Raw genomic sequence first — 143,337 nt, 5'->3', positions numbered from 1 at the left:
TAAATCCTTATTGAATATCATAATCTATTTGTAAGGATTCAAAATTATTCACCAAATAATTATAAATGTAATAAATAGTACTTTTTTCAAATCCTGATGTCAATGGTTGTTTTTAATACTGATTCTTTTGCTTTTAATAAAGTTTTGTTGCAATCTATATGAAAATAAGCAATTACAAAAATTACAATCAGAATAAAATTCAAATTCATGTTTTTACAATATTTGCCTATAAAGTGTGATAGGAAATACAGGCTAATCCTCCACCTGCGGCGCATGAATCCCGGGGTTCTAGTCCCAGTTGGGGCACCCGATTCTGTCCCAGTTACTCCTCTTCCAATCCAGCTCTCTGCTGTGGCCCGGGAAGGCAGTGGAGGATGGCCCAAGTGCTTGGGCCCCTGCACCCACATGGGAGACCAGGAGGAAGCACCTTGTTCCTGGCTTCGGATTGGTGTGCCGGCCATAGTGGCCATTTGGGGAGTGAACCAACAGAAAAGGAAGACCTTTCTCTCTGTCTCTCTCACTATCTAACTCTGCCTGTCAAAAAAAAGGAATTACAGAATTTGATCATTTTATAGTTAATTTTCCTTGTAATGGCCTTAATTAGGGTTTGGTAGAATCTATGACCAGTAACTAGCAACCTGTATTGTGTTGACTTCATCTCAGTAGAGAGTGGCTGCTTTCTGTGCTACTCTACTCTATCACAAAATAAATTAGCATATGGAACAAGGTGTGATGGTAGAGAAATTCACTTCAATTAAACTTTATACTACAAACTTTATACTTCTCTTTAGATGCTGTATGCTCAAAGTTGAGGGAGATTATATAAATAATTCTCTAATATTAATTTACATAGATAAGGAGACATATTTATCAATCATATTTTCATGTACACATAGTAATAATAGTAATTAATTTACAAATTATATAGTAAGATATTGAATTGGCTGCTTTGGCAGAGACCAAATAACAATAGCTTTAGTAACTGAAATCATCTCTGTCCTATATCAAAGTTCGTTTGTAGTCAATCCTAGGAGGTTGGACAGTTTTCTCCCATGGAATAGATCCAGGGGCACAGAACCCATCTATAATCTTGCCTTGTATCCTGTAAGATCATGCCTAGGCAAAAGTGGGCTTATCACCACCAGGACAAAATACCACCCTCAGGAAGAGGAGGAGGAAGAGGAAGTCAAGGGCTGCCAACCTTGAGCATAACTCAGGAGCTGCATCCCACTCTTTCACTCACTGCTGTATCCACAGCTCAGGAAAACTTCCTGCCACATAGCCTGTGTTATATTTTATATAGTGAAATTAATTAATAAATGTTTTATTCTACAGGTAGACAATTGTCTTTAAATTACCAGTTGCAAAGAAATGGTATATATCTAGGGGAGGAACTGCTAGGCCCTACATATGGATATGTTTAGTTTTAAAAAGTATCCTGAAATTCTTTTTCAATTTTTTTTTCAAATTTAAATTCTTACTAGACCTAAATGAGATGACTCTTTGTTCTATAATCTCACAATAATTAGTATTTTCTTTATGTTAACTCCTTCAGAATGTAATATTAATGTAATATTAATTCTATTGTGATTAATGAAGTTAGCACCTATATGGGATGCCAGCACTGCAGGCAAAGGCTTAGCCTTCTACTCCACAGTACCACCCCAGTGTCAGGATTATATATTTTAAAATAAATTTATGAAGAGGTCGGCACTGTGGTGCAGTGGGTTAAAACCCTGGCCTGGTTTCGCCGGCATGGTTGGTGGTTTTGTACACCCTGTTTGTAATTGAGTTCATGAATAGTCTTGTGGGTTTTCAAAAATGAAATGCAGTAAGGAACAGTTTAAAAAAAAAAAAAAACCCTAGCCTGAAGTGCTGGTACCCTACATGGGCGCTGGTTCTAGTCCCGGCTGTTCCTCTTCCGATGCAGCTCTCTGCTATGGCCTGGGATAACAGTACAAGATGGCCCAAGTCCTTGGGCCCCTGCACCCACGTGGAAGACCTGGAAGAAGCTCCTGGCTCCTGGCTTCGGATTGGCATAGCTCTGGCTGTTGCAGCCATCTGGGGAGTGAACCAGCCTCTCTCTGTAACTCTCTCTTTCAAATAAATGAAAATAAATCTTAAAAAAATAAATTTATGAAGTGATTTTTGGTGCACACAAAGAGGTAAATATCACACTGTACCCCATAATTTGCACAATTATTAACTAAAAATAAAAATAAAATTGTATAATTCAAATGATTAATGGTTATGCCAAATACCCAACCCCTCTTCTCCTTTTAACTGAACATAACATAGGATTCCATTTGTTCTCCATTCTTAAGATTTGGAGCATATGTGTCTTCTCAACTTTTGCTTGGGTAATTTCACTGGAGTTGGCAGTACACATTTTCAAGTAATCTGTGTTAAATTTCAAAAATATTATTTTTGAAAAGCTCAAATATATTATAAATAAGTATTCTCAACTCTTCTATACTGCATATAATTTGTCATCCTTTTTAGCTATCAGAAATTGTAACCCTGTTAATTATTGATATTACCAATTTAATAAACTCTTATCTATTAGATCACATGGGAATAAAGAAAGTAAATATTTTGCCGTACCTTCAACTGCTTTCAAAATTTTCCTGACATGGTCTGATATCCAAAGCTATGTTGCTCTTTCTGTCTGATGAATTATATTTCTTAAGATTTTACTTCAGAGAAAGCAAAGGACACTGAGAGGAAGAAAGAACTCATATTCACAGGTTCATTTATCAAATGCTCACAACTTCCAGGGAGAGATTAGGTCTAAACCCGAGAGCTGGCAACTCAATCCAGGTTTTCCATGTTGGTCTTGAGCCATCACCATGGCTTCCCAAGATCTTCTTTAATAGGAAGTTGGAGTCAGGATCAAAACCATGAAATGAACCCAGACCCAACAATATTCAACACAAGTTTCTTGATTGCTACACTAAACACATACCACTAGCATGTTTTTATAAACTGAAATACATGGATCTGGGTGCCTGTGTGTGTGAGAGAAAGAAAGAGAAGTAAAGAGAGAAAGAGCAAGAGCCAGAGAGACAGAGAAAGCTGTTGCACCACTGGTGTTGGTGGGGTGGGTGGGCTGGGCTGGGGTCAGTTTTGGGTGGGACTTTCGGATCTAGAGACCAGCACAGCAACCTCTAAGGTCACAGCAAGGGCATGGGAAAAATGCAACAAAAGCAGAAACACAAGGATGAACAGCAGGGAGACAGGTAGGAGGATTGGTAGGGAGACCTGTGTGCTTGGGTGGGAAGGGATCCTTTGGGCAAAGTCCACAGGACTGCCTCATCTACTCGAGGGATGTGTGAAGAAGTGATTGCATGAAGGTGGTTGCCTGTGTATCACCCAAAGGTCCTGGGACCTAGCAATGACCTTGGCCACCACAGATCATTTTGTTGGCTACAACCACTGGTAAGCGACAAGGCAGGCCATGCAAGTGGGGCACCAGGATGCCCTTACCCATTTCCAATGCGTGTGCTTAAGGACTTTGCAACATCGCTGGTGTGGTGACCAGTAAGGATACCTCCATGTATTGCTGGCAACAGGATGAGCAGGAGAACAGCAGTCCTGTCTTGGGGTGGGATTGGGGAGTGGAGAGTGCAGTGGAGGGGAGGAGGTGATGATGTGTAATGGGGTGGGGGATGGGGAGAGACATAAGATAGATATGGGGGCAACTTGTCTGTTTGTTCCCAAGGGATGGGGCTTTTCTCCTGTGATCTCAGAGAAGTAGTGCGGCAGGGCCAGGGTCGGGGCACCCAGCAGATCTGGTGAAGAACCGGGTTTGCAGAGGGTGATGGAGAATATGATCCAAGGCCTACCTTCCAGTGAAAGCAGGAATCTTGGGATTCCATGCAGTGAACTGGGCTCAGGCATCAAACCTACAGGTGGCTTCAGAACTTTGCTTGTGGCCACTAGGTGGCACGACGAGGCAAAGCCATGGCCTACTCAGAAGCTGACTGCCCAAGCCTTAACCTGGGCCTGCAGGCTTCCAGCCACTGCTCTGGGAAGGAGGCTGGGGACTGGAGCCAGAAAAGAGATTGAGGGTGATGTGGAGATCCGTGTGCGTTTGTCTGGGGGGTGGGGCGGGAGAGACAGAGCCTGAGCCCAAGCAGACCTCCACCCTTCCCCAGTTCTCTGAGGGCTTCATCCTGGCTACAGACACCTCTGGCAGTGGTCATCACTGGAGGGAAGGTCCCCCCGCTGCTTGGCCCTACACTGACAACTCTCCACATCCTGAATGCCCCCCATGCTGGGTTTCCCTGCTTCCACACCAGGTGCCTCCTGGGCCCAGGAAGGTGTGTCTTCCCACAGGCATTCCATGAGACATGGCAGTGTGCTCTGCACCTGCTGGGTCCCGGACCTCATGTATGGCCACAGCTGGCCATGTATTTTCCCCAGCCTCAGAAACCCCTAGGTGTGACCCCATCCATGGCCTTTGGCTCCTTGAGCCCCAGAATCCTGGAGGCTCTGGTGCTATCTGACTCTCTCCCCTTCCCTACCCCAACAACCCTCCCACCTACCCCTCCTGCCACACGCTCCCCACCATTTTGGACACTTCTTTCAGGAGGGAGGCCCCTGTGCCCAAACACATATCACCTGGTATCCCCTAAACTTGCTGCAGTGGGGAGGTCTTCAGCAGGTCTAGGAGAGCATGGTATTTGTACTGGCTGAAGACTGGCTCTGGGCCTGCCTGAGAGCCTGAGAGCCCTACTCACAGCCGTCCAGATTGCCAAAGTTTTGGGCATCTCACCAAACTCTGGCTGGACAGCTGCTCATCCAGCAGGCTCAGAGTCTCCACCGAGGGCAGGGCGACAGGCCCCAGTAGCTGAGAGCCCCATTGTTTGGCTGCTGGCTGCAGCTGCCCCTGGAAAACTTGGGCCTGTGTGGGTGAGGCCAACATCTGCTGCACGGGTACCCCCTGCAACATCAGGCCCTGGGGCATAGGATGACATCCCTTCCAGGGACCTGGAGCTGGCCCAGACAGCTGGCAACTTGCAGGTATGGGCTGAGTAGGGTCTCTGGAGGGGAGCAGCGGGAAAAGGAGACCTGTGTTGCCCCCATGCATCTGTAATCTTCCTTGTTATGGGGGCTACCAAGATGTCTGTGTGAGGGAGTGCCCCACTGCATTGGTGGGCCATAGTGCCCTGTGACCCAGGAGGCTCAGATGAGGAGCTGGGGGCTGCCACCCCAGCATGGCCTGGCTGGGCGTGATGCCATTGGGCATGGGTGCCAGGCTCCCATGGCCAACAGGATTCTTCCAATCCATGAACATGGAAGATTTTTCCATTTTTTATATGTTATTTCTTTAATGTTTTGCAGTTCTTATCATAGGGATCTTTGACATCTATTTCAAGGTATTTTGATTTTTTTTTTTTTGTGAATGAGATTAATCTTAGAAGTTCTTCCTCAGCTGTGGCATTGTGTATACAATGGTTATTGATTTGGGGGTATTGATTTTATATCCTCTACTTTGACAAACTCTTCTGGAGTTTCAATACTCTCTTAGTGCAGTCCTTTGGATCTCCTATATATAAGATCATGTCTTCTGCAAATAGGGATAGTTTCACTTTCTCCTTCCCAAATTGCATCCCTTTCATTTTTTTCTCACCTAACGGCTCTGGCTAAAACTTTCAGGACTATATTTAAAAGCAATGGCGAGAGTCTGCATTTTTATCTGGTTCCACATCTCGGTAGGAATGCTTCCAACTTTTTCCCATTCAGTAGGATGGCTGGCTGTGGATTTGTCATAAATTGCCTTGACTGTGTTGAGAAATGTTCCTTTTACGCAAAATTTGCTTAAAGTTTTCATCATGAAAGGGTGTTGAATTTTTCAAATGCTTTCTCTGTGTCTATTGAGATAATCATATGGTTTTTTTTCTTCAATTTGTTAATGTGATGTGTCAGGGTGGATGGTCCTTCTGTTGTGTTGTTGGACTTAATTGGCTAATATTTTGTTGATTATTTTTGCATTTATGTTTTCAGGGAAATTGGTCTATAGTTCTCTTTTTGTATCACATCGTTTCTAGGTTTGGGTATTAAGGTGATGCAGGCTTTTAAGAATGAGTTTGGGAGGATTTCTTCCTTTAAAATTGTTTTGAATACATTGAGAAGATTTGAAATTCGTTCTTTAAATGTCTGGTAGAATTCAGCAGTGAATCTGTTGGGTCAGGGGTTTTTCTTTGTTGGGAGGCTCTTTATTACTGCTTTAATCTCCATCTTGTTTATTTGTCAGTTTAGATTTTCTGTATCTTCATGACTTAATTTTGGTAGATTGAATCTTTCTAGGAATCTATCCATTTCTTCTAGGTTTCCTACTTTGTTGGCATACAGCTTTTTAAATAATTTCTGATGATTCTTTTACCTCTGGTAGCTGTTGTTACATTTTCTTTTTCATCTCCGATGTTTTTGATTTGAGTCTTTTCCTTCTTCTTTTGGTTAATTGCACCAATGGTGTATCTATTTTGTTTATTTTATCAAAAAACAGCTTTTCATTTCACTGATTTTCTGTAGTTTTTGTTTCAATTGTTTATTTTTTTCTAATTTTAGTTATTTCCTTCTACTCATTTTGGGTTTGATTTATTGTTGATATTCAAGGCCCTTGAGATGCATTGATAGCTCATTTATTTGGTACTTTTCCAGTTTCTTCATGTAGACACTGATTGCTATGAACTTCCCTCTTAACACTGCTTTTGTTGTAACCCATAGGTATTGTCATCTTCATTTGTTGTATCTTTGTGGTAAGATGTGTTTCTTGTAATCAGCAAGTAGGTGGACCTTGTTTTTTAGTCAAATCAGCCATTCTGTATCTTTTAACTAGAGAACTGAGGCCATTTAGCTTCAAGGTGATTTTTAATAATTAAAAACTTGGCCCTGCCATTTTAACATAAATGTTTTTATTGTTTACTTTGTATTTCCTTCATATTTCTACTGGTGATGTTTTTGCCTCCTCATTCTTTCATAATGATAGCTGTCTTTCTGTGTTTCTGCGTGAAGCACATTCTTAAACATCTTCTGTAAGGCTGGATAGATGTCAACAAATTCTTTCAATTTCTATTTGTTATGGAAGGTCTTTATTTTGTCTTCTTTCATAAATGCAAGTTTTGTGGGGTACAGTATTCTGGGTTGGCAGTTTTGTTTTTGTTTTGTTTTGTTTTGTTTTGTTTTGTTTTTTGGCAGGCAGAGTGGACAGAGACAGAGAGAAAAGTCTTCCTTTTCCGTTGGTTCACATCCACAATGGCCACCACTACCAGTGCACCACAGCTGGTGCGCCATGCTGATCCGAAGCTAGGAGCCAGGTGCTTCTCCTGGTCTCCCATCCAGGTGCAGGGCTCAAGCACTTGGGCCATCCTCCACTGCACTCCTGGGCCACAGCAGAGAGCTGGCCTGGAAGAGGAACAACTGGGACAGAATCTGGCATCCTGACCAGGACTAGAACCTGGGGTGATGGTGCCACAGGTGGAAGATTAGCCTATTGAGCTGTGGTGCCAGCTGAGTTTGTTTTGTTTTTTTTTTGTTTGTTTGTTTGTTTGTTTTTTTCCTTTTAAGACTTGGACTATATTTTGCCATTCCCTTCTGGCCAGCAGGATTTCTGATGAGAATTCAGCTCTAAGACCAATTGGTGATCCTCTGAAAGTTATCTGGCATTTCTCTCATGCCATTTTAGGATGTTTTCTTTATGTATTACTGTGGAAAGTTTGGCTACAATGTGTTGTGGTGAGGGTCATTTCTGTTCATGTCTATTAGGAGTTCTGTGTGCTTCCTCAACTTAAACATCCCTTCTTTCTCCAAACTGGGGACATTTTTGTAATTATTTCACTAAATAGGCTTTCTATGCTCTCTTTCCACTCCTTCAGTAACTCCTGAGAGCTGTATGTTGGGTTGTTTAATAGTATCCCATAGATCTCCAACACTGTTTTTAAGTTGTCTATTTTCTTCTTGTTTCTTTTTTTGTCTGACTGTAAGATTTACAAACATTTATCTTCTACTTTGGCTATTCTTTTTTCTGCCTCTCAAGTCTGCTAAGACTTTCCACCACATTTTTTATTTGATCCACTGAATTCTTCATTTCTAAATTTCCATTTGTATTTCCCTTTATATTCTCAATTTCCTGGTAAATATTTTCATGCATGTAATGTATTGTTTTCTTTAAGTAATGGATTTGTTTCTGATTTTTTTGAGTAATCCTATGGTAATTTTTTAAAATTCCACTTATGGCATTTCCTCAATCTCTTCATCTTTGCATTCTAATATTGAAATATTATCTTCCTCTGGGGAGTCATGCTTTCTTATTCTTGTTTCTTGAACTTTGACTTTTTTTTTTTTTTTTGGCCTTTGTGGAGAATCTTTTCTTCTGTTGGTTCTTATCTTTGGGGTTATACTGCTGTGGCTTCATTCAATGTCTGACCTTTCAGTGAATACCAGGAGGTGTTGGTGGATGTGGTCTGGTGGCTGTGGTCAATTCTCTAGGGTGGGGCAAGTTTCCAGGGTAACACCAAGGTTGGGCATGGTAGAACTCCAAAGCCAGCTATGTTGTATACCTTTTTGTGTAGCCACAGAGGCCCAACATTCTTAGCACATAGGTCTCTCCACAGATGCTGAGAACAAAAGGTGCTGTTGGTGCAAGGGCCTCTCTCTCATAGCTGCCCAGCCACCTTCTCGCCAAGCTCTGAGGCAGTGGGGACTGCAGGCCATTCTCTCCACTGTTAACTCTGGATTATGTGCACACTAGAATCCCTGGTTTAATGCCTGCCTGACACTGCTGTCAGTGCTGCATTCATGTGTCCCATTTCAGTGAGCTGTTACGTGCATGCCTGTGGGCTTCTGAGTTGTACTACTGATTTAAAATGGTTCCCACTTCTTCTCTTGACTAGGTTGCCGGTTCTGTTTCAGAGAGGTTGGTTTGAATCAGCCATCCCCCTCCACTTCCACTAGAACCGCAGATGACCACAAGCAACTAGGCTCCAGTCCAGACCCACACCAGGCTCTCTCTTGCTCTATCCCCATGGATTGGTACAGACAGACCTCCCCACATTGTCTCAAAAATGCCAACAGCTCAAGCTCTCCATGGCTGTGGTTCTTTTGGTGCATGTTAACACTCACCACTCTGGTTCAAGCTGTTTCCCCTCCTCCCATGGGGCTTCCTGGGTAGCTTTCTCTCCTCTTCTCCTCTGAGCATGTACCTCCTCCCTATTCTCTGCACTGTTTCTTCCACATGAGTGCAGGGACCCAAGCACTTAGGCCATCTTCTGCTGCTTTTCCAGGACATTAGCAGGGAGCAGGATCAGATGTGGAGCAGCTGGGACTTGAACTGGCACCTATATGGGATACTGGCACTGTAGGCAGTAGCACTTTACTTTCTATGCCACAACACTGACCCCAGAAAATACATATTTTTTTAAAAAATTCTAGGTGCTTTATTAATTGACCTTTTGATACAAAATGACCTATTAAATTTGCAATTTGTGGTTATTGGTGTTAGAAAATACATATCTTAAGGAACTGCATGCAAAATCTATCAGGAACTTGTAAAACTCAACAACAAAAAAATAAATCCCCCAATTTAAAACCTGGAAAAAATATATGAATCCTGATATACAATAAGCAGAGATCAGAAAAAAATAAGGACCTGAAACACTGAACACTAGGGAATTGTGAGAAAAAGTAATGCACTGTGCATTAAGAAAAAGCATACCAAATGACAGCTTAATCCACTGCACAAAAACATCTAAGTTTTTTATAAAGGTTTATTTATTTATTGGAAAGGTAGGGTTATGGAAAGAAGAAAAAGATGGAGAGAGAGAGAGAGAGAGAGAGAGAGAGAGAGAGAGAGATCTTTCATCTGCTGGTTCAATCCACAAGTGGCTATGACAGCTATAGTTGGTCCAGGCTAAAAGCCAGAAGCTTCATCCAGGTCTCCCTTAGAGGAAGCTGGCAGTGGTCTTACCTGCTATGCCACAGTGTTGACTTCCTTAAATTGCTTTATTTGGATTTATTTGAAAAGCAGAGACATACCTGAAATGCAGAGAAACCCACAGAGAGAAAGAGAGAGGGGGAGGATATTTACCATCTGTTCCTTCGTTTTCTAAATGCCCACAATTGTGGGGTCAACAGCCAGGGATGGGCCAGGATGAATCCTGGATTCAGGAAGTAAATCTATGCCTCCTGTGCAGGTGACAGGGACCCAACTACTTGAGTTATCAGAAGTATTAGAAGGAAAGAAACTAAGATAGGGAGCAGAGCCAGAACTTAACTCAGACACTGTAATATGGGATGTGGATATCTCAAATAGTATTCTAACTACTTCACTAAGCACTAATCCTAGAAAAGCACTTAAACATCAGTGAGATGGATAAAATGCATGTTGATTAGGTTTGTTATAATGAAAACATGACACTACCACTATTTTTCAAATACATAGAATAACAAGAAACCCTGTAATTGCTAATGAGATACTTTATGGAACATCTTGACATGTTACTAGAACACCAAATGTGGTATACATGATATACAGCAAACATACCCAAATATATTTACCCAGCTGGTGTGAAATCTTACACCCATATGCAAAGTATCATGAAAATAATAAATAAATAGCAGTTTATTCACAGTGGCTAAAACTTTTAAGGAATCCAGATGTATTTCAGTGGTTAAACAGATAACTGGGGGGTTCCAAGATGGCAGAATAATGACAGTACTGTCACTGTTTAAAAATAGGAGAAAGCACACTCCTAGAACAGAACTGGGGAAAGCCTCAGCAGGAAACCCAGTGAAAACAAGAGAAATGTTCCATACCATGCCAAAAGAGCAAATACACAACAAAAATACAATAAAAGCTTGGACCCAGCAAGGACGGTGCCTGCCCAGGCAAACCAGGTGAAGGGGGAATCCATGGGCCCATGACTTGCTGACACAGTGGGAGGCAGAGCTTGGTGAACTGCTTTTAGAGCTCCACAGGGACCCCCCAAGACAACAGAGGCAGGAAGAGAAAAAAAAGGTGTGCATCTCTCTCCTCCCTCCCACCTTCTATAGTGGAGATCTGCAACTAACCAGGGGAAAGATCAGGCTATTTTTTGCAGCAGCTCCTGCCCCTGCCTCCTGTGCACATGCCAGCAATAACAGGCATCTCCCCCACCCACATGGTGAGGGCCACAATGATTCAGAGGAATTCATTCCCTCTCCATGAAAGTTGCACCATGCCAGTTGCCTAACAATGGGAGAGTAGGGGGAACACCCCTATGGAGGGGAAGGCCCACTTATGGACTCTCCTGCCCACCCAACACCATCAAGAAGTGACTGAGGCTGAAGTGGGAAGGTGCTTTGAGCATCTGTGATCTGCAGACCTAATAAGAGAAAAAAAAAAACCCACCCCTTCCCGCTGACACCAAAGCTGGTTGGGAGGACCACACAGACAGTGGCTATGGGAACACCTTAGTTTTCTTAGACAGGACTTGCTAGTGAGGTGGAGTGGCACCACTGACAATTTACAACTCAGAGAGCCCTGGGAGCTGTCTGAGAAAACAGTGACTACATAAGAGGAGACAGAATGTGGCTAGGCTCTGGGCAACTACAGAACATTTCTCTGTACCCTCTGAGGTCCTTGGTTAAGTATACCAGCTCATAACACAGGGAACCCTGCTCACAGGAAAAACTCCAAAGATCAAATGTGCAGTTCACTAAGCAGTGCAGATGAGTGCTGAGCACACTGGGGACTAACACCAGGGTATCTCACAACTGTGAGAAAGGTGGGTCACACCAACTGAGATGACCATTTCTCTCCATCCAATCAACCAGAGGAGAACTACCAAGCCCAGTGGAGGTCTTACCTTACTTACTTCCCCACCCTGAAATACTGAACACAGCACTCTGGCCATACCCATCCCACACCTCTTGGTAATCACTGAAATTATAAACTTCCCACTAAGCCATAGAGACACAGACCAAAGATAAAAACCACCAGACAATAAAAAACTACATAAATACAAAATAAAAAAGGAAAAAATTTAAAAATAAGACTAAGGAAGACACTATGAGCCCCTAAAGGAACACTACAATATTTCAATATTAGAAGATGAAGATGAAGAGATTGAGGAAATGCCAGAAATGGGATTTAGAAAACTAATCATTGGATAACTTAGAAGCAATCAGAAGCAAATTCATGAACCAAAGAAAACTGTATTTGATAGGAATGAAAATTTTTTCCATGAAATTGAGATAATAAAGAGAAATCAAAATAAAATACTAGAAATGAAAAATTCAATAGATCAAATAGAAAATGCACTGGGAAGTCTTAACAACAGAGTGGGTGAGGCAGAAGAAAGAATATCTGAGCTAGAAGACAAATCTCTGGAAATTTTACATTTAGATCAAAAACAATAAGAAGAAATTAGAAAACTAATAAACACTGTTGGAGATCTGTAAGATACTATCAAATGACCCAACATATGTGTCTCAGGAATTCCTGAAGACATGGATAGAGAAAAAGGATTAGAAGGCCTTTTCAATAAAATAATAACAGGAAACTTCCCTAAATTGAAGAAAGGGATATCTGAGTGTATGAAGCACATAGAACTCCCAATAGACGTGACCAAAAAATATCATCACCATAACACATTGTAATCAGACCCTCCACAGTAAAACATAAAGAAAATATTCTAAAATGTGGATGAGAGAAATGCCAGATTACTTTCAGAGGATCTGCAATTAAATTCACAGTGGAGTTCTCATTAGAAGCCCTACAGTCTAGAAGACAATGGTGAAATATATTCCAATTGTTAAGAGAAAAAAGAAAACTGTCAACCCAGAATACTGCACTCTGAAATGCTCTAATTTATGAATTAAAGTAAAATAAAGACCTTTCATAATAAACAGAAATTGAAAGAATTCATTATAACTTGACCAATGCTACAAGAAGATGCTCAAGGATATGCTACACACAGACACAGCAGCAGGGACATCACTATGAAAGAAGGTGAAGACAGAATATCTGCCAGTAAAAATACAAAGGGAATCCAAAGGAAAAATTAGGAATATTAACGGGAAAATGGTACGGCAATGTTGTAATTTAACCAGTCACCCTGAATGTAAATGGCCTACAAAAAACACATCTCACCAACAATATTTGCAGATGCTAACAGAAACCAGAAAGAGCTAGGGTAGCCATGCTAATAAGAGACAAAATTGACTTTAACACAAAAGTCTGTTAAAAGAGAAAAATAAGGGCACTATATAATGATTAATGGATCAATTCAACAGGGGGATGTCACAATTATAAATGTATATGACTTAATTACAAGGCTCTGACTATTTAAAAGAAGTGTTAATGGATTTAAAGGGAGACACAGACTCAAATACAATAGTAATGAAAGACTTTAATACCCCATTTTCAACAATGGACAGATTATCAAAAAAGGAAAGAACATAATTAATCAACACTACAGACCATATGGACCTAATGAATATCTATAGAGCTTTCCATCCCACAGTTGTAGAATACATATTTTTCCCACCAGTTAATGGAACTTTCTCTAAATTGACCACATGCTAAGCTATAAAGCAAGTCTCAGCAAATTCAAAAAAGTTGAAATCATACCATGCATCTTCTCTGAGCACAATGGAATGAAGTAGGTAATCAACAACTCAGTGATCCCCAGACCATATGCAAACACATGGAGACTGAACAACATGCTCCTGAATAAACAGTGGGTCATTGAGGAAATCAAAAGAGAAATCTAAAAATTTCTGGACACAAACGAAGATGAAAATACAACATATCAAACTTATGGGGTACAGCAAAAGCAGGGTTAACAGGAAAGTTTATAGGTATTTGTGACTACATCAAGAAATTGGAAAGGAACCAAATAAAAGAGCTATTGATGCATCTCAAGGACCTAGGAAAACAACAGCAAACCAAATCCAAAACTGCTAGAAGAAAACAAATAATTAAAAGAAAAGAAATTAGCAAAATTGAAACCAATAAACAATACAAAAGATCAAGAAAACAAGAGCTAGTTTTTTGAAAAATAATCAAAATTGACACACCATTGGCCTAAGTAACCCAAAAAAGAGGGAGGAGACCCAAATTAATAAAATTAGAAATGAAGAAGGAAAGTTAATAGTAGACACCTCAGAAATAAAAAGAGCCATCAGAAAGTACTACAAAGAGCTGTATGCCAACAAAACATGACACAGCCTACCTAAATTGAGCCAAGAAGACAGAAAACTTGAACAGACCAATAACCAAGACAGAAATCAAATCAATAATAAAGACTCTCCCAACAAAGAAAATTCTAGGACTTGATGGCTTCACCACTTAATTCTATCTAACATTTAGAGAAAAACTAACTCCAATTCTTCTCATCCTATTCAAAACAATTGAAGGGATGGGGAATCCTCCAAATACTTTCTATGAGGCCAGCATAATCTTAATTTCTAAACCTGAAAAAGTTACAATAAAGAACTACAGACCAATTTCCCTGGTGAACATAGACAAAAAATAATCCTCAAGAAAATTCTAGCAAATCAATCCAACAACACATCAGAAAGATCATTCACCTGGACCAAGTGGGATTTACTCCTGGTATGCAGGGATGGTTCAACATTTGCAAATCATCAATGTGATACATCACATTAACAAAATGAAGAACAAAAATCATACGATTATCTCAATAGATGCAGAGAAAGCATTTGAAAATTTCAAAACCCTTTCATAATGAAAATTTAAGCAAATTGTGAGTAGAATGAGCATTTCTCAACACAATCATGTAAATTTATGACAAAACCAAAGGCAAAATTCTATTGAATGGGAAAAGAGTGGAAGCATTCCCATTGAAATCCAGAACCAGACAAGGATGCCCATTATCATCATTGCTTTTAAATATATCCCTGCAAGTTTTAGCCAGAGCCATTAGACAAGTAAAAGAAATCAGAGATACAAATCAGGAAGGAGGAAGTGAAACTATCCCTATTTGCAAATGATATGGTCTATATATAGGGGATCCAAAAGACTCCACTAAGAGACTATTGGAACTCATAGAAGAGTTTGGAAAAGTAGCAGGATATAAAATAACACACAAAAATCAACAGCCTTTGTATACACAGACACTGTCACAGATGAGAAAGAATTTTTTTTTATTTGACAGGCAGAGTTAGATAGTGAGAGAGAGAGAGACAGAGAGAAAGATCTTCCTTCCACTGGTTCACCCCCAAATGGCCGCTACAGCCTGTGTGCTGCACCAATCTGAAGCCAGGAGCCAGGTTCTTCTTCTGGTCCCCCATGCGGGTGCAGGGGCCATCCTCCACTGCCTTCCCGGGCCACAGCAGAGAGCTGGACTGGAAGAGGAGCAGCTGGGACTGGAACCCGGCACCCATATGGGATGCCAGTGCCACAGACGGAGGATTACCAAGTGACCCACGAAACTGGCCCTGTGAAAAAATTTCTAAGATGAACTTCATTCACAATAGTTACAAAAAAGTCAAGTTTCCTTGGAATAAATTTCACCAAGGATGCAAAAGATATCTATGATGAGTATTACAAAACATTAAAGAATGAAATAGAAGAAGATAAAGAAATGGAAAAATCTTCCATGTACATGGATTAGAAGAATCAATATCATCAAAATGTCCATACTACTGAAAGCAATTTACAGATTCAATGCAATACCAATCTAAACATCATGGACATTCTTCTAAGATAAAGAAAAATTATGCTGAAATTTATATGGAAAATCAGGAAACATCAAATAGCTAAAGCAATTATATACAACAAAAGCAAAGCCAGAGTCATCACAACACCAGATTTCAAGATATGGCATCCACAAATGATGTAGGTGATTCTATTGTGCACCTACAGCTTTTCTCACATTGTTTTGTATTTGTGTATGTCCTTGCCATCTGTCTTCCATGCCTATAAGTGCCTGTAGGGTAAGCTTTATATTCACATCATTCATGTTGTATCAATTGTATCCAGGGGAGTACCAGGCATAATGCAGACAAGTCACCCTTAACTTCCTCCATCATCTGTTCCTCACTCCTACAGTGCTAGAGTTCTTGCTCTTCTCCTCCTCCTCCTCCACCCATGCACCAGCATAGATACAACCAGCATGAGACCCTACACACTGTGCTCTTCTACCTGCCCTGAGCTCATGTGCTCTACAGTTCCAGTGGCTCCAAACAGGATGATATAGCAAATGAGTGAGGCTTAACAGCATCCATGAATCCAAGCTACTGTGCTCCATTATCACTAAGTGAATTTTGGATGCTGGCTTCAAATGCTCTGACTGTGCTCAGTACTTATGGTCTCATGACAATGAGAGCATGGCAGTGTCCCAGAAGTCAAGAAGATGCCTGCCTCCATATTACATTCAGTTAGGGGCCACAGAGCTCTGTGGTATTGTTTCTGATCTTTCCAGTTATTCACTCTTCACACCTACTACTTTCTTTGTGTGAATCCACTTGCATCAGAGCAGCCAACACAGAGTGAGTTTATTTTAGAGCCATGCTGCTGAGCCAGTGAGAGGACACCTCACTTGGACTTAATAATGTGTATGTTGGCTATTCTGGGAAATTTTTATTTATTTCCTGATTCATTGTGCTTTGTGTATAGGTTGGTGGACACACTTACCATGAATTAATGACATATTCCTAATTCAGCTTTGAGTTATGGGTTTTTGAACTTAACTTTTTCACTTAGATTGTCCTTATAGACACTGATTATGGCTTCTAGTTTCTAAGTCACTGCATCATAATGAGGACTATTGTATTTGGTCACAGTTAAAAATGCTTGGCTTGATAATTGACATAGGGCTTATTGATAGCATCTACACATGAAATTGTTTCCTGGATTTGCAGAAAATTTATAAGCTGACTAGAAGTAGCTTTTTAATTTTTTATTCTATTTTTTGAAGATTGACTTATTTATTTGAAAGACAGAGGTAACAGAGTGACATAAACTCTCTCTCTCTCTCACACACACACACACACACAGAGAGAGAGAGAGAGAGAGAGGTCTTCCACCCACAGGCTCACTCTCCAAATAGCTGCAATGGCCAGACCAGAGCTAGGGCAATCTGAAACCAGGAGCCTGGAGCTTCTTCGAGGTCATTCATGTGGGTGCAGGGGCACAAGAATTTGGACCATCTTCCACTGCTTTCCTAGGCCATAGAAGAGAGCTGGATCAGAAGAGGAGCAGCCTGGACTCAAACACCCATATGGAATACTGGCACTACAGGTGGCAGATTTACCTGCACCACAGCACCAGTCCCAGAAGTAAAATATTATTACTGATAAACAATAGTGTAGTGAGAACATCTTGTCTTTTAAATAATAAAATACAAATTAAACTTTACACGTGAATTTCCTTCTGCCTTCATATACCATGGTAAAATGTTGAAATCCTGTTGATTCTACCTTTTAGATCTCACTGTAATGCTTTGTCTCTTCTTTGTTTCCACTGCCACAGTGTCTATTGAATTACCTATTATAGACTTGTGATTCGACCTCCCTGCCTTTTGTCTTCCTTACCTTTGTGTCCAAAGCCTTTTGTGATTCAGTCCACTCTCCCTGCCTATATTTGGTTGCTCAGTATCTTTTACTCCAATTTCTGGGGAAATCAAATGGCTACTAGTTCTTTCCACACATCACACAAAAGATTGCTCAATAAATGATTAATAAATAAATGAATCAAATGCCTTACATAGCCAGGGTGAACATTTAATCTGCTTGGCCCTGGATAGTTCCTGTTTATGCACTTCAACCCTGTGTAGTTATTATTATGCTCCTTTTATGGTCAAGCTTCTCTCAAAACAACAAATTATATATTCACCTGATTGTGACAGTCATTAAATAGATTTCTATTTCCTTGTCTCCTCTACTAGGCAGTTCTTGGGAGTCAAAATCTTTTTTAGTTTTTATATCCTCATTTATGCATTTGACTAAGACTGTCTCTGTCAAGATGCTGAGTTTTATTGTCCAAGCAAGCATGCTTCTTACCTCATGAAGTTTTCAAGCTGTCAAGAAACAACAATCTACACTACAAATACTAACTGATATAGGGAATACTAGTATGAAGTCAATAGATAAAGAGTTAAGCATTCTGGGGGCCGATACTTTGGCATAGTGGGTAAAGGCACTGCCTACAGTGCCGGCATCTCATATGGGCTCTGGTTCAAGTCTGCTCCACTTCCGATCCAGCTTTTTGCTATGGCCTGGGAAGGTGATAGAAGATGGCCCAAGTGTTTGGGCCCCTGCACCCGTGTGGGAGACCCAGAGGAAACTCCTGGCTCCTGGTTTTGGATCGGCACAGCTCTGGTTGTTGTGGCCTACTGAGTAATAAACCAGTGGATCTGTCTCCCTCTCCCTGCCTCTTCTCTCTCTGTGTAACTCTGACTTTCAAATAAATAAAGAAACCTTTAAAAAAAAAGAATTAAGCATTGCTAATCCAGCCACAACTCTAATCCCATGAATTATAATTGACAAATGGAATCATAAACATAGAACTGCATGTTATCTAGTTATCCATTTGCATTTCTACTTAAAAACTTATAAAAAGAAACAACACATATTATCTAAAAATACATAATATTTATATGCTATCTTGATATTAAACATAAGAAAAAATGACCATGGAATAATAACAACATTGCATATCCTATCTTTTTTAGATAAGATATAATTGCATGTGATTCTCTAGAGTGTAGGTTATTATTGTAAGTACTCTTCTTCTCTCTCACTTTTTTGTTCTGGATGAGAAATCTATGGTTTAGGGGCTGGTGCTGTGGCACAGTGGGTTAGAGCCCTGGCCTGAAGTGCCAGCATCCCATGTAGACGCTGGTTCTAGTCCCGGTTGCTCCTCTTCTGATCCAGCTCTCTGCTATGGCCTGGGAAAGCAGTGGAAAATGGCCCAAGCCTTTGGGCCCCTCTATACCCACATGGGAGACCCAGAAGAGGCTCCTGGCTCCTGGCTTCGGATCAGCACAGCTCCGGCCATTGTGGCTATCTGGGGAGTGAACCAGCAGATGGAAGACCTCTCTCTCTCTCACTCTCTCTCTCTCTGCCTCTGCCTCTCTGTAACTCTGCCTTTCAAATAAATAAATATTTAAAAAAAAAAGAAATCTATGGTTTAAAAACTGAGCCTCAAGAAAAAGGAAGATTTCTTAAACCAGTATTAGATTTTGGTTCACCTTTAACCTAGACTTTTTTGGTTAAAGCTTTTATCTAATGAATACAATTTTCATAGGTACAACTTTGGGAATATAGTGGTTTTTCCCCATACCCACCCTCCTTTCCTCCCTCCCATCCCACCTCCTACTCCCCCATCCCATTCTTCTTTAAGATTCATTTTTAATCAACTTTTTATACAAAAGGCCAACTCTATAATAAGTAAAGATTTCAACAGTTTGCATATACCCGCACACAATGTAAAAAGTACTGTTTGAGAACAAGTTTTGCAGTTAATTCTCAAAGTACAACTCATAAAGGATAGAGGTCCTACATGGGGAGTAAGTGCACAATGACTTCTGCTAACAGGCTTTTTAATGATATTGCCATTGGCAAATACTAAACTTTTTGCACCTCAGTTTTCTCTTTGTGAACTCCTGATAATACTGTCTCCAGAATTAATCTAAGGTATAAATGATGCAATGTAAGGCATTTAGTCCCTTAACCTGAGTCCCAGAAGATACTCCATAAATGTTAGTTCTGTATCCAATTCCCCTGTCTGTTTCTGTATTTGGTGATTTAAGAATTGTGTGGAATGATTTGCAAGGAACTATAAGCATCAATAAAACACAAATTAAAATTATTTTCTAAAATCTGGATGTTAAACTATGCCCTCTACACCTCTGCTAAAAGTTAAACTGTATTCATAGTCATTTATTATTTAAGAGTCATTTCCATGAACAAAGCAGCAAGTAAGATTTTTCTGGAAGGAGACAGAGTTTCTGAAGGAGCAAGGATTTGGGCGTCAGTTAGCAGCAATGGGTGTCATTGTTTAAGATTTTGGTTCAGGAAAGACGGAGTGCCAACTGATCCTTGAGATTTTTGGGATGGGAAGGAAGGGAAGGAGGGATGTAAACAAACGCAAATGCTCTCTGTTTTCCTGTCTGTCTCCATCTGCCCTTGGGGAGGCCCATCTGGTCTCTTTGGGAATGCCCCGGCCTGGACTCCATTTCCCAGAGTGCCAGGTGAGCTGACGAACTACGTGCTCCGAATGCGCATGCTCCAAGTTTGGGACCAAGAAAAGTTCATTCAGCGACCGGAGTCAGCCCTAAGAGGTCGGGGTGCTAGTTCTCCGGCGTTTACTGCGTCTCCTGCCGGCAGTAACCAACCCGGCAGTTTGAGCGCACAAAGCCCCAGCCTGCCACCCGCTGCGTCTGTGCTTCAGCTTCTGCCGCCTGTGGGTCCCACGTGCCAGGGACTTTTACTGCCCCCACACGCCGCTTCACTCCACGTGTGTCCTGAAGAAAGGAGACCTGCTCCCGGTACTTTGCACAGCAAGTATGGAGGGAATGCGTTTGCGGGGGAGGGGTTTGGTGTGAGGTGGCTGGCGGCTCCCAGACGGGGCTCCCTGGTTTCTTAGCGATCCTGGCAGCTTTTCCTGGCAAGGCTAGGGCTGGGGCCCTGGCTGCCCTGTCTCCCACTGCCGCTTCCCAGCCCCAAAGCGCCCAGCCAGTCCGGCCGGCTACTTTGCTCCAATTTTCCTGAATGTGCTTTATTTAGTGGTTACAAGAGAAGGCACTGGTGGGGGGAATTGCACAAGCAGGGCCGGCGAGAGGACAGCGAAGGAAGACAGAGATTCCAGTTCTCTACATTTAAATAAGCTCAGTTCCCACTTTGGGTGGGTCGCTGAATGCCTTCAGGCTGAGCCTCTGGCTGTGTCCCCGGGGTGCTTCTGGCGGGGCGGGGCTTGGAAGCCTAAAGCCTAGAGCCTGAGGCAGCAGTGGGCTGGGGAAGGAGGATCAGGCTAGGATTTGCTCCAGGGACCCCATCCTGCTTCTTATTGGCCCTGTGGGGTCCCTGGCGAATGCATCTGGCAGCTGTGGTCCTATGTGTTTGGTTTTTTCCCCTGATGGGAGCAGCGTGAAGGGCGTGCAGTAGCTTTGTGGATTGATCCCCCTTTGTTAAGTTAACAGACTTTTTTCAGTCTGGAGTTTGAGGTCATGGGATCATAGTTGATGATTTATTTGGCTGCTTTATGATTTCTGTCTTCAGGCTTTCTTTGTTCTCCTGTTAGCAACGATGTCAACTGTTATCCGCTACTGATCCCTTTGCAAAATCAGAAGTGAACTGAAGTTAATGCAGATCTGTGTGTGTCAATAACGTGGAGTTAGTTTAATCTGGATTTGCATAAAGTGGAGAACTATAAAAGCATACATGGAAAAAAATAACACTTATGCTCTGCCCCGTTCTTTACAGTCACCCAATGCCCCACCAAGCTGACTACCTTACAGTCCACACAGTTTTAATGAAGAGGGCTTTGTCTTATTTTGGGTTCTGTGTTTAAGCCCATGACACTTTTGACATGGGAGGATACTAGTTCCACATTTTCATAATGATTGTGTTCTCTGGAAAAATCCATGGAAGTCACTAACGTGAGGAGGGTAAGAAGAGGAAAAACAAAAGTGTCCCTTTTCCCCCACAGAGTTGCCCACATAATGGAATAGAAGATGTGGCCTTGAAAACTATTGCTGACTTTTAGTGTAATGGAGTTTTCACATAAATAATTTTGAGTGATTCAAGTGTTCTATTAGAATGGTGTTGTCACCAGATTACTAATTTATGAAACTCATTTAGAATCATGCAGCCATCTAGGAAGTAAAACTAGAAAGTGACTCATAGATAGAGCCTCAAACACTGTTTTAGACTCCCATGTGGGTGGCAGGGACCCAAGTTTTGGGCTATCTTCTGCTTCCTTTCCCAGGCATATCAGTAGGGAACTCGATTGGAAGTGGAGCAGCTGAGGCTTGAACTGGTGCTCATATGAGATGTTGGCATTGCGGTAGGTAGCTTAACACATCACGCTACAATACTAGCCCATCAATAGACATTTTGGGTGGAATCAGTGGCTATGAAAATGCACAACCTAAAGTTACAAGGGAAGTGGAAAGAAGTTTCTTCTAACTGTAGTTAGTTCCAGGGGCCTTTATTGCACATCAGCTCTGACTGGGCCAGTAAGTGAAGAGTAAGAAGTCAGAACCTTAGTTAATATTTTACTCTAAATCAGGGATGGGGAACATCCAGCCTGTGGGCCATTTAGGGTCCATGAAATCATTTGTTCTGGACCTGCCAAAGCAACTGCATGTTGGATTGGATAACCTATCTACAGCATGCTAATTTTTAATTCAGTAATTTTGTATAGTCCATGAGTGATGTTATAAATCTCCAAAGGCCTTGGCAGAAAAAACATTCCCACCCCTGCAAAATGTTAATAGCAAATCCAAGGCAACTTATAAATGTGTTTAAGAGTGGATGAATAACTACAATTACCAATCCTGTGAAAGACAGACACTTCTAGACAATACATTCCAGACATCAGTTATGTTTCTACACACTGCCAGAGATGCCAGGCATGTTGTTGAAATGGCTTTATTCCTTCTTAGAAAACAGAAATGGGAATCCTGTGTGATGAGATAGGCATGTGCATCAAAAATAGTGTTGCTGCCTTTAGCTCACATAGAATCTGTTTCTGGAGACAGTGTTAGGTTGCATGTGGATGTGCATGTTTGTGCATGCAGTGTGCATGAGGTATCCTTGTATACAATTTGTACCAACTCATGTGTACAGATGTTCTTTTCTATATGCACATTATGTGGAGAGAAGAGACAATGCATTTGTGAAGAAATTGCATGGCTCAAAACTATTCTTTGTATGTATATGAGGCCTGCTGTGAGTGGTGCTTCTTTAAAATATAGATTCCTCCACCTACTCTATTGGGTGACTTGGCTTTGCAAAGTTCATTTCCCATGAAATATGATATTTGAAGGTTTTATAAGTCTTTTTCTTTGCCTAACTTGGGTGCATTTCACCCAGCATGTGTACAGACCCAAGTCAGCTATGTATAGACAGCAAGAAGCTGTCTGATTTTTCAGAGTGACCATGGAGTGTTGCTGCTGCCCAGTGGTTCTTAAAGCCTGTGGTGGCTCTTGGCTGAGCATCTGTAAGCCAGAAAGATGGAGTCTGTACCACTTGGAGTTTCCATATTTTTCTCTGCACTTTTTTCTCCCTCTTTCTCTTTGCTGTTTATGCTGGTCTACAAAGGGGGTGATTCTCCAGCAATAGTCACTGCCTTGATCTAAAATGCTACTTGGCCTGCCTTCTTAGGAAGACTATTTATTGTGTGACAGTGGGCATTGAAAGAGACTGATTGGTCACCTTCAAGGTGGACAACTTGTCCTGCCTTCCAACCCTTTGGCAGTGGAGTGAATGACACTACATTAGCAAATGTAGGTTTCTAAGGAATTTGATGGAGGAAAAGGGCTGAAGACACTCATCCATCCCTCATTTCATTGCTTTTCTCATTATACTTCTCTAGTCTTGGAATCATTTTCAGGTTTTTCCACTGACTCATATCCAGTAGACTGCGTGTGATTCTATTTTCCTAACTCTCAGCCCTTGTCCACATCAGGCTATTCTTCAGAGAAGGACAAAAGTATTTTCTGTCACCATAAAGCATTTTAAGTAGTTGTGTTTTCCTTGGGACAGCAAGGTTTGCTGTGTGCTTATCCTGGGGCTCACATTTAGCACTAGAAACTGTTTTTCGGTGTGACTGCTTTATATTTACATTCTTTGTTGTGGAAAAGCCTGGTTGGACTACCTCTGCCCATAGTGGAAACTAAGACTTTTTTTTTGGCACTTGAAGACTCAGATTGCTGAGTGTAGTGATCTTCTGCACACATTTAATCAGAAAATATGTTTTAAAATATTTGGTCTGAGGGTAGACAAGGCAGTCTTCCTGGATCCTGGTGAGAGCTGATGAACTGATGGTGTTTTCCAACCCACATTATGTTCTGACTTCATTTTATTTTCTTCAGAAAACTATATCTGAGCTTTGCTCTCCCCCTTCTGAAATTCTTGTGCTTCCATCTTCTTTATAACCACAGATGCGAGTACATTTTTTTCCTTCAACCCCCTCCCCTTTTTTTTAGTAAGTTTTAAAATTTTTACTTTAAAGGCAGATTTACAGAGAAAGAAAGAAGGCTGAGGATCTTGCAACTGCTGGTTCACTCCTCAAATGGCCACAGTGAACAGGGCTGGGCATGTTGATAGCCTGGATCCTAGGACTCCATCCATGTCTTCTATGTGATGCATGATCCATGGATGGCCCTAAAATTTTTTTTTTTTTGAAGAAGAAACTTATTTATTTGAATGGCAGAATTGAAGAGAGGGAAAGACACTCTCCTGCGCACACACACACACACACAGAGAGAGAGAGAGAGAGAGAGAGAGATCTTCCATCCACTGGTTCACTTCTTCAGTGACCACAACACTAAGTGCTGAGGATTCATTCAAGTTTCCCTTGAAGAAGCAGGGACACATATACTTGGGCTATTCTGTGGTGCTTTTCCAGGCTTATGACTAGGGAGCTGGATTAGAAGTAGGGTAGCTAGGACATGAACCACAGCCATGTGGAATCCAGTGTCACAGGCAGTGGCTTTACCTAAGATTCCACAATGCTGGCCCCATATATGCTGGCAACATATTTAAGGGATATTAGAAGGCCTGTGTATTGCCATTAGATGGCGTTCAGCCCTGTCTTTCTGAGCCATTTTGAAATAAGTAACATTTCTCACATGATTGAATGGCAGTCTACAGGACTGCTCCAAAGGGAGCGGGCTTCAGGGGCATGTGGGGCAGTGATGCAGAAAGGAGGTGAGGGGAAGGCCAGAAGGGAGATCGGGAAGTATTCAAAAGCACAAATAAGACATAGGTCATTTGCGCAGATTGCCAAAATTAAACTTCTATCTTTTAGGGTTTTTAATTTTTTTTTTTAATTTAGAGTTAATTTCTAAAATAGTTTGATATAGTTGACTCACTTTTCAGTATTCTTACATTGCTATTTCTATAAGCAGTAGAGAACTGGTGTAATCAAATGTGAAAAGACAATCCTAAATAAACAGCATGCAACAGAGTTTTGTAGGGAAAGGGCTGAATATGGCTGTGCGTGTGTCCTTTGCTAGCAGCAGAAGTTTTATGATTGCATCTGAGGTCATTGAAATCAGTTTTAATGGAAACACTGACGACTTTCACTGCTGCAGTTACTCCTGACTCACACTCCACATTCCTGTGCAAATAGTCCACCTGTGAGCACAGTCAAAAGGGGGTGCAGAGCTGGAATAATGCACATGTGCCCTTTGCTTTAACTAGGGGACTGATAGACTGGAGTTCTTTATTTCAGTTTTCATTTTGTGTGTGTGTGTAGAGTGAAATGCAGCAACTTGAGTTAAGTGTATAAGAGAAGTTGCTTGTAAAAAGAGGTTCCTTGGGGATGCATAACTCTCTGTGAACGGGACTGAAATAATCCCCTTTGATTGTTCCTTCTTGAGGTAGTTCCTGATTGTCATTGCTCAGAGAAATAATGATAATATTTATAGTCCAATTATGAGTAGTCCATGTATGTTTTACAGACAAAGTGTTAACAGATATGTTTCCCAAGGCCTTTAAAATAAAGGAAGGGAACTTTACAACAAAAGAGAAGGTTGGCATGGTCTGCTATCTTGGGCTAGAATCTGTGCCTTTATTACCCCCTTAGCACTCTGGCTAACTCCTGTTTTGTGCATCTCTTTGTGATGGTTCTTTTTAGGCCACTCCTGTGTCCAGATTCCTGAATGGGTGACACAATCTTTGGCCAGGCTGCTGGTCTGTTCCCTCAGCCTAAATGTGAGTTGGCTAGTTTTTGTACCCACTCCAGGGTCAAAGGAGCCCAGAACTGCCCGTGACTGGCGTTGTCTTCTTGCTCACTCCAGAGATGGACTCTGCACAGGTCCCAAGTGGCTTTGCTTGGGCCTCTTTCCTTGGTCTCCCTAGAGACCAGGCTGATTCCTGTTGATTCACATCAGCCTTTGGAATCATGTCTTATTCTCATCTGTGATGAGATCTCAAAACCATTCAAGAAGGGGTGTTATTTTATACTGAGATGTGTCTATATAAAAGTAGGTATCACTGAGGACTGTGTGTCTTTAGGATCAGCTGAACTCACCCAGGCCTGGATGGAGTTCCAGAGTTCTGGCTTCAGGCTGGTGCATTCCCGGCTGTTGTGCACATTTGGGATGTACCAGCAAATGGAAATCTCTCTCCTTCTCCCTCTCCTTCTCTCCCTGCCTATCAAATGAAATGAAAAAATAAAGGGATAAAAATTGGGGGAAAAATGTTTTTCCTTGTGTCCTAAGGGGGAAAAATTACTGTTACTGTATGTAGAACTCATTTTACAGTTTGCAAATATTCATAAATCTCAACTTAATGGCTGGTTGACCACTTCTGTCTGGGCTGGCTACTTTAGCTCCCATTCTGGAATCCATCTCCTTCCATCATCTGTAGTTCAATGCGAGTGCTCATAAACCACAAAAATGCCTCCCAACTTTTTATTCTTGTGTTCTTTATACAAAGCTTGGCCATAATCTCACTTTCTTTAGCAGCATGCTAATCCTAAAATGCTACATTGGCAAGGAGACAGTGAGGTCATTGATTTTTCTCCAAGTGTTCCCCATCACAGGTTTATTTTATGAAGCTGATTCTGGGTAGTTGGTAGACCTTGGCTGGATCTGAAGTTGGGATGCAGAGGTTGCTGTTAGAGAAATAGGGCTGTCACTGGCCCTTCCACAGTGCCCCAACCTGCAACTGATTTCTGCCTTGGGATTCTGTTTTTAGAGTGCTGGGATGAGGCAGTAGAGACACAGTAAAAGACAAAAAAAAAAAAAAAAAAAAAAAAAAAAAACTTTTAATATTTAAACAGTTTTATTTTTATTAATACAAAGAGAATAGATTCCATATTTTTCATGGATACAATTCTAAGAACATAACCATACTTCCTTACCTATTTCCCCCTTCTTCCTTTCTGTTTTTAAAGATTTTAGAAGTTGGCTTTTATTCTTAACCTAATGTTTACAATCTCACCTCTAGCCTTCCTGTCCATTTGTTCCTACTTTCAATCTAGTACTTTAGATGTTTAGATTTTTCCTTTCTTTCCTCCTTATTTTTGATTACTCCCAGTTCCACAGAAGGAATAATGAACAATTATCATGAACTATTGCCTCAAAGACAGGAATACTATCTAGTATGCAATATAGAAAAAAAGAGATTCAATTTTTTTAAGATTTATTAATTATTTGAAAGAGTTACACAGAGAGAGGAGGAGAGGCAGAGAGAAAGAGAGAGGTCTTCCATCTGAGGATTCACTCCCCAGTTGGTTGCAATGGCCAGAGCTGTGCTGATCTGAAGCTAGGAACCTGGAGCTTCTTTTAGATCTCCCACATGGGTGCAGGGGCCCAACCACTTGGGCCAACTTTCACTGTTTTACCAGGCCATAGCAGAAAGCTGGATCAGAAGTGGAGCAGCTGGGATTCCAAACAGTGCCCACAGGGGTTGCTGGCACTGCAGGTGGCAGCTTTACCTGCTATGTCACAGAACTGGCCCCTGCGTTGATTTTTTTTTTTTTTTGACAGGTAGAGTTAGAGAGACAGACAGAGAGAAGGCCTTCCTTCCATTGGTTCACCCCTCAAATGGCCACTATGGTCGGCGCACTGTGCTGATCCGAAGCCAGGAGCCAGGTGCTTCTCCCTGGTCTCCCACACGGGTGCAGGGCCCAAGCACTTGGGCCATACTCCACTGCCTTCCCAGGCCACAGCAGAGATCTAGACTGGAAGAGGAGCAACCGGGACAGAACTGGTGCCCCAACCAGGACTAGAACCCGGTGTTCTGGTGCCACAGGCAAAGGATTAGCCTAGTGAGCCACGGCACCAGCCCCTGCATTGATTTTTAAGTTACTTGTAATTTCTTTTTTTTTTTTTTTTTTTTTTGACAGGCAGAGTGGACAGTGAGAGAGAGAGACAGAGAGAAAGGTCTTCCTTTGCCGTTGGTTCACTCTCCAATGGCCGCCGCGGTTGGCGCGCTGCGGCCGGCACACCGTGCTGATCCGATGGCAGGAGCCAGGTGCTTCTCCTTGTCTCCCATGGGGTACAGGGCCCAAGCACTTGGGCCATCCTCCACTGCACTCCCTGGCCACAGCAGAGAGCTGGCCTGGAAGAGGGGCAACCAGGACAGAATCCGGTGCCCCAACTGGGACTAGAACCCGGTGTGCCGGCGCCACAAGGCGGAGGATTAGCCTAGTGAGCCATGGTGCCGGCTTTCTTTTTCTTTTTTAAAAGTTTATTTGTTTATTTTAAAGGCAGAGTTACAGAAAAGGAGAGGCAGAGGCAGAAAGAGATCTTCCCTCTGTCATTCACTGCCCCAAATGACCACAATGATCAGGCAGGCCTAAACTGATGCCAGGAGCTAGGATTATATCCATGTCTCCCATATGGGAAGAGGGGCCAAGCACCTAGGCCATCCTCTGCTTCTTTCTGAGGCTCATTAGCCAGGACTGGATTAGAAGTGGAGTAGGCATCCATATGGAATCCAGCACTGCAGGTGGCAGCTTTACTTGCTAAGCCACAGTGTCAGCTCCAGATTCCATTTTAACAAAAGACAATACAGAATTCTTCTAGATGACTTTTCCCCATGGCTACACCAATAGGAATTCATTTCTTGCTATAATGTGACCCAGATGAATTATTTCCATGCTTTCTGATTAGCATTCTCAGTTGGTTCAGGAGGCTGGCAGGTTGGGAGACCAGGAAGAGTACCTATTTTGTGTTTATTTGTGCTGAGCTTCAGGGAAGCTATTCAGGAAGTTTGTGAGCAGGAAAACTGAGGTTGGAGGTGTGAGACAAGACAGCATAGAGGGTAAATATAGAGGAAATAAGTGCAGGGCCACATTCAGAGAGAAGTTGGTAAGAAAGCCAAGTGTGAATCAGAGAGCTAAAAAACAGGAAGGGAAATTTGAAGATAGAGATCAGAAGAAATGGGAAATTGGAAGCATCTGAGGGAATTCTGACTCTGATCACACAGACTTGTTGAACGGGCTCTTGCATTAATATTGGTAGCAATGTAATGCAGTAGAGTCTCTTTGGGAGGATAATTTGGGAGATCTCTCTACAAAATACTTGAAATGCAAATGTCCCTTAGTAGGATTCAGTTGTAGAAACTTGCTTTACATAAATTTGGTCAAATGCATAAAGACTGTAAGTTGTTTGTAATACTGTTCATGATGGGAATAAAACAGAAACAACCTAAATGTATATTGATAGGAATTGATAAACCCATACAATCAAATGTTAAATATGTAATTGTTCTGAAAAATGGTTTAAGGACAGATTGCTTATGTAATGCAAGGTATAGAAAAAAGGCACCCTTCTAAAGAAAAAAAGGACACATGGAGACCAACTCCAGCCAGTCCAGGGGCCCCAAGGTGTGAGAGGTGTCGGCATTTGAGGAAATGAGAGACACACACAGCAAGGCTGATGGCATGGCTCTGGCTTTTGAGCACCAGACTTTATTTTTATATTATAAGCCACATAATGATTTTTTGTTCTTACAATGAAAAGCCTGTTGTCCATTTTTTCTAATTACAATTTTTTTTTTATTTTCAAGGGCATACTAATAGCATGGGTTACAATCATAGACAGTGCAAGATAACAGGCTGCCCACACAAGCCAAGGCCTCGAGTGCTGCTGAACTATGCAGAAATTGGCTACATAAGCTAGAATAGCACGCTTCCTAATCTAATCTTTACTAGAAGCCCCAAGTTTAAAGCAGACCCTTTTTAAAATGTATCCCTTCTTTGCAATTTTTTCTGTAATTCTTTAATTTTCTTTATTGCACTTATTTAAAAGTTTACTTAGATCTGTTCTACAGTTCTGACATCCTAACCATTGTAGTATTTGTAGCATATAGTGAATTAAAGCTTTATTAACATCTGTCTTTATTCTAGTGGGAAGTACATACCAGAGAGCCTATTGCCTTTTAATTCTTTTCTACAAACAGCTCAACCTTGCATAAGGCATTAACCCTTTCTTCTACACTAACATTCTGCTTGATTAAAATTCTACAAGGCAATGGACATTTTGGAGGTTATGTGACTAAGTGCTCTTCCGTAAAATTAGGAATACAGCAATCATTAGCAGGACCACCAGGAAGCTCAAGCTTGCTTATGCAGAGTGTAGTTCTCATCAAACCTAAAACCATCAAGAGGACCACAGCTGTCCTTCTCATGCCTTGCTGAGACAGACCATCTGCTGTGACCTTGTCAGCCAGCTGAAGTTGCCTTGGCCTCGTCACATGGGTATATATCTCATTTTAAATTTTATTTAAATTTAAAATTTAAAAATTTATTTAAATTTTATTTACTGGCTAGTGCTGTGGCTCACTTGGCCATGGGGGAGGAGGGTGAACCAATGGAAAAGGAAGACCTTTCTCTCTGTCTCTCCCTCACTGTCTAACTCTGCCTGTCAAAAAAAATATTTACTTATTTTCATTTCATTCATAAGGCAGAGAGACAGGCTGGGAGAGATTTCTGCCTGCTAGTTCACTCCCCAAATGAATGCAATTGTTGGGACTTGGAATGGCCAAAGCCAGGAGCCAGGAGCTTTAACTGGGTCTTCCACATGGGTACAGTAACCAAGGATTTCAGCCATCTTTCACTGCTTTGCCAGGCACATAGGCAGGGAGTTGGATCAGAAGTGGAACAGCCAGACACAAACCAGTGCCCATAAGGAATGCCAGCATCAAAGAGGGTATTTTACCACCATACCAGCTCCCTGAATATGTCTATTATGAATGCACTTCAAAAGGCTTATGGAAAATGGAGCTAAAAGATGACATTATTTTAGTGTGAATATTGAAATTCATTCTTTTTTATAACACATAGTACATAAATGTTTTTGAAACCTTCCAAAATTTATTACAACAAAACAGACTTTTTAATGGCACTATAAAGTACCCTTGTTACATGCATATAGATGTCTCAGAAGATAATATAGGAGATTTTAAGAGTAATGTGTTCTGGGGGGCTGGCGCTCTGGTGCAGCATGTTAAAGCCCTGGTCTGAAGTGACAGCATCCAAGTTCTAGTCCCAGCTGCTCCTCTTCCAATCCAGCTCTCTGCTATGGCCTGGGAAAGCAGTGGAGGATGGCTCAAGTCCTTGGGCCCTGCACCCACATGGGAGACCCGGAAGAGGCTCCTGTCTCCTGGCTTCAGATTGGCACAGCTCTGGTCATTGCGGTCAATTGGGGAGTAACCAGCAAATGGAAGACTTCTCTCTCTCTCTCTGCCTCTCCTTGTCTGTCTGTGTAACTCTAACTTTTGGGTAAATAAATCTTTTTAAAAAAGAGTAATATCATGGAAAAAAAAAAAAAAGACCTAAATGAATGATCTCTGTGAATGAGATCCCAGTGGAAAGAACGGGGCCTTCAAAGAAGGAGGTACCCTTCTCCGAAGGGAGGAGAGAACCTCCACTTTGACTATGACCCTATCGGAACAATATCAAAGTCAGCGAAATCTAAAGGCTTCCATAGCCCTGGCAACTCATGACTAGAGCCCAGGGAGATTACTGACGCCATGAACAGGAGTGTCAAATTGTTAAGTCAGCAACAGGAGTCACTGTGTACTTACACCCCATGCGGGATCTGTCCCTAATGTGTCGTCTAAAGCCAAGTGATGCTAGGACTGGTACTGAAAGAGTATTTTTATACTTTGCGTTTCTGTGTGGGCGCAGACTGATGAGGTCTTTGCTAATTATAGACTGAAGTGATCTTCTGTATATAAAGAGAATTGGAAATGAAAAAAAAAAAAAACAAAACAACCTGGTGTTAAAATGGAAATGGCATAGAAAATTAATTATTTTGAAAAAAAAAAATTATGTAGGATCTCTGTCTTTAATGTGCTGTACATTGCTAATTAATGCTATAATTAGTAATCCAATGGTAGTTTTTTCACTTGATGTTGCTATATGGGCAAAATGTTGAAATCTTTACCTAGTATATACTAAACTGATCTTCTGTATACAAAGAGAATTGAAAATGAATCTTTACATGAATGGAAGGGGAGAGGGAGCGGGAGGGGGGAGGGTTGCGGGCGGGAGGGAAGTTATGGGAGGGGGGAAGCCATTGTAACCCATAAGCTATACTTTGGAAATTTATATTCATTAAATAAAAGTTTAATAAAAAAAAATAAATAAATAAATAAAAAAAAGAGTAATGTGTTCTGGGAAATATAACTAGTATAGAAAGAAGGGGTAATGTTTTTATTTTAGGCTCTTCTGCAGTATTTAATAGCTAGTATGTGCATTATTGCTAAACATGTATTTTTTAAGGTAGAGACTGGGAGAGAGAAATCTCCAATTATTGGTTTATTCCCCCAAATGGTTGTGATATCTAGGGTAGCCCAGGATGAAGCCAGGGACAAGAAACCCTATCTGGGTCTCCAACATAGGTTGTGGGGATCCAAGCACTTGGGTCATCTTCTGCTGCCTTCTCAGGTGCATTATCAGGAAGCTGGATTACCAGGAAGCTGGAACAGAAGAGTATCCAGGACTGATATCAGCCTTTCTGTTATGGGATGCTGGCATTGCAAGCAACAGCTTAACCTGCAGAATCACCATTCTGCCTTCATGCATTATTTTTATAATGTCTCCCTTTAGATCCATTAACATCTCTTAAATTGTCAGGTGTCCTGTAATTGGGTGTATGTATATTTATTATAGTTACATCTTCCTGTTGAATTGACCCCTTAATCTTAGTGCCCTTGTTTTTCCCTTTTAATGTTTTTTGTGATAAAGTCTATTTTGTGTGAAATTAGAGTGATTGCACTTACTCATTTTTGGTTTCCATAAGCATGTATACCTTTTCCATCCTTTAACTTTCTGACTGTGGGTTTCTTGGTGAGATGTGTTTCTTGTAGGCAGCAAATAGATGGGTCTTATTTTTTACTCCATTTGGCCAGTCTGCCTCTTTTGGAGAGTTGAGGCCACTTATATTCAAGGATACTATTGATAAGTGATGACTTGGCCCTGCAATTTTTCATAAATATTTCCATTGTTTTCTTTGGAATTCCCTCATAATTTTACCAGGGGAGATTCTGCCTGTACATTCTTTCACAATGATGACCATTATTTCACTAAAATGTCATCCATTTTGTCATTCCACACCTTCAGGAACTCCTAAGACCCATATCTTTGCTCATTTATTATTACTCCATAAATCTCCATCCTGTTTTTTAATCTTTCTTTTTGGTTTGAATGCCAGTCAGCCTAAGCTCTGGAGCCAGTGATGTCCTTGGAGACTTGGGGTACCTCACAGTCTTACATGGGTGTGCAGTCCCCTGTCAATCCTACCAGCCAGACTCAGATGCCTCCTCTCAGCCGGTTGCTGGCTTGTGGATACAAGCTTTTGCAGTTTCCTTCTTAACTCTTCCCTGAGATTGCACTCTTTATACTTTTCTTAAACTTTCTTCCCCTAGACTAGAGCACTAAGCTCCCTACCTATTCTGCCATCTTGGAATCTCATGGTATTATCTTTAGATTTTTAACTCATCATGAGTTGACTTTTCTATAATGTAAGAAGTGTGGGGGTATATTTTTAGCCTTCAGTATATGGATAGTCACTTTCTTTAGTACTTGCTGAAGAAATTTTTTTTCCAAGCATTTTGGTTCCTTTGTGAAAGATGAGTTGCCTGTGGAAATGTGGGTTTATTTCTGTAATGTCTATTCTGTTACACTGAGCTATGTGTCTTTTTTTTTTCTTTGACAGGCAGAGTTAGACAGTGAGAGAGAGAGAAAGATCTTTCTTTCTATTGGTTCATGCCCCGAATGGCCATCATGGCCGGTGTGCTGCGCTGATCCAAAGCCAGGAGCCAGGTGCTTCCCCCTGGTCTCTCATGCAGGAGCAGGGCCCAAGCACTTGGGCCATCCTCCACTGCCTTCCCAGGCCACAGCAGAGAGCTGGACTGGAAGAGGAACAACTGGGAGAGAATCCAGCACCCCAACCAGGACTAGAACCTGGGGTGCTGGTCCCACAGGTGGAGGATTATCCTAGTGAGCTGTGGCACCAGCCTATGTGTCTGTTTTTATGCCAGTGCTTTTATGTTTCTGTAATATGTCTTGAAATCAGATATTGTAATTCCTTCAGATTTATTATGTTTTTAAAGATTGCTTTGACCATTTGAGGGTTTTCTGGTTTCAAATGAATTTTTAGTTTGCTTTTTCTACTTCTGTAAATAATTTATTTTCTTTTTAAGAAGATTTATTTATTTCAAAGGCAGAGTGACAGAGAGATATAGTAAAAGAGTTCTTGAATCTGCTAGTTCACTTCCTAAATAGCAACAATTGCTGGGGTTGAGCCAGGTCAAATCCATCTTCTGGAGCTCCACCTAGATCTCCCACATTGTTGGCAGGGACACAGGAAGTTGGGTCATCTTTTGCTGCTTTTCCAAGCACATTAACAGGGTGTTGGATCAAAAGCATAGCTGTCAGGACTTGAACACTTGTTCTGAATGGGATACTGGCATTGCAAGTGGCAGCTTAACATATTGTGCCAAAGTGCTAAGCCCTCTATGAAGGATTTCATTGATGCTTTGATGATGTCATTGATGCTTTGATTATAATTGCATCAAATTTGTACATTATATTGGACAGTATAAAAATTTCAAAGATACAAGTTTTTTCAGTATTGGAATGTGAGACATCTTTCCAACTGTTACATATTTAATTTCTTTCATCATTGCTTTGTGATTTTGTTGTACGAGGCTTTCAAATCCTTAGTTGAATTTATTGTAAGATATTTCATGTTCTTGTCACAATTGTAAATATATTCTTATAATTTTTCCCAGTGAGTTCACTGTTATCTACGAAAGTCCTACTGATTTTGTTTTTATATTGTATTGCCAGTTGTACTGAATTCATTTATCAGTTCCAGTTCTCCATTCTCCTAATAGACCTGTTATCTACAACCAGAAATATAAATTTGAATTCTTATTTTCCTGTTAGACTAGATACTGTTCTTCTCTGATTTCATTCATTTGAATCATTTCCTATTTTTGTTAGTCTAGCTAGAGAATTATTTTTTCTTTTCAAAGAATCAGCTCTTCACTTTTATCAGTTTTAATATGCTTAAGATTCTTCCTTGTTTACTTCTGCTGTGATAATTATTATTCACTTTTCTCTACTGCCCTTGGATTTGACTCATTCTTGTTTTTTTCTGGGTCTTTGAGAAGGATAATAGTTGTTTATCTGATTTCTTTCTTGGGTTTCTAAAAGTTTTGGCCATTTGAAGTTGTAGTTTGTAGTTTCTACATTTTAGTTTCTACATTTCTCTGATAATTAGACCTATGTGACTGCAGGACATGGTGGAAGCAATGAGGATGTATTGATTTACTAATAAACTACCACAGAGGATATGATTTAAGTCAAGGAAAATTACTTCTCAGTGCTGTGGAGATTGCAAATGGAAGATCAATTTCACAAGAGGCTTGATTTTTCCATATGCCATGCGCCTGATGGGCTTCACACATATGATATTGTGTATGATGTTGCATTAGTTGTTAGCACTTCAAGGTATGAGTTTTTAGGGAGGCACATTTCAGTTCATGACCATAAAAGGGCCCTATGTTCTGCTTCATAGACAGCCATCTCTGGAGGGGACAGAGAATTTGAAGTGGGTGTTAGGATTTCTCATAGTATTACTTTCAATACTATCTCATCAAAAGTTGTACTTCCATGTACATATACAAACACAAAAATACTTGTATACATGAACACATACTACAGAGGAAATGCCTGATGGCTGTGTGCAGGTAGCATCAATACAATAATCCATAAGATTATCTTTTTTTTTTCATTTATTAAACTTTTATTTAATGAATATAAATTTCCAAAGTATAGCTTATGGGTTACAATGGCTTCCCCCCTCGCATAACTTCCCTCCCGCCCGCAACCCTCCCCTTTCCCGCTCCCTTTCCCCTTCCATTCGTGTAAAGATTCATTTTCAATTCTCTTTATATACAGAAGATCAGTTTAGTATACATTAGGTAAAGATTTCAACATTTTGCCCATATAGCAACATCAAGTGAAAAAACTACCGTTGGATTACTAATTATAGCATTAAATAGCAATGTACAGCACATTAAAGACAGAGATCCTACATGATATTTTTAAAAAATTAATTAATTTTCTATGCCATTTCCATTTTAACACCAGGTTGTTTTTTTTTTCCTTTTTTTTTTTGGTTTCCAATTCTCTTTATATACAGAAGATCACTTCAGTCTATAATTAGCTAAGACCTCATCAGTCTACGCCCACACAGAAACGCAAAGTATAAAAATACTGTTTCAGTACCAGTCATAGCATCACTTGGCTTTAGACGACACATTAGGGACAGATCCCACATGGGGTGTAAGTACACAGTGACTCCTGTTGCTGACTTAACAATTTGACACTCCTGTTCATGGCGTCAGTAATCTCCCTAGGCTCTAGTCATGAGTTGCCAGGGCTATGGAAGCCTTTAGAGTTCGCTGACTTTGATCTTATTCCGATAGGGTCATAGTCAAAGTGGAGGCTCTCTCCTCCCTTCGGAGAAGGGCACCTCCTTCTTTGATGGCCCCGTTCTTTCCACTGGGATCTCACTCACAGAGATCTTTCATTCAGGTCTTTTTTTTTTTTTTTCCCATGATATCTTGGCTTTCCATGCCTGCTATACTCTCATGGGCTCTTCGGCCAGATCTGAATGCCTTGAGGGCTGATTCTGAGGCCAGAGTGTTGTTTAGGACATCTGCCATCCTATGAGTCTGCTGTGTATCCCACTACCCATGTTGGATCTTTCTCTCCCTTTTTGATTCTATCAGTTAGTATTAGCAGATACTTGCCTTGTTTGTGTGATCTCTTTGACTCTTAGAGCTATCAGAGCTATCAATTGTGAGCTGAAATTGGTCACTTGGACTAGTGCGATGGCATTGGTACATGCCATCTTGATGGGATTGTGTTGGAATCCCCTGGCACATTTCTAACTCCACCATTTGCGGCCAGTCTGATTGAGCATGTTCCAAATTGTTCATCTCCTCCCTCTCTTTTTCCACTCTTAGATTTAACAGGGATCTCTTTTCAGTTAAATTTAAACACCTAAGAATAATTGTGTGTTAATTACTGAGTTCAACCAATAGTACTAGAACAACAACAATAACAACAAATACTAAAAAGGATAAAATATTACATTGTACATCTAAAGTCAGGACAGGAGCTGATCAGTTCATTGTTGCTTATAGTGTCCATTTCATTTAACAGGTTTCCCCTTTGGCGCTCAGTTGTCACCGATCAGGGAAAACAAATGATATTTTTCTCTTTGGGACTGGCTTAATTCACTCAGCATGATGTTTTCCAGATTGCTCCATCTTGTTGCAAATGACTGGGTTTCGTTGTTTCTTACTGCTGCATAGTATTCTATGGAGTACATGTCCCATAATTTCTTTATCCAATCTACTGTTGATGGGCATTTGGGTTGGTTCCAGGTCTTAGCTATTGTGAATTGAGCTGCAATAAACATTAATGTGCAGACGGCTTTTTTATTGGCCAAATTAATTTCCTTTGGGTAAATTCCAAGGAGTGGGATGGCTGGGTTGTATGGTAGGGTTATGTTCAGGTTTCGGAGGAATCTCCAGACAGACTTCCATAGTGGCTTAACCAGTTTGCATTCCCACCAACAGTGGGTTAGTGTCCCTTTTTCCCCACATCCTCTCCAGCAGCTGTTGTTGGTAGATTTCTGAATGTGAGCCATTCTCACCAGGGTGAGATGGAACCTCATTGTGGTTTTGATTTGCATTTCTCTGATTGCTAGTGATCTTGAACATTTTTTCATGTGTCTGTTGGCCATTTGGATTTCCTCTTTCGAAAAATGTCTATTGAGGTCCTTGGCCCATCTCTTAAGAGGGTTGTTTCTTTTGTTTTTGTGGATTTTCTTGATTTCTTTGTAGATTCTGGTTATCAATCCTTTATCTGTAGTATAGTTTGCGAATATTTTTTCCCATTCTGTTGGTTGCCTCTTCACTTTCCTGACTGTTTCTTTTGAAGTACAGAAACTTCTCAATTTGATGCAATCCCAAAAGTTAATTTTGGTTTTCACTGCCTGTGCTGTTGGAGTATTTTCCAGGAAGTCTTTGCCTGTGCCTATATCTTGCAGGGTTTCTCCAATGCTCTCTAATAATTTGATGGTTTCGGGTCGTAGATTTAAGTCTTTAATCCATGTTGAGTGAATTTTTGTGTAAGGTGATAGGTATGGGTCTTGCTTCAAGCTTCTGCATGTGGAAATCCAATTTTCCCAGCACCATTTATTGAATAGGCTGTCCTTATTCCAGGGATTAGATTTGGATCTTTGGTCAAATATAAGTTGGCTGTAGATGTTTGGATTGATTTCTGGTGTTTCTATTCTGTTCCATTGGTCTATCCATCTGTTTCTGTACCAGTACCATGCTGTTTTGATAACAACTGCCCTGTAGTATGTCCTAAAATCAGGTATTGTGATGCCTCCGGCTTTGTTTTTGTTGTACAGGATTGCTTTGGCTATTCGAGGTCTTCTGTGTCTCCATATGAATTTCAGCATCATTTTTTCCAGATCTGAGAAGAAGGTCTTTGGGATCTTGATGGGTATTGCATTGAATGTATAAATTGCTTTTGGGAGAATAGACATTTTGATGATATTGATTCTTCCGATCCATGAGCATGGAAGATTTCTCCATTTTTTGGTATCCTCTTCTATTTCTTTCTGTAAGGTTTTGTAGTTTTCATCGTAGAGATCTTTAACGTCTTTGGTTAAGTTTATTCCAAGGTATTTGATTGTTTTTGTAGCTATTGTGAATGGGATTGATTTTAGAAGTTCTTCCTCAGCCGTGGCATTGCCTGTGTATACAAAGGCTGTTGATTTTTGTGCATTGATTTTATATCCTGCTACTTTGCCAAACTCTTCGATGAGTTCCAGCAGTCTCTTAGTAGAGTTCTTTGGGTCCCCTAAATAAAGAATCATATCATCTGCAAAGAGGGATAGTTTGAGTTCTTCCTTCCCAATTTGTATCCCTTTAATTTCTTTTTCTTGCCTAATAGCTCTGGCCAAAACTTCCAGAACTATATTGAATAGCAGTGGTGAAAGAGGGCATCCCTGTCTGGTACCAGATTTCAGTGGAAATGCTTCCAACTTTTCCCCATTCAATAGGATGTTGGCCGTGGGTTTTTCATATATTGCTTTGATTGTATTAAGGAATGTTCCTTCCATACCCAGTTTGCTTAGAGTTTTCATCATGAAAGGGTGTTGTATTTTATCAAATGCTTTCTCTGCGTCTATTGAGAGAATCATATGGTTTTTCTTCTGCAGTCTGTTAATGTAGTGTATTACGTTGATTGTTTTGCGAATGTTGAACCATCCCTGCATACCGGGGATGAATCCCACTTGGTCTGGGTGGATGATCTTTCTGATGTGTTGTTGCATTCTATTGGCCAGAATTTTATTGAGGATTTTTGCATCTATGTTCATCAGGGATATTGGTCTGTAATTCTCTTTCAATGTTGCGTCTCTTTCTGGCTTAGGAATTAAGGTGATGGTGGCTTCATAGAAAGAATTTGGGAGGATTCCCTCTTTTTCGATTGCTCTGAATAGTTTGAGGAGAATTGGAGTTAGTTCTTCTCTAAATGTCTGGTAGAACTCAGCAGTGAATCCATCTGGTCCTGGGCTTTTCTTTGTTGGGAGGGCCTTTATTACTGTTTCAATTTCTGTGTCAGTTATTGGTCTGTTTAGGTTTTCTATGTCTTCCTGGCTCAATTTAGGGAGGTTGTATGTGTCCAAGAATCTGTCCATTTCTGATAGATTTCCCTGTTTGCTGGCATACAAGTCCTTGTAGTAATTTCTGATGATTCTTTTTATTTCTGTGGCGTCTGTTGTTATGTTTCCCATTTCATCTCTGATCCTATTGATTTGGGTCTTTTCTTTTTTTAGTTAGTTGGGCCAATGGAGTGTCAATTTTGTTTATTTTTTCAAAAAACCAGCTCCTCATTTGGCTGATTTTTTGTAATGTTTTTTTGGATTCAATCCTGTTGATTTCTTCTCTGATTTTAATTATTTCTCTTCTCCTACTGGGTTTGGGTTTGGTTTGCTGCAGATTTTCTAGATCCTTGAGATGACTTGAAAGCTCATCTATTTGGTGCCTTTCCAATTTCTTGATGTAGGCACCTATTGATATAAACTTTCCTCTTAACACTGCTTTTGTTGTATCCCATAGGTTTTGGTATGTTGTGCTGTTATCCTCATTTACTTCCAGAAAATTTTTGATTTCTCTTTTCATTTCTTCTATGACCCATTGTTCATTCAGGAGCATGTTGTTCAATCTCCATGTGTTTGCACGTGCTCTAGGGATTCCTGAGTTGCCAATTTCCAATTTCATTCGTTTGTGGTCTGAGAAGCTGCATGGTACGATTCTAATTCTTTTGAATTTGCTGAGACTTGCTTTATGGCCTAGTATGTGGTCAATCCTAGAGAGGGTTCCATGTACTGCTGAGAAGAATGTAAAGTCCTTAGATGTAGGATGAAATGTTCTGTAGATATCTGTTAGATCCATTTGGGCTATAGTGTCATTTAAATCTACTGTCTCCTTGTTGATCTTCTGTCCTGTTGATCTGTCTATCTCTGAGAGTGGAGTATTGAAGTCCCCCAGTACTATTGTATTGGGGTCTAAGTCTCCCTTTAAGTCCCTTAACAAGTCTTTTAAATAAGCTGGTGCCCTGTAATTAGGTGCATATACGTTGATAATCGTTATATCTTCCTGTTGAATGGATCCCTTAATCATTATATAGTGCCCCTCTTTGTCTCTCCTAACAGTTTTTGTGGTAAAGTTTATGTTGTCTGATATTAAGATGGCTACGCCCGCTCTCTTTTCATTTCTGTTGGCATGGTATATCTTTTTCCAGCCCTTCACTCTCAGCTTGTATGGATCATTGTTGGATAGATGGGTTTCTTGTAGGCAGCAAAAGGATGGGTTTTGTTCCTTGACCCAATCAGCCAATCGGTGTCTTTTAACTGGACAGTTCAAGCCATTAACATTCAATGTGACTATTGAGAAGGAGTAACTTTGCCCTGCCATTTGCCAAAGATATTTTCTAATATCTGGTTTGAGATTCCTGTGATCTTTTGCTGTGAGGTTTCCTTCCTTTACCTTCTTTCATATTGGTTACTGTGTTTCTGTGTTTCTGTATGTAACACATCTTTAAGCATCTTTTGCAGGGCTGGACGAGTGGCGACAAATTCTTTCAGTTTCTGTTTGCTGTGAAAGGCCTTTTTTCACCTTCATTCACAAATGAGAGCTTTGCAGGATATAATATTCTGGGCTGGCAGTTTTTTTCTCTTAGTACCTGGGCTATATCTCACCATTCTCTCCTAGCTTGTAGGGTTTCTGATGAGAAGTCAGCTGTGAGTCTAATTGGAGATCCTCTGAGAGTAATCTGGTGTTTCTCTCTTGCACATTTTAGGATCTTTTCTTTATGTTTCACTGTGGTGAGTTTAATTACAACGTGTCATGGTGAGGATCTCTTTTGGTCATGTTTATTAGGGGTTCTATGAGCTTCCTGTACTAGGATGTCTCTGTCCTTCTCCAAACCTGGGAAATTTTCTGCTAGTATCTCACTAAAAAGGCCTTCTAATCCTTTCTCCCTCTCCATGCCTTCAGGAACTCCTAGAACCCGAATGTTGGTTTTTTAAATAGTATCCTGTAGATTCCTGACAGTATTTTTTAGATTTCTGATTTCTTCTTCTTTTCTTTGATTTGACTGTTTCCTTTCCTGTTCTCTGTCTTCTAATTCCGATATTCTCTCTTCTGCTTCACCCATTCTGTTTTTAAGGCTCTTTAATGTGTTTGCCATTTGATCCATTGTGTTCTTCATTTCATTGTGGTTTTTTGTCACTATCGAGAATTCCTGTTCCATTAGTTGTTTCATTTCATTTTGATTCCTCCTTAATATTTCATTTTCACGGGAGAGATTTTCTATCTTGTCCATTAAGGATTTCTGTAGTTCAAGAATTTGTTTTTGAGAACTTCTTAATGTTCTTATCAATTTTTTGAAATCTGCTTCTTGCAGTTCCTCTATGTCTTCATCTTCATAATCTTGCATTGACGTGTCCTGTTCACTTGGGGGCGTCATAGTGCCTTCCTTGTTCTTGGTACCTCCGCTTCTATGTTTCTTGCTTGGCATGTTAGTGATAATTTGTGGTGTTTTTGTTTCTGTTTTTTTTTTTTTCTCTCGTTATACTATGCCTCTAAGTGAGCTGTCTGCTTTGTTGGAGCCTTCGGGGCTGTGATGGGTGTGGCCAGAGAGCTATGCTTGTTTCTTGAGGTTTAAGGCTGTGTAAAAGCGCGCTGGGTAGATTTTGCGGGTCGTCTCCCGCAGTTGGTTATCTGGAAGCGTTTCTTCTGCAGTTTTTTCCTTGAATCTTTTCCTGAAGCCTTGTCTCAGCTGGTGATCCAAGGCACCACCTGGGGCTTCTCCCGTGATCTTCCTCTTTAGGCGCTGTCGCCTAGGGCCAGCCGGGCCACAGGATCGCTGCCGCCACCGCTGTCGCCACCGCCGCTGTAGTACCTGCGCGCGCTCCCCGGGACTGGGACGGTGGAGAGAGGCGCTCGGTACGCCCCCACCGCCGCCGCCGCCGCTGCAGTGCCCGCGCACACTCCCCGGGGCTGGGACCGTGGAGAGAGGCGCTCAGGACGCCGCCGCCGCCGCCGCCGCCGCTGCAGTGCCCGCATGCGCTCCCCGGGACTGGGACTGTGGAGAGAGGCGCTCAGGACGCCGCCGCCGCCGCCGCCGCCGCCGCTGCAGTGCCCGCGCACGCTCCCCGGGGCTGGGACCGTGGAGAGAGGCGCTCAGGACGCCGCCGCCGCTGCCGCTGCCGCTGCAGTGCCCGCGCGCGCTCCCCGGGACTGGGACCGAGGAGAGAGGCGTTCGGGACGCCGCCGCCGCTGCCGCCGCCGCCGCCGCGGCAGAGCTGCAGACGGAGGCGGGAGGAGGAGAGTTTCTGAGGCTTTTGTCTTACCCCTGGTTCCCGCGCCGGCAAGACTCTGTGGCTCGGTTCCCGCGGTTGGGTTTCCACGCAGTGGGCTCTCAGTAGATCCTCTGTGTCCCGTCCACTCGATCCGGAAGCGTCTCCTCTGTAGTTTTTTTCTTGAGTCTTTTCCTAAGGCTACAGTAATTCCACTTTTATGAAACTTTATTTTCGCAGACTAATGGCGCACGTCCTCACTATCCGCCATCTTGGCTCCGCCCTCCCATAAGATTATCTTATTGGCAGACATTAAAAAGCAAATTAGAAGGAATGACAACAAAATCTACAGTTCCATAATATATACATACATATATATATACATATATATATATATAATATTCAGTGTTTATAGTTGTTAAAGAATAAATAATGATGTGTGGGACATAAAACCTAAATCTATCTTGCATTGTTACACACTAGTCTACATGAAGGATGTCTTCCTAAAACCTTTTCCTAGGCCAATGCTGTGACCTAAGTTAAGCCTCCACCTGTAGCACTGGTGTCACATATGGGTGCCAGTTCATGTCCCTGCCATTGCACTTCTGATCCAGCTCTTTGCTAATGGTCTGGGAAATAAGTGGAATATGGCCCAAGTGCCTGGGCTCCTGCATCCATGTGGGAGACCCAGAGGAACCTCCTAGCTCCCGGCTTCAGATCAGCCCACCTCCAGCTGTTGTGGCCATTTGGGGAGTGAATCAGTGGGTAGAAGACCTCTGTTCTCTGTCTCTTCATTTCTGTGTCTGTAACTGTGCATCTCAAATAAGTAAAAAAAAAATCTTTAAAAAATAAAAGAGAAAACCGTTCACATTTTATAATTTCTGGTATGAAAAACTTGCACAGGACTATAGTACACATAGGAAAGATACATTCTAAAAATCATAAATCTAGTGCATTGTAGCAGAAATTTTAACAAATACTTTTGATTTTCTCAACATTATATTCTAAATTAATGACATAGTCATTGTGGGTTTTTCAGCTCTTTGGCAGCCGCTCATACTACTTAACAGCTTTTCTAAATTTATCACTATGCATGTTTTTTAACACATGCATTGGGTTTTACCAGTTTAGTGAACATGGAGTTGCCTATTACAGGATTTTTAAAAATTACATTTTAGTGATACATGTAGTCAACATCTTCATAGTCTCCAAAACAACTAAATAATAACATGAATCAGTTTTAAGACTGACATTTGATTGTCATTAACTAATTCAGCTAATTTGTCATTAGTATACTGTTATTACAAACATAATTAATAATTAGCTAAGCATATAAGCATTAAAATTGAATGATTCATAGAATGTAGGCAGTAGGGACACTTGTTAGTAAAATTTATGAGAATTACTTAAAATCTAAACAAGAAGCTAGTAAAGTCCCAAAGATGTATAAGAAGCAAAGAAATACCACAGAAAATGTAAGATTCAATAAGAACAAGAGACTTGGTGCTCTCTGAACACAGGTCTGCTTACTTCTCCCGTATCTTGACACAGTGAAATGGAAACACCAGCACCCCTCTCCTGTCTGCTGCCCATTTGGGGGCAATCCATCCTTATTTGCTCTCTCTCCAGTTATCTGTTGCCAGTAATATGTTCTGGGTGAATGTGACTGAGAGGTAGGGTCTTGTCTTACATGAATGATGGAAGCTCTTTGGTAAGATAACACATAGATCCCATCTTCCATTATATGTCATATTCACAATAAGCATATCTACAGAAACATCACATTTTTAGTAACTTTAGACTAGTAGACTTGGGGATAGGGAAGATTCTCTCTCTCTTTCAAATAAGTAATTTTATTTAAAAAAATAAATATACCCCAATCTCCAACATGTCTCTAAAGATCCCACCTACTTGATCCCTTGATTCCCAGATTGTGTTTTTCAGGGTGTGCTTTCACAGGAAACTGGAATTGAATCAGGAGTGGAGTTGGCACTCAAATCTGTGCATTGTGGAATGTGAATGTCCATAGCAGCATCTTAAAAACTTGGTCAAATGCCCACTTTCAAATTTGCTTCAGGATGAACAGCAATGTTCTGTTGTTGAGAGTGGTGATATTTACACATAACTAAAATCCATGTAAAATATGACTTCCCTTCCCTAGGATACATTGCATCTTTTAAAGAATATTAATTCATTAGAAATTAATAGAGTAGTAGAAGGTGGTTCTAAAAGAATGATTCTGGATGGCCTTGTTAGGAATGGTGACATAAAATTTATCTGTTTTTTTAAAGAATGTAATTATAAAATAAGTAAATATAAAACTAAGTGGTCAGACATGAGTGAAGACTAATACTTTTATTTGTGATGAATCAGAAAAATCTGATTTCAGGTCTTCTTTTTCTAGCATGAAGTTTATTTTTTATGGCTTCTTCTATTTCTTTAATGTTTTGCAATTTTCATTGTAGAGATCTTTCACCTGGTTGGTTAAATTTATTCCAAGGTATTTGATTTTCTTTGGAGCTATTGTGAATGGTACTGATCTTACAAGTTCTTTCTCATGCATGGCATTGTCTATGTATTGAATTTCTGTGTTACCTTTATATCCTGCCACTTCACCACTCTTATGAGTTTCAAGTCTTCTTTAAATGTTTGGTAGAATTCAGCAGCGAAGCCGTCTGGCCCTGGGCTTTTCTTTGTTAGGAGGGTCTTTATTACTAATTCAGTCTCCATCTTGGTTACTGGTCCATTTAGATTTTCTGTATCTTCATGACTAATTTTGGTAGATTGTATTTTTCTAGGACCCTACCCATTTCTTCTAGGCTTCCTAGTTTGTTGGCATATACTCTTTGTAATAATTTCTGATGATTCTTTTTATAATTATTGTTACATTTACTTTTTCATCTCTGATTTTATTGATTTGGCTCTCTGTGTTAGTTGCACCAATGATGTATCAATTTTATTTGATTTAAAAAAATCAACTTCTCATTTCACTGATTTTTTTGTGTTCTTTTATTGGTTTCAATTTTGTTTACTCTTTTTTAATTTATGCATGTATTCTAATAATCTCTTTGTGGAGTCTTTTGGTTTCCCTATATATAAGATCATGTTATCTGCAAACAGGGATAATTTTAGTTTCTCCATTCTAATTTGTGTTTCTTTGATTTCCTTTTTTTTTTTTTTTTTTTTGGCTCTGGTTAAAACTTTCAGAATTGTATTGAATAGCAGTGGTGAGAGTGAGCAACTTCATCTGGTTCCAGTTTTCAGTGGAGATGCTTCCAACTTTTCTCATTCAATATGATACTGTTGAAGATTTGCCATATATGGCCTTGATTTTGTTAAGGAATGTTCTTTCTACACCCAATATGTTTACAGTTCTTATAATGAAAGCATTTTGTGTTTTATAAAATGCTTTTTATGCCTCTATTGAAATCATTATATGGTTTTCATTCAGTTTGTTAATGTGATGCATCACATTTATTGTTTTGCTTATATTGAGCTATTCCCTTATACCAGTGATAAGTCCTTCTTGGTCTGTGTGAATGATCTTTCTTATGTGTTGCTGGATTCAATTGGCAAGAACTTTGAAGAGGATTTTTGCATTTGTGTTCATCAGTGGTATTGTTCTGTATTTATCTTTCTGTATTGTATATTTTTCTTCTGGTTTTGGAATGGAGGTAATGCTGGTCTCATCAAGGAGACCTAAAGTCAGGAGACTGGAGCTTCTTTCATATCTCTCACAGGGGTTCAGTGGTCCAAGCATTTGGGCCATTCTATGCTGCCTCCCTAAACACATTAGCAGGGAGCTGAATCAGTTTGAAGCATTAATGCTATGATACTACCCTTGTAGTTCAAGGATATAGAACCCATCTGGTACAAAGTCCCTTTTATGGTGGGCCTTGAGAACTAATGGACTTCACCTATGTTCCAGGTAATTTAAAATGCATGTGAGCCCCTAGAATGAAGAAGACACAGAGAGAACTAAGGATAGCACCTATAGAATTTATTTTGACTGATTTTAATACCTTTCATTGATTTATCTAGACTTTTAAAAAGATTTATTGGGACCAGTGCTGTGGTGCTGCAGTTAAAGCCTCTACCTGTGGTGGCAGCATCCCATGTGGGCAGTGGTTCATGTCCCAGCTACATCATTTCCAATCCAGCTCCATGGTAATGTGTCTGGGAAAATATGTCCCAAATCTTTAGCTTATGCACCCATGTAGGAGATCCAGAAGAAACCCCTGGCTGCAGGCTTCACATTAGCCTAGCTCCACATGGCAGCTATTTGGGCCATGAACAAGCACATGAATGATCTCTATTTCTCTCTGTGTGTCTCTTGAACTCTGCCTTTCAAATAAGTAACTTTTTTTTTTTGACAGGCAGAGTGGACAGAGAGAGAGACAGAGAGAAAGGTCTTCCTTTTGCCATTGGTTCACCCTCCAATGGCCACCACAGCTGGTGTGCTGCGGCTGGCACACCGTGCTGATCTGAAGGCAGGAGCCAGGTGATTATCCTGGTCTCCCATGGGGTGCAGGGCCCAAGCACTTGGGCCATCCTCCTCTGCACTCCTAGGCTATAGCAGAGAGCTGGCCTGGAAGAGGGGCAACCGGGACAGAATCCGGTGCCCCGACCAGGACTAGAACCTGGTGTGCTGGTGCCGCTAGGCGGAGGATTAGCCTACTGAGCCACGGCACTGGTGTCAAATAAGTAACTTTTAAAGAAGATTTATTTATGTATTTGAAATAAATAGTTATGAGATCTTCCATCCATTGATTCTCTCCCCAAAATGGCCACTATGGCCAGGGGTGAGCCAGGCTGAATCTAAGAGCTGCATCTGAGTCTGCCCTGTGGGTGGCAGAGGTGCACACACTTGTGCCATCTTTTGCTGCTTTCCCAGAAGCAGTAGCAGGGAGCTGGCTCAGAAGTGGAGCAACTAATGCACAAACTGGCAGACATATGGGTTGTCAGCATTGTTCATTCCCCTCATAGCTTCACGTAAGGTTTCTAGTCTTGCCTGCTGAACACTTCTTTTTATCATTTATTAAACTTTTATTTAATGAATATAAATTTCCAAAGTACAGCTTATGGATTACAATGGCTTCCCCCCTCCCATAACTTCCCTCCCACCCACAACCCCCCCCTTCTTGCTCCCTTCAACCCTTCCATTCACATCAAAATTCATTTTCAATTCTTTTTATATACAGAAGATCAGTTTAGTATATATTAAGTAAAGATTTCAACAGTTTGCCCCAATATAGCAACACAAAGTGAAAAATACTGTTAGAGTACTAGTAATAGCATTAAATAACAGTGTACAGCACATTAAAGACAGAGATCCTACATAATATTTTTTTAAATTAATTAATTTTCTATGCCATTTCCAATTTAACACCAGGGTGTTGTTTTTTTTTTTTTTCATTTCCAATTATCTTTATATACAGAAGATCGATTCAGTATATAATTAGTAAAGATTTCATCAGTTTGCACCCAAACAGAAACACAAAGTGTAAAAATACTGTTTCAGTACTAGTTATAGCATCACTGCACATTAGACGACACATTAAGGACAGATCCCACAGGGGATGTAAGCACACAGTGACTCCTGTTGCTGACTTAACAATTTGACACTCTTGTTTATGGCGTCAGTAATCTCCCTAGGCTCTAGTCATGAGTTGCCAAGGCTATGGAAGCCTTTAGAGTTTGCCGACTTTGATCTTATTCCAATAGGGTGGAAGTTCTCTCCTCCCTTTGGAGAAAAGTACCTCCATCTTTGATGGCCCCGTTCTTTCCACTGGGATCTCACTCGCAGAGATCTTTCATTTAGGTCTTCTTTTTTTTTCTTTTTCATGGTGTCTTGGCTTTCCATGCCTACAATACTCTCATGGGCTCTTCAGCCAGATCTGAATGCCTTAAGGGCTGATTCTGAGGCCAGAGTGTTGTTTAGGACATCTGCCATTCTATGAGTCTGCTGTGTATCCCGCTTCCCATGTTGGATCCTTCTCTCCCTTTTTGATTCTATCAGCTAGTATTAGCAGACACTTGTCTTGTTTGTGTGATCCCTTTGACTCTTAGACCTATCAGAGCCATCAATTGTGAACTGAAATTGATCACTTGGACTAGTGAGATGGCATTGGTACATGCCACCTTGATGGGATTGTATTGGAATGCCCTGGCACATTTCTAACTCCACCATTTGGGGGAAGTCCGATTGAGCATGTCCCAAATTGTACATCTCCTCCCTCTCTTTTTCCACTCTTATATTTAACAGGGATCACTTTTCAGTTACAATTTAAATACCTAAGAATAATTGTGTGTTAATTACAGAGTTCAACCAATAGTACTAGAACAAAACAAAATACTAAAATGGATGAAGTATTACTTTGTACATCAATAGTCAGGACAAGAGCTGATCAAGTCACTGTTTCTCATAGTGTCCATTTCACTTCAACAGGTTTCCCCTTTGGTGCTCAGTTGTCACCGATCAGGGAAAACAAATGATATTTGTCTCTTTGGGACTGGCTTAATTCACTCAGCATGATGTTTTCCAGATTCCTCCATCTTGTTGCAAATGACTGGGTTTCATTGTTTCTTACTGCTGTATAGTATTCTATGGAGTACATGTCCCATAATTTCTTTATCCAGTCTACTGTTGATGGGCATTTAGGTTGGTTCCAGGTCTTAGCTATTGTGAATTGAGCTGCAATAAACATTAAGGTGCAGACGGCTTTTTTATTGGCCAAATTAAGTTTCTTTGGGTAAATTCCAAGGAGTGGGATGGCTGGGTTATATGGTAGGGTTATGTTCAGGTTTCTGAGGAATCTCCAGACTGACTTCCATAGTGGCTTAACCAGTTTGCATTCCCACCAACAGTGGGTTAGTGTTCCTTTTTCCCCACATCCTCTCCGGCATCTATTGTTGGTAGATTCCTGAATGTGCGCCATTCTCACTGGGGTGAGGTGAAACCTCATTGTGGTTTTGATTTGCATTTCTCTGATTGCTAGTGATCTTGAACATTTTTTCATGTGTCTGTTGGCATTTGAATTTCCTCTTTGGTCCTTGACCCATCTCTTAAGTGGGTTGTTTGTTCTGTTGTTGTGGAGTTTCTTGATCTCTTTGTAGATTCTGGTTATCAACCCTTTATCTGTAGTATAGTTTGCAAATATTTTTTCCCATTCTGTCGGTTGCCTCTTCACTTTCCTGACTGTTTCTTTTGAAGTACAGAAACTTCTCAATTTGATGCATTCCCAAATGTTAATTTTGGTTTTGACTGCCGGTGCTTCTGGGGTCTTTTCCAAGAAGTCTTTGCCTGTACCTATATCTTGCAGGGTTTCTCCAATGCTCTCTAATAATTTGATGGTTTCGGGTCATAGATTTAAGTCTTTAATCCATGTTGAGTGAATTTTTGTGTAAGGTGAAAGGTAGGGGTCTTGCCTCAAGCTTCTGCACGTGGAAATCCAATTTTCCCAGCACCATTTATTGAATAGACTGTCCTTACTCCAGGGATTGGTTTTGGATCTTTGATCAAATATAAGTTGGCTGTAGATGTTTGGATTGATTTCTGGTGTTTCTATTCTGTTCCATTGGTCTATCCATCTGTTTCTGTACCAGTGCCATGCTGTTTTGATAAAAACTGCCCTGTAGTATGTCCTGAAATCTGGTATTGTGATGCCTCTGGCTTTGTTTTTGTTGTACAAGATTGCTTTGGCTATTCGAGGTCTTCTGTGTCTCCATATGAATTTCAGCATCATTTTTTCCAGAGAATAATGTCTTCGGTATCTTGATTGGTATTGCATTGAATGTATAAATTGCTTTTGGGAGAATAGACATTTTGATGATATTGATTCTTCCAATCCATGAGCATGGAAGATTTCTCCATTTTTTGGTATCCTCTTCTATTTCTTTCTTTAAGGTTTTGTAGTTTTCATCGTAGAGATCTTTAACGTCCTTGGTTAAGTTTATTCCAAGGTATTTGATTGTTTTTGTAGCTATTGTGAATGGGATTGATCTTAGAAGTTCTTCCTCAGCCATGGCATTGCCTGTGTATACAAAGGCTGTTGATTTTTGTGCATTGATTTTATATCCTGCTACTTTGCCAAATTCTTCTATGAGTTCCAATAGTCTCTTAGTAGAGTTCTTTGGGTCCCCTAAACAAAGAATCCTATCATCTGTAAAGAGGGATAGTTTGAGTTCTTCCTTCCCAATTTGTATCCCTTTAATTTCTTTTTCTTGCCTAATAGCTCTGGCTAGAACGTCAAGAACTATATTGAATAGCAGTGTGAGAGTGGGCATCCCTGTCTGGTACCAGATCTCAGCGGAAATGCTTCCAACTTTTCCCCATTCAACAGGATGTTGGCCGTGGGTTTTTCATATATTGCTTTGATTGTATTGAGGAACGTTCCTTCCATACCCAGTTTGCTTAGAGTTTTCATCATGAAAGGGTGTTGTATTTTATCAAATGCTTTCTCTGCATCTACTGAGAGAATCATACGGTTTTTCTTCTGCAGTCTGTTAATGTGGTGTATCACATTGATTGTTTTGCAAATATTGAACCATCTTAGGTTTTCTATGTCTTCCTGGCTCAATTTAGGTAGGTTGTATGTGTCCAAGAATCTGTCCATTTCTGATAGATTTCCCTGTTTGCTGGCATACAAGTCCTTGTAGTAATTTCTGATGATTCTTTCTATTTCTGTGGTGTCTGTTGTTATGTTTCCATTTTCATCTCCGATCTTATTGATTTGGGTCTTTTCTCTTCTTTTTTAGTTAGTTGGGCCAATGGGGTGTCAATTTTGTTTATTTTTTCAAAAAACCAGCTCCTCATTTGGCTGATTTTTATGTTTTTTTGGATTCAATCCTGTTGATTTCTTCTTTGATTTTAATTATTTCTCTTCTCCTACTGGCTTTGGGTTTGGTTTGCTGCAGATTTTCTAGATCCTTGAGATGACTTGAAAGCTCATCTCTTTGGTGCCTTTCCAATTTCTTGATGTAGGCACCTATTGATATAAACTTTCCTCTTAACACTGCTTTTGTTGTATCCCATAGGTTTTGGTATGTTGTGCTTTTATCCTCATTTACTTCCAGAAAATTTTTGATTTCTCTTTTCATTTCTTCTATGACCCATTGTTCATTCAGGAGCATGTTGTTCAATCTCCATGTGTTTGCACGTGCTCTAGGGATTCCTGAGTTGCCAATTTCCAATTTCATTCGTTTGTGGTCTGAGAAGCTGCATGGTATGATTCTAATTCTTTTGAATTTGCTGAGACTTGCTTTATGCCCTAGTATGTGGTCAATCCTAGAGAAGGTTCCATGTACTGCTGAGAAGAATGTAAATTCTTTATGTGTAGGATGAAAAGTTCTGTAGATATCTGTTAGATCCATCTGGGCAATAGTGTCATTTAAATCTACTGTCTCCTTGTTGATCTTCTGTCCTGTTGATCTATCTCTGAGAGTGGAGTATTGAAGTCCCCCAGAACTGTTATATTGGGGTCTAAGTCTCCCTTTCATTAACTTAACAAGTCTTTTAAATAAACTGGTGCCCTGTAATTAGGTGCATATACATTGATAATCATTATATCTTCCTGTTGAATGGATCCCTTAATCATTATATAGTGCCCCTCTTTGTCTCTCCTAACAGTTTTTGTGGTAAAGTTTATGTTGTCTGATATTAAGATGGCTACGCCCGCTCTTTTTTCATTTCTGTTGGCATGGTATATCTTTTTCCAGCCTTTCACTTTCAGTCTGTATGCATCATTGTTGGAAAGATGAGTTTCTTGTAAGCAGCAAAAAGATGGGTTTTGTTCCTTAACCCAATCAGCCAATTGGCGTCTTTTAACTGGCCAGTTCAGGCCATTAACATTCAATGTGACTATTGAGAAGGAGTAACTTTGCCCTGTCATTTGCCAAAGATATTTTCTAATATATGGTTTGAGATTCCTGTGATCTTTTGCTGTGAGGTTTCCTTCCTTTACCTTCTTTCATATTGGTTACTGTGTTTCTGTGTTTCTGTATGTAACACATCTTTAAGCATCTTTTGCAGGGCTGGACGAGTGGCGACAAATTCTTTCAGTTTCTGTTTGCTGTGAAAGGCCTTTTTTCACCTTCATTCACAAATGAGAGCTTTGCAGGATATAATATTCTGGGCTGGCAGTTTTTTTCTCTTAGTACCTGGGCTATATCTCACCATTCTCTCCTAGCTTGTAGGGTTTCTGATGAGAAGTCAGCTGTGAGTCTAATTGGAGATCCTCTGAGAGTAATCTGGTGTTTCTCTCTTGCACATTTTAGGATCTTTTCTTTATGTTTCACTGTGGTGAGTTTAATTACAACGTGTCATGGTGAGGATCTCTTTTGGTCATGTTTATTAGGGGTTCTATGAGCTTCCTGTACTAGGATGTCTCTGTCCTTCTCCAAACCTGGGAAATTTTCTGCTAGTATCTCACTAAAAAGGCCTTCTAATCCTTTCTCCCTCTCCATGCCTTCAGGAACTCCTAGAACCCGAATGTTGGGTTTTTTAATAGTATCCTGTAGATTCCTGACAGTATTTTTTAGATTTCTGATTTCCTCTTCTTTTCTTTGATTTGACTGTTTCCTTTCCTGTTCTCTGTCTTCTAATTCCGATATTCTCTCTTCTGCTTCGCCCATTCTGTTTTTAAGGCTCTCTAATGTGTTTGTCATTTGATCTATTGAGTTCTTCATTTCATTATGGTTTCTTACCACTATCACAGTTTCATGTTCTACTAGTTGTTTCATTTCATTTTGATTCCTCCTTAATGTTTCATTTTCGTGCAACAGGTTTTCTATCTTTCCATTAAGGATTTCTGTAGTTCAAGATTTTGTTTTTGAGAACTTATTAATGTTCTTATCAATTTTTTGAGATCTGCTTCTTGCATTTCCTCTATCTCTTCATCTTCATAATCTTGAATTGGGGTGTCTTGTTCATTTGGGGGCATCATAGTGTCTTCCTTGCTCTTGTTACCTCGGCTCTACGTTTGTTGTTTGGCATGTTAGAGATAATTTGTGGTTTGTGGTTTTTTTTTTTTTTTTTTTTTTTTGCTGTGGTGTTTTTTTCTTGTTCTACTATGCCTCTAAGTGGGCTGTCTGCTTTGATGGATCCTTAGAGGCTGTGATGGGTGTGGCCAGAGAGCTCTGCTTGATTCTTCAGGTTTAAGGCTGTGCAAAAAGTGACTCACCCAGATTGTTCTCTCCCTTGCTCCTTGCTGGATGTCTCTCTTTTTTTTTTTTTTTTTGACTCAGTTGGGAAGTAATTCCGCACAGCTGAGTGGAATTGAGGGTAGTTGAAATCCTGCCTCTGTGAGTATTCATTTGATCTACCCCTGGGACCACACAAAAAGTTTATGCAGCCCTCAATGTGTTCTCAAGTTTTGCCACAATCCAAAAGTTACTGAGTTTGTGTACTAGGTGAGTTCGTTCACCTCCCCTCGGATTTTCACAGTCTCAGATTGTTAGCTTCACCTGTTTTCACTAGATTCTAACCTCCTGTTATTTCTCCCGACCAGAGTCGAGTTTTTTCTGCCTGGCTACTCGTGGTTGCCGCTTTACATATGTAAAATGGCTCCTGCTCTTTGTTTTGCTCGGCTTTGTAAGGTGAGTGGAGAGAGAGGCTAGTGTCCATGCTGGTTCCCCTGATTTATTCTTTTTTTTTTCTTTCTCCTCCAGTCAGCCTGGTGATCTTTGCCCAGTGGGGCCTCAGGCCTCTGCCTTTCCTCGCCAATGTCTCGGGTTTCTGAGGTTTTTGTCTTACCTCCCGTTCCCACACTGGCGAGATTCTGCAGCTCGACTCCCGCGGCTGGGCTTCCACGCGATGGGCTCCCTGTAGGTCCTCTGTAACATACATCCACTAGATCCAGAAGCATTTCCTCTGCAGTTTTTTTCTTGAGTCTTTTCCTGAGGCTACAGTAATTCCACTTTTATTAAACTATATTTTCCCAGACTATTGGTGCACGTCCTCATATCCGCCATTTTGGCTCTGCCCCCCCCCCCCACTGAACACTTCTACATTCTTCTCCTTAACATTGCTCCTTTATGGGTCAATATTGTCCCTCTTTCAGCCTGTCCTGCAGTCTCCCTTGACAGATTCTGGCCATTTGTGACCTGAAACTCGGTTTCCTTGCAGTATGGGTATTTTTTACAGCCTTTAGAAGATAGTTTGACTCCCTGTTGAATGCTTTTGTGTGGCTGCCCAGTACTCAATAAGTCTAAAAATAAACCAGATCCTTGGGGCCGGTGCTGTGGTATAGAGTGTAAAGCTGCCACCTGCAGTGTTAGCATCCCAAATGGGTGTTGGTATGAGATACAGTGGTTCCACTTCTGATCCATCTCTTTGCTATGGCCTGGGAAAGCTGTAGAAGATGGCCCAAGTGCTTGGGCCCCTGTACCCTTGTGGGAGACTCAGAAGAAACTCCTTGCTTCTGGGTTTGGATCAGTGCAGCTCTGGCCATTGTGGTCATCTGAGGAGTGAACCAGCAGATGGAAGACCTCTCCCTCTCTCTCTCTCTGCCTCTTCTTCTCTCTCTGTATAACTCTGACTTAAAAAAAAAAAAATAAATCATATCCTTAATTCCTCCTTCATACCCATATAGAAAATACACAACTGTCAGTGCTGTTATGTGACAGAATTGATATGTTGACCAAAAGTGTTCGATCACAGGTGATGATAACATTTGAAGACCTAGCTGTGTACTTCACCTGGGAAGAATGGCAGAATATGAACAAAGCTCAGAATGCTAGAAACTTACAGCAGTCTGGTCTCCTTGGGTGAGTGACATCCATCACAAGCTGAATGGCAATATTTTCTTGCTATTTGACAAATAAGTGAACACTTCATAAAATTTAATAATGGGCAGGTATAAATTTAAGTACATGAATAATCTGAATACCTGTCATCAAGGAAAGGATTCATATTGGAACATCTGCTGCATAGCTCCTAGACCAAGCTGTACTCCTGTAGTTAACCCAAGATAGATTTCACAAAGTCTTACATTGTTTCCATTAATAGGACAATGCATTAGCAAACCTGACTTGATCTTCAAGTTGGAGCAAGGTGCAGAGCCATGGGTGATGGAAGAATGTCTAAATCAGAGCCTTCCAGGTCAGTTTGCACATAATGGGCAGGGGGGCCAAGGCAGAAAGAGTGTAACAGGTCTTGACTGGTGCTCTTTCCATGATTTATTACCAAGTCTTGCTCCTGATGACAGCTGGTTTTGTGCAACAGACACTCAGACACAGAGTATCTAGGGGTAACAGTGTTTCTCCAACTCTTTTGTTCTTGAGTGAAGATGTTCTTTGATTTCAAAAAGACAAAACCCTTCCAATCCTCTTCTGATGTTACTAATGCACTTTTCTGATTTAGATACATTCCTCAAATGCTAATTTGTCCTTCTATACCCTTTCATAACTTTTCCTTCATCAAGTTATTAATTCCTTTGGTGCTCATTAACTGGGTAATTTGTTACTTATAGAAATTTGTTACTTACTCATCACTCAGATTGAGTTCCAATCATGTTTTCCCGGGCAGGAAACTTGCTATTTTAGCATCTCAGGACTGAACCAGTAAATGCTTTCTCTTTCTTTGTCTCTTCTTTTAATTTTTTTTCTCTCTGTGACTCAGATAAATAAGAAAATGATAGGTTGTTGGAAACATTTGGTGAGCCAGAGGCTGACAACCCCCTGTTTCATTCTCTCTGTGTCTCGTTCTCTGTCTCTCTGATTCTCAAGTGAGTAAATAAGTAACTAAACGGCACAAGATGGTCAGGAGTAAGCCTCTATGATGTGATTAACACATGTTGCCACAAAGCCCATTCTGCCATACTTGAAAAAAAATTAAGTTAGTAAACAAGATTGTGATGAACTTTGGGTTATATATTGGATCAAATTAAAATATCCATGTATTAGAGTGTAAAAACAATATAATTGTCATAAATTAGTATCTTGAACTGATATTGTAAAAATCTTATACTGCTTGGATAACTAGTAACTTCATTTCCTTTACATGAATATGCTAGAAGAAACAGTTATATGTGATTCATTGACATGGTTTTTTTTATTATTATTATTATTCTTACAGTTTCCATGAAAAGGGGTGACCTGTCTAGGATCGACCAGGAAAGGACAAAAATCTGAATCAGAATGTAATGAAAAATAATAAGACATCAACTCCCAAGAAAGCTGAATTAAGAAAAACATTTAAGTTCAAGCCATATTCCAAAACTGATTATTGAAAAGAGAAATAGTGAGCATGGAAAAGCTGCTTTCCAGAAATCATACCTCATCATACATCAGAAAATTCACACAGAGGTTAAACCTCATAAATGTGATGACTGTGGAAAAGCCTTTGGCCACAAATCAGACCTCATCAAACATCAGAGAATTCACACAGGGGAGAAACCTTATGAATGCAATGACTGTGGAAAAGGCTTTGCAGCTAAGTCAGACCTCATCAAATGTCAGAGAATTCACACAGGTGAGAAACCTTATGAATGTAGTGACTGTGGAAAAGCCTTTGGCCATAAATCACAGCTCACCAAACACCAGAGAATTCACACAGGTGAGAAACCTTATGAATGTAATGATTGTGGAAAAGCCTTTGGCCAGAAGTCACAACTCACTGATCGTCAGAGAATTCACACAGGGGAGAAACCTTATGAATGTAATGACTGTGGAAAAGCCTTTGGCCACAAGTCAGACCTTATCAAACATCACAGAATTCACACAGGTGAGAAACCTTATGAATGTAATGAATGTGGAAAAGCCTTTGTCCAAAAGTCACAACTCATTAATCATCAGAGAATTCACACAGGGGAGAAACCTTATGAATGTAGTGACTGTGGAAAAGCCTTTGCAGCTAAGTCGGACCTCATGAAACATCATAGAATTCACACAGGGGAGAAACCTTATGAATGTAATGACTTTGGAAAAGCCTTTGTACAGAAGTCACAACTCATTGATCATCAGAGAATTCACACAGGTGAGAAACCTTTTGAATGTAAGGATTGTGGAAAAGCCTTTGGCCAGAAATCAAACCTCAGACCTCATCAGAGAATTCACATAGAGGAGTATCCTTATGAATGTAATGACTGTAATGACTGAATTACAATTCATATGGTAGCCAGGGCTAAACCAGGTCAAAGCCTGAAGTCAGGAACTCAAGCTAGTTCTCCCACATAGGTGGTAGGCATCCAGTCACTTGAGCCATAATCTGATGAATCGCAGAGTATCAGGATGGTGAATTTGATTGCTGCAATAGAATCCAACCACGGCTACTGCAATACGGAATATGGTGAATCCAAAGAACATATTATATGATATACCAAATGTCCATCCCTAGTAGACTTATCCTTAATGTCTGTTTTCTAGGTTTGTAGTGGTTCTGTCATAATTTTGAGAAAGGAGATTACTCTCAGTTTTGTTCCATAACTTTGCTAAGATGTGCTGTGTAAGTTTTAATTTGTAATTTTCCATAATAGCCCTTATAAAGGCCTTGCTCTCACAAAAGAGCTTAAGTGTGAAACTCCTCAAAAAAATTTAGGAGCTGGTGTTGTGGCAAGCAGACATCTGTAGCACCAGTATTTCCTTCTCCCCACCCCTGTCTCTCTTTATAACTGCCTATCAAATAAATAAGTAATAAATAAAGAAAAATGAAGAATTTAGTTATCTTACTCATTTTTTGATATTGCACAATGCATTCATTGTACCCTAGAGTGTGTAATATAGACATTGGTATGGAATGTAGGAAAAGGGATGGATATTCTGAAAGAGTTCACTCTTTAGACTTCATTTCTTTCTTATTTTTTTTTTTTGACAGGCAGAGTGGACAGAGAGAGAGAGAGAAAGGTCTTCCTTTGCCATTGGTTCACCCTCCAATGGCCACCACGGCTGGCATGCTGCAGCTGGCGCACCACACTGATCCAAAGGCAGGAGGCAGGTGATTATCCTGGTCTCCCATGGGGTGCAGGGCCCAAGCACTTGGGCCATCCTCCACTGCACTCCCAGGCCATAGCAGAGAGCTGGCCTGGAAGAGGGGCAACTGGGACAGAATCCAGCACCCCAACTGGGACTTGAACCCGCTGTGCCGGCACCGCTAGGCGGAGGATTAGCCTGTTGAGCCATGGCGCCAGCCTAGACTTCATTTCTCATACAATATTCCATGGAGGCTGGTCTTGCTGCCATGGTAATCACTGGGAACAAAGCATCAGTTAACCAAGGAAAGCTGCTGTATTTCTGAGCCAGAGCTTTCAACACACAGTGTATGAAACTACATTTGGCTTAAATAAGAAGGGCCCTTCTGCTTCTCTTTTCCTCCATTCTGAATATAGGTTACATTGCAGAGCACTCCTCACCACTTTTCTGTACACTGGCACTCCCTAATCCTTGCTATCTGAGTCCTGCAAAACTGCTTCTGAGGGAAGTAGATTCCTTAGGGAACTACATGTTGCCATTTTCTCCTTTACTTATCACAAGTAATAAAGCTTTCTTCTCAGCAATTCCCAGTTGAAGCTGATTATTCCAGGACATTGCAAATGATTGGATCTCTTGTGTCTGCTAAAAATGACTGTATTTTTAGAGGGTGCAGGTAGGCTTCTCTCCCTTTCAGAGTGGAGTTTCTCCTGTAACTGTGGCATGAGGAAGCTGATGGCTTCTCTTAAACAGAGTTTAACACTAATTTTCCATCAGGATATTGGACACTGGTCCATGTGCTGTGTCAAGGTTTGAAGTCACAAGAGAAACCACAGGCACAAGGTGGCAGGCTTGAGCTGGATGGGACTTAATACTAATAGCTGGATCGGAAGGCTTGAACCACATTTCTACTAGGAGCAGGAACTGGAAACCCTGGATTTCTCTCCACATGAAAAGTTTCTATCTGTAACCCTTAAGGACTATGTGTCTTCATCTAGGCCAACAGTGGTTCTGGGGTTAATACAGCATGTATAGGGGTTAAAGGGTAGGAGAAGGGTCATTTTGAGGTCTCAGGAAGAGGAAGAAAAGAGCACATAAATACGCTCAACCTGATAATCTGTTGATTTATCTCCAGTAAACACAGCAGATGTAGAGGAATTGACTGATGGGAGGGGCTTCACTTGACACCCCAGGGGGCTTAAGAATGTCCCTGTGGTTAGTATACAGTTGATCTTCTCTATATAAATTAAAAATGAATTCTAATGAAGAGTGGGATGGGATAGGGACTAGGAGTTGGGATTTTTGAGGGGTGGGAATGCAGGTATGGGGGGGAAGAACAGCTATAATCCAGAATTTATTTTTTTGCCACTGTGTAGTATTCCAGTGTACATATCCCATATTTTCATAATCCAGTCTTCTGTTGATGGGCATTTAGGTTGATTCCATGTCTTAGCTATTGTGAATTGAGCTGCAATAAACATTGAGGTGCAGTAAGCTCTTTTATTTGCCAACTTAATTTCTCTTTGGTAAATTTTGAAGAGTGTGAGGGATTGGTCATGTGGTAGAGCTATATTCAGGTATCTCCAAGCTGACTTCCATAGTGGCTTTACCAGTTTGCATTCCCACCAACAGTGGGTTAGTGTCCCTTTTTTCCCACATTCTCACCAGCATCTTTTGTTAGTTGATTTCTGTATGTAAGCAATTCTAAGTGGGGTGAGGTGAAACCTCACTGTGGTTTTGATTTGCATTTCCCTGATGGATAGAGGTCCTGAAAATTTTTTCATCTGTCTGTTGAACATATGGATTTCCTCTTTTGAAAAATATCTGTTTATGTCCTTAGCCCTTCTCTTAAGTGGGTATTTTGATTTGTTGTGGCAGAGATTCTTGGATCTCTTTGTAGATTCTTGTTATTAATCCTTTATGAGCTGAATAATTTGCAAATATTTTCTCCCATTCTGTCAATTGCCTCTTCACTTTCCTGATATTTTGATTATTACTGCCCATAGCATGCCTTGAAATCTGCTATTGGGAGGCCCTCAGCTCTGTTTTTGTTATATAGGGTTGTTTTAGCCATTCAGGGTCTCCTATGTCTCCATATGAATTTCAGCATCATTTCTTTCAGATCTGAAAAGTGTTTCTTTGGTATTCTGAATGATATCATATTGAATCCATAAATTGTTTTTGGAATAATGGGCATTTTGATGAAAATGATTCTTTCAATCCATGAACATGGAAGATTTTTCCATGTTTTTATATCTTCGTCTATTTCTTCCTTTAAAATTTTGTAATTCTCGGCTGGCGCCACAGCTCAATAGACTAATCCTCCACCTGAGGTGCTAGCCCACTGGGTTCTAGTCCTAGTCGTGGTGCTGAATTCTGTCCCAGTTGCCCCTCTTCCAGGCCAGCTCTCTGCTGTGGCCCGGGAGTGCAGTGGAGGATGGCCCAAGTGCTTGGGCCCTGCACCCCATGGGAGGCCAGGAGAAGCACCTGGCTCCTGCCTTCGGATCAGTGTGGTGCGCCAGCTGCAGCATGCCAGCCGTGGTGGCCATTGGAGGGTGAACCAATGGCAAAGAAAGACCTTTCTTTCTGTCTCTCTCATTGTCCACTCTGCCTGTCCAAAAAAAAAAAAAAAAAAAAGTAATTCTCATTGTATATTTCTTTGACAACCTTGATTAAGTTTATTCCAAGTTATTTAATTTTTTTAGTAGATATAGTGAATGGCATTGATCTTAGAAGTTCTTTCTCAGTCGTGGCATTGTCTACATATACAAAGGATGTTGTATTTTGTGTTTTGATTTTATATATATTTTAAAAGATTTATTTATTTATTTGAAAGAGTTACACAGAGAGAGGAGAGGCAGATAGAGAGAGGTCTTCCATCTGCTGGTTCACTCCCAATTGGCCACAATGGCTGGAGATGTGTTGATCTGAAGCTAGGAGCTGGGAGCTTCTTCTGGGTCTCCCACATGTGTGCAAGGGCCCAACGACTTGAAGCATCTTCTATTGCTTTCCCAGGCCATAGCAGAGAGCTGTATTGGAAGTGGAGGAACCAGGACTCAAATTGGTGCCCATATGGGATGTTGGCACAGGCCAGGTCATTAACCCGCTGCGCAACAGCAGCAACCCCTGATTTTATATCTTGCTACTTTACCAAAATCTTCTATAATTTCCAATAATCTCTTAGTGCAGATTTTTGAATCTCCTAAAAGAGAAGTCATATTGTCAGCAAATAGGAATAATTTGATTTTTCCTCCCCAATTTATATGCCTTTGATTTATTTTTCTTGATTAATGGCTATGGCTAAAACTTCCAGTACTATATTGAATAGACATGATGAGTGTGGGCATCCCTCTTTGGTACCGGATCTCAGTGGGAATGCATCCAACTTTTTCTCATTGTATTTGATGCTGGCTGTGGATTTGACATAAATTGCCTTGAGTGTGTTGAGGAATGTTCCTTCTATACCCAATTTGTTTATAGTTTTCATCACGAAAGGGTGTTGTATGCTATCAAATACTTTCTCTACATCTATTGAGATAATCATATGATTTTTCTGCAATTTGTTGATGTGATGTATTGCATTGATACATTTGTGAATGTTGAACCATCCCTGCATACCAGGGATAAATCCCACTTTCTCTGGGTGGATGACCTTTCTGGTGTGTTGTTGGATTCTATTGGCTAGAATTTTATTGAGGATTTTTTCATCTATGTTCATCAGGGTAATTGGTCTGTAGTTCTCTTTCTCTGCTGCATCTTTTTCAGGTTTAGGAATTAAGGTGAGTCTGGCTTCATAGAAAGAATTTGGGAGGATTTCCTCTAGTACTTCTTTAAATTTCTGGTAGAATTCAGCAATGAATCCATCCAGTCCAGGGCTTTACTTTGTTGGGAGGGCCTTTATTAGTGATTCAATTTCTATCTTAGTTATGGATCTGTTTAGGTTTTCTAAGTCTTCATGGTTCAATTTAGGTATGTTGTATGTGTGTCCAGGAATCTAGGCCATTTCGGCTAGATTTCCCAGTTAGTTGGCATACAACCCTTTGTAGTAGTTTATGATGACTCTTTTATTTCTGTGGTGGCTGTTGTTACATTCCCTTTTCCATTGCTAATTGTATTTATTTGGGTCTCTTTCTACTTTTTTTGGTTTGTTTGGCCAATGGTGTGTAAATTTTGCTTATATTTTTCAAAAAACCAGCTCTTCATTTTGCTGATCTCTTGTAATGCTGTTTTGGACTCAATTTTGTTGATTCCTTCTCTAATTTTAATTGTTTCTCTTTTACTAGCTTTGTGTTTGGTTTGCTCTAGTTTTTCTAGATCCTTGAGATTCATTGATAGTTCATTTATTTGGAGCTTTTCTAATTTCTTGATGTAGGCACCTTTTGCTATAAGCTTTCCTCTTAACAATGCTTTTGCTGTATACCATAAGTTCCCCCCCCCCAAGGGAACGGGTTTATTGGGAAAAACCCAGCAGACCAGAGGGAAGGAGCAAAAAGGAAAAGGAGAGAGAAGGAGAGTGTAAGAGAGAGAGACAGAGAGGAGAGGAACTAGTGAGGAGAGAATAGAAAGAGCAAACAAGAGAGAAGAGAGAAGCCAAGAGAGCCACGTGTTCAGGAACAGGTCCTTTTAAAACTTTGCTGGAGGGTGGGCAGGAAAGCAGGAGCAGTGAATCCCATTAAGATGGGAGTGGAGCTTGACAATAGCAGTTGGTCCATGTGGCCACCTAGCTTTCAGCAATGGTGGTGGGGGCTAGGGCCTAGGATGTAAATCAGGGTGTAGATTGTGCCATAGGTAAAACCGCCATTTTCCTAACATTCCCCCTTTTTGTTCTTTATAAAGCAGGAGTTGTATGGGATTACATTAGTCCCAAAAGTCCAGGAGGGGTAGAGTGATGGTGATTTGTCTTTAGAGCTACTTCCTGCTGACATGGGGCAATGAGGTATTCTTTGCTGGCATGGGGCGATGCCTCAAGCCACTGTCTTCTGGGTGGGGATCTGAGTGTATCCCTGTAACAGTATTTGGTTGACCGCCTGATTGTTGCAGGCCTTCGTTTGTTCCATTATAACCTGCTGTAAACACTTAAACAGGCAAACAGGCACTGTAATATAAAAGACAGGGTGAAATGGCAACCAATGATCCTAAGAGTGGCATTAACCAGGTAATGAGAGGATTTCATAGAGGAGAGGAAATGAGGGGGGTCTCTTGACCCTTATGAAGACTGTTTGATGGACATGGTTTAAAGCTGATCCCAGACAAGACCGAGAGAAAGGCCACTCATCTTTTGCAAGTAGAGGGGTTTGTCTGTAGTGAAATTCTGAACAACCATATTATATCAAGTGGGGGAGAGGACCATCAGTACACACAGGTTGAGAGTAGAGCCATTGATGTTAGAATAGAGGCTATGGTTACAAAGGAATGAGGCCCAAGTGGGCTAGATACAAAGGACAGAGTCATTATTGGAGAAGCTAAGAATGGTGTTATCTAAGGCACAACTAAGTTTTCTGATTGAGAGGCAAATAGAATCTGACAGAAGGGGCTTTATAATAATCTGGTGGGCTTTAAGGCCTTGTTTTTTAAGAGGCCCAGACGTATCTTATCTCTTCACATAGGGTACACCCTAAGGGAGGTGTGAACCTCCTTGGGAAGGCACTCTGTTGACTTCCATTACCTAGCTGGCCTGGGAGGAGAGCTGGCCAGGTAAATGCAGGTGGCATCTCTAACAGGAAAGTTACAGCTCTGCCTGCAATGTTACTTACCCTACTTGGCCATTTCCTCAGCTGCCGTGGTCACTTTGGAAGCTGGGCTGAGTGGAGGGCTTTTCAGCTGAGAAGCAATAGATCTGTGGCTCTGATTTGAAGTCCTTCCACTCCAAGGCAGTTCCATTTCCAGTGATCCAACTTTAGGCTGGCAGAGCTACCAGGGCTCTTCACAAGCTACTTCTGCTGAAACCCAGGTTTACCACATCGAAAACCACTGCAGTGGACTGGCCTGTTGGGTCTCCTTGAGGGCAGATCTCTGTACAGAACAGCCATTAATAGCCTGCCACCCATCTTTACTTTGCTTCTGATGCCTAGCTTTTTCCTCTTGGTTTTTGTTAAAGCAGACCAGAGGATGCAAGTCAAGGGAGTGCTCAAGTCCCATCACTAATCTTTGTGGCCTAAAGTAGATGTCTATAGTCATAGGCATGTTCTGCAGTGATTTTCTGAGGTAGACAATGCCCATGAGGAAAACTATGTTCTTACTTTAAAACTTTCTTTCCCTTTGGTCTGAAAGGGAGGTTTTTTTCTACTTACTGTTTACTTTGCTGATGGCGAAGTAAATCTAGCTATGAAATTACAATTTAAGCTCTCATTTTGGCTTTGCTATTACATAAAGATGTTAACCATCCCTTTTATAAGATCTAAAGATTAAATTGTGCATCCTAGAGAGTCCTTCAATATAGCCAGTTCTACCTTGAAGAAAACATAGAAATGAGAGAACAAGTCAGGCTTAGAATAGAGAAATGAGGGAGTAAGTCCTAGATTGCCTAACAATATCAAATGAAAACTTAGCAAGTGATTTCAACCATTAGATAACAATGTAGGAAAACATTTACCAGAAGGTCCAATGCCTTCTATAAATGTTAAGAATACATGTATTGGAGACATCTCTTAAATATTTAATGTGGTGTAGCTTGTTTAACCAGCAAATTCAAGCACAAGCATATAAAATGTTTCTAGTTTCTTTCTACCAACACGTTTAAAAAATATAACACAGAGATTCAGGTCACATGAATCAAAATGCATCTTTGAATAATTTCAGCTGTTTAAAGTTATGGGCAACCTTTTACCTATAAGTCAATAAAATAAAAATATAAATTTTTCCATGTAGACATACAATATGTATATACATATAACATAAAAGATAGAACAATAAAGCATTTTCAGAATAGCTTTTTAAAAAAATCTTTAACTCTTTTTTGTAAATTACCAGTTGACTCGAATTACTTTCTACTCTTAGTAATCTTAGTTAACCATACTTACACTCAGTTGGTACCTGTAACACATTATTGGCTTCATCTGTTTACAGAGCAATCCCAAATTACTGAATACAACAAAAGTGTCTGGAAACAGTCCATCAGGACCTATAGGAGGACAGCTAGACACAGAACCAACAATGTTTTAGTTTTATGAGCAAAAAATCTGATACATAAAACTGTGGATGACAAGACCTTAAATAGCCATGTTTAAAATTATAATTACATTAACCAACAAGAGGCACTTGCTTACTTCACAAAGTATTTTTGAAAGCACCTGTAGGATTTTACAAAGCATTTAACTCTTTTATGCCTCTGGGGCTTTCTCATTAAAATAAAATAAAATAAAATAAAATAAAATAAAATAAACCATCACACAAGTTCATTAGACTTTTTAATTCTCAGACATTTGTATCAATACCATTTTATATTATAGAAACTTAAAATTTAGCACCACTTCACATCTTGACAGTACATCTAGTATAGTCCAAATAGCCTGATTAGTTGGTGTCTCTACAAGATGAGAGACATATATGCCCTTAGATTTTTTTCAGTTTGGCCCAAACTGGAAAAACTGAAGTCCAAAATTTACTGGAAATTTCAGTCCAAATTCTTTGGAACTTTGATTTTTTTTTTTTTTGAATGTCTGTCAAGGATGCCAAGAAGGCTCAAAATCCAAAATATGTGGTTGAAATAAGATTTCTTAACATGACATAATATAGACCAATTTGACATTGTTACAAGATGATTATTTAAATGTTTGAAAATAAGCACATATTTAAATAACCCATAGATCTTAAAATAAACACTCAGCTGTTTTCAAACAATTAGAATTTAACAGAGACATCAAAAGAACATAATAGATTACTTTAACTCATTGCTTTAAGAGAATCAGATTCTATGTCAAAGAGAAATAGATTAGTGTACTTGTGATGTTTTCCATCTGCCAATGTCCTTGATGTACATTTTGAAATAACCTGTTAAAAATCTCCAGATTAAGATTAAGGTAACACAGCACATTTCAGCCTGAGTTACTCTAAGCAATGTTTAACTATTTTCATAGACAGTTTATAAACTAACCCAAATAGTTTTTTATGGAATATAACATGCTGATTATACGAAAGTTTACATTTAGACTCATTTATTTAGTTTGCCTTTACCCAATTTATTTATTTTTGACAGGCAGAGTGGACAGTGAGAGAAAGAAACAGAGAGAAAGGTCTTCCTTTGCCATTGGTTCACCCTCCAATGGCCGCTGTGGCCGGCGTGCTGCAGCCAGCGCACTGCATCAATCCGAAGCCAGGAGCCAGGTGCTTCTCCTGGTCTCCCATGGGGTGCAGGGCCCAAGCACTTGGGCCATCCTCCATTGCACTCCCTGGCCACAGCAGAGAGCTGGACTGGAAGAGGGCAACCAGGACAGAATCCGATGCCTCTACCAGGACTAGAACCTGATGTGCCGGTGCTGCAAGGTGGAGGATTAGCCTATTGAGCCTTGGCGCCGGCCTCCTTTACCCAATTTAAATTAGCAGTTACACTTAAATGACTTAGGCTGCTGTTATTATATCATATATCTATCTGAATTTGATTAAAATTGCATTCATATAAACAAGTACTAATTACCCATTGCTGTTTCATTGAGTACTGATTACCCAAAAACCTGTTAAAATAAATTGCAAAAATAAGTTCAGCAAGTTACAAAGCAATTTTTTTTTTTTTGGACAGGCAGAGTGGATAGAGAGAGAGACAGAGAAAAAGGTCTTCCTTTGCCATTGGTTCACCCTCCAATGGCTGCTGCGGCCATTCATTGCGCTGATCCTAAGCCAGGAGCCAGGTGCTTCTCCTGGTCTCCCATGCGGGTGCAGGGCCCAAGGACTTGGGCCATCCTCCACTGCCTTCCCAGGCCACAGCAGAGAGCTGGCCTGGAAGAGGGGCAACTGGAATAGAATCCGGCGCCACGACCGGGACTAGAACCCGGTGTGCCGGCTCCACAAAGCAATATTTTTAAAGGTAGTGATCTTCCTAGATTCAAAGAGAAATTCCTTCAAACTCAGTGTCTAGTTAGTTGCCTTTTTCTTAAAAACACCTTAGGCCCATGACGTCATAGTCAGCCACTTGGGACTGCATCAAGTCAGTTCCCAAAGGTGACAGTGGGCCAGAGGTCAATACACCAAAACAAAAAGTGGAGGTCAGAAGACAGGATTTTCCTGTCTGGCTTGCTCATGATAAAACAAAAGAGCCATCAGAAGGGTGGGATACCTAATTTTTTTCCTCAATAAGCAGAGAGTCCAAAAGGATGGGATTACCACTCACTTGCTATTATGGAAAACTGGAACAAGATAAGGAGGGACAAAAGAACAGTTGGTGGACAAGGTCTGGACAGTGAAAGCATGGAGACAATCATTCCCAAACTGAAGAGACAGACAGAGTAGACTTTGGACAAGGCCTGGTTCTAGGACCAATCCTGGTTCTAGGATAAAGTCCAAATTCTAGTGAGAAGAGAAGAGAGAGAGCAGAGAGTAGAGAGATGAGAGGGGGAGAGGAGAGGAGCACCAAGAGTGCAGAGAAGAGAGAGTGAGAGAGAGAAGCCAAGAGTGAGGAGAGAAAAGAGAGAGAAGAGCCATGCAGTGCTTGTTTAAAGATTCAAAACCAGGCTGGCGCCATGGCTTAACAGGCTAATCCTCCACCTTGCGGCGCTGGCACACTGGGTTCTAGTCCTGGTTGGGGCACCAGATTCTATCCCAGTTGCCCCTCTTCCAGGCCAGCTCTCTGCTGTGGCCAGGGAGTGCAGTGGAGGATGGCCCAAGTGCTTGGGCCCTGCACCCCATGGGAGACAAGGAGAAGCACCTGGCTCCTGACTTAGGATCAGCGCAATGCGCCGGCCACAGCGGCCATTGGAGGGTGAACCAACGGCAAAAAGGAAGACCTTTCTCTCTGTCTCTCCCTCTCACTATCCACTCTGCCTGCCCAAAAAAAAAAAATTGTTAATGTCCAGTGAATTTTTTAAATTTAGATGTGCTTTTTTTTTTGGACAGGCAGAGTGGACAGTGAGAGAGAGAGACAGAGAGAAAGGTCTTCCTTTGCCATTGGTTTACCCTCCAATGACCGCTGTGGCTGGCATGCTGCAGCCAGCGCACCGCGCTGATCCGAAGCCAGGAGCCTGGTGCTTATCCTGGCCTCCCATGGGCTGCAGGGCCCGAGCACTTGGGCCATCCTCCACTGCACTCCCTGGCCACAGCAGAGAGCTGGACTGGAAGAGGGGCAACTGGAACTGAATCTAGTGCCCCTACTGGGACTAGAACCTGGTGTGCTGGTGCCACAGGCAGAGGATTAGCTTATTGAGCCACGGCACTGGCCAATGTGCTTTTTAATCTTAAAGTGGAACTCCATTTGGAATAGCCACATTTAAGATTGCACTGAAACCATATGTCTATCGAACAGTGCAGCACTAAAGGTAACTGAAACTTACTCAGTGTTTGTTTAGCTTTATTAGAACTGTGATAGGCACATTGCAATATTGTCTAATTTATTAGAATACTATTTTGTGTTAACAAATGGGTATACTCCCAGAATTAGAAAGTGTTAGAGCTAAGATCCTAACCAATTCTCTGCCCTCCCTCTGGGCTACTCCAGTACCCTGGGATTTCTCTGTAATTCAAGCCAGAAGGGTGACACCATCAAAGTCATGACACTGGTGATGGAGAGAAGGCTGTAGTTAATGAATGTTAAAGAGTTCCACTTGGGAATACTCCTCTTGATAATTGATTGTGTCTGTGTGAGGGAGGAATAAAGCAGTTTGTGTAGGGCGGCCTCCCACTTCTGACTCAAGCAACAGAGTTGTCCCTAGCGGGAATGAGAGAGACACTGTCACAGCATTTGTTCAACAGAAATTGAAATTTAGCAAATTTTGATCATTGGAATTACTAGTACAGTATGACGAACTGAACCCGATTTTTGTTTTAGCTGTGACTCCTTTATATTTGGCACAAATGCCAGGTGACAACTATTGGATGAGCACTATTATGTAAAAAAGGCATCTATGTAACAGAATGATGCATGGATGCATGGATTGGTGTGTTTGTAATACTGTTATAGAAAGAACACCCCTAGCTAATTCAACAGCCTCAAATTTACAGTTCATAATATTTGCAAACTTTAACGGGTTTCTTTTTTAATATCTCTTCTATAGATACTAATTCAGCTCTGAGCCACCACACATGCAATAGGTAAGAGCTTTGATGAACTCTTTAATTATGAGCTTATCTTTGCTTCTGAAAGAATGCCAAGTGATAGCACTTGGGCCTGAGCCATCTACCTGGGCAGAATCTATCAGATTATGCTATGCCATGTACTTTGGAAGATCTGATCTTAAAAATCCAAAGGATACAAGAGGTGACTAAGAAGAGAACTTGTACGAATTCAAGCACCTCATAAGCTATTGGCAGGTGCCTTTGCCTTACGAATGATAACTATGAAGGGAAAAATGAAAACAAATTATGCTGGAAAGTCATAAATATGGTATTTTTATTTCTTTATATTTACCAATTCTGAAGAATATTCTTGAAAGTTATTTGCGGTCAACAGCATTATGGTGTTTGATTATTGATCAATTTACATATTTTCACAGAAACATTCATCTCACTATAACCAGCATATTTAATCTGTTTAATAAATTTTGTTGCCAAAATGCTGCTGCAGATCAGTACAGATGCCCTAAATGACAGGAAAGGACTGTACAGTTTCCCCTTACCCCTGAGGCCATGTTCGACATCAGCCGTGAGTTTATTACTTTTTATCCTGAAGGGTTTCAGGATCATTTTCACTTTTTTGGTCCCTGCTGCTTTCCTGTGCTCTGGTTATTTATATCCACAGGAGTCAGTGGTTAGTAATGTGGAATGGGAGCAAGGCATGGGAAATAATAGGACAGTGGTCAAATAAAACAAGTATATCATGGGAGGATGGATCTTTGTTGCCTCTCTCCCTGGTGGAAGAGTCTCCTTTAGTATTTGTATGCTGTGTGGTTCCCAGGGAGCTTTGTTTGGATCAGACAAGTCCCCCTGTGGGTGAAAGTGACTCAGACCATAGGAGCACTTGCATTTTCTGGGCCCCTGGGCTGGAGCTGGAATTCCCTCTGAGCTCTGTTTAGCGCTGGGTTCTACCAGAATTCCCTTGCTTGTTCCCTGAAGTGCTCTAGGTGAAGCTGGCACAAAACATTTGACAATTTTCACTCAGCCACCGACAGTTGCTGAAAACCTTCCAATACATGTATATGCCCTTATCTTAGCTTCACAAAAGCCATGCCCTAAAAATAAATACAATTTAGAAAAAAAAAATACATTCAACTACAGTGAGTTTCAGGTGACCAAGCTGTGAGACAAAAAGGCAAGGATCATTCAGGCCTTCAGGCTTTGAGTAGTGTGTTCCTGTCCAGGCATCAGTGAGGCCTTTACCTAGGGTTCCCACTAGACATGAGCAATTATTTAAAGCTGTTTCTTTTTTTAAAATTTTAATCAAAATATGTATACTGTGTGGTTAACTGCAGGAGCATTGCTGATCACTTAATTTTTTAAAAAGATTTATTTATTATTTATTTGAAAAAGTTACACATAGAGAGGAGAGGCAGAGAGAGAGAGAGAGAGAGAGAGAGACAGGTCTTCCCTCCAATGGTTCACTCCCCAGTTGGCCAGAATGTCTGGCCGGAGCTGCACCCATCTGAAGCCAGAAGCCAGGAGCTTCTTCCAGGTCTCTTCCACGGGGGTGCAGGGGCCCAAGGGCTAGGGCCAACTTCTCCTGCTTCCCCAGGCCATAGCAGAGAGCTGGTGGGAAGTGGAGCAACCAGGACTAGAACCAGCACCCATATGGGATGCCAGCACTTCATGCCAGGGCGTTAACCCACTGCACCACAGCACTGGCCCCTGATTACTTAATTTTTTAACTAAGATGTGTTCCTAAGATCTTTTATGATTAGCATGCCTTAAAAATTAGACATTTTTTTCCTGTATCTTTCAACTTTTTGCCTTTTCACTTGCTAAAAACTATTTTTGGTTTTCCTTTGGCCTAATCTGACCTTCTATAATCTCTGAATTCTCAGGTCAATGGAGACACAGGCTGAGTTGTGATTTAGTCATTTTCCTCCTTGTTTTCATCCATGTCCCTGGGCCCTTGCCATGTATAAAATATTCCATAGCACTTCTCAAAATAGTCTTTAAAACTCTAAGCTTTATAAATTAAGTACTAACATTAAACTTTGAAAAATATTTTTATGAGAGATCCTGTATTTGGCCATAACTTCCACTTTGTTCACTATGCAAATGTAGAGGTATCTCTTTTGTGTCTCTAAACAAGAAGGCTGACATCAAAGGAAGCTGGTGTTTCCTTGCTGAGTCTGGCTCCTAGAAAATTAGAGTGTGCAGGGAAATGTTTGGAGGCACTTACTAGCACAACTAACACAGGAGGGCTTTAGCGATTCAAATCATAAACCTAAGCTCACAAGGGTAAAGCTAATTTTAGAATAAAATATATGACAAATGGATGAAGTACAAAAAGTAAAAATACACACACACAAAAACTAATCTAAGTGCTAAGATGACACCAGGCAGGCTCAGTTCTTCAAGTTGGAAAACTTTGAAGACTACATTTTTACCTGTAATTCCCATCTTTGGTTTCCACCATTTTTGCTCTCTGAACTTGATCTAAATTCAACCCATTTAAAAGGATCACATTGCTTTATATGACCTGGCAGAAGTAAATGTAGAATTTCCTTAAATTGTGGATAGAAATGGAATGGTCATGAGTTTGAGCCTGTGGAATTTATAATGCATTATATAGCTATACATAGCATTTTATTATAGAGATACAGAGAAGAGGCAATTTTCAACTACAGAATTTTGAAAATATCTAAAATTATCAAAAATAAGAAGATCTGGGGTGAATTCAAATTAAAATGTAGGAATGACATGCAATTATTCCTATTTGCATCATGAAGAGGTGACTGTGCACTAAGTCTGGATTTAAAACAGGTGGACTGAAGGAAGTGCACTTAGAAGTCTGAGAAATCTGAGGGCAGTCACTGTCCTCCCTATGTTACTGCTGCCCACTAAGAAAACAACAAAAACTGAAAGAAAGGAAAAAGATGAAATGCATGAATGCTTGTAGAAAGCATTGGAAGTACAGAGGACTGTCTACGTGTTGAATGTTCAATGAAATCTTTTACATTTGATTTTACCAGTGATCATTTTTATTTCATGCTGGTTTTCTGAAGATTATCAGTTAAAAAGTTTGCATTATTTTGACACATTGTGTTCCATCTCATTGCTTTAGGCATAGAGTTATATTTACTATTTCATGCAGTATTGTTTACTATCAGGCACTGAACTAAACTGAAGAAAATCACCAATTTCTAAAAGATACCATAAATCTAAATGGAGGAGGAGCTAGAAGTTAGAAAAACCAAGTATGTTGGATATTGCATTAAATTTCAGAGTAACATATTTATTTCTTATATTATATGTAGAAATACAGCAAGTTTTATTGTGAAAGTATCAGTTAGTGTTACGTGAAAGCAGCATTTAAGAAATCAGGTAAAGTATGAAACAATCACTAGATAGTATGCATAAGCCATAGTAAAATTGTTCCTTAAACTTTATAACATGTAATTCCCTAAGAAAGGCAATTCCTTAGTTTCATGAAATGGAATACCTCATATACCACATAAATTACCCCTGGGGATTTAGCATATTTGAATATATTTTCAAAATTCTTTATTTCAGAAGGGCCAAAGGACATATCTGTTACTCCTTGAAAAATATAGCAGAAATAATGTTTATAATATACTGAATAATATTTGTGAAACAAATTCTAGCTTCAACTTACTGATCCAGAGCTAAATTCAAATATACTGGCCATACACTACCAAGGCAAGTTTATCCATCAGGCAAAATGCAAAGTGGAATTTCATTTTATTTAATCTTAAACATTATAATTCCCATCACGCTACATGTTACAAATTTCCATGGCAATGTTTGAAAGAGTCATCATGAATATTACAATAAAATTTTAATGTCAACTTTTTGGATTGTTGATATAAGTTCTACTATCCTTTGAATGAGATAGTCCTAATTTGCTTTTTAAAAGGATCTCTGCCTTTACTGTTGAATTTTATTTCATTTTGCAGAAGGAATGATGGAGCCACACATTATCAAGTTTAAAGAGCCCTGTACATCCATGAAATAATTTTTATTGTGTGCCCTACTAGTCCTGACTAACATTTTCATATGATCAACCTCTTTTTAATGTGATCCTGGATATGAAATTCCTGCATAAAGCATTTTTTTCCAGAAAAACCAAGTATATGGTAAATGTAGAATAACTACTATACCACACATACTGTTATATAGAAATTTTATAACACATTTTGTATTATTCTTGAAATAATTAGATAAAAATGGAATCTTTCAACATCAAATTTTATATATGCAAACATCTAATTAGCTGTTCTGGGAAATGCTAGAGGTTTTTTTTTTTTTTTTTCTGCTGTCATTATTACATTTTTTAAAAAATTCTTCATGGCCTAGAAAATAAAAATCAATATATCTGTTTTTATTCCAAATATTCTTTTTTTTTTCTAGATATATAACAGATAGAGTTAGACAGTAAGGGCGAGAGACAGAGTTCGCTCTGTGCTTCCCTCTGTTTGTTCACCCCTCAAATGGCCCCTAAGGCCAGAGCTCTATGGATCCAAAGCCAGGAGCCAGGTGCTTCTTCCTGGTCTCCCATGCAGGTGCAGGGGCCCAAGCAGTTGGGCCATCCTCCACTGCCCTCCCGGGCTACAGCAGAGAGCTGGACTGAAAGAGGAGCAACCAGGACAAGAACCTGGTGCCCATATGGGATGCCAGCGCCACAGGCGGAGGATTAACCAAGTGAGCCATGGCGCTGGCCCATTCCAAACATTCTTAAAGGATGAAAAATGTAAAGCATAATAATTCATATATTGTTAGAAACTCAGAGAAAAATAAGGAAGTGATATTAAATTCTAGACTGCAGTAAGAAGACAGTCTTTCATTTCTTTCTTGAGTTACACTCTTGTCTCCATCCAGATACATTTTCCTTGTATTAAGCTTTCTGTTAGAGACCTGGACTATGGAATTTCTATGCAGAGGAAGCCTGTGGGTCTTCCCTTTAAAGGACCTGTCTCCCTAGCTTCCCCTCAGCTGCATGTTTGGGGAGTGCCTCCTCCTAACTCCAACAGTTTTGGATTTTCCTTCCCAAGGGACAGCTCACGTCGGGATGCCTGGGTGCGGGCTTCTACATACTTTCAGAGGGCTTACCGCACCGGTCCCAGTCTATTCAGGCCTGAGCGCTGCCTACTGGAGGGCCGCGCTGTGCAACTCCCCACCTGGGCTCTACCTGGGCCCTGCGCCAGAGCCCAGTGCCCGCCAGTGCACACACCTTGGAGGCAAAAAGTCCTGGCACGCCCTGCGCCCACGGCACAAGCACCTGAGGAAGTCTGAGAAACCTCTCTCAGCCTGCGCCAGACTTGGCTCTGCTCTGCCATTTTCAGCCTAATTACGCCTAGTGTGGGCTCCCCCAGGCTCCCCCTAAGCTTTCCTGTGGGTGACAGTTTCCAAATGGCACTGATAAGTCACAAAGCGTGGGTAGGGGGTGGGGAGTGTGTGCGGAGCAGTGGCTGGCGGGCGTACTGTGTTTTGGATTATTGTTTTTTACATTTTGTAATATGTTTTGGGTCTCCTCTGCATATGAACAAAAATGATCAAATAAAATCTATATTGTAACTATTCATTTTTGGGTAAAGCATATTTGTATGAAATAAGAAGACTTTCAAAAATATTCACTTTGCTTTCGCCATACCATATACATTTTAAAAACTACTAAATTGGATCTTCAACTTAAGGGATATTATTGTAGTGTTATTATAAAAGAATTAACATTTATTCAAAAGTAAGGATTCTGTGGCCAGCGCGGTGGCTCACTGTCGGGGACCACGCAACACGTGGCCTCTTAGCAGAAAGCTACTGAAGTAGAGCTAAGCAGCCAGGGTGGGAAAGTACTGATAATGCCACCCTGTGTCTTAAGACTTTATGACCATTCCCCAACCTGCACAAGCATTGCAGCTGCAAGATAACCTTGTGACCTCCCTCTGCTTGCACAGGCATTGCGGCTGCAAGGTAAACTACCCTCCTCCCCCTGCCTGACATCCTGCCTTCACGATATATAAGTGTGTGGTTAAAAAAAATAAATTCGCAGCTTGATCAGGATCCTTGACTTGCTGCCATCTTTGTGTCTCCTGTCCCTTTTATTTCTCTTTCTAGGTGCTCGGGCCCCAGTTGCTGTTCCATGGGATGGGACAACTGGCGCCCAACGTGGGGCTCAAGTGTGGCCATTGGGGTTCGAGTGCCTGTAAGATTGGAGGAATGCCACTTTCCAGGAGAAAAACTTGGATCCAAGTGATTGTGCGACCGGCTCGGAACTGCCCACCCAAGATCATTAGCATCGGTCGACACTGCAGAGTGAAGATGGTGCAAGGTAAGTGATGGCCATGGAACAGGCATTATCGTCACAGGAAATGTTCATTTCAGGTCTCAGGGAGGCTCTCAAGACACAAGGAGTTCGGGTTAAAAATAAGGATCTAAAGGCATTTTTTGAGTATGTGAAAAATTTATGTCCCTGGTTCCCCAGGAAAGGAACAATTGATGAGGTCAAGTGGCAAAGAGTTGGAAATTGTTTAAAGGATTTTCATGATTTCAGTTGAAGTAAATGTTACCTTTGTAAAGTTAATATTACTATGTGAAATGAGAAATTGTGGTTACAAAGTGTCCGGACTACCCATTCTGTTTTTGTGTTATGTACTAACTCTACCCTTATTATTGATAGGAATGCTCTGGCAGAGTATGCTTGGTTTGCTTTACCAAAGAAATGTAAACCCAAATATGCCACAAATAGTTAAGAGTCCACAAACCTGCAAGAATGTAACAATTACGGTACTGTTTTTTATGTCCCTGACATGGGTGCCCAAGAAGCTAATTCCCCCTCAGATATGTTTCAATTTATCTTTAAAACACCTTAAATATTATTGTGTTTGATTTCTGAATGTAAACTTTTATGAGAAATTTGCATTGTATTCTTATGATGATGTGTTAAGTATGCCTACACCTTGATGCAACCTTAGGGCCAAATGTAAGGACAGATTTTTAAAATGAAGAGGCTTGTATCTAGGTTTGGCTCTGATGAACAAGCAACGTGTCTGCCAGATAACCTTCTCCTGCTCCTTGGGAGCCTGGCCAGTTCCCGGGGAGGAGGATAAAGGAATGTTTCTGATAAACAGGTAGGCAGGCTTCGTGTCTCTGCTCTCTGGCCAAGATCCGGGATGGGACACACTGCTTGCCTAAAATCTTGGCAATGAGCCACCCTTGTCCTTGGGGGCTTTAAGAGGGAGCCAGAACAAGCCTCTGCTACTGCTGTTTCATCCCGGGGGAACACACAGTCAAGCTGAATGTTAAACATGCCTGTGATGATTACTGATAATGTTTAATTCTCAGTACAGATTGAAGATTGCCTAGTGATGCCCACAGTACTGTAAATTCTACCAAACATAAGTACAACATGGACATGGATCAATTGGCTACTGTGGCTGAGGTGTTCTGTGACAGTCCCTTTCATGAGAGATTAACACAATGAATTCACTTAAAAACAGGACATTCAGGACCTGCCACTCTGCATGATATGTCATTACAAAAATCAACAAGGAGGGTTATGCCCAACAAAATGAGGGTGCTATAAATGTGGGCAAAAATCATCCAAGAGCTAAAAATCAAAATGAAACTCTTCCTGGGATTGCCCCCAGTGCAAAAGAAAAAGGCATTGGGCCAATAAATGTAGCTCCAAAGCCGATAAAAAAGGTAATTCATTAAAGAACAAAGTTCAGGAAACTGGAAGAGGGGCCAGCCCCTGGCCCCAGTATCTCAAAGAACAAACCCTGGGGCAGTACGGTTTGCCACCTCCCAGCCTCAGGCTAAGCAAATACCTCAACAATTGCTTCCCTCCAACGAGCAACCCCAGGTGGCGCAGGACTGGACCTCTGTGCCGCCTCTGATACAATATTAGATTCCACCCAGGGCCCACAAATCATCCCTACAGGGGTTCAGGGCCCCTTGCCTTCGGGTACCTGTGCTTTTATTCTCGGCTGAGCATCAGCTACCCTTAAAGGCATTCAAGTTTTTCCCGGTATTATTGACGATGACTTTACCAGGGAGATAAAAATCCTAGCAGCTGCTATTAATGGAGTAGCTGTCGTTCCACAGGGCACCCATCTAGCACAACTGGTTCTTCTGCCTTTAATTACTGGAAATACATCCTCAATTTCTTCCAGGCTCTGAGGCATTACCCCTTTGGGTTCCTCAGATGCTTATTGGGTCCAGCCAATTACAAAAAATAGGCCTGTGTTAACCCTTACTATTGAAGGAAAGGATTTCAAGGGCATTTTGGATACAGGGGCGGATGCCACAGTCATATCTCAAGATCATTGGCCAGCCCATTGGCCGCTGACCACATTTCTCACCAATTTGTGAGATATAGGCCAGTCCAACAACCCCCAAGTCAGCTCAAGGGTATTACACTGGAAAGATAAGGAAGGCAATCAGGGCACTGTGACTCCTCTTGTATTACCAGGCCTCTCTGTTAACCTGTGGGGATGTGACATTCTCTCCCAAATGGAAGTTATCCTGTGCAGCCCTAGTGCTGTGGTCACATAACAAATGCTGTGCATGGACTATGTGCCTGGCACAGGACTTGGAAAAATGAGACAAGGCTTAACTCAATCTATTACAGCCCCCTCTAAAACAGATAGACATGGGCTCGGATATTTGGATTTTTAGTAATGGCCACTGGCCTTCCTGTACCCCATGCAGATAAAATCACATGGAACACTCAAACTTCTGTTTGGGTGGATCAGTGGCCACTTACTCAAGAAAAGCTAAATGCCGCTACAGTGCTTGTACAGGAGCAGCTCACGGCTGGACACCTAGAGCCTTCCTATTCTCCCTGGAATATGCCCATTTTTGTCATAAAGAAAAAATCTGGTAAATGGCACCTTTTACAGGATTTGTGTGCCGTTAATAGGTCATGGCACTCATGGGAGCCCTCCAACCTGGCATCCTGATCCCCGTGGCCATCCTAAATGGTTATTACAAAATAATTATAGATTTCAAAGACTGCTTTTTCATGCAAAGATTTCATTGGAAAGTTTTGCCCCAGGGGATGGCCAATAGCTCCACCCTTTGTCAAAAGTTTGTAGCACAGGCAGTGGATCCAATTCATTTACACTGGCTGCACATTTATATTTTACATTATATGGATGACATTTTACTGGCGGCTCAAAACAAGTCAGACCTACAAGATTGCTTTACAGCATTTTCTAAAGCCTTTCTTGCCCTTGGTTTACAAATTGCTCCTGATAAGGTCCAGTTACAAGACCCCTTTACCTATTTGGGTTTAAAATTACAACAGGATTTGGTTTTTGTGCAGTTCCCTTGGAATGCCTCCATACCCTTAATGATTTTCAAAAACTTCTAGGAGATATTCAATGGCTCAGCCCTATTTAAAAATATCTAATAATGTCCTATTACCCCTCAATGACATTCTGTGAGGAGACCCAGACACACACACACCCCACCCCGCGAGCTCACCCCTGACACAGGAGATGCATTAAACCAAGTAACACAAGCCATTAGCCAACAGTTTGTCTGGCAAATTTCTTACACTCTCCCCCTACTTTCTGTAGTTTTAGCCACACCACATATGCCCACCGGAGTTTTTTGGCAAAAATCCCTCACGCCCAATAAAAAAGGTCAACCTCTTTTCTGGATCCATCTCCCCATTTCCTCATCTAAAGTAATTACAATATATTTGTCTCAGGTTGCTTCAATAATCATTAAGGCTCATTTCCTTTCCCGCCAATATTTCAGAAAAGACCCCGATGTTGTAGTAGCGCCATATACCCGAGAACAGACCCAGTTCCTTCTTCAAACTTCTGATGACTGGGGGATAGCCATGTCAGGATTTATGGGGACCATTGACAATCACCTCCCTGATGACCCCGTGTTACAGTTTGCCCAATCCTATTCCTTTATTTTTCCAAAAAATACAAAAAACAATCCCATTCCAAAGGCTGTTACAGTATTTACAGATGGGTCATCCAGTGGGATGGCTGCCTTTGTGGCAGACAACCGTTCCCATGTTTTTAAAACATCTTGTCAGCCCAGTTGGTTGAGCTGTATGCCATACTTCAAGTCTTTACTTGAAGTCAAGTAAAGTCAAGTCAAGCTGTAAATATTTATACTGATAGTGCATATGTAGCTGACTCCATTCCGTTGCTTGAAACTTCTCCTTTTCTTAAAACAATTTCCAATGCTATGCCCTTGTTTATACAAATTCAAAAGCTAATACATGAAAGACAACAGCCCTTCTATTTGGGACATATTTGGGCGCACACAAGCCTACCAGGATCACTCAGAAGGTAATGTCCAGGTAGATGCTGCTACAAGGCTCACCTTCCCCATAATTGTGGGAAGAGTGCAGGAAGCTCAAAACTCAGAAGGTAATGCCCAGGTAGATGCTGCTATAAGGCTTACCTTCCCCATAATTGTGGGAACAGTGCAGGAAGCTCAGAACTCAGAAGGTAATGTCCAGGCAGATGCTGCTACAAGGCTCACCTTCCCCATAATTGTGGGATCAGTACAGGAAGCTCAAAACTTGCATAGGTTGCATCACTTAAATGCTCTCCATTTGTTTTGTAAAATTTCACGAGAATCGTGAAATAGTCAAAAAATGCCCCTCATGTGTTACAAGCCAACCTGTACCGCATTTGGGAGTCAATCCGCGTGGTCTTCTCCCTAATCAACTGTGGCAAATGGATGTCACACACTTCCCCAAATTTGGCAAACTAAAGTATCTTCATGTCTCTATAGACACCTACAGTGGCTTTGTCTTTGCCTCCGCCCATACAGGGGAAGCTGCTAAGGATGCTATCTCGCACCTTATAACGGCTCTTTCTGTACTGGGAAAACCTGTTGAGATTAAGACAGATAATGGTCCTGCTTATGTCAGTGCTAAGTTTAAACAATTTTGTGAGGTGCTCCATATTAATCACATTACAGGAATCCCTTACAATCCACAGGGTCAGGGGATTATCGAAAGAGCCCATCAAACGCTGAAAACCTGGCTCACTCGGCTTGAAGCCACTTCCTTATCCTTTGTCTCTCTCTGAGACCGATTGAATCATGCGCTCTTTGTACTAAATTTCTTATCCTTAGATAATAATAATCATTCAGCCGCAGATCATCACTGGCATCCTTCCCCTGAAACATCCCCACCTATGGTGATGTGGCAAGACCCCCTCACTAGTGGATGGCATGGCCCCGATCCTGTGCTTATTTGGGGACGGGGGGGGGGGGGTCAGCCTGTGTTCTGGATCAAAAACAATCAATGCCAAGATGGCTGCCTGAAAGATTAATTAAACAAGTTAATTCATCAAACTCTTCTAATATTAACCCTACACCAGAGCCTACATCCGGCCCTGAGGATATTTTCCCCTTGTGTTTACAGGAATGAAAAGACCCGGCTGGATGCTACTGGGACTCATTACAGGACTCCTTGTTATTGTCGGCATTGTTGCCATTGTTGCTATTGTGTATCTTCTCTTCTATTCTCTCCTCCCCTGCCACATTTTCTGAGGGCTCACTGATTAACCCCTCTGAAGGGCCCTAATAAAATGGCCCTCTTCCTTGCTTTCCTGATAATGGCAATCTACACCATCCATTGGGCTCCACCAGTCTTTGCAGGGTTGGACAACCCTCAGGCCATTCAAAAACTCCTTCAACAGCATGACCCTGGTATCTGCTCGAGGGGCATAATAGTATCCCTCCCACAAACATCAACCTCCTACAGATCCCACATCCTCAATCATAAACTGCATTTTACACATGACTGCGGAGATAAAACCACCAAGGATTCCAAATGGCACTGTATTCTCAAACCTAAACTAGACTCTTCCCACCCTGGGAATCAATGGCCGTCAGAGTGCAATAGTACTATCCATTACTCTGTGCACTCCTCCTGTTATACGTGGTATCAAACCTGTAATGAGGGGAATGAACATTTATTGTTTGCCACTATAACAGGGGATTATGGGGGAACATTCGGAGGGGACTTGTCTTCTTCACGCCTCAGCTCTCCCCCCTGCCCCCCTAAGGGACAAGTGGCCTGCTGGTACCCTATAGCCCCTGTGGGAGTGTCTGATGGTGGAGGCCCTCAGGATACCCTTACACAATTAAAAACACAAAAAACACTCAAAACCCTATTTGAGAGCCTTTACCCTTCCCTTCAATACCACCCCCTGGCTAAAGTTCATTCCAGAGGAAATGAAGACTTGGATGTCAGTACCATGGATATCCTTACCAACACCCATAAACTGCTTAATCTCTCTGCCCCAGACCTTGCAAAAGGCTGCTGGCTCTGTTTACGCCAGGGACCCCCCTTCCTTCTTGCCATTTTTCTGCCACTTAATGATACCCTTGGGTTTAATATCTCCTTTGGTTGCCCCCCCCCATACAATCTTTTCCTGTTCTTCCTGTCCCAATGGAAAATATCACTTGCCTTTATAAATCTCCTAACAATAATTCCTTCAATATCGAGTAGGCCTTGCTCCTTTCTGTACAAATAGTATAACAGTAGATTACCCTCTTTATGCCCCTAATTCCACCATTTTTGTATGTAGGGATAATTTAGCTTATACCATTTTACCAACAAATTGGACCGGTAATTGCATGCACGCTATGCTTCTTCCCAATGTAGAAATTATTAATGGAAATACCCCTGTCCCTATTCCCGCCTTTGATTATATTGCAGGAAGACAAAGGCGAGCTATTCAACTTATTCTTTTATTGGCCACATTAGGAATTTCCACAGCTGTGGTTACAGGATCTACAGGACTGGGAATCACGGTCCAAAAATATAGAGAATTGTTCCAACAACTTATTAATGATGTACAAACCCTATCCACCACCATTCAGGACCTTCAAGATCAAATTGATTCCTTAGCGGAAGTGGTTTTACAAAATCGAAAGTGGTTTTACAAAATCGTAGAGGCTTAGACTTGCTTACCACCGAACAGGGAGGTATTTAATTGGCTTTACAGGAAAAATGCTGTTTTTATGCTAAAAAGGCCGGCATCGTTCGCGATAAAATCAAGACACTTCAAGAAGATCTGGAGCATCGTCGACATGCCATGGCTGAAAATCCCTTTTGGACAGGATGGAATGGACTGCTTCCCTATTTGCTACCACTTTTAGGACCCATTGCTGGTTTGCTTGTCACACTATCTGTTATATCTTAATGTTAGCCATCGCAAAGCTCCTGGGTTCGGATCAGCACTGTGCGCTGGCCATGGCGGCCATTGGAGGGTGAACCAGCTGCAAAGGAAGACCTTTCTCTCTCTCTCTCTCTCACTATCCACTCTGCCTGTCAAAAAAAAAAAGAGAGAGAGAGAGAGAGAGAGAGAGAGAGAGAGAGAGAGAGAGACAGAGGAGGAGAGAAGCCCAGAGAGTAGGGAGCAGAGCCAAGAGAGCACATGTTCAGGAACAGACCTTTTAAAACTTTGCCTGAGGGCGGGCAGGGAAGCAGGAGCAGTGAATCCCATTAGGATGGGGGTGGGGCCTGGCTCAGGTAGCTGGGCTGTGCGGCCATCTGGCTAAAACTGCACCAGTTTCCTAACATTCCCCCCTTTTGTTTTTTATAAAGCAGGGTTTGTATGGGGTTACATTAGTCCCAAAAGTCCAGGAAGAGTAGAGGGATGATGATCTGTCTTTAGAGCTACTTCTTGCTGACATGGGGTGACGAGGTACTCTTTGCTGGCATGGGGTGATGTCTCAGGCTGCTGTCTCTTGGGTGGGGAGCTGAGTATATTCCTGTAACAGCATTTGGTTGACTGCCTGGTTGTTGAACGCCTTCGTTTGTTCCATTATAACTTGCTGTAAACACTTAGACACTGTAGTATAAAAAGACAGGGTTGAGAATAGTAACCAATGATCCTAAGAGTAGCATTAACCATTTCATAGAGGAGAGGAAATGGGGGCATTTCTGGACCCTTGTGGGGACAGTTTGATGGATGTGGCTTAAAGCTGGTCCCAGCCAAGACTGGGAGAAAAGCCACTTAACTTTTACAGGTAGCGAGTGGGGTTTGTAGAGAAATTTTGAACAATTATACAGCATTAAGTGGGGAAGAGGACCATCAGTACACACAGGTTGGGAGTAGAGCCATTGGTGGTAGAGGTTATGATTACAAAGAAATGAGGCCCAAATGGGCTAGATACAGAGGACAGAGTTGTTGTTAGAGAACCTAAGAAAGATGCTGACTAAGCTACAACTAAGTTTTCTGATTGAGAGGCAAATAGAACCTGACAGAAGCGCTCAATAATAATCAGGTGGGCTTTAAAGCCTTGTAAATTATGAGGCTCAGACTCATCTATCTCTTCATATAGCCTACATCCTAAGGGAGGTGTGAACCTCCTTGGGAAGGCACCCTGTTGACTTCCATTACCTAGCTGGCCTGGGAGGAGAGCTGGCCAGGTAAAGGCAAGTGGCAACTCCAACAGGAAATATACAGTTCTGCCTGTAGTGTTACTGACCCTATTTGGCCATCTCCTCAGCAGCAGTGGTCACCTTGAGATCAAGAGCCAATAAGATCTGTGGCTCTGACCTGGGCGTCCTTCGATTCCAGGGCAGGTCCATTTCCAGTGATCCAACTCTTGGCTGGCAGAGCTGCCAGGGCTCTTCATAGCTGACTTCTGCTGAAGCCCAGGCTTGCCACATTGAAAGCCACTGCAGTGGACTGGCCTGTTGGGTCTCCTTGAGGGCAGATCACTGTGCAGAGCTACATTTAATAGGCCTGCCACCTATCTCTACTTTTCTGATACCTAGCTTTCTTTTTCTCCTGATTTTTGTTAAAGCAGACCAGAGGAAGCAAGTCAAGGGGGTGCTCAAGTCCCATCTCTAATCTTCGGTGGCCTAAACTAGAAGTCTGTAGTCACAGGCATGTTCTGTAGCAGTTTATGTTGAGGCAGACAATGCCCATGAGGAAAACTGTATTTTCACTTCAAAACTTTCTTTCCCTTTGTTTTGAAAGGGAGGCCTTTTCTGTTTACTGTTTACCTCACTGATGGCGAAGTAAATTTACTTAGAAAATTATAATTTAAGCTCTTATTTTGGCTATGCTATTACAGAAAAATCTTAGCCATCTCATTTTTTATAGGATCTAAAATTAAATTTTGAACCTTGGAGTGTGCCGGGGCCCCCAGAGGCCGGCCTCAGCCTCTAGGTAGGACTTGGGGCCCCTTTGGAGCGCCGGGCTGGCTCTTGCGTGCCCTGGGGCGGGTGAGAGGCAGACCGAGCCCAGAGCGGCCAGGCCTGCTGGCCTGACCGCAGGCCTCTCTCAAGCCACGGCCTGCATTCGGCCCTGCATTCAGCCGTGCAACTGAGCTCAGCCCTGTACACAACGCGCTGTCTGGGGATGCGCAGCACTGTGCATGTGTGCCTCCCACCCCGACACCTAACTCACTGGCCTAGGCCCTGCTCTAGAGCTCACGGGCCTCCCAGGCTGCCCGCAAAGCTTCGGGGGCTGTCCCCATGCCCCAAGCCTAAGGCCTCTTAGCCTGCGGGAGCGCTGGCCAGTCTCTCTCCTGGTCTCTCAGTCTCTGGGAGCCAAGCCGTGCACAGGGTTTCCGTTCCCGGGCTAGGGGGCCCCTCCGCTAGCCTTCAGCTCTTGGCCTTCATGCAACACGGAATCAGGGGCCGTCCCCGCTGAGACCCAGAACCGGAGGATGAGGCTGCCATTTGGGTGGTGGGCAGCTAAGGTACAGGAGGACGGGGGCCTGAAGCAGGTATGGGTTTCGAAGGCCCAACCCCGAGACCCGAGAGAGGGAGCAGAGCCCAGCAACTTGAATATTGTCAGAAGGCAGGCTGCAGCCCTTGGGTTGGACAAGCCACCACACATCTGTCCAGGCAGCCTGGAGAGCCAGGCCCGGCGGTCTGTGCACGGCAGTTTGCTGCCCGCGGGCCTCTACATGAAAGCGGCCCCGCATTGCTCTGTGCTGCCGCCCCATGCTGGCACACAGGGGTCACGTGAGGGGCCCAGGTGCCGCTCAGCTGCAAGCGCCTGAGCGCCTGTGCTCTGAACAGGCTCCACTCACGCTCCGCCCAAGCGGGGATAATGAGACAGTCCACGTGCCCCTCCGGACCTCCCATGACAGCCCCGAACTCAGAGCCACAGTTCTGCCCTGAGTGCCCACACTGCTGGTCACAAGTGGGTCACACCAGCGGCCTGAGGGACAGGGCCATGCCCACCCACCGGCCCCAGGCCCGCCCCCAGGTGCCAGAAATCATCCACTGCGCATACGCAAGCCGCATGGGAGCGCGGGGGGCCCAGAGCTTCTGCAAGAGAAGCTTTAGCGGGCTCGCTCCTGCCCGCAGGCATGTGCCTGAGGCCCCCAGAGGCCGGCCTAAGCCTCTAGGTAGGACTTGGGGCCCCTTTTGAGCGCTGGGCTGGCTCTTGCGAGCCCTGGGGCGGGCGACAGGCAGACCGAGCCCAGCGCGGCCAGGCCTGCTTGACTGACTGCGGGCCTCTCTCAAGCTGCAGCCTGCATTTGGCCGGGCACCTGAGCTCAGCCCTGTCCCCAACGCGCCGTCTTGGGCTGCGCAGCACTGTGCGTGTGTGCCTCCCACCCTGACACCTAACTCACTGGCCTAGGCCCTGCTCTAGAGCTCGCAGGCCTCCCAGGCTGCCCACAAATTTCGGGGGGCTGTCCCCATGCCCCAAGCCTAAGGCCTCTTAGCCTGCGGGAACACTGGCCAGTCTCTCTCCTGGTCTCTGTCTCAGTCTCTGGGAGCCAAGCTGCGCACAGGGTTTCCGTTCCTGGGCTAGGGGGCCCCTCCGCTAGCCTTCAGCTCTTGGCCTTCATGCAACACGTAATCCGGGGCCGTCCCTGCTGAGACCCAGAACCGGAGGATGAGGCTGCCATTTGGGTGGTGGGCAGCTGCGGGCCAGGAGGATGGGGGCCTGAAGCGCGGATGGGTTTCGAAGGCCTGACCCCGAGACCCGAGAGAGGGAGCAGAGCCCAGCAACCTGAATGTTCTCAGAAGGCAGCCTAGAGCCCCTGGCTTGGACAAGCCACTGCACATGTGTCCAGGCAGCCTGGAATGCCAGGCCCGGCAGTCGGCACAAGGCAGCTTGCTGCCCGCGGGCCTCCACATGCAAGTGGCCCCACATTGCTCTGTGCTGCCGCCCCCTGCTGGCACACACGGGTCACGTGAGGGGCCCAGGCACCACTCAGCTGCGAAAGCCTGAACGCCTGTGCTCTGAACACGCTCCGCTGAAGCTCCACCCATGCTCCGCCCAAGCGGGTATCATGAGACAGTCCACGTGCCCCTCTGGCCTCCCGTGACAACCTGGAACACAGAGCCATAGTTCTGCCCTGAGTGCCCACACTGCTGGTCACAAATGGATCACACCAGCAGCCTGGGGGACAGGGCCACGCCCACCCACCCACCCCAGCCCAGGCCCCAGCCCCGCCCCAGGCAGAGCCCCCACCCCCAGGTGCCAGAAATCATCCACTGCGCATGCGCAAGCCGCATGGGGGCACGGGGGCCAGATCTTCTGCAAGAGAAGCTTTAGCGGGCTCGCTCCTGCCCGCAGGCGTGTGCCTGAGGCCCCCAGAGGCCGGCCTCAGCCTCTAGGTAGGACTCGGGGCCCCTTTGGAGCACAAGGCTGGCTCTTGCATGCCCCGGGGTGGGCGACAGGCAGATCGAGCCCAGCGCTGCCAGGACTGCTGACGTGACTGCGGGCCTCACTCAAGCCGCGGCCTGCATTTGGCCGGGCACCTGAGCTCAGCCCTGTCCCCAACGTGCCGTCTGGGGATGCGCAGTACTGTGCGTGTGTGCCTCCCACCCCGACACCTAACTCACTGCCCTAGGCCTTGCTCTAGAGCTCACGTGCCTCCCAGGCTGCCCGCAAAGCTTCGGGGGGCTGCCGCCATACGCCCCAAGCCTAAGGCCTCTTAGCCTACCGGAGCACCGGCCAGTCTCTCTCCTGGTCTCTCAGTCTCTGGGAGCCAAGCCGCGCACAGGGTTTCTGTTCCCGGGCTAGGGGGGCCCTCCGCTAGCCTTCAGCTCTTGGCCTTCATACACCACGGAATCCGGGGGCCGTCCCCGCTGAGACCCAGAACCGGAGGATGAGGCTGCCATTCGGGTGGTGGGCAGCTAAGGGCCAGGAGGATGGGGGCCTGAAGCGGGTATGGGTTTCGAAGGCCCAACCCCGAGACCCGAGAGAGGGAGCAGAGCCCAGCAACCTGACTATTCTCAGAAGGCAGGCTGGAGCCCTTGGGTTGGACAAGCCACCACACATCTGTCCAGGCAGCCTGGAGAGCCAGGCCCGGTGGTCTGCGCATGGCAGCTTGCTGCCCGCGGGTCTCCACGCGCAAGCGGCCCCACATTGCTCTGTGCTGCCGCCCCACGCTGGCACACAGGGGTCACGTGAGGGGCCCAGGGGCTGCTCAGCTGTGAGCGCCTGATCCCCTGCGCTCTGAACACGTTCCGCTCACGCTCCGCCCACGCGGGGATCCTGAGACCGTCCACGTGCCCCTCCGGGCTTCCCGTGACAGCCCTGAACTCAGAGCTACAGTTCTGCCCTGAGTGCCCACACTGCTGGTCACAAATGGATCACACCAGCAGCCTGGGGGACAGGGCCATGACCACCCACCCTCCCAGTCCCCGGCCCCAGCCCCGCCCCCAGGTGCGAGAAATCAACCACTGCACATGCGCAAGCCGCATGGGGGCAGGGGGCCCAGAGCTTCTGCAAGAGAAGCTTTAGCGGGCTCGCTCCTGCCCGCAGGCGTGTGCCTGAGGCCCCCAGAGGCCGGCCTAGGCCTCTAGGTAGGACTTGGGGCCCCTTTGGAGTGCTGGGCTGGCTCTTGCGTGCCCCGGGGTGGGCGAGAGGCAGACCAAGCCCAGCGCGGCCAGGAATGCTGACCTGACCGCAGGCCTCTCTCAAGCCGCGGCCTGCATTCAGCCGGGCACCTGAGCTCAGCCCTGTCCCCAACGCGCCGTCTGGGTATGCGCAGCACTGTGCGTGTGTGCCTCCCACCCCGACACCTAACTCACTGGCCTAGGCCCTGCTCTAGAGCTCGCGGGCCTCCCAGGCTGCCCGCAAAGCTTCGGGGGGCTGCCGCCATACGCCCCAAGCCTGAGGCCTCTTAGCCTGCCGGAGCACCGGCCAGTCTCTCTCCTGGTCTCTCAGTCTCTGGGAGTCAAGCAGCGCACAGGGTTTCCGTTCCCGGGCTAGGGGGCCCCTCCGCTAGCCTTCAGCTCTTGGCCTTCATGCTCCACAAAATCTGGGGGCCATCCCCGCTGAGACCCAGAACCGGAGGATGAGGCTGCCATTCGGGTGGTGGGCAGCTAAGGGCCAGGAGGACGGGGGCCTGAAGCGGGTATGGGTTTCGAAGGCCCAACCCCGAGACCCGAGAAAGGGAGCAGAGCCCAGCAACCTGAGTATTCTCAGAAGGCAGCCTAGAGCCCCTGGCTTGGACAAGCCACCGCACATGTGTCCAGGCAGCATGGAGTGCCAGGCCCGGCAGTCGGCACAAGGCAGCTTGCTGCCCGCGGGCCTCCACATGCAAGGGGCCCCTCATTGCTCTGTGCTGCTGCCCCCTGCTGGCACACACAGGTCACCTGAGGGGCCCAGGTGCCGCTCAGCTGTGAACGCCTGAGCGCCTGTGCTCTGAACCTGCTCAGCTGAAGCTCCACCCATGCTCCGCCCAAGCGGGGATATTGAGACAGTCCACGTGCCCCTCCGGGCCTCCCGTGACAGCCCCGAACACAGACCCACAGTTCTGCCCTGAGTGCCCACACTGCTGGTCACAAATGGATCACACCAGCAGCCTGGGAGACAGGGCCATGACCACCCACCCCCCCCAGCCCCGCCCCCAGGTGGGAGAAATCATCCACTGCCCATGCGCAAGCTGCATGGGGGCACGGGGGCCAGATCTTCTGCAAGAGAAGCTTTAGCGGGCTCGCTCCTGCCCGCAGGCGTGTGCCTGAGGCCCCCAGAGGCCGGCCTCAGCCTCTAGGGAGGACTCGGGGCCTCTTTGGAGCACAAGGCTGGCTCTTGCATGCCCTGGGGTGGGCGACAAGCAGATCGAGCCCAGCGCTGCCAGGACTGCTGACCTGACCGCGGGCCTCACTCAAGCCGCGGCCTGCATTCGGCCGGGCACCTGAGCTCAGCCCTGTCCCCAACGCACCGTCTGGGGATGCACAGTACTGTGCGTGTGTGCCTCCCACCCCGACACCTAACTCACTGCCCTAGGCCCTGCTCTAGAGCTCGCGGGCCTCCCAGGCTGCCCGCAAAGCTTCGGGGGGCTGCCGCCATACTCCCCAAGCCTGAGGCCTCTTAGCCTACCGGAGCACCGGCCAGTCTCTCTCCTGGTCTCTCAGTCTCTGGGAGCCAAGCCGCGCACAGGGTTTCCGTTCCCGGGCTAGGGGGCCCCTCCGCTAGCCTTCAGCTCTTGGCCTTCATGCTCCACGGAATCTGGGGGCCATCCCCGCTGAGACCCAGAACCGGAGGATGAGGCTGCCATTCGGGTGGTGGGCAGCTAAGGGCCAGGAGGACGGGGGCCTGAAGCGGGTATGGGTTTCGAAGGCCCAACCCCGAGACCCGAGAGAGGGAGCAGAGCCCAGCAACCTGACTATTCTCAGAAGGCAGGCTGGAGACCTTGGGTTGGACAAGCCACCACACATCTGTCCAGGCAGCCTGGAGAGCCAGGCCCAGCGGTCTGCGCACGGCAGCTTGCTGCCCGCGGGCCTCCACACGCAAGCGGCCCCACATTGCTCTGTGCTGCCGCCCCACGCTGGCACACAGGGGTCACGTGAGGGGCCCAGGCGCCACTCAGCTGCAAGCGCCTGAGCGCCTGCGCTCTGAACAGGCTCCACTCACGCTCCGCCCAAGCGGGGATAATGAGACAGTCCACGTGCCCCTCCGGACCTCCCATGACAGCCCCAAACTCAGAGCCACAGTTCTGCCCTGAGTGCCCACACTGCTGGTCACAAATGGGTCACACCAGCAGCCTGAGGGACAGGGCCATGCCCACCCACCCTCCCCAGCCCAGGCCCCAGGCCCACCCCCAGGTGCCAGAAATCATCCACTGCGCATACACAAGCCGCATGGGAGCGCGGGGGGCCCAGAGCTTCTGCAAGAGAAGCTTTAGCGGGCTCGCTCCTGCCCGCAGGCGTGTGCCTGAGGCCCCCAGAGGCCGGCCTCAGCCTCTAGGTAGGACTTGGGGCCCCTTTAGAGCGCCGGGCTGGCTCTTGCGAGCCCTGGGGCGGGCGACAGGCAGACCGAGCCCAGCGCGGCCAGGCCTGCTGGCCTGACCGCGGGCCTCACTCAAGCCGCGGCCTGCATTCGGCCCTGCATTCGGCCGGGCACCTGAGCTCAGCCCTGTCCCCAACGCGCCATCTGGGGATGTGCAGCACTGTGCGTGTGTGCCTCCCACCCTGACACCTAACTCACTGGCCTAGGCCCTGCTCTAGAGCTCGCGGGCCTCCCAGGCTGCCTGCAAAGTTTCGGGCGGCTGTCCCCACGCCCCAAGCCTAAGGCCTCTTAGCCTGCGGGAGCACTGGCCAGTCTCTCTCCTGGTCTCTTTCTCAGTCTCTGGGAGCCAAGCCGCGCACAGGGTTTCCATTCCCGGGCTAGGGGGCCCCTCCGCTAGCCTTCAGCTCTTGGCCTTCATGCACCACGGAATCCGGGATCCGTCCCCGCTGAGACCCAGAACCGGAGGATGAGGCTGCCATTTGGGTGGTGGGCAGCTGCGGGCCAGGAGGATGGGGGCCTGAAGCGCACATGGGTTTCGAAGGCCTGACCCCGAGACCCGAGAGAGGGAGCAGAGCCCAGCAACCTGAATATTCTCAGAAGGCAGACTAGAGCCCCTGGCTTGGACAAGCCACCGCACATCTGTCCAGGCAGCCTGGAGTGCCAGGCCCGGCAGTCAGCACAAGGCAGCTTGCTGCCCGCGGGTCTCCACGAACAAGCGGCCCCGCATTGCTCTGTACTGCCGCCCCATGCTGGCACACAGGGGTCACGTGAGGGGCCCAGGCACCGCTCAGCTGCGAGCGCCTGAACGCCTGTGCTCTTGTTAGGTAGGAAGTCAGTTATGAGCTTATGTGTGTGTGACAGGCCTAAACAGAAGACATCTATATGCATCTGCATCTCAAAGTCATCCTAACAATGTTCCAGGGGAAGCCCAGATTTTCGCATCCTGCCTGCCCTGCCCCCTTCTACCTGGTAACCTGCCAGGTGGAGGCCCTCACCCCTCCTGCTAAATCTTCCACAATCTCCCAGGTGCAGCTCAGCATCTGCATCTCAAACACCCTGCCCCTTCCCCAGGTCTGATAACATTTGCATCCATAAAGTCCTTTGTTTCAGACCTTCCACAGGAAGAAGCTTCTTAACATTTACATCCATTAAGTCTTTCTTTCCAGGTTGAAGCATGTGAAGACAAAGACCTACTTCTTAAAAAACCCCCAGCCTCAACTGGACTGGGCGCTCAGCTCTCTGCATCTTTGCTGAGCCGCCCGCCTGGCCTGGCCGGGTGTACTCTCCACTCACCCATGCAGCCCCGCTCTCCCCCAGTCTGAGGGACTGGGCACTCTCTCTCAGGCCCTGTCTGGAGAGGTGCCCATCCGTCCTTACAGATGTTCCTTCTTAATAAACCTTGCTATTTTACCTCCCACTACTCTCTGTCTCACGCCTGAATTCTTTCTTGCGCGAAGACAAGAACCCTGCAATTTCTCCGGTAACATTTTTGGCGAGCCAGCCAGGAGTTTGAGAAGACATCGGAGGTCAGTATTCCTTCCCTCAAGCGGGACCGGATCTGTGGAAGTGACCGTTGAGTGTCCGGCACCCCACAGCTCTCCGAGAACGCGGAGTCCCCCCGGCCACGGCTTAGCTACGGCCGAAACTCCAGAGGGATTGTAAGGAACGGGAGGGCGATTAGGAAGGGCAGTTGCCTGAGAGCGTGGAGACCCCCTGAGCTCGCTTTGGCTTCCCGGCGGCTGGACCGCGACCCGAGAACCAGGTCTCTCTCTTGGAGGGACGCCTGGTCACGCTGCCTACTGCTACACGAGCAGGGCTTAGCTTCGGTCGAGGCTAATATTGGCCCTCCAGGTAAACTCAGACAACTAGGTAGTGGGCACTCTTGAGCGATAGGAGATTTCGAACCCCACTCAGCCCCCAGACACCAGGGCCTTTTCCCTTTGCTCTCCTCCGGCTGAGATTCGTAGTGGAAGGTGAGGGCAGTCGCTCGCATCTTGTCCTCTGTCACTTTCCACCCTTCCCCCGGGGCTTCCTATACCGCTGGCCAGGAGAAAGTAAGAGGGAATTCCACCTAGGGATAAGCTGTTACCAGTTAACCCTTTCCAACCTGGTAGAAGGCTTTCCGTCTTTGCAGCTTATGGTAGCCTTTGGTGCATCTTGAAGTTTTTGTGAGCTATTACTGTTGCTAAGCTTTGATTGAGGACTGAATCTGGAAAGGATTAAAGTTAACTATCTGTTTTAATTGACTGAGTGTTTGCAGTAGTCCTGATTGATCTGGCTTTGGCTGAATTATAGGAGGTTCCCAGCACTCTTGGTGAAATGGCGCACCTACCCGACCCCACGGCCAGTCCTGCAAGGCCCCGGTGTGCGCAGTCTTCCCTGTAAATGGGGGACCACAGCCTTTCTCTGCACTCTATTCCAGTCCACGTGGCCTGCTGCACCCAGGCAGGCATAGCCAGATATCCCTATGGAAAGCGCCCCCCCAGGGCTGCTTTTTTCCTCTCCTGGAGGAATTTCCAATTCAATACTACTGCTGGCCTTACCTAAGGGAGCCAGAACCTTAATCCATTAACCCTTTCCAACCTGATGGGTTTTTCTCTTTGCAGTTAATGGAAACCTAAGCAATGGGCTCATATGCTGATGTCTAGTTCTTTTCTGTGCTGCTGTCCCTGACTTATCTGAGAGTGTTCGTTCACGTGTCTTGAAGGTTTCGCGTTTTTCTATTGCCATTATGAGTCTTGATTGGGAAAACTGCAACGCGAAGTTGTCTATGTTGTTTATCTGTTTCCAGTGTTTGAGTGATTACCCAACTGATCAGAAATGTACTAATTGTTGGCTAAACCGCTTGACTCTGACAGCTTAAATTCTAAACCGAGTCTTCCAACTTTGGGCTTCCAGTCGGATCCCTGGAACTCTCAAAGGATGAGACTCTAAAATTTGTTAAAGTAACAGCTGCTTGAGTCAATTCAGATTATGTGAAATGTATTAAAATGTTGTAAATGGTGTCAGACCTATGCTGTATTCATGTTTTTGCTTTCCAGCTAGAGTGGTCTTATAAAAATAAGAGTAAATTCTGTGTATACAAGCCTTTATGTTGTTAACATTGGTTCAGAGAATTAAGTTAATGCCAAAGCCCTTCGGTTTGCTTGGTAGCTCACTTGCTCGGTTTTACATGTCTTTGATATGCTTTAAACATGTTTCTCTTAACGATGAAGATCTTTTCAAAGTTGTGTCCATGTTTGCTGTCCAGGAGGAGTTATTCTTATGTTACTTAAAAGCATGGAAATGTAATTTTGACTTAATTCAGATAATGGTGTGGTATTCATTAATAACTCAGTGTCTTAAGCCATCTAGGCATCAATGCTAAGCAAAATATGGGAAAATGTATTGTGTAGTTTTCACATCTTAAATTCGATAAGAGAGACTGTTTGAGTTTGTTAGCATGTATTCTCATAGATTGTCCATGCATGACAATTCAAGACTATGTAAAAGTAACTACAGGTGTAAAGTTTCAGAAGGTGTGAGCAAGTCATGAAAAGTTTTAAAAGGTTTACAACTTTAAAATTGTTTACAGAGTTTTCTTTAAGTTGAGTGCTAATGCCAAAATTACATTGACCTAAAGTTGAAGTCTGATCTTCTGTTACAACAATGGGGTTTTTTAAAAAAATGTGCACTAATGTTAGTAAATATCTGGAAATGGTCTAAGTCGTAAATCTTGGAATTTGTTTTTGCAAAAACTGTAACGTCTATTTTAACAGTGTCTGCTTAATCGGTTGCTCTGCCATTTCTAAAGTTAGGTCGTGTAAGCTCTTTTTGACTCTGTTAAATAGTTCTAAATTATGTGAACCCTTATGTTCAAGGTTTTTTATTTCTGGTTTATTCGACAAGAGATATAGAATTCATGTTCTGCCTAAGTAATCTATTGTGTACTCTACTGTCTCTGTTAAGTTCAGATTGATGAAAAGCATTGTTAATTATTATGATCAGATCTGGTTTAAAAGTGTAAAAATCACCCTGACTAATGAATGGCTATCATTTCAGGATGTTAAGGAATTCTATTTTGACCAGATACTCTAAGTTCTCTTGGCACCTTTAACAGACTTTCTGAAAATCAAAGTTCTAAATTATCCGGACTTTTGACATCCCCAGAGGGCCCCTGGAGATGTCAAAAGAGATATCTCTCATCTTGCAGAGATAATAACCAATCGGCTGTTTAGATTAAAAGTGGTGCCAAGATGTAAAATGATGCTAAACTTCAGCTATAAACGTGTTTCTTTCTAGCTGCTCCAGTCTCTGGCTCAGAAGCCAGATCCTTTAAAGAGGGACTGACGAAGTCTCTGTCCAGCTAATGCTGAACAACCAGGCATTGCTAGTTCAAATGTATTGCTAGTTCAAATGTGGATCAAACTGGAGGTCTAGCCAAAAGGGAGAAAGTGTTCCAGAAGAGACTTAGAGACGATGGGAGATGGTTATGCGGCAGGTGCTAGAGAACCAGGTTCCAGGAGCCCAAGAAAACTCTAGTGTCCACAGGCTACACGGTGAAAGCCCGGAAGCCCAAAAACTTATGGGTTACACGGTAAGACTAGTTAAACCCGGAAACCCAGGCCCATAGCCCACTGGCTACACGGTAAACAATCCGGAAGCCAAAGGATGGCAGAGACGTCTGCCACAATTTCTCCTCTAAGTCAGGCTACGCAGTAAGCACTGGTTAAACGCCAGTTAAATCTGAAAGCCCAGGAAGTCAGTCTAGAGACCCGACTCGTTGCCTCACTTCTCCTCTTTTCTCTTCCAGAAGGGAAGTTACTACAGTTCTGCAGGACTCTCCACTGTGATGTACGGTTTGATCCCCAGACCTTATGTAAGGAATGGTTGACCTTTTCTGTAACAATGCCTGGCCACAGTATGGAGGACCAAACAGCATAGCCAAAATAAGAGGTTAAACTATGAAATAATGTGACAGCTAGATCGATTTTTCAGTGTACACGGTAAATGGGCAGAACTCCCCTTTTAAACCAAATTGAGGGATAAATAGAAAGTTGTACTGATGACCTCAAAGTATGCAAGCAGGTCACCACAGTTGATCTTACCTAAAAGGTCATAGTTCTCCTCATGGGCATGGTCTTAACTCGCAGAAAAATACTAAGTGTCAGAATTTGCCCATGACCATAGTTTTTTTAGCTCACCCTGATATTAAAAAAATCAGGGTTGGGTTGAGCACCCCCTTGACTGACATAGAGGCTGCCTCCTTGGTCTACTTTATTAGAGACCAGGAGAACGAGGAGCAAGCTAGCAGCAGGAGCGATATGAGGATAGGCAACAGGCCAATCTATGGCTTTCTGCACGGTGATCTGCCGTCAAGGAGACCCAGCAAGGCCAGTGCACCCCAAACAGCACCTGTTTCCGATATGAGGAGCCAGGGCATTGGGCAAGCAGCTGCCGCAACAGAAACTGCCTTCTGTCAGCTCTGCCAAGAGCATGGCCACTGGACACGGAACTGCCCTGGGTGTCGAAGGACTCCTGGTTCAGAACCGCAGACCCTGTGGCCCCGAGCTAAAAAGCCTTTAGCTCTGCCCAGCCTCTGCCTAGCTTCTGGCTCCAGCCACTGCTATTGAGGGGATGGCCTAGGGTCAGTGAAACGCAAGTTGCCTATTTCTACCAGCCTCCTATTAAAGCTCTCCTCCTAGTCCAGCCAGGTAATGCAAGTCAACAGGGTGCCTCCCTTAAAGGAGATTCGCATCTCTTGCAATTCTCTTCCAGCACCCCCTGGATAGGTCTGGGCCTCACACACCCAGCCAGGCCTTAAACGTCTATCCAATAGTATTAAGCTTAGAGAAAGTCCTCCCTGCCAGTTCCTAAAAACAGGGCTTTCAGTAACAGCTAACTCAGATAGTCCTGCACCTATTTGGACAGGTCCTCACTGAGGACTTAAAGGGCCTATCTCTTGAGGGGGGTGCACAATAATCCATAATGTAGATGATTAAATGTAAATGATTTGTTAGTCTGTCTCCTTTCCCAGCCTGAGACTTTAGTCTTGTACATTGGCTTAACTTCCTAGCAAAACTAGCTACTAGGTATCTGGAGGAAAACAAAGCATTGCTAGTCCATTAGAGTGTTAACTATTTAACCCTTGTCCTCTCCCCTGGGGAGAGAAAACCAGCCCCAGAGAGGATATGGGCCATGCAGCAAATTCCTACTTCTGCAAACTTCAGGCAGTCCCAGCTTTTCTCTATCAGGTTACAGGTTCCTAGATACAGGGAAACAGCACAGTTCCTAAACCAGGCTCTTGACGGGCAGCCAAAGCAGAGCCCCCTCCTTTGGGGAGAAGAGCAAACCACAGCCTTTGCTCAGCTAAAGGATGCTATGGCTAAAGTCCCTGTGCTAGGACTGCCAAGCCCAGAGAAACCCTCCCAGCTGTACATCACTGGGAGGCAGGGGAGTCACCTTAGGAGGGTTAACTCAGGATCTGGGACCTGTTAAGCAACCAGTGGGCTACTTTTCTAAAACCTTAGACATGGTTGCACAAGGATGGCCTCAGTGCCTAAAGACAATGGCAGCAGCTGTCTTGCTGACAGAGGAGGTATCTAGAATTACACTGGGGCAAGATAGCGCCCTTTATACCTCACATCAAATAAATTCTCTATTAGAGCAAAAGGGCTCTCACTGGCTCACAGATAGTAGAATACTAAAATATCAGGTCCTCCTTCTAGAAAACCCTCAGGTAAAAATAAGGCATAAACCCAGTTACTTTAATGCCAGTTCCAGGGGAAAGTGGTCCCCTCCACTCCTGTACTGAGGCTATTGACTTGATCTATGCCAGCAGAAGGGACCTAAAAGACAGCCCCCTGACTAATGCAAATAAAGTTTGGTTCATAGATGGAAGCAGCTTTATCAGACAGGACCTGCTTCTCAGAGTATGCAACAGTTACAGCATGGCACGTTATTGAAACGTGCTCTGCCCCCAGGAACTTTTGCTCAGCTAGCAGAACTAATTGCCTAAACCAGAGCTCTAGATCACACAAGGGATTTTTAAGGCATCTTCACTCTGCATGGAAACCTTAGTCTTCTGGTGAGGTAAGAAGAGCCAACCAGGCTCTATGGAAAACATCAAGTATAGAAATGTGTGCTTGGTAAGAAAGGTTTAGAAGGAAAGAGTGTTGTTGGTAAGAAGGGCTAAAAAGGAAAGAGCCTTTTAAATAAAGAAAGGACATGGTTTGTAAGAATGACTTTATCCTGATGGCTAGTTTACTCTAGACTGGAATGGAAATGGTGAAATGTTTAAAGTAAGTTGAAGAGGGTGTGTGGAAGTCACAAAAGGTTATAAGAAAAAGAAGTATTAAACATGCTAACTGCTGCTCCAGGGGGTATCTGTGCCATGCTCCAGGAAGAATGTTGTTTCTGGGTCAGACTGGACAGGTACAAACCCAAATTTGTACTTTTCCTGGACAATTCCAAACAGCTCCAGGACCAGGCCAAGCAGGGCTGGGATTTCTGGCCTAACATCTGGTCATGGAAATCCTGACTATTTCCTCTCCTTGGCCCAATAACGTCTGTAATTTTGCTGCTTCTCTTTGGACTGTGTGTTTTAATGCCCTTGTTCCTTTTGTCTCTAACAGACTAAAGGCTGTCAAACTCCAAATGGTCGTCAGACAAGGCTTCCAGCCCATTCCATTGGATGACCTGAGCAGCCCTCTGAACTGAACAGGACAGTCTTTCCAAGGCCACTGTCACACACCATAAGACAGATAGCAAGAGGTGATACCCAAATCTCCCTCGACGCCCACATGCCAGCTTTGAAGAAGTTACAGAAGACGGAACTTCATCCATAATCCCAAAAAGAATTTTGGGTATTAACCTCTTGAGGGGGGAATGTTAGGTAGGAAGTCAGTTATGAGCTTATGTGTGTGTGACAGGCCTAAACAGAAGACATCTATATGCATCTGCATCTCAAAGTCATCCTAACAATGTTCCAGGGGAAGCCCAGATTTTCGCATCCTGCCTGCCCTGCCCCCTTCTACCTGGTAACCTGCCAGGTGGAGGCCCTCACCCCTCCTGCTAAATCTTCCACAATCTCCCAGGTGCAGCTCAGCATCTGCATCTCAAACACCCTGCCCCTTCCCCAGGTCTGATAACATTTGCATCCATAAAGTCCTTTGTTTCAGACCTTCCACAGGAAGAAGCTTCTTAACATTTACATCCATTAAGTCTTTCTTTCCAGGTTGAAGCATGTGAAGACAAAGACCTACTTCTTAAAAAAACCCCAGCCTCAACTGGACTGGGCGCTCAGCTCTCTGCATCTTTGCTGAGCCGCCCGCCTGGCCTGGCCGGGTGTACTCTCCACTCACCCATGCAGCCCCGCTCTCCCCCAGTCTGAGGGACTGGGCACTCTCTCTCAGGCCCTGTCTGGAGAGGTGCCCATCCGTCCTTACAGATGTTCCTTCTTAATAAACCTTGCTATTTTACCTCCCACTACTCTCTGTCTCACGCCTGAATTCTTTCTTGCGCGAAGACAAGAACCCTGCAATTTCTCCGGTAACACTCTGAACACGCTCCGCTGAAGCTCCACCCATGCTCCGCCCAAGCGGGGATATTGAGACAGTCCACGTGCCCCTCCGGCCTCCCGTGACAACCTGGAACACAGAGCCACAGTTCTGCCCTGAGTGCCCACACTGCTGGTCACAAATGGATCACACCAGCAGCCTGGGGCACAGGGCCACGCCCACCCACCCCAGCCCAGGCCCCAGCCCCGCCCCAGGCACAGCCCCCGCCCCCAGGTGCCAGAAATCATCCACTGCGCATGCGCAAGCCGCATGGGGGCGCAGGGCCCAGAGCTTCTGCAAGAGAAGCTTTAGCGGGCTCGCTCCTGCCCGCAGGCGTGTGCCTGAGGCCCCCAGAGGCCGGCCTCAGCCTCTAGGTAGGACTTGGGGCCCCTTTGGAGCGCCGGGCTGGCTCTTGCATGCCCCGGGGCGGGTGACAGGCAGATCGAGCCCAGCGCTGCCAGGCCTGCTGACGTGACCGCGGGCCTCACTCAAGCCGCGGCCTGCATTCGGCTGGGCACCTGAGCTCAGCCCTGTCCCCAACGCGCCGTCTGGGGATGTGCAGCACTGTGCGTGTGTGCCTCCCACCCCGACACCTAACTCACTGCCCTAGGCCCTGCTCTAGAGCTCGCGGGCTTCCCAGGCTGCCTGCAAAGCTTTGGGGGGCTGTCCCCACGCCCCAAGCCTAAGGCCTCTTAGCCTGCGGGAGCGCTGGCCAGTCTCTCTCCTGGTCTTGTCTCAGTCTCTGGGAGCCAAGCCGCGCACAGGGTTTCCATTCCCGGGCTAGGGGGCCCCTCCGCTAGCCTTCAGCTCTTGGCCTTCATGCAACATGGAATCTGGGGGCAGTCCACGCTGAGACCCAGAACCGGAGGATGAGGCTGCCATTCGGGTGGTGGGCAGCTGAGGGCCAGGAGGATGGGGGCCTGAAGTGGGTATGGGTTTCAAAGGTCCGACCCCGAGACCCGAGAGAGGGAGCAGAGCCCAGCAACCTGAGTATTCTCAGAAGGCAGGCTGGAGCCCTTGGCTTGGACAAGCCACCGCACATCTATCCAGGCATCCTGGAGTGCCAGGCCCAGTGGTCAGCACACGGCAGCTTGCTGCCCGCGGGCCTGCACGCGCAAGCAGCCCCGCATTGCTCTGAGCAGCCGCCAACCCGCTGGCCCACATGGGACACGAGAGGGGCCCAGGCGCCGCTCAGCTGCAAGCACCTGAGCGCCCGTGGTCTGTACACGCTCCGCTCACGCTCCGCCCACGCAGGGATCATGAGACAGTCCACGTGCACCTCCGGGCCTCCCGTGACAGCCCCGAACTCAGAGCCACAGTTCTGCCCTGAGTGCCCACACTGCTGGTCACAAATGGATCACACCAGCAGCCTGGGGGAAAGGGCCATGCCCACCCACCCACCCCAGCCCCGCCCCAGGCACAGCCCCCAGGTACCAGAAATCATGCACTGCGCATGTGCATTCCTCATGGGGGCATAGGGGCCCAGAGCTTCTGCAAGAGAAGCTTTAGCGGGCTCGCTCCTGCCCGCAGGCGTGTGCCTGAGGCCCCCAGAGGCCGGCCTCAGCCTCTAGGTAGGACTTGGGGCCCCTTTGGAGCGCCGGGCTGGCTCTTGCATGCCCCGGGGCGGGTGACAGGCAGATCGAGCCCAGCGCTGCCAGGCCTGCTGACGTGACCGCGGGCCTCACTCAAGCCGCGGCCTGCATTCGGCTGGGCACCTGAGCTCAGCCCTGTCCCCAACGCGCCGTCTGGGGATGTGCAGCACTGTGCGTGTGTGCCTCCCACCCCGACACCTAACTCACTGCCCTAGGCCCTGCTCTAGAGCTCGCGGGCTTCCCAGGCTGCCTGCAAAGCTTTGGGGGGCTGTCCCCACGCCCCAAGCCTAAGGCCTCTTAGCCTGCGGGAGCGCTGGCCAGTCTCTCTCCTGGTCTTGTCTCAGTCTCTGGGAGCCAAGCCGCGCACAGGGTTTCCATTCCCGGGCTAGGGGGCCCCTCCGCTAGCCTTCAGCTCTTGGCCTTCATGCAACATGGAATCTGGGGGCAGTCCACGCTGAGACCCAGAACCGGAGGATGAGGCTGCCATTCGGGTGGTGGGCAGCTGAGGGCCAGGAGGATGGGGGCCTGAAGTGGGTATGGGTTTCAAAGGTCCGACCCCGAGACCCGAGAGAGGGAGCAGAGCCCAGCAACCTGAGTATTCTCAGAAGGCAGGCTGGAGCCCTTGGCTTGGACAAGCCACCGCACATCTATCCAGGCATCCTGGAGTGCCAGGCCCAGTGGTCAGCACACGGCAGCTTGCTGCCCGCGGGCCTGCACGCGCAAGCAGCCCCGCATTGCTCTGAGCAGCCGCCAACCCGCTGGCCCACATGGGACACGAGAGGGGCCCAGGCGCCGCTCAGCTGCAAGCACCTGAGCGCCCGTGGTCTGTACACGCTCCGCTCACGCTCCGCCCACGCAGGGATCATGAGACAGTCCACGTGCACCTCCGGGCCTCCCGTGACAGCCCCGAACTCAGAGCCACAGTTCTGCCCTGAGTGCCCACACTGCTGGTCACAAATGGATCACACCAGCAGCCTGGGGGAAAGGGCCATGCCCACCCACCCACCCCAGCCCCGCCCCAGGCACAGCCCCCAGGTACCAGAAATCATGCACTGCGCATGTGCATTCCTCATGGGGGCATAGGGGCCCAGAGCTTCTGCAAGAGAAGCTTTAGCGGGCTCGCTCCTGCCCGCAGGCGTGTGCCTGAGGCCCCCAGAGGCCGGCCTCAGCCTCTAGGTAGGGCTTGGGGCCCCTTTGGAGCGCCGGGCTGGCTCTTACGAGCCCTGGGGTGGGCGACAGGCAGACTGAGCCCAGCGCGGCCAGGCCTGCTGGCCTGACCACGGGCCTCTCTCAAGCCGCGGCCTGCATTCGGCCCTGCCTTCGGCCTGGCACCTGAGCTCAGCCCTGTCCCCAAAGTGCCGTCTTGGGTTGCGCAGCACTGTGCGTGTGTGCCTCCCACCCCGACACCTAACTCACTGCCTTGGCCCTGCTCTAGAGCTCGCGGGCCTCCCAGGCTGCCCGCAAAGCTTCGGGGGCTGTCTCCACGCCCCAAGCCTAAGGCCTCTTAGCCTGCGGGATTACCGGCCAGTCTCTCTCCTGGTCTCTGTCTCAGTCTCTGGGAGCCAAGCCGCGCACAGGGTTTCCGTTCCCGGGCTAGGGGGCCCCTCCGCTAGCCTTCAGCTCCTGGCCTTCATGCAACACGTAATCCGGGGCCGTCCCCGCTGAGACCCAGAACCGGAGGATGAGGCTGCCATTTGGGTGGTGGGCAGCTGAGGGCCAGGAGGATGGGGGCCTGAAGGGGGTATGTGTTTTCAACACCTGACCCGACACCCGAGATAGGGGGCTGGGGCGCAGCCCCGGAGCAGAGCCCAGCAACCTGAGTATTCTCAGAAGGTAGGCTGGAGCCCTTGGCTTGGACAAGCCACCGCACATGTGTCCAGGCAGCCTGGAGTGCCAGGCCCGGCGGTCGGCACACAGCAGCTTGCTGCCCGCGGGCCTCCACGCGTAAGCGGCCCCGCATTGCTCTGCACTGCCGCCCCCCCGCTGGCACACAGGGGTCACGAGACGGGCCCATGTACCGCTCAGCTGCAAGCGCCTGAGCACCCGTGGTGGGTACACGCTCCGCTCATGCTCCGCCCACGCGGGGATCATGAGACCATCCACGTGCCCCTCTGGGCCTCCCGTGTCAGCCCCGAACTCAGAGCCACAGTTCTGCCCTGAGTGCCCACACTGCTGGTCACTAATGGATCACACCAGTAGCCTGGGGGACAGGGCCACGCCCACCCACCCACCCCAGCCCCGGCCCCAGCCCCGCCCCAGGCACAGCCCCTGCCCCCAGGTGCCAGAAATCATCCACTGCGCATGCGCAAGCCGCATGGGGGCACGGGGGCCAGATCTTCTGCAAGAGAAGCTTTAGCGGGCTCGCTCCTGCCCGCAGGCGTGTGCCTGAGGCCCCCAGAGGCCGGCCTCAGCCTCTAGGTAGGACTCGGGGCCCCTTTGGAGCACCAGGCTGGCTCTTGCATGCCCTGGGGTGGGCGAGAGGCAGACCGAGCCCAGCGCGGCCAGGCCTGCTGACGTGACAGCGGGCCTCACTCAAGCCGCGGCCTGCATTCAGCCGGGCACCTGAGCTCAGCCCTGTCCCCAACGCGCCGTCTGGGGATGCGCAGCACTGTGCGTGTGTGCCTCCCACCCCGACACCTAACTCACTGGCCTAGGCCCTGCTCTAGAGCTCGCGGGCCTCCCAGGCTGCCCGCAAAGTTTCGGGGTACTGCCGCCATACGCCCCAAGCCTGAGGCCTCTTAGCCTGCTGGAGCACCGGCCAGTCTCTCTCCTGGTCTCTCAGTCTCTGGGAGCCAAGCCGTGCACAGGGTTTCCGTTCCCGGGCTAGGGGGCCCCTCCGCTAGCCTTCAGCTCTTGGCCTTCATGCACCACGGAATCCGGGGTCCGTCCCCGCTGAGACCCAGAACCGGAGGATGAGGATGCCATCTGGGTTGTGGGCAGCTGCGGGCCAGGAGGATGGGGGCCTGAAGCGGGTATGGGTTTCGAAGGCCCGACCCCGAGACCCGAGAGAGGGAGCAGAGCCCAGCAACCTGAATATTCTCAGAAGGCAGGCTGGAGCCCCTGGCTTGGACAAGCCACCGCACATCTGTCCAGGCAGCCTGGAGAGCCAGGCCCGGCGGTCGGCACAAGGCAGCTTGCTGCCTGCCGACCTCCACGCGCAAGTGGCCCCGCATTGCTCTGTGCTGCCACCCCCTGGTGGCACACAGGGGTCAAGGGAGGGGCCCAGGCGCAGCTCAGCTGCGAGCGCCTGAGCGCCTGTGCTCTGAACACGCACCGGTCACGCTCCACCCATGCTCCGCCCACGCGGGGATCATGAGACAGTCCACATGCCCCTCCGGGCCTCCCGTGACAGCCCCGAACTCAGAGCCACAGTTCTGCCCTGAGTGCCCACACTGCTGGTCACAAATGGATCACACCAGCAGCCTGGGAGACAGGGCCATGACCATGCACCCTCCCAGGCCCGCCCCCAGGTCCCAGAAATCATCCACTGCGCATGCGCAAGCCGCATTGGGAGCGCGGGGGCCCAGAGCTTCTGCAAGAGAAGCTTTAGCGGGCTCGCTCCTGCCCGTAGGCGTGTGCCTGAGGCCCCCAGAGGCTGGCCTCAGCCTCTAGGTAGGACTTGGGGCCCCTTTGGAGCACCAGGCTGGCTCTTGCGAGCCCTGGGGCGGGCAAGAGGCAGACCGAGCCCAGCGCGGCCAGGCCTTTGGCCTGACCGCAGGCCTGTCTCAAGCCGCGGCCTGCATTTGGCCCTGCATTCGGCCGGGCACCTGAGCTCAGCCCTGTCCCCAACGCACCGTCTTGGGCTGTGCAGCACTGTGCGTGTGTGCCTCCCACCCCGACACCAAACTCACTGGCCTAGGCCCTGCTCTAGAGCTCACGCGCCTCCCAGGCTGCCCGCAAAGCTTCGGGGGGCTGCCGCCATACGCCCCAAGCCTGAGGCCTCTTAGCCTGCGGGAGCACCGGCCAGTCTCTCTCCTGGTCTCTCAGTCTCTGGGAGCCAAGCCGCGCACAGGGTTTCCGTTCCCGGGCTAGGGGGCCCCTCCGCTAGCCTTCAGCTCTTGGCCTTCATGCTCCACGGAATCTGGGGGCCATCCCCGCTGAGACCCAGAACCGGAGGATGAGGCTGCCATTCGGGTGGTGGGCAGCTAAGGGCCAGGAGGACGGGGGCCTGAAGCGGGTATGGGTTTCGAAGGCCCAACCCCGAGACCCGAGAAAGGGAGCAGAGCCCAGCAACCTGAGTATTCTCAGAAGGCAGGCTGGAGCCCTTGGGTTGGACAAGCCAACACATATCTGTCCAGGCAGCCTGGAGAGCCAGGCCCAGCGGTCTGCGCAAGGCAGCTTGCTGCCCGCGGGCCTCCACGCGCAAGCAGCCCCGCATTGCTCTGTGCTGCCGCCCCCTGCTGGCACACAGGGGTCACGTGAGGGGCCCAGGCACCGTTCAGCTGGGAATGCCTGAGCGCCTGCCCTCTGAACACGCACCGGTCACGCTCCACCCATGCTCCGCCCACGCGGGGATCATGAGACAGTCCACGTGCCCCTCCGGGCCTCCCGTGACAACCCGGAACACAGAGCCACAGTTCTGCCCTGAGTGCCCACACTGCTGGTCACAAATGGATCACACCAGCATCCTGGGGACATGGCCACGCCCATGCACCCTCCCAGTCCCCAGCCGCAGCCCCGCCCCAGGCACAGCCCCCGCCCCCAGGTGCCAGAAATCATCCACTGCGCATGCGCAAGCCACATGGGAGCTCGGGGGGGGGGGTCCCAGAGCTTCTGCAAGAGAAGCTTTAGCAGGCTCGCTCCTGCCCGCAGGTGTGTGCCTGAGGCCCCCAGAGGCCGGCCTCAGCCTCTAGGTAGGACTTGGGGCCCCTTTGGAGCGCCGGGCTGGCTCTTGCGAGCCCTGGGGCGGGCGAGAGGCAGACCGAGCCCAGCGCGGCCAAGCCTGCATTCGGCCCTGCATTTGTTAGGTAGGTTGTCAGTTATGAGCTTATGTGTGTGTAACAGGCCTAAAGAGAAGACATCTGTGTCCAGCATATGCATCTGCATCTCACAGTCATCCCCTTAATGTTTCAGGGGCAGCCTGGCCCTTGCATCCTGCCCTGCCCCCTTCTGTCTGACAATCTTCCACCTTCTCCCAGGTGCAGCCTAGTATCTGCATCTCAAACACCCTGCTCCCTTCCTCCTGTCTGATAACATTTGTATCCATAAAGTCCTTTGTGTCAGACCTTCAAGAGAAGTTTTTCTATTTACATCCAAAAAGCCCGTTGTTCCAAGAGGAGCAGAGGTGGGGAAGCAAGACCCATCTCCTTAAAAACACCCAGCCTCAACTGGACTGTGCTCTCAGCTCTCTGCATCTTTGCTGAGCCACCCACCTGGCCTGGTCAGGTGTAATCTCTCCACTCCTTCCTCCTCCCCAGTCTCTCAGGCTCTGTCTGGAGAGGTGCCCATCCGTCCTTACAGATGTCCCTTCCTAATAAACCTTGCTATTTTACCTCCCACTACTCTCTGTCTCATGCCTGAATTCTTTCTTGCGTGAAGAGAAGAACCCTGCAATTTATCTGTTAACACATTTGACCGGGCACCTGAGCTCAGCCCTGTCCCCAAGGCGCCGTCTTGGGCTGCGCAGTACTGTGCCTGTGTGCCTCCCACCTCGACACCTAACTCACTGCCCTAGGCCCTGCTCTAGAACTCGCGGGCCTCCCAAGCTGCCCACAAAGCTTCGGGTGGCTGTCCCCATGCCCCAAGCCTAAGACCTCTTAGCCTGCCGGAGCACCGGCCTGTCTCTCTCCTGGTCTCTTTCTCAGTCTCTGGGAGCCAAGCCGCGCACAGGGTTTCCGTTCCCGGGCTAGGGGGCCCCTCCGCTAGCCTTCAGCTCTTGGCCTTCATGCAACACGGAATCTGGGGGCCGTCCCCACTGAGACCCAGAACCGGAGGATGAGGCTGCCATTTGGGTGGTGGGCAGCTAAGGGCCAGGAGGATGGGGGCCTGAAGCGGGTATGGGTTTCGAAGGCCCAACCCCGAGACCCGAGAGAGGGAGCAGAGCCCAGCAACCTGAATATTCTCAGAAGGCAGGCTGGAGCCCCTGGCTTGGACAAGCCACCGCACATGTGTCCAGGCAGCCTGGAGTGCCAGGCCCGGCGGTCGGCACATGGCAGCTTGCTGCCCATGGGCCTCCACGTGCAAGTGGCCCCGCATTGCTCTGTGCTGCCGCCCCCTGCTGGCACACAGGGGTCACGTGAGGGGCCCAGGCGCCACTCAGCTGCGAGAGCCTCAGTGCCTGTGCTCTGAACATGATCCGCTATGCTCCACCCATGCTCCGCCCACGCAAGGATCATGAGACAGTCCACGTGCACCTCCGGGCCTCCCGTGACAGTCCCAAACTCAGAGGCACAGTTCTGCCCTGAGTGCCCACACTGCTGGTCACAAATGGATCACACCAGCAGCCTGGGGGACAGGGCCACGCCCACCCACACAACCCAACACAGGCCCCAGCCCCGCCCCAGGCACAGCCCCCGCCCCCAGGTGCCAGAAATCATCAACTGTGCATGCGCAAGCCGCATTGGGAGCGCGGGGGCCCAGAGCTTCTGCAAGAGAAGCTTTAGCGGGCTCGCTCCTGCCCGCAGGCGTGTGCCTGAGGCCCCCAGAGGCCTGCCTCAGCCTCTAGGTAGGACTTGGGGCCCCTTTGGAGCGCCGGGCTGGCTTTTGCGAGCCCTGAGGTGGGCAAGAGACAGACCGAGCCCAGCGCGGCCAGGCCTTTGGCCTGACCGCGGGCCTGTCTCAAGCCGCGGCCTGCATTTGGCCCTGCATTCGGCCGGGCACCTGAGCTCAGCCCTGTCCCCAACGCGCCATCTGGGGATGCGCAGCACTGTGCGTGTGTGCCTCCCACCCCAACACCAAACTCACTGGCCTAGGCCCTGCTCTAGAGCTCGCGGGCCTCCCAGGCTGCCCGCAAAGCTTAGGCATTAGAGAACTGACTGGTGTGCTGCAGTTCAGCACTGGGTCAAGAGGAGTGAACATGCACTTTCCCAGGGGAGTCAGCAGAGAGTGCTTCTCATTGGAATCTTCCGTCCAGGGTGCCCGGCTCCGGGGGCTACAGAGCGGTTAAGCAGCAGCCCACAGCGCTGGTTCAGAAATGGGCTGCTTCAGCTCCAGCTGTTCTGCTTCTCATCCAGCTCTCTGCTACAGCCTGGGAGAGCAGGAGATGGATGCTCCTGGGAAACCAGGAGAAAGCTGCTGGCTCCCAGTCTGGGGTCAGCGAAGAACATGAGGACGTGTAGTCAGAGTGCAATGGGATAGGCGCTAGGTGAGACTAGGTGACCAGACCCAAGGTCCCCGGAGCAAAACACATCCCGTGTAATCCAAACTGCGTGCTGGCACACACCAATACTCCCTTTGACAGTCACGGTGTGCTCAGGGGCCAAGGGGGAATGGCGCTGAGGACAGGTTCTAAGTTCTGCCTGCGCAATATGATCACCCTGTCGGGAAACAAGAACCTGGCAGTTGCTGTTTCCAGTGGGGCCCTCCAGGCTGACACCGCCTCCTCGCACTTTTCTTCCCAGGTCCCATGGTGGCAGCATCCACTCCCACTGCCAGGTTCTAGGAGACACCTGGAGAGGTGGTGGGAAGGCTGCGATGAGTTTCCGGCCTAGCTCACTCCTGCAGTGCTTGGTTCCCACTCTGTGCCTACCCCACCTGAAATCTGACTCTGGCTTGCCCTTAGGCACTAGAGAACTGAGGGTTGTGCTGCAGTTCAGCACTGGGTCAAGAGGAGTGAACATGCACTTTCCCAGGGGAGTCAGCAGAGAGTGCTTCTCATTGGAAGCTCCCGTCCAGGGTGCCCGGCTCCAGGGGCAACAAGCGGGGAAGCAGCAGCACATAGCGCCGGTTCAGAAACAGGCCGCTTCAGCTCCAGCTGTTCCGCATCTCATCCAGCTCTCTGCTACAGCTTGGGAGAGCAGGAGATGGATGCTCCTGGGAAACCAGGAGAAAGCTGCTGGCTCCCAGCCTGGGGTCAGCGCAGAACCTGAGCACGTGCAGTCAGCCTGCAATGGGATAGGCACTAGGCAAAACTAGGTGACCGGCACCGAGGCCCCCAGAGCAAAACGCATCGCGTGTGGAACGACTGCATGGTGGCACACGCCAATACTCCCCTTGTCCATCATGGTTGCTCAGGTGTGAAAGGTGAATGGCGCTGAGGGACAGGCAGCTACGTTCTGCCTGTGCAATAAGATCACGCTGTCGGGAAACAGGAACCTGGCAGTTGCTGTTTCCAGTGGGGCGCTCCAGGCTGACACCGCCTCCTCGCAACTTTCTGCCCAGCTCCCATGGTGGCAGCATCCACTCCCACTGCCAGGTTCTAAGAGCCACCTGGAGAGGTGGTTGGAAGGCTGCAGTGAGTTTCCGGCCAAGCTCACTCCTACAGTGCTTGGTTCCCCACTCTGTGAATACCCCACCTGAAATCGGACTCTGGCTTGCCCTTAGGCACTAGAGAGCTAACGGGGCTGCTGCATTTCAGCACTGGGGCGACAGGAGTGAACATAGGTTTTCTCCGGTGAGTTGGCAGAGAGCATTTCTTGTTGGGAGCTTTCGTTCAAGGAGGCCGGCAGTGCGGCCTACGTAGCGAGGCAAGCAGCCACCTGGAGCGGCGGTTTGAGAGTGGGCCGCTTCTGTTGGAGCTGCTCCGCTTCTGATCCAGCTCTCTGCTACAGCCTGGGAAAGCAGGAGCTGGACCCTCATGGGAGACCAGGGGAAAGCTGCTGGCTCCCGGTCTCGGGTCAGCACAGAAGCTGGGGAAGTGCAGTCTGCGTGCATTGAGATAGGCGCTAGGCGAAACGAGCTGACCGGCACCGCGATACACGGAGTGAAACGCAACCCGCGTCGTACGAACTGCAGGTTAGCAAGCACGAACACGGCCGTTGCCCTGCGCAGTGCACTCAGGGGCTATAGGGGAACGGTGCTGAGGTCCACGTAGCTAAGTTCTGCCTGTGCACAATGATCTCCCCGGCGGAAACAGGAACCTGGCAGTTGCTGTTTTCAATGGTGCCGTCCAGGCTGACACCGCCTCCTCGCACCTTTCTTGCCAGCTCCCCGGATACCACCTCCACTCCCACTCCCAGTTTCCAGCAGCCACCTTGAGAGGTGGTGAGAAGGGTGGTGGGCAGTTTCTGGCCTAGCTTACTCCTGCAGTGCTTGGTTCCCCACTCTGTGAATACCCCACCTGAAATCGGACTCTGGCTTGCCCTTAGGCACTAGAGAGCTAAGGGGGGGGGGCTGCTGCATTTCAGCACTGGGGCGACAGGAGTGAACATAGGTTTTCTCCGGTGAGTTGGCAGAGAGCATTTCTTGTTGGGAGCTTTCGTTCAAGGAGGCCGGCAGTGCGGCCTACGTAGCGAGGCAAGCAGCCACCTGGAGCGGCGGTTTGAGAGTGGGCCGCTTCTGTTGGAGCTGCTCCGCTTCTGATCCAGCTCTCTGCTACAGCCTGGGAAAGCAGGAGCTGGACCCTCATGGGAGACCAGGGGAAAGCTGCTGGCTCCCGGTCTCGGGTCAGCGCAGAAGCTGGGGAAGTGCAGTCTGCGTGCATTGAGATAGGCGCTAGGCGAAACGAGCTGACCGGCACCGCGATACACGGAGCGAAACTCAACCCGCGTCGTACGAACTGCAGGTTAGCAAGCACGAACACGGCCGTTGCCCTGCGCAGTGCACTCAGGGGCTATAGGGGAACGGTGCTGAGGTCCACGTAGCTAAGTTCTGCCTGTGCACAATGATCTCCCCGGCGGAAACAGGAACCTGGCAGTTGCTGTTTTCAATGGTGCCGTCCAGGCTGACACCGCCTCCTCGCACCTTTCTTGCCAGCTCCCCGGATACCACCTCCACTCCCACTCCCAGTTTCCAGCAGCCACCTTGAGAGGTGGTGAGAAGGGTGGTGGGCAGTTTCTGGCCTAGCTTACTCCTGCAGTGCTTGGTTCCCCACTCTGTGAATACCCCACCTGAAATCGGACTCTGGCTTGCCCTTAGGCACTAGAGAGCTACGGGGGGGGGGGGGGGGGGGGGCTGCTGCATTTCAGCACTGGCGCGACAGGAGTGAACATAGGTTTTCTCCGGTGAGTTGGCAGAGAGCATTTCTTGTTGGGAGCTTTCGTTCAAGGAGGCCGGCAGTGCGGCCTACGTAGCGAGGCAAGCAGCCACCTGGAGCGGCGGTTTGAGAGTGGGCCGCTTCTGTTGGAGCTGCTCCGCTTCTGATCCAGCTCTCTGCTACAGCCTGGGAAAGCAGGAGCTGGACCCTCATGGGAGACCAGGGGAAAGCTGCTGGCTCCCGGTCTCGGGTCAGCGCAGAAGCTGGGGAAGTGCAGTCTGCGTGCATTGAGATAGGCGCTAGGCGAAACGAGCTGACCGGCACCGCGATACACGGAGCGAAACTCAACCCGCGTCGTACGAACTGCAGGTTAGCAAGCACGAACACGGCCGTTGCCCTGCGCAGTGCACTCAGGGGCTAATAGGGGAACGGTGCTGAGGTCCACGTAGCTAAGTTCTGCCTGTGCACAATGATCTCCCCGGCGGAAACAGGAACCTGGCAGTTGCTGTTTTCAATGGTGCCGTCCAGGCTGACACCGCCTCCTCGCACCTTTCTTGCCAGCTCCCCGGATACCACCTCCACTCCCACTCCCAGTTTCCAGCAGCCACCTTGAGAGGTGGTGAGAAGGGTGGTGGGCAGTTTCTGGCCTAGCTTACTCCTGCAGTGCTTGGTTCCCCACTCTGTGAATACCCCACCTGAAATCGGACTCTGGCTTGCCCTTAGGCACTAGAGAGCTAAGGGGGGGGGGGCTGCTGCATTTCAGCACTGGGGCGACAGGAGTGAACATAGGTTTTCTCCGGTGAGTTGGCAGAGAGCATTTCTTGTTGGGAGCTTTCGTTCAAGGAGGCCGGCAGTGCGGCCTACGTAGCGAGGCAAGCAGCCACCTGGAGCGGCGGTTTGAGAGTGGGCCGCTTCTGTTGGAGCTGCTCCGCTTCTGATCCAGCTCTCTGCTACAGCCTGGGAAAGCAGGAGCTGGACCCTCATGGGAGACCAGGGGAAAGCTGCTGGCTCCCGGTCTCGGGTCAGCGCAGAAGCTGGGGAAGTGCAGTCTGCGTGCATTGAGATAGGCGCTAGGCGAAACGAGCTGACCGGCACCGCGATACACGGAGCGAAACGCAACCCGCGTCGTACGAACTGCAGGTTAGCAAGCACGAACACGGCCGTTGCCCTGCGCAGTGCACTCAGGGGCTATAGGGGAACGGTGCTGAGGTCCACGTAGCTAAGTTCTGCCTGTGCACAATGATCTCCCCGGCGGAAACAGGAACCTGGCAGTTGCTGTTTTCAATGGTGCCGTCCAGGCTGACACCGCCTCCTCGCACCTTTCTTGCCAGCTCCCCGGATACCACCTCCACTCCCACTCCCAGTTTCCAGCAGCCACCTTGAGAGGTGGTGAGAAGGGTGGTGGGCAGTTTCTGGCCTAGCTTACTCCTGCAGTGCTTGGTTCCCCCACTCTGTGAATACCCCACCTGAAATCGGACTCTGGCTTGCCCTTAGGCACTAGAGAGCTGGGGGGGGGGGGGGCCTGCTGCATTTCAGCACTGGGGCGACAGGAGTGAACATAGGTTTTCTCCGGTGAGTTGGCAGAGAGCATTTCTTGTTGGGAGCTTTCGTTCAAGGAGGCCGGCAGTGCGGCCTACGTAGCGAGGCAAGCAGCCACCTGGAGCGGCGGTTTGAGAGTGGGCCGCTTCTGTTGGAGCTGCTCCGCTTCTGATCCAGCTCTCTGCTACAGCCTGGGAAAGCAGGAGCTGGACCCTCATGGGAGACCAGGGGAAAGCTGCTGGCTCCCGGTCTCGGGTCAGCGCAGAAGCTGGGGAAGTGCAGTCTGCGTGCATTGAGATAGGCGCTAGGCGAAACGAGCTGACCGGCACCGCGATACACGGAGCGAAACTCAACCCGCGTCGTACGAACTGCAGGTTAGCAAGCACGAACACGGCCGTTGCCCTGCGCAGTGCACTCAGGGGCTATAGGGGAACGGTGCTGAGGTCCACGTAGCTAAGTTCTGCCTGTGCACAATGATCTCCCCGGCGGAAACAGGAACCTGGCAGTTGCTGTTTTCAATGGTGCCGTCCAGGCTGACACCGCCTCCTCGCACCTTTCTTGCCAGCTCCCCGGATACCACCTCCACTCCCACTCCCAGTTTCCAGCAGCCACCTTGAGAGGTGGTGAGAAGGGTGGTGGGCAGTTTCTGGCCTAGCTTACTCCTGCAGTGCTTGGTTCCCCACTCTGTGAATACCCCACCTGAAATCGGACTCTGGCTTGCCCTTAGGCACTAGAGAGCTACGGGCGGGGGGGGGGCTGCTGCATTTCAGCACTGGGGCGACAGGAGTGAACATAGGTTTTCTCCGGTGAGTTGGCAGAGAGCATTTCTTGTTGGGAGCTTTCGTTCAAGGAGGCCGGCAGTGCGGCCTACGTAGCGAGGCAAGCAGCCACCTGGAGCGGCGGTTTGAGAGTGGGCCGCTTCTGTTGGAGCTGCTCCGCTTCTGATCCAGCTCTCTGCTACAGCCTGGGAAAGCAGGAGCTGGACCCTCATGGGAGACCAGGGGAAAGCTGCTGGCTCCCGGTCTCGGGTCAGCGCAGAAGCTGGGGAAGTGCAGTCTGCGTGCATTGAGATAGGCGCTAGGCGAAACGAGCTGACCGGCACCGCGATACACGGAGCGAAACGCAACCCGCGTCGTACGAACTGCAGGTTAGCAAGCACGAACACGGCCGTTGCCCTGCGCAGTGCACTCAGGGGCTATAGGGGAACGGTGCTGAGGTCCACGTAGCTAAGTTCTGCCTGTGCACAATGATCTCCCCGGCGGAAACAGGAACCTGGCAGTTGCTGTTTTCAATGGTGCCGTCCAGGCTGACACCGCCTCCTCGCACCTTTCTTGCCAGCTCCCCGGATACCACCTCCACTCCCACTCCCAGTTTCCAGCAGCCACCTTGAGAGGTGGTGAGAAGGGTGGTGGGCAGTTTCTGGCCTAGCTTACTCCTGCAGTGCTTGGTTCCCCACTCTGTGAATACCCCACCTGAAATCGGACTCTGGCTTGCCCTTAGGCACTAGAGAGCTGGGGGGGGGGGGCCTGCTGCATTTCAGCACTGGGGCGACAGGAGTGAACATAGGTTTTCTCCGGTGAGTTGGCAGAGAGCATTTCTTGTTGGGAGCTTTCGTTCAAGGAGGCCGGCAGTGCGGCCTACGTAGCGAGGCAAGCAGCCACCTGGAGCGGCGGTTTGAGAGTGGGCCGCTTCTGTTGGAGCTGCTCCGCTTCTGATCCAGCTCTCTGCTACAGCCTGGGAAAGCAGGAGCTGGACCCTCATGGGAGACCAGGGGAAAGCTGCTGGCTCCCGGTCTCGGGTCAGCGCAGAAGCTGGGGAAGTGCAGTCTGCGTGCATTGAGATAGGCGCTAGGCGAAACGAGCTGACCGGCACCGCGATACACGGAGCGAAACGCAACCCGCGTCGTACGAACTGCAGGTTAGCAAGCACGAACACGGCCGTTGCCCTGCGCAGTGCACTCAGGGGCTATAGGGGAACGGTGCTGAGGTCCACGTAGCTAAGTTCTGCCTGTGCACAATGATCTCCCCGGCGGAAACAGGAACCTGGCAGTTGCTGTTTTCAATGGTGCCGTCCAGGCTGACACCGCCTCCTCGCACCTTTCTTGCCAGCTCCCCGGATACCACCTCCACTCCCACTCCCAGTTTCCAGCAGCCACCTTGAGAGGTGGTGAGAAGGGTGGTGGGCAGTTTCTGGCCTAGCTTACTCCTGCAGTGCTTGGTTCCCCACTCTGTGAATACCCCACCTGAAATCGGACTCTGGCTTGCCCTTAGGCACTAGAGAGCTAAGGGGGGGGGGGCTGCTGCATTTCAGCACTGGGGCGACAGGAGTGAACATAGGTTTTCTCCGGTGAGTTGGCAGAGAGCATTTCTTGTTGGGAGCTTTCGTTCAAGGAGGCCGGCAGTGCGGCCTACGTAGCGAGGCAAGCAGCCACCTGGAGCGGCGGTTTGAGAGTGGGCCGCTTCTGTTGGAGCTGCTCCGCTTCTGATCCAGCTCTCTGCTACAGCCTGGGAAAGCAGGAGCTGGACCCTCATGGGAGACCAGGGGAAAGCTGCTGGCTCCCGGTCTCGGGTCAGCGCAGAAGCTGGGGAAGTGCAGTCTGCGTGCATTGAGATAGGCGCTAGGCGAAACGAGCTGACCGGCACCGCGATACACGGAGCGAAACGCAACCCGCGTCGTACGAACTGCAGGTTAGCAAGCACGAACACGGCCGTTGCCCTGCGCAGTGCACTCAGGGGCTATAGGGGAACGGTGCTGAGGTCCACGTAGCTAAGTTCTGCCTGTGCACAATGATCTCCCCGGCGGAAACAGGAACCTGGCAGTTGCTGTTTTCAATGGTGCCGTCCAGGCTGACACCGCCTCCTCGCACCTTTCTTGCCAGCTCCCCGGATACCACCTCCACTCCCACTCCCAGTTTCCAGCAGCCACCTTGAGAGGTGGTGAGAAGGGTGGTGGGCAGTTTCTGGCCTAGCTTACTCCTGCAGTGCTTGGTTCCCCACTCTGTGAATACCCCACCTGAAATCGGACTCTGGCTTGCCCTTAGGCACTAGAGAGCTAGGGGGGGGGGGCCTGCTGCATTTCAGCACTGGCGCGACAGGAGTGAACATAGGTTTTCTCCGGTGAGTTGGCAGAGAGCATTTCTTGTTGGGAGCTTTCGTTCAAGGAGGCCGGCAGTGCGGCCTACGTAGCGAGGCAAGCAGCCACCTGGAGCGGCGGTTTGAGAGTGGGCCGCTTCTGTTGGAGCTGCTCCGCTTCTGATCCAGCTCTCTGCTACAGCCTGGGAAAGCAGGAGCTGGACCCTCATGGGAGACCAGGGGAAAGCTGCTGGCTCCCGGTCTCGGGTCAGCGCAGAAGCTGGGGAAGTGCAGTCTGCGTGCATTGAGATAGGCGCTAGGCGAAACGAGCTGACCGGCACCGCGATACACGGAGCGAAACGCAACCCGCGTCGTACGAACTGCAGGTTAGCAAGCACGAACACGGCCGTTGCCCTGCGCAGTGCACTCAGGGGCTATAGGGGAACGGTGCTGAGGTCCACGTAGCTAAGTTCTGCCTGTGCACAATGATCTCCCCGGCGGAAACAGGAACCTGGCAGTTGCTGTTTTCAATGGTGCCGTCCAGGCTGACACCGCCTCCTCGCACCTTTCTTGCCAGCTCCCCGGATACCACCTCCACTCCCACTCCCAGTTTCCAGCAGCCACCTTGAGAGGTGGTGAGAAGGGTGGTGGGCAGTTTCTGGCCTAGCTTACTCCTGCAGTGCTTGGTTCCCCACTCTGTGAATACCCCACCTGAAATCGGACTCTGGCTTGCCCTTAGGCACTAGAGAGCTAGGGGGGGGGGGCCTGCTGCATTTCAGCACTGGGGCGACAGGAGTGAACATAGGTTTTCTCCGGTGAGTTGGCAGAGAGCATTTCTTGTTGGGAGCTTTCGTTCAAGGAGGCCGGCAGTGCGGCCTACGTAGCGAGGCAAGCAGCCACCTGGAGCGGCGGTTTGAGAGTGGGCCGCTTCTGTTGGAGCTGCTCCGCTTCTGATCCAGCTCTCTGCTACAGCCTGGGAAAGCAGGAGCTGGACCCTCATGGGAGACCAGGGGAAAGCTGCTGGCTCCCGGTCTCGGGTCAGCGCAGAAGCTGGGGAAGTGCAGTCTGCGTGCATTGAGATAGGCGCTAGGCGAAACGAGCTGACCGGCACCGCGATACACGGAGCGAAACTCAACCCGCGTCGTACGAACTGCAGGTTAGCAAGCACGAACACGGCCGTTGCCCTGCGCAGTGCACTCAGGGGCTAATAGGGGAACGGTGCTGAGGTCCACGTAGCTAAGTTCTGCCTGTGCACAATGATCTCCCCGGCGGAAACAGGAACCTGGCAGTTGCTGTTTTCAATGGTGCCGTCCAGGCTGACACCGCCTCCTCGCACCTTTCTTGCCAGCTCCCCGGATACCACCTCCACTCCCACTCCCAGTTTCCAGCAGCCACCTTGAGAGGTGGTGAGAAGGGTGGTGGGCAGTTTCTGGCCTAGCTTACTCCTGCAGTGCTTGGTTCCCCACTCTGTGAATACCCCACCTGAAATCGGACTCTGGCTTGCCCTTAGGCACTAGAGAGCTACGGGGGGGGGGGGGGGGGGGGGCTGCTGCATTTCAGCACTGGGGCGACAGGAGTGAACATAGGTTTTCTCCGGTGAGTTGGCAGAGAGCATTTCTTGTTGGGAGCTTTCGTTCAAGGAGGCCGGCAGTGCGGCCTACGTAGCGAGGCAAGCAGCCACCTGGAGCGGCGGTTTGAGAGTGGGCCGCTTCTGTTGGAGCTGCTCCGCTTCTGATCCAGCTCTCTGCTACAGCCTGGGAAAGCAGGAGCTGGACCCTCATGGGAGACCAGGGGAAAGCTGCTGGCTCCCGGTCTCGGGTCAGCGCAGAAGCTGGGGAAGTGCAGTCTGCGTGCATTGAGATAGGCGCTAGGCGAAACGAGCTGACCGGCACCGCGATACACGGAGCGAAACGCAACCCGCGTCGTACGAACTGCAGGTTAGCAAGCACGAACACGGCCGTTGCCCTGCGCAGTGCACTCAGGGGCTATAGGGGAACGGTGCTGAGGTCCACGTAGCTAAGTTCTGCCTGTGCACAATGATCTCCCCAGCGGAAACAGGAACCTGGCAGTTGCTGTTTTCAATGGTGCCGTCCAGGCTGACACCGCCTCCTCGCACCTTTCTTGCCAGCTCCCCGGATACCACCTCCACTCCCACTCCCAGTTTCCAGCAGCCACCTTGAGAGGTGGTGAGAAGGGTGGTGGGCAGTTTCTGGCCTAGCTTACTCCTGCAGTGCTTGGTTCCCCACTCTGTGAATACCCCACCTGAAATCGGACTCTGGCTTGCCCTTAGGCACTAGAGAGCTGGGGGGGGGGGGCTGCTGCATTTCAGCACTGGGGCGACAGGAGTGAACATAGGTTTTCTCCGGTGAGTTGGCAGAGAGCATTTCTTGTTGGGAGCTTTCGTTCAAGGAGGCCGGCAGTGCGGCCTACGTAGCGAGGCAAGCAGCCACCTGGAGCGGCGGTTTGAGAGTGGGCCGCTTCTGTTGGAGCTGCTCCGCTTCTGATCCAGCTCTCTGCTACAGCCTGGGAAAGCAGGAGCTGGACCCTCATGGGAGACCAGGGGAAAGCTGCTGGCTCCCGGTCTCGGGTCAGCGCAGAAGCTGGGGAAGTGCAGTCTGCGTGCATTGAGATAGGCGCTAGGCGAAACGAGCTGACCGGCACCGCGATACACGGAGCGAAACGCAACCCGCGTCGTACGAACTGCAGGTTAGCAAGCACGAACACGGCCGTTGCCCTGCGCAGTGCACTCAGGGGCTATAGGGGAACGGTGCTGAGGTCCACGTAGCTAAGTTCTGCCTGTGCACAATGATCTCCCCGGCGGAAACAGGAACCTGGCAGTTGCTGTTTTCAATGGTGCCGTCCAGGCTGACACCGCCTCCTCGCACCTTTCTTGCCAGCTCCCCGGATACCACCTCCACTCCCACTCCCAGTTTCCAGCAGCCACCTTGAGAGGTGGTGAGAAGGGTGGTGGGCAGTTTCTGGCCTAGCTTACTCCTGCAGTGCTTGGTTCCCCACTCTGTGAATACCCCACCTGAAATCGGACTCTGGCTTGCCCTTAGGCACTAGAGAGCTACGGGGGGGGGGGGGGGGGGCTGCTGCATTTCAGCACTGGGGCGACAGGAGTGAACATAGGTTTTCTCCGGTGAGTTGGCAGAGAGCATTTCTTGTTGGGAGCTTTCGTTCAAGGAGGCCGGCAGTGCGGCCTACGTAGCGAGGCAAGCAGCCACCTGGAGCGGCGGTTTGAGAGTGGGCCGCTTCTGTTGGAGCTGCTCCGCTTCTGATCCAGCTCTCTGCTACAGCCTGGGAAAGCAGGAGCTGGACCCTCATGGGAGACCAGGGGAAAGCTGCTGGCTCCCGGTCTCGGGTCAGCGCAGAAGCTGGGGAAGTGCAGTCTGCGTGCATTGAGATAGGCGCTAGGCGAAACGAGCTGACCGGCACCGCGATACACGGAGCGAAACTCAACCCGCGTCGTACGAACTGCAGGTTAGCAAGCACGAACACGGCCGTTGCCCTGCGCAGTGCACTCAGGGGCTAATAGGGGAACGGTGCTGAGGTCCACGTAGCTAAGTTCTGCCTGTGCACAATGATCTCCCCGGCGGAAACAGGAACCTGGCAGTTGCTGTTTTCAATGGTGCCGTCCAGGCTGACACCGCCTCCTCGCACCTTTCTTGCCAGCTCCCCGGATACCACCTCCACTCCCACTCCCAGTTTCCAGCAGCCACCTTGAGAGGTGGTGAGAAGGGTGGTGGGCAGTTTCTGGCCTAGCTTACTCCTGCAGTGCTTGGTTCCCCACTCTGTGAATACCCCACCTGAAATTGGACTCTGGCTTGCCCTTAGGCACTAGAGAGCTAAGGGGAGGGGGGGGGGCTGCTGCATTTCAGCACTGGGGCGACAGGAGTGAACATAGGTTTTCTCCGGTGAGTTGGCAGAGAGCATTTCTTGTTGGGAGCTTTCGTTCAAGCAGGCCGGCAGTGCGGCCTACGTAGCGAGGCAAGCAGCCACCTGGAGCGGCGGTTTGAGAGTGGGCCGCTTCTGTTGGAGCTGCTCCGCTTCTGATCCAGCTCTCTGCTACAGCCTGGGAAAGCAGGAGCTGGACCCTCATGGGAGACCAGGGGAAAGCTGCTGGCTCCCGGTCTCGGGTCAGCGCAGAAGCTGGGGAAGTGCAGTCTGCGTGCATTGAGATAGGCGCTAGGCGAAACGAGCTGACCGGCACCGCGATACACGGAGCGAAACGCAACCCGCGTCGTACGAACTGCAGGTTAGCAAGCACGAACACGGCTGTTGCCCTGCGCAGTGCACTCAGGGGCTATAGGGGAACGGTGCTGAGGTCCACGTAGCTAAGTTCTGCCTGTGCACAATGATCTCCCCGGCGGAAACAGGAACCTGGCAGTTGCTGTTTTCAATGGTGCCGTCCAGGCTGACACCGCCTCCTCGCACCTTTCTTGCCAGCTCCCCGGATACCACCTCCACTCCCACTCCCAGTTTCCAGCAGCCACCTTGAGAGGTGGTGAGAAGGGTGGTGGGCAGTTTCTGGCCTAGCTTACTCCTGCAGTGCTTGGTTCCCCACTCTGTGAATACCCCACCTGAAATCGGACTCTGGCTTGCCCTTAGGCACTAGAGAGCTACGGGGGGGGGGGGGGGGGGCTGCTGCATTTCAGCACTGGGGCGACAGGAGTGAACATAGGTTTTCTCCGGTGAGTTGGCAGAGAGCATTTCTTGTTGGGAGCTTTCGTTCAAGGAGGCCGGCAGTGTGGCCTACGTAGCGAGGCAAGCAGCCACCTGGAGCGGCGGTTTGAGAGTGGGCCGCTTCTGTTGGAGCTGCTCCGCTTCTGATCCAGCTCTCTGCTACAGCCTGGGAAAGCAGGAGCTGGACCCTCATGGGAGACCAGGGGAAAGCTGCTGGCTCCCGGTCTCGGGTCAGCGCAGAAGCTGGGGAAGTGCAGTCTGCGTGCATTGAGATAGGCGCTAGGCGAAACGAGCTGACCGGCACCGCGATACACGGAGCGAAACGCAACCCGCGTCGTACGAACTGCAGGTTAGCAAGCACGAACACGGCCGTTGCCCTGCGCAGTGCACTCAGGGGCTATAGGGGAACGGTGCTGAGGTCCACGTAGCTAAGTTCTGCCTGTGCACAATGATCTCCCCGGCGGAAACAGGAACCTGGCAGTTGCTGTTTTCAATGGTGCCGTCCAGGCTGACACCGCCTCCTCGCACCTTTCTTGCCAGCTCCCCGGATACCACCTCCACTCCCACTCCCAGTTTCCAGCAGCCACCTTGAGAGGTGGTGAGAAGGGTGGTGGGCAGTTTCTGGCCTAGCTTACTCCTGCAGTGCTTGGTTCCCCACTCTGTGAATACCCCACCTGAAATCGGACTCTGGCTTGCCCTTAGGCACTAGAGAGCTGGGGGGGGGGCCTGCTGCATTTCAGCACTGGGGCGACAGGAGTGAACATAGGTTTTCTCCGGTGAGTTGGCAGAGAGCATTTCTTGTTGGGAGCTTTCGTTCAAGGAGGCCGGCAGTGCGGCCTACGTAGCGAGGCAAGCAGCCACCTGGAGCGGCGGTTTGAGAGTGGGCCGCTTCTGTTGGAGCTGCTCCGCTTCTGATCCAGCTCTCTGCTACAGCCTGGGAAAGCAGGAGCTGGACCCTCATGGGAGACCAGGGGAAAGCTGCTGGCTCCCGGTCTCGGGTCAGCGCAGAAGCTGGGGAAGTGCAGTCTGCGTGCATTGAGATAGGCGCTAGGCGAAACGAGCTGACCGGCACCGCGATACACGGAGCGAAACGCAACCCGCGTCGTACGAACTGCAGGTTAGCAAGCACGAACACGGCCGTTGCCCTGCGCAGTGCACTCAGGGGCTATAGGGGAACGGTGCTGAGGTCCACGTAGCTAAGTTCTGCCTGTGCACAATGATCTCCCCGGCGGAAACAGGAACCTGGCAGTTGCTGTTTTCAATGGTGCCGTCCAGGCTGACACCGCCTCCTCGCACCTTTCTTGCCAGCTCCCCGGATACCACCTCCACTCCCACTCCCAGTTTCCAGCAGCCACCTTGAGAGGTGGTGAGAAGGGTGGTGGGCAGTTTCTGGCCTAGCTTACTCCTGCAGTGCTTGGTTCCCCACTCTGTGAATACCCCACCTGAAATCGGACTCTGGCTTGCCCTTAGGCACTAGAGAGCTACGGGGGGGGGGGGGGCTGCTGCATTTCAGCACTGGGGCGACAGGAGTGAACATAGGTTTTCTCCGGTGAGTTGGCAGAGAGCATTTCTTGTTGGGAGCTTTCGTTCAAGGAGGCCGGCAGTGCGGCCTACGTAGCGAGGCAAGCAGCCACCTGGAGCGGCGGTTTGAGAGTGGGCCGCTTCTGTTGGAGCTGCTCCGCTTCTGATCCAGCTCTCTGCTACAGCCTGGGAAAGCAGGAGCTGGACCCTCATGGGAGACCAGGGGAAAGCTGCTGGCTCCCGGTCTCGGGTCAGCGCAGAAGCTGGGGAAGTGCAGTCTGCGTGCATTGAGATAGGCGCTAGGCGAAACGAGCTGACCGGCACCGCGATACACGGAGCGAAACTCAACCCGCGTCGTACGAACTGCAGGTTAGCAAGCACGAACACGGCCGTTGCCCTGCGCAGTGCACTCAGGGGCTAATAGGGGAACGGTGCTGAGGTCCACGTAGCTAAGTTCTGCCTGTGCACAATGATCTCCCCGGCGGAAACAGGAACCTGGCAGTTGCTGTTTTCAATGGTGCCGTCCAGGCTGACACCGCCTCCTCGCACCTTTCTTGCCAGCTCCCCGGATACCACCTCCACTCCCACTCCCAGTTTCCAGCAGCCACCTTGAGAGGTGGTGAGAAGGGTGGTGGGCAGTTTCTGGCCTAGCTTACTCCTGCAGTGCTTGGTTCCCCACTCTGTGAATACCCCACCTGAAATTGGACTCTGGCTTGCCCTTAGGCACTAGAGAGCTAAGGGGAGGGGGGGGGGCTGCTGCATTTCAGCACTGGGGCGACAGGAGTGAACATAGGTTTTCTCCGGTGAGTTGGCAGAGAGCATTTCTTGTTGGGAGCTTTCGTTCAAGCAGGCCGGCAGTGCGGCCTACGTAGCGAGGCAAGCAGCCACCTGGAGCGGCGGTTTGAGAGTGGGCCGCTTCTGTTGGAACTGCTCCGCTTCTGATCCAGCTCTCTGCTACAGCCTGGGAAAGCAGGAGCTGGACCCTCATGGGAGACCAGGGGAAAGCTGCTGGCTCCCGGTCTCGGGTCAGCGCAGAAGCTGGGGAAGTGCAGTCTGCGTGCATTGAGATAGGCGCTAGGCGAAACGAGCTGACCGGCACCGCGATACACGGAGCGAAACGCAACCCGCGTCGTACGAACTGCAGGTTAGCAAGCACGAACACGGCTGTTGCCCTGCGCAGTGCACTCAGGGGCTATAGGGGAACGGTGCTGAGGTCCACGTAGCTAAGTTCTGCCTGTGCACAATGATCTCCCCCGCGGAAACAGGAACCTGGCAGTTGCTGTTTTCAATGGTGCCGTCCAGGCTGACACCGCCTCCTCGCACCTTTCTTGCCAGCTCCCCGGATACCACCTCCACTCCCACTCCCAGTTTCCAGCAGCCACCTTGAGAGGTGGTGAGAAGGGTGGTGGGCAGTTTCTGGCCTAGCTTACTCCTGCAGTGCTTGGTTCCCCACTCTGTGAATACCCCACCTGAAATCGGACTCTGGCTTGCCCTTAGGCACTAGAGAGCTAGGGGGGGGGGGGCCTGCTGCATTTCAGCACTGGGGCGACAGGAGTGAACATAGGTTTTCTCCGGTGAGTTGGCAGAGAGCATTTCTTGTTGGGAGCTTTCGTTCAAGGAGGCCGGCAGTGCGGCCTACGTAGCGAGGCAAGCAGCCACCTGGAGCGGCGGTTTGAGAGTGGGCCGCTTCTGTTGGAGCTGCTCCGCTTCTGATCCAGCTCTCTGCTACAGCCTGGGAAAGCAGGAGCTGGACCCTCATGGGAGACCAGGGGAAAGCTGCTGGCTCCCGGTCTCGGGTCAGCGCAGAAGCTGGGGAAGTGCAGTCTGCGTGCATTGAGATAGGCGCTAGGCGAAACGAGCTGACCGGCACCGCGATACACGGAGCGAAACTCAACCCGCGTCGTACGAACTGCAGGTTAGCAAGCACGAACACGGCCGTTGCCCTGCGCAGTGCACTCAGGGGCTAATAGGGGAACGGTGCTGAGGTCCACGTAGCTAAGTTCTGCCTGTGCACAATGATCTCCCCGGCGGAAACAGGAACCTGGCAGTTGCTGTTTTCAATGGTGCCGTCCAGGCTGACACCGCCTCCTCGCACCTTTCTTGCCAGCTCCCCGGATACCACCTCCACTCCCACTCCCAGTTTCCAGCAGCCACCTTGAGAGGTGGTGAGAAGGGTGGTGGGCAGTTTCTGGCCTAGCTTACTCCTGCAGTGCTTGGTTCCCCACTCTGTGAATACCCCACCTGAAATCGGACTCTGGCTTGCCCTTAGGCACTAGAGAGCTACGGGGGGGGGGGGGGGGGCTGCTGCATTTCAGCACTGGGGCGACAGGAGTGAACATAGGTTTTCTCCGGTGAGTTGGCAGAGAGCATTTCTTGTTGGGAGCTTTCGTTCAAGCAGGCCGGCAGTGCGGCCTACGTAGCGAGGCAAGCAGCCACCTGGAGCGGCGGTTTGAGAGTGGGCCGCTTCTGTTGGAGCTGCTCCGCTTCTGATCCAGCTCTCTGCTACAGCCTGGGAAAGCAGGAGCTGGACCCTCATGGGAGACCAGGGGAAAGCTGCTGGCTCCCGGTCTCGGGTCAGCGCAGAAGCTGGGGAAGTGCAGTCTGCGTGCATTGAGATAGGCGCTAGGCGAAACGAGCTGACCGGCACCGCGATACACGGAGCGAAACGCAACCCGCGTCGTACGAACTGCAGGTTAGCAAGCACGAACACGGCCGTTGCCCTGCGCAGTGCACTCAGGGGCTATAGGGGAACGGTGCTGAGGTCCACGTAGCTAAGTTCTGCCTGTGCACAATGATCTCCCCAGCGGAAACAGGAACCTGGCAGTTGCTGTTTTCAATGGTGCCGTCCAGGCTGACACCGCCTCCTCGCACCTTTCTTGCCAGCTCCCCGGATACCACCTCCACTCCCACTCCCAGTTTCCAGCAGCCACCTTGAGAGGTGGTGAGAAGGGTGGTGGGCAGTTTCTGGCCTAGCTTACTCCTGCAGTGCTTGGTTCCCCACTCTGTGAATACCCCACCTGAAATCGGACTCTGGCTTGCCCTTAGGCACTAGAGAGCTAAGGGGGGGGGGGCTGCTGCATTTCAGCACTGGGGCGACAGGAGTGAACATAGGTTTTCTCCGGTGAGTTGGCAGAGAGCATTTCTTGTTGGGAGCTTTCGTTCAAGCAGGCCGGCAGTGCGGCCTACGTAGCGAGGCAAGCAGCCACCTGGAGCGGCGGTTTGAGAGTGGGCCGCTTCTGTTGGAACTGCTCCGCTTCTGATCCAGCTCTCTGCTACAGCCTGGGAAAGCAGGAGCTGGACCCTCATGGGAGACCAGGGGAAAGCTGCTGGCTCCCGGTCTCGGGTCAGCGCAGAAGCTGGGGAAGTGCAGTCTGCGTGCATTGAGATAGGCGCTAGGCGAAACGAGCTGACCGGCACCGCGATACACGGAGCGAAACGCAACCCGCGTCGTACGAACTGCAGGTTAGCAAGCACGAACACGGCTGTTGCCCTGCGCAGTGCACTCAGGGGCTATAGGGGAACGGTGCTGAGGTCCACGTAGCTAAGTTCTGCCTGTGCACAATGATCTCCCCGGCGGAAACAGGAACCTGGCAGTTGCTGTTTTCAATGGTGCCGTCCAGGCTGACACCGCCTCCTCGCACCTTTCTTGCCAGCTCCCCGGATACCACCTCCACTCCCACTCCCAGTTTCCAGCAGCCACCTTGAGAGGTGGTGAGAAGGGTGGTGGGCAGTTTCTGGCCTAGCTTACTCCTGCAGTGCTTGGTTCCCCACTCTGTGAATACCCCACCTGAAATCGGACTCTGGCTTGCCCTTAGGCACTAGAGAGCTAGGGGGGGGGGGGCCTGCTGCATTTCAGCACTGGGGCGACAGGAGTGAACATAGGTTTTCTCCGGTGAGTTGGCAGAGAGCATTTCTTGTTGGGAGCTTTCGTTCAAGGAGGCCGGCAGTGCGGCCTACGTAGCGAGGCAAGCAGCCACCTGGAGCGGCGGTTTGAGAGTGGGCCGCTTCTGTTGGAGCTGCTCCGCTTCTGATCCAGCTCTCTGCTACAGCCTGGGAAAGCAGGAGCTGGACCCTCATGGGAGACCAGGGGAAAGCTGCTGGCTCCCGGTCTCGGGTCAGCGCAGAAGCTGGGGAAGTGCAGTCTGCGTGCATTGAGATAGGCGCTAGGCGAAACGAGCTGACCGGCACCGCGATACACGGAGCGAAACTCAACCCGCGTCGTACGAACTGCAGGTTAGCAAGCACGAACACGGCCGTTGCCCTGCGCAGTGCACTCAGGGGCTAATAGGGGAACGGTGCTGAGGTCCACGTAGCTAAGTTCTGCCTGTGCACAATGATCTCCCCGGCGGAAACAGGAACCTGGCAGTTGCTGTTTTCAATGGTGCCGTCCAGGCTGACACCGCCTCCTCGCACCTTTCTTGCCAGCTCCCCGGATACCACCTCCACTCCCACTCCCAGTTTCCAGCAGCCACCTTGAGAGGTGGTGAGAAGGGTGGTGGGCAGTTTCTGGCCTAGCTTACTCCTGCAGTGCTTGGTTCCCCACTCTGTGAATACCCCACCTGAAATCGGACTCTGGCTTGCCCTTAGGCACTAGAGAGCTACGGGGGGGGGGGGGGGCTGCTGCATTTCAGCACTGGGGCGACAGGAGTGAACATAGGTTTTCTCCGGTGAGTTGGCAGAGAGCATTTCTTGTTGGGAGCTTTCGTTCAAGGAGTCCGGCAGTGCGGCCTACGTAGCGAGGCAAGCAGCCACCTGGAGCGGCGGTTTGAGAGTGGGCCGCTTCTGTTGGAGCTGCTCCGCTTCTGATCCAGCTCTCTGCTACAGCCTGGGAAAGCAGGAGCTGGACCCTCATGGGAGACCAGGGGAAAGCTGCTGGCTCCCGGTCTCGGGTCAGCGCAGAAGCTGGGAAGTGCAGTCTGCGTGCATTGAGATAGGCGCTAGGCGAAACGAGCTGACCGGCACCGCGATACACGGAGCGAAACGCAACCCGCGTCGTACGAACTGCAGGTTAGCAAGCACGAACACGGCCGTTGCCCTGCGCAGTGCACTCAGGGGCTATAGGGGAACGGTGCTGAGGTCCACGTAGCTAAGTTCTGCCTGTGCACAATGATCTCCCCAGCGGAAACAGGAACCTGGCAGTTGCTGTTTTCAATGGTGCCGTCCAGGCTGACACCGCCTCCTCGCACCTTTCTTGCCAGCTCCCCGGATACCACCTCCACTCCCACTCCCAGTTTCCAGCAGCCACCTTGAGAGGTGGTGAGAAGGGTGGTGGGCAGTTTCTGGCCTAGCTTACTCCTGCAGTGCTTGGTTCCCCACTCTGTGAATACCCCACCTGAAATCGGACTCTGGCTTGCCCTTAGGCACTAGAGAGCTACGGGGGGGGGGGGGGGCTGCTGCATTTCAGCACTGGGGCGACAGGAGTGAACATAGGTTTTCTCCGGTGAGTTGGCAGAGAGCATTTCTTGTTGGGAGCTTTCGTTCAAGGAGGCCGGCAGTGCGGCCTACGTAGCGAGGCAAGCAGCCACCTGGAGCGGCGGTTTGAGAGTGGGCCGCTTCTGTTGGAGCTGCTCCGCTTCTGATCCAGCTCTCTGCTACAGCCTGGAAAGCAGGAGCTGGACCCTCATGGGAGACCAGGGGAAAGCTGCTGGCTCCCGGTCTCGGGTCAGCGCAGAAGCTGGGAAGTGCAGTCTGCGTGCATTGAGATAGGCGCTAGGCGAAACGAGCTGACCGGCACCGCGATACACGGAGCGAAACGCAACCCGCGTCGTACGAACTGCAGGTTAGCAAGCACGAACACGGCCGTTGCCCTGCGCAGTGCACTCAGGGGCTATAGGGGAACGGTGCTGAGGTCCACGTAGCTAAGTTCTGCCTGTGCACAATGATCTCCCCAGCGGAAACAGGAACCTGGCAGTTGCTGTTTTCAATGGTGCCGTCCAGGCTGACACCGCCTCCTCGCACCTTTCTTGCCAGCTCCCCGGATACCACCTCCACTCCCACTCCCAGTTTCCAGCAGCCACCTTGAGAGGTGGTGAGAAGGGTGGTGGGCAGTTTCTGGCCTAGCTTACTCCTGCAGTGCTTGGTTCCCCACTCTGTGAATACCCCACCTGAAATCGGACTCTGGCTTGCCCTTAGGCACTAGAGAGCTACGGGGGGGGGGGGCGGCTGCTGCATTTCAGCACTGGGGCGACAGGAGTGAACATAGGTTTTCTCCGGTGAGTTGGCAGAGAGCATTTCTTGTTGGGAGCTTTCGTTCAAGGAGGCCGGCAGTGCGGCCTACGTAGCGAGGCAAGCAGCCACCTGGAGCGGCGGTTTGAGAGTGGGCCGCTTCTGTTGGAGCTGCTCCGCTTCTGATCCAGCTCTCTGCTACAGCCTGGGAAAGCAGGAGCTGGACCCTCATGGGAGACCAGGGGAAAGCTGCTGGCTCCCGGTCTCGGGTCAGCGCAGAAGCTGGGGAAGTGCAGTCTGCGTGCATTGAGATAGGCGCTAGGCGAAACGAGCTGACCGGCACCGCGATACACGGAGCGAAACTGAACCCGCGTCGTACAAACTGCAGGTTAGCAAGCACGAACACGGCCGTTGCCCTGCGCAGTGCACTCAGGGGCTAATAGGGGAACGGTGCTGAGGTCCACGTAGCTAAGTTCTGCCTGTGCACAATGATCTCCCCGGCGGAAACAGGAACCTGGCAGTTGCTGTTTTCAATGGTGCCGTCCAGGCTGACACCGCCTCCTCGCACCTTTCTTGCCAGCTCCCCGGATACCACCTCCACTCCCACTCCCAGTTTCCAGCAGCCACCTTGAGAGGTGGTGAGAAGGGTGGTGGGCAGTTTCTGGCCTAGCTTACTCCTGCAGTGCTTGGTTCCCCACTCTGTGAATACCCCACCTGAAATTGGACTCTGGCTTGCCCTTAGGCACTAGAGAGCTACGGGGGGGGGGGGGGGGGGCTGCTGCATTTCAGCACTGGGGCGACAGGAGTGAACATAGGTTTTCTCCGGTGAGTTGGCAGAGAGCATTTCTTGTTGGGAGCTTTCGTTCAAGGAGGCCGGCAGTGCGGCCTACGTAGCGAGGCAAGCAGCCACCTGGAGCGGCGGTTTGAGAGTGGGCCGCTTCTGTTGGAGCTGCTCCGCTTCTGATCCAGCTCTCTGCTACAGCCTGGGAAAGCAGGAGCTGGACCCTCATGGGAGACCAGGGGAAAGCTGCTGGCTCCCGGTCTCGGGTCAGCGCAGAAGCTGGGGAAGTGCAGTCTGCGTGCATTGAGATAGGCGCTAGGCGAAACGAGCTGACCGGCACCGCGATACACGGAGCGAAACGCAACCCGCGTCGTACGAACTGCAGGTTAGCAAGCACGAACACGGCTGTTGCCCTGCGCAGTGCACTCAGGGGCTATAGGGGAACGGTGCTGAGGTCCACGTAGCTAAGTTCTGCCTGTGCACAATGATCTCCCCGGCGGAAACAGGAACCTGGCAGTTGCTGTTTTCAATGGTGCCGTCCAGGGTGACACCGCCTCCTCGCACCTTTCTTGCCAGCTCCCCGGATACCACCTCCACTCCCACTCCCAGTTTCCAGCAGCCACCTTGAGAGGTGGTGAGAAGGGTGGTGGGCAGTTTCTGGCCTAGCTTACTCCTGCAGTGCTTGGTTCCCCACTCTGTGAATACCCCACCTGAAATCAGACTCTGGCTTGCCCTTAGGCACTAGAGAGCTAGGGGGGGGGGGCCTGCTGCATTTCAGCACTGGGGCGACAGGAGTGAACATAGGTTTTCTCCGGTGAGTTGGCAGAGAGCATTTCTTGTTGGGAGCTTTCGTTCAAGGAGGCCGGCAGTGCGGCCTACGTAGCGAGGCAAGCAGCCACCTGGAGCGGCGGTTTGAGAGTGGGCCGCTTCTGTTGGAGCTGCTCCGCTTCTGATCCAGCTCTCTGCTACAGCCTGGGAAAGCAGGAGCTGGACCCTCATGGGAGACCAGGGGAAAGCTGCTGGCTCCCGGTCTCGGGTCAGCGCAGAAGCTGGGGAAGTGCAGTCTGCGTGCATTGAGATAGGCGCTAGGCGAAACGAGCTGACCGGCACCGCGATACACGGAGCGAAACTCAACCCGCGTCGTACGAACTGCAGGTTAGCAAGCACGAACACGGCCGTTGCCCTGCGCAGTGCACTCAGGGGCTAATAGGGGAACGGTGCTGAGGTCCACGTAGCTAAGTTCTGCCTGTGCACAATGATCTCCCCGGCGGAAACAGGAACCTGGCAGTTGCTGTTTTCAATGGTGCCGTCCAGGCTGACACCGCCTCCTCGCACCTTTCTTGCCAGCTCCCCGGATACCACCTCCACTCCCACTCCCAGTTTCCAGCAGCCACCTTGAGAGGTGGTGAGAAGGGTGGTGGGCAGTTTCTGGCCTAGCTTACTCCTGCAGTGCTTGGTTCCCCACTCTGTGAATACCCCACCTGAAATCGGACTCTGGCTTGCCCTTAGGCACTAGAGAGCTACGGGGGGGGGGGGCTGCTGCATTTCAGCACTGGGGCGACAGGAGTGAACATAGGTTTTCTCCGGTGAGTTGGCAGAGAGCATTTCTTGTTGGGAGCTTTCGTTCAAGGAGGCCGGCAGTGCGGCCTACGTAGCGAGGCAAGCAGCCACCTGGAGCGGCGGTTTGAGAGTGGGCCGCTTCTGTTGGAGCTGCTCCGCTTCTGATCCAGCTCTCTGCTACAGCCTGGGAAAGCAGGAGCTGGACCCTCATGGGAGACCAGGGGAAAGCTGCTGGCTCCCGGTCTCGGGTCAGCGCAGAAGCTGGGGAAGTGCAGTCTGCGTGCATTGAGATAGGCGCTAGGCGAAACGAGCTGACCGGCACCGCGATACACGGAGCGAAACGCAACCCGCGTCGTACGAACTGCAGGTTAGCAAGCACGAACACGGCCGTTGCCCTGCGCAGTGCACTCAGGGGCTATAGGGGAACGGTGCTGAGGTCCACGTAGCTAAGTTCTGCCTGTGCACAATGATCTCCCCAGCGGAAACAGGAACCTGGCAGTTGCTGTTTTCAATGGTGCCGTCCAGGCTGACACCGCCTCCTCGCACCTTTCTTGCCAGCTCCCCGGATACCACCTCCACTCCCACTCCCAGTTTCCAGCAGCCACCTTGAGAGGTGGTGAGAAGGGTGGTGGGCAGTTTCTGGCCTAGCTTACTCCTGCAGTGCTTGGTTCCCCACTCTGTGAATACCCCACCTGAAATCGGACTCTGGCTTGCCCTTAGGCACTAGAGAGCTAAGGGGGGGGGGGGTGCTGCATTTCAGCACTGGGGCGACAGGAGTGAACATAGGTTTTCTCCGGTGAGTTGGCAGAGAGCATTTCTTGTTGGGAGCTTTCGTTCAAGGAGGCCGGCAGTGCGGCCTACGTAGCGAGGCAAGCAGCCACCTGGAGCGGCGGTTTGAGAGTGGGCCGCTTCTGTTGGAGCTGCTCCGCTTCTGATCCAGCTCTCTGCTACAGCCTGGGAAAGCAGGAGCTGGACCCTCATGGGAGACCAGGGGAAAGCTGCTGGTTCCCGGTCTCGGGTCAGCGCAGAAGCTGGGGAAGTGCAGTCTGCGTGCACTGAGATAGGCGCTAGGCGAAACGAGCTGACCGGCACCGCGATACACGGAGCGAAACGCAACCCGCGTCGTACGAACTGCAGGTTAGCAAGCACGAACATGGCCGTTGCCCTGCGCAGTGCACTCAGGGGCTATAGGGGAACGGTGCTGAGGTCCACGTAGCTAAGTTCTGCCTGTGCACAATGATCTCCCCGGCGGAAACAGGAACCTGGCAGTTGCTGTTTTCAATGGTGCCGTCCAGGCTGACACCGCCTCCTCGCACCTTTCTTGCCAGCTCCCCGGATACCACCTCCACTCCCACTCCCAGTTTCCAGCAGCCACCTTGAGAGGTGGTGAGAAGGGTGGTGGGCAGTTTCTGGCCTAGCTTACTCCTGCAGTGCTTGGTTCCCCACTCTGTGAATACCCCACCTGAAATCGGACTCTGGCTTGCCCTTAGGCACTAGAGAGCTACGGGGGGGGGGGGCTGCTGCATTTCAGCACTGGGGCGACAGGAGTGAACATAGGTTTTCTCCGGTGAGTTGGCAGAGAGCATTTCTTGTTGGGAGCTTTCGTTCAAGGAGGCCGGCAGTGCGGCCTACGTAGCGAGGCAAGCAGCCACCTGGAGCGGCGGTTTGAGAGTGGGCCGCTTCTGTTGGAGCTGCTCCGCTTCTGATCCAGCTCTCTGCTACAGCCTGGGAAAGCAGGAGCTGGACCCTCATGGGAGACCAGGGGAAAGCTGCTGGCTCCCGGTCTCGGGTCAGCGCAGAAGCTGGGGAAGTGCAGTCTGCGTGCATTGAGATAGGCGCTAGGCGAAACGAGCTGACCGGCACCGCGATACACGGAGCGAAACGCAACCCGCGTCGTACGAACTGCAGGTTAGCAAGCACGAACACGGCCGTTGCCCTGCGCAGTGCACTCAGGGGCTATAGGGGAACGGTGCTGAGGTCCACGTAGCTAAGTTCTGCCTGTGCACAATGATCTCCCCGGCGGAAACAGGAACCTGGCAGTTGCTGTTTTCAATGGTGCCGTCCAGGCTGACACCGCCTCCTCGCACCTTTCTTGCCAGCTCCCCGGATACCACCTCCACTCCCACTCCCAGTTTCCAGCAGCCACCTTGAGAGGTGGTGAGAAGGGTGGTGGGCAGTTTCTGGCCTAGCTTACTCCTGCAGTGCTTGGTTCCCCACTCTGTGAATACCCCACCTGAAATCGGACTCTGGCTTGCCCTTAGGCACTAGAGAGCTACGGGGGGGGGGGGGGGCTGCTGCATTTCAGCACTGGGGCGACAGGAGTGAACATAGGTTTTCTCCGGTGAGTTGGCAGAGAGCATTTCTTGTTGGGAGCTTTCGTTCAAGGAGGCCGGCAGTGCGGCCTACGTAGCGAGGCAAGCAGCCACCTGGAGCGGCGGTTTGAGAGTGGGCCGCTTCTGTTGGAGCTGCTCCGCTTCTGATCCAGCTCTCTGCTACAGCCTGGGAAAGCAGGAGCTGGACCCTCATGGGAGACCAGGGAAAGCTGCTGGCTCCCGGTCTCGGGTCAGCGCAGAAGCTGGGGAAGTGCAGTCTGCGTGCATTGAGATAGGCACTAGGCGAAACGAGCTGACCGGCACCGCGATACACGGAGCGAAACGCAACCCGCGTCGTACGAACTGCAGGTTAGCAAGCACGAACACGGCCGTTGCCCTGCGCAGTGCACTCAGGGGCTATAGGGGAACGGTGCTGAGGTCCACGTAGCTAAGTTCTGCCTGTGCACAATGATCTCCCCGGCGGAAACAGGAACCTGGCAGTTGCTGTTTTCAATGGTGCCGTCCAGGCTGACACCGCCTCCTCGCACCTTTCTTGCCAGCTCCCCGGATACCACCTCCACTCCCACTCCCAGTTTCCAGCAGCCACCTTGAGAGGTGGTGAGAAGGGTGGTGGGCAGTTTCTGGCCTAGCTTACTCCTGCAGTGCTTGGTTCCCCACTCTGTGAATACCCCACCTGAAATCGGACTCTGGCTTGCCCTTAGGCACTAGAGAGCTACTGGGGTGGGGGGGGCTGCTGCATTTCAGCACTGGGGCGACAGGAGTGAACATAGGTTTTCTCCGGTGAGTTGGCAGAGAGCATTTCTTGTTGGGAGCTTTCGTTCAAGGAGGCCGGCAGTGCGGCCTACGTAGCGAGGCAAGCAGCCACCTGGAGCGGCGGTTTGAGAGTGGGCCGCTTCTGTTGGAGCTGCTCCGCTTCTGATCCAGCTCTCTGCTACAGCCTGGGAAAGCAGGAGCTGGACCCTCATGGGAGACCAGGGGAAAGCTGCTGGCTCCCGGTCTCGGGTCAGCGCAGAAGCTGGGGAAGTGCAGTCTGCGTGCATTGAGATAGGCGCTAGGCGAAACGAGCTGACCGGCACCGCGATACACGGAGCGAAACTCAACCCGCGTCGTACGAACTGCAGGTTAGCAAGCACGAACACGGCCATTGCCCTGCGCAATGCACTCAGGGGCTAATAGGGGAACGGTGCTGAGGTCCACGTAGCTAAGTTCTGCCTGTGCACAATGATCTCCCCGGCGGGAAACAGGAACCTGGCAGTTGCTGTTTTCAATGGTGCCGTCCAGGCTGACACCGCCTCCTCGCACCTTTCTTGCCAGCTCCCCGGATACCACCTCCACTCCACTCCAGTTTCCAGCAGCCACCTTGAGAGGTGGTGAGAAGGGTGGTGGGCAGTTTCTGGCCTAGCTTACTCCTGCAGTGCTTGGTTCCCCACTCTGTGAATACCCCACCTGAAATCGGACTCTGGCTTGCCCTTAGGCACTAGAGAGCTAAGGGGGGGGGGCCTGCTGCATTTCAGCACTGGGGCGACAGGAGTGAACATAGGTTTTCTCCGGTGAGTTGGCAGAGAGCATTTCTTGTTGGGAGCTTTCGTTCAAGGAGGCCGGCAGTGCGGCCTACGTAGCGAGGCAAGCAGCCACCTGGAGCGGCGGTTTGAGAGTGGGCCGCTTCTGTTGGAGCTGCTCCGCTTCTGATCCAGCTCTCTGCTACAGCCTGGGAAAGCAGGAGCTGGACCCTCATGGGAGACCAGGGGAAAGCTGCTGGCTCCCGGTCTCGGGTCAGCGCAGAAGTTGGGGAAGTGCAGTCTGCGTGCATTGAGATAGGCGCTAGGCGAAACGAGCTGACCGGCACCGCGATACACGGAGCGAAACTCAACCCGCGTCGTACGAACTGCAGGTTAGCAAGCACGAACACGGCCGTTGCCCTGCGCAGTGCACTCAGGGGCTAATAGGGGAACGGTGCTGAGGTCCACGTAGCTAAGTTCTGCCTGTGCACAATGATCTCCCCGGCGGAAACAGGAACCTGGCAGTTGCTGTTTTCAATGGTGCCGTCCAGGCTGACACCGCCTCCTCGCACCTTTCTTGCCAGCTCCCCGGATACCACCTCCACTCCCACTCCCAGTTTCCAGCAGCCACCTTGAGAGGTGGTGAGAAGGGTGGTGGGCAGTTTCTGGCCTAGCTTACTCCTGCAGTGCTTGGTTCCCCACTCTGTGAATACCCCACCTGAAATCGGACTCTGGCTTGCCCTTAGGCACTAGAGAGCTACGGGGGGGGGGGGGGGGGCTGCTGCATTTCAGCACTGGGGCGACAGGAGTGAACATAGGTTTTCTCCGGTGAGTTGGCAGAGAGCATTTCTTGTTGGGAGCTTTCGTTCAAGGAGGCCGGCAGTGCGGCCTACGTAGCGAGGCAAGCAGCCACCTGGAGCGGCGGTTTGAGAGTGGGCCGCTTCTGTTGGAGCTGCTCCGCTTCTGATCCAGCTCTCTGCTACAGCCTGGGAAAGCAGGAGCTGGACCCTCATGGGAGACCAGGGGAAAGCTGCTGGCTCCCGGTCTCGGGTCAGCGCAGAAGCTGGGGAAGTGCAGTCTGCGTGCATTGAGATAGGCGCTAGGCGAAACGAGCTGACCGGCACCGCGATACACGGAGCGAAACGCAACCCGCGTCGTACGAACTGCAGGTTAGCAAGCACGAACACGGCCGTTGCCCTGCGCAGTGCACTCAGGGGCTATAGGGGAACGGTGCTGAGGTCCACGTAGCTAAGTTCTGCCTGTGCACAATGATCTCCCCAGCGGAAACAGGAACCTGGCAGTTGCTGTTTTCAATGGTGCCGTCCAGGCTGACACCGCCTCCTCGCACCTTTCTTGCCAGCTCCCCGGATACCACCTCCACTCCCACTCCCAGTTTCCAGCAGCCACCTTGAGAGGTGGTGAGAAGGGTGGTGGGCAGTTTCTGGCCTAGCTTACTCCTGCAGTGCTTGGTTCCCCACTCTGTGAATACCCCACCTGAAATCGGACTCTGGCTTGCCCTTAGGCACTAGAGAGCTAAGGGGGGGGGGCTGCTGCATTTCAGCACTGGGGCGACAGGAGTGAACATAGGTTTTCTCCGGTGAGTTGGCAGAGAGCATTTCTTGTTGGGAGCTTTCGTTCAAGGAGGCCGGCAGTGCGGCCTACGTAGCGAGGCAAGCAGCCACCTGGAGCGGCGGTTTGAGAGTGGGCCGCTTCTGTTGGAGCTGCTCCGCTTCTGATCCAGCTCTCTGCTACAGCCTGGGAAAGCAGGAGCTGGACCCTCATGGGAGACCAGGGGAAAGCTGCTGGTTCCCGGTCTCGGGTCAGCGCAGAAGCTGGGGAAGTGCAGTCTGCGTGCACTGAGATAGGCGCTAGGCGAAACGAGCTGACCGGCACCGCGATACACGGAGCGAAACGCAACCCGCGTCGTACGAACTGCAGGTTAGCAAGCACGAACACGGCCGTTGCCCTGCGCAGTGCACTCAGGGGCTATAGGGGAACGGTGCTGAGGTCCACGTAGCTAAGTTCTGCCTGTGCACAATGATCTCCCCGGCGGAAACAGGAACCTGGCAGTTGCTGTTTTCAATGGTGCCGTCCAGGCTGACACCGCCTCCTCGCACCTTTCTTGCCAGCTCCCCGGATACCACCTCCACTCCCACTCCCAGTTTCCAGCAGCCACCTTGAGAGGTGGTGAGAAGGGTGGTGGGCAGTTTCTGGCCTAGCTTACTCCTGCAGTGCTTGGTTCCCCACTCTGTGAATACCCCACCTGAAATCGGACTCTGGCTTGCCCTTAGGCACTAGAGAGCTACGGGGGGGGGGGGGGCTGCTGCATTTCAGCACTGGGGCGACAGGAGTGAACATAGGTTTTCTCCGGTGAGTTGGCAGAGAGCATTTCTTGTTGGGAGCTTTCGTTCAAGGAGGCCGGCAGTGCGGCCTACGTAGCGAGGCAAGCAGCCACCTGGAGCGGCGGTTTGAGAGTGGGCCGCTTCTGTTGGAGCTGCTCCGCTTCTGATCCAGCTCTCTGCTACAGCCTGGGAAAGCAGGAGCTGGACCCTCATGGGAGACCAGGGGAAAGCTGCTGGCTCCGGTCTCGGGTCAGCGCAGAAGCTGGGGAAGTGCAGTCTGCGTGCATTGAGATAGGCGCTAGGCGAAACGAGCTGACCGGCACCGCGATACACGGAGCGAAACGCAACCCGCGTCGTACGAACTGCAGGTTAGCAAGCACGAACACGGCCGTTGCCCTGCGCAGTGCACTCAGGGGCTATAGGGGAACGGTGCTGAGGTCCACGTAGCTAAGTTCTGCCTGTGCACAATGATCTCCCCGGCGGAAACAGGAACCTGGCAGTTGCTGTTTTCAATGGTGCCGTCCAGGCTGACACCGCCTCCTCGCACCTTTCTTGCCAGCTCCCCGGATACCACCTCCACTCCCACTCCCAGTTTCCAGCAGCCACCTTGAGAGGTGGTGAGAAGGGTGGTGGGCAGTTTCTGGCCTAGCTTACTCCTGCAGTGCTTGGTTCCCCACTCTGTGAATACCCCACCTGAAATCGGACTCTGGCTTGCCCTTAGGCACTAGAGAGCTACGGGGGGGGGGGGCTGCTGCATTTCAGCACTGGGGCGACAGGAGTGAACATAGGTTTTCTCCGGTGAGTTGGCAGAGAGCATTTCTTGTTGGGAGCTTTCGTTCAAGGAGGCCGGCAGTGCGGCCTACGTAGCGAGGCAAGCAGCCACCTGGAGCGGCGGTTTGAGAGTGGGCCGCTTCTGTTGGAGCTGCTCCGCTTCTGATCCAGCTCTCTGCTACAGCCTGGGAAAGCAGGAGCTGGACCCTCATGGGAGACCAGGGGAAAGCTGCTGGCTCCCGGTCTCGGGTCAGCGCAGAAGCTGGGAAGTGCAGTCTGCGTGCATTGAGATAGGCGCTAGGCGAAACGAGCTGACCGGCACCGCGATACATGGAGCGAAAGTCAACCCGCGTCGTACGAACTGCAGGTTAGCAAGCACGAACACGGCCGTTGCCCTGCGCAGTGCACTCAGGGGCTAATAGGGGAACGGTGCTGAGGTCCACGTAGCTAAGTTCTGCCTGTGCACAATGATCTCCCCGGCGGAAACAGGAACCTGGCAGTTGCTGTTTTCAATGGTGCCGTCCAGGCTGACACCGCCTCCTCGCACCTTTCTTGCCAGCTCCCCGGATACCACCTCCACTCCCACTCCCAGTTTCCAGCAGCCACCTTGAGAGGTGGTGAGAAGGGTGGTGGGCAGTTTCTGGCCTAGCTTACTCCTGCAGTGCTTGGTTCCCCACTCTGTGAATACCCCACCTGAAATCGGACTCTGGCTTGCCCTTAGGCACTAGAGAGCTACTGGGGTGGGGGGGCTGCTGCATTTCAGCACTGGGGCGACAGGAGTGAACATAGGTTTTCTCCGGTGAGTTGGCAGAGAGCATTTCTTGTTGGGAGCTTTCGTTCAAGGAGGCCGGCAGTGCGGCCTACGTAGCGAGGCAAGCAGCCACCTGGAGCGGCGGTTTGAGAGTGGGCCGCTTCTGTTGGAGCTGCTCCGCTTCTGATCCAGCTCTCTGCTACAGCCTGGGAAAGCAGGAGCTGGACCCTCATGGGAGACCAGGGGAAAGCTGCTGGCTCCCGGTCTCGGGTCAGCGCAGAAGCTGGGGAAGTGCAGTCTGCGTGCATTGAGATAGGCGCTAGGCGAAACGAGCTGACCGGCACCGCGATACACGGAGCGAAACTCAACCCGCGTCGTACGAACTGCAGGTTAGCAAGCACGAACACGGCCATTGCCCTGCGCAGTGCACTCAGGGGCTAATAGGGGAACGGTGCTGAGGTCCACGTAGCTAAGTTCTGCCTGTGCACAATGATCTCCCCGGCGGAAACAGGAACCTGGCAGTTGCTGTTTTCAATGGTGCCGTCCAGGCTGACACCGCCTCCTCGCACCTTTCTTGCCAGCTCCCCGGATACCACCTCCACTCCCACTCCCAGTTTCCAGCAGCCACCTTGAGAGGTGGTGAGAAGGGTGGTGGGCAGTTTCTGGCCTAGCTTACTCCTGCAGTGCTTGGTTCCCCACTCTGTGAATACCCCACCTGAAATCGGACTCTGGCTTGCCCTTAGGCACTAGAGAGCTAAGGGGGGGGGGCCTGCTGCATTTCAGCACTGGGGCGACAGGAGTGAACATAGGTTTTCTCCGGTGAGTTGGCAGAGAGCATTTCTTGTTGGGAGCTTTCGTTCAAGGAGGCCGGCAGTGCGGCCTACGTAGCGAGGCAAGCAGCCACCTGGAGCGGCGGTTTGAGAGTGGGCCGCTTCTGTTGGAGCTGCTCCGCTTCTGATCCAGCTCTCTGCTACAGCCTGGGAAAGCAGGAGCTGGACCCTCATGGGAGACCAGGGGAAAGCTGCTGGCTCCCGGTCTCGGGTCAGCGCAGAAGTTGGGGAAGTGCAGTCTGCGTGCATTGAGATAGGCGCTAGGCGAAACGAGCTGACCGGCACCGCGATACACGGAGCGAAACTCAACCCGCGTCGTACGAACTGCAGGTTAGCAAGCACGAACACGGCCGTTGCCCTGCGCAGTGCACTCAGGGGCTAATAGGGGAACGGTGCTGAGGTCCACGTAGCTAAGTTCTGCCTGTGCACAATGATCTCCCCGGCGGAAACAGGAACCTGGCAGTTGCTGTTTTCAATGGTGCCGTCCAGGCTGACACCGCCTCCTCGCACCTTTCTTGCCAGCTCCCCGGATACCACCTCCACTCCCACTCCCAGTTTCCAGCAGCCACCTTGAGAGGTGGTGAGAAGGGTGGTGGGCAGTTTCTGGCCTAGCTTACTCCTGCAGTGCTTGGTTCCCCACTCTGTGAATACCCCACCTGAAATCGGACTCTGGCTTGCCCTTAGGCACTAGAGAGCTAAGGGGGGGGGCTGCTGCATTTCAGCACTGGGGCGACAGGAGTGAACATAGGTTTTCTCCGGTGAGTTGGCAGAGAGCATTTCTTGTTGGGAGCTTTCGTTCAAGGAGGCCGGCAGTGCGGCCTACGTAGCGAGGCAAGCAGCCACCTGGAGCGGCGGTTTGAGAGTGGGCCGCTTCTGTTGGAGCTGCTCCGCTTCTGATCCAGCTCTCTGCTACAGCCTGGGAAAGCAGGAGCTGGACCCTCATGGGAGACCAGGGGAAAGCTGCTGGCTCCCGGTCTCGGGTCAGCGCAGAAGCTGGGGAAGTGCAGTCTGCGTGCATTGAGATAGGCGCTAGGCGAAACGAGCTGACCGGCACCGCGATACACGGAGCGAAACGCAACCCGCGTCGTACGAACTGCAGGTTAGCAAGCACGAACACGGCCGTTGCCCTGCGCAGTGCACTCAGGGGCTATAGGGGAACGGTGCTGAGGTCCACGTAGCTAAGTTCTGCCTGTGCACAATGATCTCCCCGGCGGAAACAGGAACCTGGCAGTTGCTGTTTTCAATGGTGCCGTCCAGGCTGACACCGCCTCCTCGCACCTTTCTTGCCAGCTCCCCGGATACCACCTCCACTCCCACTCCCAGTTTCCAGCAGCCACCTTGAGAGGTGGTGAGAAGGGTGGTGGGCAGTTTCTGGCCTAGCTTACTCCTGCAGTGCTTGGTTCCCCACTCTGTGAATACCCCACCTGAAATCGGACTCTGGCTTGCCCTTAGGCACTAGAGAGCTAAGGGGGGGGGGGCTGCTGCATTTCAGCACTGGGGCGACAGGAGTGAACATAGGTTTTCTCCGGTGAGTTGGCAGAGAGCATTTCTTGTTGGGAGCTTTCGTTCAAGGAGGCCGGCAGTGCGGCCTACGTAGCGAGGCAAGCAGCCACCTGGAGCGGCGGTTTGAGAGTGGGCCGCTTCTGTTGGAGCTGCTCCGCTTCTGATCCAGCTCTCTGCTACAGCCTGGGAAAGCAGGAGCTGGACCCTCATGGGAGACCAGGGGAAAGCTGCTGGCTCCCGGTCTCGGGTCAGCGCAGAAGCTGGGGAAGTGCAGTCTGCGTGCATTGAGATAGGCGCTAGGCGAAACGAGCTGTCCGGCACCGCGATACACGGAGCGAAACGCAACCCGCGTCGTACGAACTGCAGGTTAGCAAGCACGAACACGGCCGTTGCCCTGCGCAGTGCACTCAGGGGCTATAGGGGAACGGTGCTGAGGTCCACGTAGCTAAGTTCTGCCTGTGCACAATGATCTCCCCGGCGGAAACAGGAACCTGGCAGTTGCTGTTTTCAATGGTGCCGTCCAGGCTGACACCGCCTCCTCGCACCTTTCTTGCCAGCTCCCCGGATACCACCTCCACTCCCACTCCCAGTTTCCAGCAGCCACCTTGAGAGGTGGTGAGAAGGGTGGTGGGCAGTTTCTGGCCTAGCTTACTCCTGCAGTGCTTGGTTCCCCACTCTGTGAATACCCCACCTGAAATCGGACTCTGGCTTGCCCTTAGGCACTAGAGAGCTAAGGGGGGGAGGGCTGCTGCATTTCAGCACTGGGGCGACAGGAGTGAACATAGGTTTTCTCCGGTGAGTTGGCAGAGAGCATTTCTTGTTGGGAGCTTTCGTTCAAGGAGGCCGGCAGTGCGGCCTACATAGCGAGGCAAGCAGCCACCTGGAGCGGCGGTTTGAGAGTGGGCCGCTTCTGTTGGAGCTGCTCCGCTTCTGATCCAGCTCTCTGCTACAGCCTGGGAAAGCAGGAGCTGGACCCTCATGGGAGACCAGGGGAAAGCTGCTGGTTCCCGGTCTCGGGTCAGCGCAGAAGCTGGGGAAGTGCAGTCTGCGTGCATTGAGATAGGCGCTAGGCGAAACGAGCTGACCGGCACCGCGATACACGGAGCGAAACGCAACCCGCGTCGTACGAACTGCAGGTTAGCAAGCACGAACACGGCCGTTGCCCTGCGCAGTGCACTCAGGGGCTATAGGGGAACGGTGCTGAGGTCCACGTAGCTAAGTTCTGCCTGTGCACAATGATCTCCCCGGCGGAAACAGGAACCTGGCAGTTGCTGTTTTCAATGGTGCCGTCCAGGCTGACACCGCCTCCTCGCACCTTTCTTGCCAGCTCCCCGGATACCACCTCCACTCCCACTCCAGTTTCCAGCAGCCACCTTGAGAGGTGGTGAGAAGGGTGGTGGGCAGTTTCTGGCCTAGCTTACTCCTGCAGTGCTTGGTTCCCCACTCTGTGAATACCCCACCTGAAATCGGACTCTGGCTTGCCCTTAGGCACTAGAGAGCTGGGGGGGGGGGGCCTGCTGCATTTCAGCACTGGGGCGACAGGAGTGAACATAGGTTTTCTCCGGTGAGTTGGCAGAGAGCATTTCTTGTTGGGAGCTTTCGTTCAAGGAGGCCGGCAGTGCGGCCTACGTAGCGAGGCAAGCAGCCACCTGGAGCGGCGGTTTGAGAGTGGGCCGCTTCTGTTGGAGCTGCTCCGCTTCTGATCCAGCTCTCTGCTACAGCCTGGGAAAGCAGGAGCTGGACCCTCATGGGAGACCAGGGGAAAGCTGCTGGCTCCCGGTCTCGGGTCAGCGCAGAAGCTGGGGAAGTGCAGTCTGCGTGCATTGAGATAGGCGCTAGGCGAAACGAGCTGACCGGCACCGCGATACACGGAGCGAAAGTCAACCCGCGTCGTACGAACTGCAGGTTAGCAAGCACGAACACGGCCGTTGCCCTGCGCAGTGCACTCAGGGGCTAATAGGGGAACGGTGCTGAGGTCCACGTAGCTAAGTTCTGCCTGTGCACAATGATCTCCCCGGCGGAAACAGGAACCTGGCAGTTGCTGTTTTCAATGGTGCCGTCCAGGCTGACACCGCCTCCTCGCACCTTTCTTGCCAGCTCCCCGGATACCACCTCCACTCCCACTCCCAGTTTCCAGCAGCCACCTTGAGAGGTGGTGAGAAGGGTGGTGGGCAGTTTCTGGCCTAGCTTACTCCTGCAGTGCTTGGTTCCCCACTCTGTGAATACCCCACCTGAAATCGGACTCTGGCTTGCCCTTAGGCACTAGAGAGCTAAGGGGGGGGGGGGCTGCTGCATTTCAGCACTGGGGCGACAGGAGTGAACATAGGTTTTCTCCGGTGAGTT

At 48.6% G+C, this 143,337-nt stretch overlaps 1 protein-coding gene and 1 pseudogene across 1 annotated transcript; both read left to right on the top strand.

The window, feature by feature from the left end:
• Window positions 1-56,164: 56,164 nt before the first annotated feature.
• LOC133755699 (zinc finger protein OZF-like) lies at window positions 56,165-77,697 on the top strand. The gene is made up of 4 exons (XM_062185730.1): window positions 56,165-56,202; window positions 57,302-58,077; window positions 70,205-70,241; window positions 76,344-77,697. Exons 1-4 carry the CDS (start codon window positions 56,165-56,167, stop codon window positions 76,480-76,482), a joined length of 990 nt encoding a protein of 329 aa, XP_062041714.1. The 3' UTR covers window positions 76,483-77,697.
• A 3,779-nt stretch (window positions 77,698-81,476) lies between these two features.
• Window positions 81,477-85,237, top strand: LOC133755707 (syncytin-1-like; annotated as a pseudogene).
• Window positions 85,238-143,337: the final 58,100 nt, after the last annotated feature.

This window comes from Lepus europaeus, unplaced genomic scaffold, assembly GCF_033115175.1.
Source record: "Lepus europaeus isolate LE1 unplaced genomic scaffold, mLepTim1.pri SCAFFOLD_80, whole genome shotgun sequence".
Lineage (NCBI taxonomy): Eukaryota > Metazoa > Chordata > Mammalia > Lagomorpha > Leporidae > Lepus > Lepus europaeus.
This window is presented reverse-complemented; position numbering and strand designations above follow the sequence as displayed.

Excerpts from the sequence above, each read along its gene's own strand:
- LOC133755699 (XM_062185730.1), top strand. The coding sequence starts at position 56,165 with ATGGGTGATGGAAGAATGTCTAAATCAGAGCCTTCCAG. Across the intron at positions 56,203-57,301 it reads TCTAAATCAGAGCCTTCCAG|TTCAAGCCATATTCCAAAAC; the intron begins GTCAGTTTGCAC and ends AAAACATTTAAG. Across the intron at positions 70,242-76,343 it reads AGCCACCACACATGCAATAG|GTGCTCGGGCCCCAGTTGCT; the intron begins GTAAGAGCTTTG and ends TTCTCTTTCTAG.